This window comes from Pygocentrus nattereri, chromosome 11, assembly GCF_015220715.1.
Source record: "Pygocentrus nattereri isolate fPygNat1 chromosome 11, fPygNat1.pri, whole genome shotgun sequence".
Lineage (NCBI taxonomy): Eukaryota > Metazoa > Chordata > Actinopteri > Characiformes > Serrasalmidae > Pygocentrus > Pygocentrus nattereri.
The window spans coordinates 27,689,371-27,812,537 of NC_051221.1; the positions used below are offsets into that span (position 1 = coordinate 27,689,371).

At 39.9% G+C, this 123,167-nt stretch overlaps 3 protein-coding genes across 8 annotated transcripts; 2 read left to right on the plus strand and 1 right to left on the minus strand.

The window, feature by feature from the left end:
• Positions 1-12,413: 12,413 nt before the first annotated feature.
• On the plus strand, positions 12,414-17,429 carry fezf1 (FEZ family zinc finger 1). The gene is made up of 4 exons (XM_017713618.2): positions 12,414-13,413; positions 14,131-14,265; positions 15,695-15,827; positions 16,256-17,429. Exons 1-4 carry the CDS (start codon positions 12,730-12,732, stop codon positions 16,507-16,509), a joined length of 1,206 nt encoding a protein of 401 aa, XP_017569107.1. The 5' UTR covers positions 12,414-12,729; the 3' UTR covers positions 16,510-17,429.
• Positions 17,430-20,977: 3,548 nt separating this feature from the next.
• aass (aminoadipate-semialdehyde synthase) lies at positions 20,978-37,943 on the plus strand. Of its 2 annotated transcripts, XM_017713669.2 has the most exons (24): positions 20,979-21,318; positions 21,855-22,084; positions 22,372-22,548; positions 22,755-22,839; positions 23,011-23,078; positions 23,365-23,511; positions 23,666-23,744; positions 23,912-24,039; positions 24,739-24,887; positions 25,202-25,324; positions 25,669-25,780; positions 26,019-26,078; positions 26,353-26,420; positions 28,953-29,074; positions 29,343-29,472; positions 29,887-29,997; positions 30,155-30,263; positions 30,523-30,663; positions 32,211-32,378; positions 32,726-32,821; positions 34,138-34,253; positions 34,347-34,435; positions 34,544-34,720; positions 36,322-37,943. In XM_017713669.2, the coding sequence occupies exons 2-24, from the start codon at positions 21,866-21,868 to the stop codon at positions 36,438-36,440; spliced, it is 2,793 nt and encodes a 930-aa protein (XP_017569158.1). In that variant the 5' UTR covers positions 20,979-21,318; positions 21,855-21,865; the 3' UTR covers positions 36,441-37,943. The 2 variants fall into 2 exon arrangements, with proteins under 2 accessions (XP_017569161.1, XP_017569158.1); XM_017713672.2 differs by lacking the exon at positions 36,322-37,943 and having other exon boundaries at positions 20,978-21,318; positions 34,347-34,445; positions 34,544-34,683.
• A 1,498-nt stretch (positions 37,944-39,441) lies between these two features.
• On the minus strand, positions 39,442-111,682 carry ptprz1a (protein tyrosine phosphatase receptor type Z1a). Of its 5 annotated transcripts, XM_017713675.2 has the most exons (32): positions 111,557-111,682; positions 111,387-111,465; positions 83,860-83,931; positions 76,653-76,832; positions 76,254-76,405; positions 75,273-75,365; positions 72,939-73,005; positions 72,480-72,637; positions 68,306-68,456; positions 65,654-65,838; positions 64,002-64,128; positions 62,202-62,242; positions 61,452-62,061; positions 60,168-60,632; positions 57,141-57,285; positions 54,867-54,958; positions 53,031-53,116; positions 51,728-51,748; positions 51,450-51,546; positions 50,706-50,791; positions 50,055-50,189; positions 49,709-49,843; positions 49,060-49,223; positions 48,654-48,789; positions 48,194-48,340; positions 47,996-48,089; positions 46,130-46,203; positions 45,884-46,000; positions 43,287-43,439; positions 41,351-41,493; positions 40,405-40,540; positions 39,442-40,296 (listed from the first exon to the last, which is right to left on the minus strand). In XM_017713675.2, the coding sequence occupies exons 2-32, from the start codon at positions 111,445-111,447 to the stop codon at positions 40,153-40,155; spliced, it is 4,467 nt and encodes a 1,488-aa protein (XP_017569164.1). In that variant the 5' UTR covers positions 111,448-111,465; positions 111,557-111,682; the 3' UTR covers positions 39,442-40,152. The 5 variants fall into 5 exon arrangements, with proteins under 5 accessions (XP_017569164.1, XP_017569165.1, XP_017569162.1 ...); XM_017713676.2 differs by lacking the exon at positions 60,168-60,632; XM_017713673.2 differs by having other exon boundaries at positions 60,168-62,061.
• Between the last annotated feature and the right edge of the window lie 11,485 nt (positions 111,683-123,167).

A 123,167-nucleotide genomic window follows, 5' to 3' on the forward strand; every position in this document is an offset into this window, starting at 1 on the left:
TGTGCTCTGTGTTCAGTGTGTGCTCTGAGTTCAGATTGTGCTATGAGTTCAGTGTGTACTCTGTGTTCAGAGTGTGCTCTGTGTTCAGAGTGTACTGTGTTCAGTGTGTGCTCTGAGATCAGTGTGTACTCTGTGTTCAGTGTGTGCTCTGAGTTCAGCATGTGCTCTGTGTTCAGATTGTGCTGTGTTCAGAGTGTCCTGTGTTCAGTGTGTGCTCTGAGATCAGTGTGTACTCTGTGTTCAGTGTGTGATCTGTGTTCAGTGTGTGCTCTGAGTTCAGTGTGTGCTCTGAGCTCAGCATGTCCGCTCTGTGTTCAGTGTGTACTCTGTGTTCAATGTGTGCTCTGTGTTCAGTGTGTGCTCTGAGTTCAGTGTGTGCTCTGTGTTCAGAGTGTGCTCTGTGTTCAGTGTGTGCTCTGAGCTCAGCATGTCCGCTCTGTGTTCAGTGTGTACTCTGTGTTCAATGTGTGCTCTGAGTTCAGCATGTGCTCCGAATTCAACTTGTACTCTGTGTTCAGTGTGTGCTTTGAGTTCACTGTGTGCTCTGTGTTCAGAGTGTGCTCTGAGTTCAGTGTGCTCTGTGTTTAGTGTGTGCTCTGAGTTCAGTGTGTGCTCTGATATCAGTGTGTACTCTGTGTTCAGTGTGTGCTCTGTGTTCAGTGTGTGCTCTGAGTTCAGCATGTGATCTGTGCTCAGATTGTGCTCAGAGTTCAGTGTGTACTCTGTACACAGAGTGTGCTCAGAGTTCAACGTGTGCTCTGTGTTCAGTGTGTGCTCTGAGCTCAGCATGTCCACTCTGTGTTCAGTATGTACTCTGTGTTCAATGTGTGCTCTGAGTTAAGCGTGTACTCTGAGTTCAGCGTGTACTCTGTGTTCAGAGTGTGCTCTGTGTTCAGTGTGTGCTCTGTGTTCAGTGTGTGCTCTGAGATCAGTGTGTACTCTGTGTTCAGTGTGTGCTCTGTGTTCAGTGTGTGCTCTGAGTTCAGATTGTGCTATGAGTTCAGTGTGTACTCTGTGTTCAGATTGTGCTCTGTGTTCAGAGTGTACTGTGTTCAGTGTGTGCTCTGAGATCAGTGTGTACTCTGTGTTCAGTGTGTGCTCTGTGTTCAGTGTGTGCTCTGAGTTCAGATTGTGCTCTGAGTTCAGTGTGTACTCTGTGTTCAGTGTGTGCTGTATTCAGTGTGTGCTCTGAGTTCAGTGTGTGCTCTGTGTTCAGAGTGTGCTCTGAGTTCAGTGTGTGCTCTGAGCTCAGCATGTCCGCTCTGTGTTCAGTGTGTACTCTGCACTCAGAGTCTGTTCAGAGTTCAGTGTGTGCTCTGTGTTCAGAGTGTGCTCTGTGTTCAGTGTGTGCTCTGAGCTCAGCATGTCCGCTCTGTGTTCAGTGTGTACTCTGTGTTCAGTGTGTGCTCTGTGTTCAGCGTGTGCTCTGAGTTCAGCATGTGCTCTGAGTTCATTGTGTACTCTGTGTTCAGCGTGTGCTCTGTGTTCAGTGCGTGCTCTGTGTTCAGCGTGTGCTCTGAGTTCAGCGTGTGCTCTGAGTTCATTGTGTACTCTGTGTTCAGTGTGTGCTCTGTGTTCAGAGTGTGCTCTGAGTTCAGTGTGTACTCTGTACACAGAGTGTGCTCAGAGTTCAACGTGTGCTCTGTGTTCAGTGTGTGCTCTGAGCTCAGCATGTCCACTCTGTGTTCAGTATGTACTCTGTGTTCAATGTGTGCTCTGAGTTAAGCGTGTACTCTGAGTTCAGCGTGTACTCTGTGTTCAGATTGTGCTATGAGTTCAGTGTGTACTCTTTGTTCAGAGTGTGCTCTGGGTTCAGTGTGTACTCTGTGTTGAGTGTGTGCTCTGTGTTCAGTGTGTGCTCTGAGTTCAGTGTGTGCTCTGTGTTCAGAGTGTGCTCTGAGTTCAGTGTGTGCTCTGAGCTCAGCATGTCCGCTCTGTGTTCAGTGTGTACTCTGTGTTCAATGTGTGCTCTGTGTTCAGTGTGTGCTCTGAGTTCAGTGTGTGCTCTGTGTTCAGAGTGTGCTCTGTGTTCAGTGTGTGCTCTGAGATCAGCATGTCCGCTCTGTGTTCAGTGTGTACTCTGTGTTCAATGTGTGCTCTGAGTTCAGCATGTGCTCCGAATTCAACTTGTACTCTGTGTTCAGTGTGTGCTTTGAGTTCACTGTGTGCTCTGTGTTCAGAGTGTGCTCTGAGTTCAGTGTGCTCTGTGTTTAGTGTGTGCTCTGAGTTCAGTGTGTGCTCTGATATCAGTGTGTACTCTGTGTTCAGTGTGTGCTCTGTGTTCAGTGTGTGCTCTGAGTTCAGCATGTGATCTGTGCTCAGATTGTGCTCAGAGTTCAGTGTGTACTCTGTGTTCAGTGTGTGCTCTGAGTTCAGCATGTGCTCTGTGTTCAGATTGTGCTCTGAGTTCAGTGTGTGCTCTGAGTTCAGTGTGTACTCTGTGTTTAGTGTGTACTCTGTGTTCAGAGTGTACTGTGTTCAGATTGTGCTCTGAGTTCAGTGTGTACTCTAAGTTTAGCATGTGCTCTGTGTTCAGTGTGTGCTCTGAGCTCAGCATGTCCGCTCTGTGTTCAGTGTGTGCTCTGTGTTCAATGTGTGCTCTGAGTTCAGCGTGTGCTCTGAGTTCAGCGTGTACTCTGTGTTCAGTGTGTGCTTTGAGTTCACTGTGTGCTCTGTGTTCAGAGTGTGCACTGAGTTCAGTGTGCTCTGTGTTTAGTGTGTGCTCTGATTTCAGTGTGTACTCTGTGTTCAGAGTGTGCTCTGTGTTCAGTGTGCTCTGTGTTCAGAGTGTGCTCTGAGTTCAGTGTGTACTCTGTGTTCAGAGTGTGCTTTGCGTTCAGTGTGTGCTCTGAGCTCAGCATGTCCGCTCTGTGTTCAGTGTATACTCTGTGTTCAATGTGTGCTTTGAGTTCACTGTGTGCTCTGTGTTCAGAGTGTGCACTGAGTTCAGTGTGCTCTGTGTTTAGTGTGTGCTCTGAGTTCAGTGTGTACTCTGTGTTCAGAGTGTGCTCTGTGTTCAGTGTGCTCTGTGTTCAGAGTGTGCTCTGAGTTCAGTGTGTACTCTGTGTTCAGAGTGTGCTTTGCGTTCAGTGTGTGCTCTGAGCTCAGCATGTCCGCTCTGTGTTCAGTGTGTACTCTGTGTTCAATGTGTGCTCTGAGTTCAGCGTGTGCTGAGTTCAGCGTGTACTCTGGGTTCAGTGTGTGCTTTGAGTTCAGTGTGTGCTCTGAGTTCAGGGTGTACTCTGTTTTCAGTGTGTGCTCTGTGTTGAGAGTGTGCTCTGAGTTCAGTGTGCTCTGTGTTTAGTGTGTGCTCTGATTTCAGAGTGTGCTCTGAGTTCAGTGTGCTCTGTGTTTAGTGTGTGCTCTGAGTTCAGTGTGTGCTCTGATATCAGTGTGTACTCTGTGTTCAGTGTGTGCTCTGTGTTCAGTGTGTGCTCTGAGTTCAGCATGTGCTCTGTGTTCAGATTGTACTCTGAGTTCAGTGTGTACTCTGTGTTTAGTGTGTACTCTGTGTTCAGAGTGTACTGTGTTCAGATTGTGCTCTGAGTTCAGTGTGTACTCTAAGTTTAGCATGTGCTCTGTGTTCAGTGTGTGCTCTGAGCTCAGCATGTCCGCTCTGTGTTCAGTGTGTGCTCTGTGTTCAATGTGTGCTCTGAGTTCAGCGTGTGCTCTGAGTTCAGCGTGTACTCTGTGTTCAGTGTGTGCTTTGAGTTCACTGTGTGCTCTGTGTTCAGAGTGTGCACTGAGTTCAGTGTGCTCTGTGTTTAGTGTGTGCTCTGATTTCAGTGTGTACTCTGTGTTCAGAGTGTGCTCTGTGTTCAGTGTGCTCTGTGTTCAGAGTGTGCTCTGAGTTCAGTGTGTACTCTGTGTTCAGAGTGTGCTTTGCGTTCAGTGTGTGCTCTGAGCTCAGCATGTCCGCTCTGTGTTCAGTGTATACTCTGTGTTCAATGTGTGCTTTGAGTTCACTGTGTGCTCTGTGTTCAGAGTGTGCACTGAGTTCAGTGTGCTCTGTGTTTAGTGTGTGCTCTGATTTCAGTGTGTACTCTGTGTTCAGAGTGTGCTCTGTGTTCAGTGTGCTCTGTGTTCAGAGTGTGCTCTGAGTTCAGTGTGTACTCTGTGTTCAGAGTGTGCTTTGCGTTCAGTGTGTGCTCTGAGCTCAGCATGTCCGCTCTGTGTTCAGTGTGTACTCTGTGTTCAATGTGTGCTCTGAGTTCAGCGTGTGCTGAGTTCAGCGTGTACTCTGGGTTCAGTGTGTGCTTTGAGTTCAGTGTGTGCTCTGAGTTCAGGGTGTACTCTGTTTTCAGTGTGTGCTCTGTGTTGAGAGTGTGCTCTGAGTTCAGTGTGCTCTGTGTTTAGTGTGTGCTCTGATTTCAGAGTGTGCTCTGAGTTCAGTGTGCTCTGTGTTTAGTGTGTGCTCTGAGTTCAGTGTGTGCTCTGATATCAGTGTGTACTCTGTGTTCAGTGTGTGCTCTGTGTTCAGTGTGTGCTCTGAGTTCAGCATGTGCTCTGTGTTCAGATTGTACTCTGAGTTCAGTGTGTGCTCTGTGTTCAGTGTGTGCTCTGAGTTCAGCATGTGCTCTGTGTTCAGATTGTGCTCTCTGTTCAGAGTGTACTGTTTTCAGAGTGTGCTCTGAGATCAGTGTGTACGCTGTGTTCAGTGTGTGCTCTGAGTTCAGTGTGTACTCTGTTTTCAGTGTTTGCTCTGAGTTCTTTGTGTGCTCTGTGTTCAGAGTGTGCTCTAAGTTCAGAGTGTACTCTGAATTCAGTGTGTACTCTGTGCTCAGAGTGTGTTCTGAGTTCAGCGTGTGCTCTGTGTTCAGTGTGTGCTCTGAGCTCAGCGTGTGCGCTCTGTGTTCAGGGTATACTCTGTGTTCAGTGTGTGCTCTGAGTTCAGGTTGTACTCTGTGTTCAGAGTGTGCTCTGTGTTCAGAGTGTGCTCTGAGTTCATTGTCTACTCTGTGTTCATTGTGTACTCTGAGTTCAGTGTGCTCTGTGTTCAGTGTGTGCTCTGTGTTCAGTGTGTGCTCTGAGTTCAGCATGTGCTCTGTGTTCAGATTGTGCTCTGTGTTCAGAGTGTACTCTGTTCAGTGTGTGCTCTGAGATCACTGTGTACCCTGTGTTCAGTGTGTGCTCTGAGTTCAGTGTGTACTCTGTGTTCAGTGTATACTCTGTGTTCAGTGTGTGCTCTGAGTTCAGCATGTACTCTGTGTTCAGATTGTGCTCTGTGTTCAGAGTGTACTGTGTTCAGTGTGTGCTCTGAGATCAGTGTGTACTCTGTGTTCAGTGTGTGCTGTGTTCAGTGTGTGCTCTGAGTTCAGATTCTGCTCTGAGTTCAGTGTGTACTCTGTGTTCAGTGTGTGCTCTGTGTTCAGTGTGCTCTGAGTTCAGTGTGTACTCTGTGTTCAGTGTGTGCTCTGTGTTCAGAGTCTGCTCAGAGTTCAACGTGTGCTCTGTGTTCAGAGTGTGCTCTGAGTTCAGTGTGTACTCTGTACACAGAGTGTGCTCAGAGTTCAACGTGTGCTCTGTGTTCAGTGTGTGCTCTGAGCTCAGCATGTCCACTCTGTGTTCAGTATGTACTCTGTGTTCAATGTGTGCTCTGAGTTAAGCGTGTACTCTGAGTTCAGCGTGTACTCTGTGTTCAGATTGTGCTATGAGTTCAGTGTGTACTCTTTGTTCAGAGTGTGCTCTGGGTTCAGTGTGTACTCTGTGTTGAGTGTGTGCTCTGTGTTCAGTGTGTGCTCTGAGTTCAGTGTGTGCTCTGTGTTCAGAGTGTGCTCTGAGTTCAGTGTGTGCTCTGAGCTCAGCATGTCCGCTCTGTGTTCAGTGTGTACTCTGTGTTCAATGTGTGCTCTGTGTTCAGTGTGTGCTCTGAGTTCAGTGTGTGCTCTGTGTTCAGAGTGTGCTCTGTGTTCAGTGTGTGCTCTGAGATCAGCATGTCCGCTCTGTGTTCAGTGTGTACTCTGTGTTCAATGTGTGCTCTGAGTTCAGCATGTGCTCCGAATTCAACTTGTACTCTGTGTTCAGTGTGTGCTTTGAGTTCACTGTGTGCTCTGTGTTCAGAGTGTGCTCTGAGTTCAGTGTGCTCTGTGTTTAGTGTGTGCTCTGAGTTCAGTGTGTGCTCTGATATCCGTGTGTACTCTGTGTTCAGTGTGTGCTCTGTGTTCAGTGTGTGCTCTGAGTTCAGCATGTGATCTGTGCTCAGATTGTGCTCAGAGTTCAGTGTGTACTCTGTGTTCAGTGTGTGCTCTGAGTTCAGCATGTGCTCTGTGTTCAGATTGTGCTCTGAGTTCAGTGTGTGCTCTGAGTTCAGTGTGTACTCTGTGTTTAGTGTGTACTCTGTGTTCAGAGTGTACTGTGTTCAGATTGTGCTCTGAGTTCAGTGTGTACTCTAAGTTTAGCATGTGCTCTGTGTTCAGTGTGTGCTCTGAGCTCAGCATGTCCGCTCTGTGTTCAGTGTGTGCTCTGTGTTCAATGTGTGCTCTGAGTTCAGCGTGTGCTCTGAGTTCAGCGTGTACTCTGTGTTCAGTGTGTGCTTTGAGTTCACTGTGTGCTCTGTGTTCAGAGTGTGCACTGAGTTCAGTGTGCTCTGTGTTTAGTGTGTGCTCTGATTTCAGTGTGTACTCTGTGTTCAGAGTGTGCTCTGTGTTCAGTGTGCTCTGTGTTCAGAGTGTGCTCTGAGTTCAGTGTGTACTCTGTGTTCAGAGTGTGCTTTGCGTTCAGTGTGTGCTCTGAGCTCAGCATGTCCGCTCTGTGTTCAGTGTATACTCTGTGTTCAATGTGTGCTTTGAGTTCACTGTGTGCTCTGTGTTCAGAGTGTGCACTGAGTTCAGTGTGCTCTGTGTTTAGTGTGTGCTCTGATTTCAGTGTGTACTCTGTGTTCAGAGTGTGCTCTGTGTTCAGTGTGCTCTGTGTTCAGAGTGTGCTCTGAGTTCAGTGTGTACTCTGTGTTCAGAGTGTGCTTTGCGTTCAGTGTGTGCTCTGAGCTCAGCATGTCCGCTCTGTGTTCAGTGTGTACTCTGTGTTCAATGTGTGCTCTGAGTTCAGCGTGTGCTGAGTTCAGCGTGTACTCTGGGTTCAGTGTGTGCTTTGAGTTCAGTGTGTGCTCTGAGTTCAGGGTGTACTCTGTTTTCAGTGTGTGCTCTGTGTTGAGAGTGTGCTCTGAGTTCAGTGTGCTCTGTGTTTAGTGTGTGCTCTGATTTCAGAGTGTGCTCTGAGTTCAGTGTGCTCTGTGTTTAGTGTGTGCTCTGAGTTCAGTGTGTGCTCTGATATCAGTGTGTACTCTGTGTTCAGTGTGTGCTCTGTGTTCAGTGTGTGCTCTGAGTTCAGCATGTGCTCTGTGTTCAGATTGTACTCTGAGTTCAGTGTGTACTCTGTGTTTAGTGTGTACTCTGTGTTCAGAGTGTACTGTGTTCAGATTGTGCTCTGAGTTCAGTGTGTACTCTAAGTTTAGCATGTGCTCTGTGTTCAGTGTGTGCTCTGAGCTCAGCATGTCCGCTCTGTGTTCAGTGTGTGCTCTGTGTTCAATGTGTGCTCTGAGTTCAGCGTGTGCTCTGAGTTCAGCGTGTACTCTGTGTTCAGTGTGTGCTTTGAGTTCACTGTGTGCTCTGTGTTCAGAGTGTGCACTGAGTTCAGTGTGCTCTGTGTTTAGTGTGTGCTCTGATTTCAGTGTGTACTCTGTGTTCAGAGTGTGCTCTGTGTTCAGTGTGCTCTGTGTTCAGAGTGTGCTCTGAGTTCAGTGTGTACTCTGTGTTCAGAGTGTGCTTTGCGTTCAGTGTGTGCTCTGAGCTCAGCATGTCCGCTCTGTGTTCAGTGTATACTCTGTGTTCAATGTGTGCTTTGAGTTCACTGTGTGCTCTGTGTTCAGAGTGTGCACTGAGTTCAGTGTGCTCTGTGTTTAGTGTGTGCTCTGATTTCAGTGTGTACTCTGTGTTCAGAGTGTGCTCTGTGTTCAGTGTGCTCTGTGTTCAGAGTGTGCTCTGAGTTCAGTGTGTACTCTGTGTTCAGAGTGTGCTTTGCGTTCAGTGTGTGCTCTGAGCTCAGCATGTCCGCTCTGTGTTCAGTGTGTACTCTGTGTTCAATGTGTGCTCTGAGTTCAGCGTGTGCTGAGTTCAGCGTGTACTCTGGGTTCAGTGTGTGCTTTGAGTTCAGTGTGTGCTCTGAGTTCAGGGTGTACTCTGTTTTCAGTGTGTGCTCTGTGTTGAGAGTGTGCTCTGAGTTCAGTGTGCTCTGTGTTTAGTGTGTGCTCTGATTTCAGAGTGTGCTCTGAGTTCAGTGTGCTCTGTGTTTAGTGTGTGCTCTGAGTTCAGTGTGTGCTCTGATATCAGTGTGTACTCTGTGTTCAGTGTGTGCTCTGTGTTCAGTGTGTGCTCTGAGTTCAGCATGTGCTCTGTGTTCAGATTGTACTCTGAGTTCAGTGTGTGCTCTGTGTTCAGTGTGTGCTCTGAGTTCAGCATGTGCTCTGTGTTCAGATTGTGCTCTCTGTTCAGAGTGTACTGTTTTCAGAGTGTGCTCTGAGATCAGTGTGTACGCTGTGTTCAGTGTGTGCTCTGAGTTCAGTGTGTACTCTGTTTTCAGTGTTTGCTCTGAGTTCTTTGTGTGCTCTGTGTTCAGAGTGTGCTCTAAGTTCAGAGTGTACTCTGAATTCAGTGTGTACTCTGTGCTCAGAGTGTGTTCTGAGTTCAGCGTGTGCTCTGTGTTCAGTGTGTGCTCTGAGCTCAGCGTGTGCGCTCTGTGTTCAGGGTATACTCTGTGTTCAGTGTGTGCTCTGAGTTCAGGTTGTACTCTGTGTTCAGAGTGTGCTCTGTGTTCAGAGTGTGCTCTGAGTTCATTGTCTACTCTGTGTTCAGTGTGTACTCTGAGTTCAGTGTGCTCTGTGTTCAGTGTGTGCTCTGTGTTCAGTGTGTGCTCTGAGTTCAGCATGTGCTCTGTGTTCAGATTGTGCTCTGTGTTCAGAGTGTACTCTGTTCAGTGTGTGCTCTGAGATCACTGTGTACCCTGTGTTCAGTGTGTGCTCTGAGTTCAGTGTGTACTCTGTGTTCAGTGTATACTCTGTGTTCAGTGTGTGCTCTGAGTTCAGCATGTACTCTGTGTTCAGATTGTGCTCTGTGTTCAGAGTGTACTGTGTTCAGTGTGTGCTCTGAGATCAGTGTGTACTCTGTGTTCAGTGTGTGCTGTGTTCAGTGTGTGCTCTGAGTTCAGATTCTGCTCTGAGTTCAGTGTGTACTCTGTGTTCAGTGTGTGCTCTGTGTTCAGTGTGCTCTGAGTTCAGTGTGTACTCTGTGTTCAGTGTGTGCTCTGTGTTCAGAGTCTGCTCAGAGTTCAACGTGTGCTCTGTATTCAGTGTGTGCTCTGAGCTCAGCAAGTCCGCTCTGTGTTCAGTGTGTACTCTGTGTTCAATGTGTGCTGAGTTCAGCGTGTACTCTGAGTTCAGCGTGTACTCTGTGTTCAGAGTGTGCTCTGTGTTCAGTGTGTGCTCTGTGTTCAGTGTGTGCTCTGAGATCAGTGTGTGCTCTGTGTTTAGTGTGTGCTCTGTGTTCAGTGTGTTATGTGTGTGATCAGCATGTGATCAGCATGTGTCCAGCGTATGTTCATTGTGTGTCCAGTGTGTGTTCACGGTGTGCTCAGTGTGTTCATTGTGTGTTCACTGTGTTCCGTGTGTGCTCAGTGTGTTGAGTGTGTGCTCTGTGTGTACACAGTGTGTTCTGTGTGACACAGTGTGTTCCGTGTGTGTTCTGTGTGTGTTCTGTGTGTGTTCAGTGTGTTCAGCATGTGTTCAGCCTGTATTCAGGATATGTTCATTGTGTGTTTAGTGTGTCCAGTGTGTTTAGTGTGTGTTCATCGTCTGCTCAGTGTGTTCAGCACGTGCAGTTTGTGTTCAGCATGTGTTTAGAGTGTGTTCAGTGTGTGTTCAGCATAGGTTCCTTGTGTGTTCAGTGTGTCTTCAGCATATGTTCATTGTGTGCTTAGAGTGCATTCAGAGTGTTTTCAATGTGTATTCTGTGTGTTCAGCATGTGTTCCGTGTTTGTTCAGGGTATGTACAGTATGCGTTCAGTGTGTGCTCAATATGTGCTCAGTGTGTTGAGTGTGTGGTCAGCACGTGTTCAGCGTATGTTCTTTGTGTGTCCAGTGTGTGTTCACTGTGTCCACTGTGTTCAGTGTGTGCTCAATGTGTGTTCAGTGTGTGTTTAGCATATGTTCATTGTGTGCTCAGTGTGTGCTCAGAGTGCATTCAGAGTGTTTTCAATGTGTATTCTGTGTGTTCAGCATGTGTTCCGTGTGTGTTCAGGGTATGTACAGTATGCGTTCAGTGTGTGCTCAATATGTGCTCAATGTGTTGAGTGTGTGTTCAGCGTATGTTCTTTGTGTGTCCAGTGTGTGTTCACTGTGTCCACTGTGTTCAGTGTGTGTGTTCACTGTATGCACAGTGTGTTCAACGTGTGTTCAGCATATGTTCAGCATGTACTCAGTGTGTGCTCAGTGTGTGTTCAGTGTGTGCTCAGTTTGTTCAGTGTGTGCTCAGTGTGTTCAGCATGTGTTCAGCAAGTATTCTGCATATGTTCATTGTGTGTTTAGTGTGTGTTCAGCATGTGCTCAGTGTGTGTTCAATGTGTTCATTGTGTGCTCAGTCTGTGATTGGTGTGTTCAGTGTGTGTTCAGTGTATACACAGTGTGTATACACAGTGTGTGTTCAGGCTGTCTTCAGCATGCGTTCAGCATATGTTCAGTGTGTGCTCAGTGTGTTCAGCGTGTGTTCAGCATGTGCTCAGCATGTGTTCAGCATATGTTCATTGTGTGTTCAGAGTGTATCCAGTGTGTTCAGCGTGTACTCAGTGTGTGCTCAGTGTGTTCAGTGCATGCCCAGTGTGTTCAGTGTGTGCTCACTGTGTGTTCACTGTGTGTCCAGTATGTGCTCAGTGTTGATTCAGTGTTTGTTCAGTGTGTGCTTAGTGTCTATTCAGAGTGTGTTTGTATGTACAGTATGCATTCAGTATGTTATGTATGTGCTCAATATGTGCTCAATGTGTTAAGTGTGTGTTCAGCATGTGTTCAGCGTATGTTCTTTGTGTGTCCAGTGTGTTTACTGTCTTCAGTGTGTGTTCACTGTGTTCAGTGTGTGCTCAGTGTGTTCAGTGTGTGTTCACTGTGATCAATGTGTGTTCATTGTTTGCTCAGTGTGTTCCGTGTGCATTCTGTGTGTGTTCAGTGTGTTCCGTGTTTGTTCAGTGTTTGTTCAGTTTGTGTTCAGTGTGGTCAACACGTGTGCAGTTTGTGTTCAGCATGTGCTCAGCGTGTGTTCAGAGTGTGTTCAGTGTGTGTTCAGCATGTGTTCACTGTGTGCGCAGTGTGTGCTCAGATTGCATTCAGAGTGTGTTCAGTGTGTGTTAAGTGTGTGCTCAGTGTGTGCTCAGTGTGTGTTCAGTGTGTGTTCAGTGTGTGCTCAGTGTGTTCAGTGTGTGCGCTCTGACTTATTAATTATTATATTTTTTCGTTACACAAAATACTATAAAAACAATCGCTGCTAAACATTTTATTTTTATTAGTTCAGATCCGCCTGTTTTTGTTGTGTTAATATTCATTTATAAATATACACGTGCCAAGCAAAACAGCAGACACAACACCAACAATAAGAAGAATAACAAGAAATTATTATTATTATTATTGTTGTTGTTGTTGTTGTTGTTGTTGTTATTGTTATTATTATTATCAAGTGTTCTAGTATTTGATATGAACATGTCCAAGAACCAAGACGTAACTAACACCACTACACAGAAATTTCCGCCGACATTTTGCATCAAACACTCCTTTTGGATTTCTTCGAAACCAACTGTGAGTCTGACACTGAATCTGTCTTCTCTTGTGTGGTAAAGACAATTGGAAACTGGAAACAAGGAGTTACAGCACAAACTCAAACTGTTTTTACCATTGCAATATATATATATATATATATATATATATATATATATATATATATATGTGTGTGTGTGTGTGTGTGTGTGTGTGTGTGTGTGTGTGTGTGTGTGTGTGTGTGTGTGTTGATATTAACAATGTTTTTTTCTAGTGAAAAGACTTTTATTATCGTAAATTTACTGACAACTATTATAGTAACAGTGAAAAACAATAATGATGAAATTATCATATCACTGATGTTATTCTAACCAGTATATCAATCCCCTGATCTTTAATGTGTTGTTGACATGGGGAAGAAGGGCCACCGGCGTTGTAGGTTTTTTTGTGTCCTCGTGAGTGGTTGAGAGTTTTTGAGCGCAGGGCCCCAGCTGAGCAGGCCGCCCACCGCAGCTCGCACACTCACTCATACACACTCACTGCGCTTCAGCAGAGGAGAGAGACACACTCCGCGCTGCTGACTGATCTGACGGAGTGACAGAGTGAGTAAGTGATTGTGTGTGTGCGTGTATGTGTGACTTTGTGAGTGAGTGACTTTGTGAGCGAGTGAGTGTGTGAGCGCGCGGCTCTGCTCGGCGCTGCGCCGCTCTCTCTGCCATTGGTGAGCTGGAGGCGCGTTATTGGCCAACACGCCCCGCTGAGGCGCGCATAAGTGCCGATCGCCAGCGGTGAGGCTGTGCCACGCTCTCCGCGCGCTCACGGGAGCCAAACTTCGGCGCACCGGCACGCGCGCACACTCTCACACATACATACTCACACAGGGGGAGAGAGAGTGTGTAAGAGAGAGAGAGAGAGAGAGAGAGAGAGCGCTGCGCTCGGAGGCGATGGACGGCGCGCGCTTCTCCTCAGCGGGAGCGCCCGGCTCCCCTCTGCCGCCGCGCGGCCCCGCGAGCTCCATCGCCGCCGCCGCCGTGAAGCCGCTGGCTTTCTCCATCGAACGGATCATGGCGCGTAGCCCGGAGCCGCGCTCGACGCCGCTGTTCCCGACGCGCGAGTCTCCCCCCGCTCTGCGCTGCGTACTACCGCTCGTGCCGCTCGCCTACGAGGCGGCGCACGGGCTCGAGCTCGGCGGCAGCACGCTGCACGCGACTCATTCGCAGACTTTCTCCCACCACCAGCACCAGCAGCACGTGCACGCGCACGGCGGCGGCGGTGAGCTGCTGGGCTACAAGCACGAGCACGGCCACTACAAGCTGTTCCGGCCGCGCGTACTCAGCCCGGCCACGGCGCACGCCCTGCACGGCGCTGCGCGCTACGTGAGCTGTGCGGCGGAGAGCGCGTGCGCGCCCGCGGCGGCGGCGGCGGCTGCGGGGCTGCTCGGGCTGCACCCCGTGGCCTCGTACTTCCTGAACGGGCCGCTGCAGAAGGCCGCGTGGGCGGAGAAGGCGCGCGCGGGAGCCGAGAGCGCGCACATCCTCACAGAGAAGCTCCTGAAGAACTCGGCCAAGATCAGCGGCGCCGCGCCGCACAGCAAGCCCAAAGTGTTCACCTGCGAAGTGTGCGGCAAGGTAAGACCACACAAACAAACAAACAAACAAACAGACCAGGAGCGCCGGATAATTAACGCGGAGACTTAAGGGGGGTTCGGAAAGCAGGGAGCGAAACAGGAAAGTTTTCTGTTCATTCTGATTTTCAGAAAATGCTTGAAAAGAAGAAGTCTATTGTACTACATATATATACTACAGCAGCAGCCGCTCCGACAGAGCAGGACGATTATCACAGTACAGAGAGACAGCTGGAAAGTCGGGAACAGTCAGCTCTGTTTTTATTTTTATCCTCCGCTTTGTGTTTCTCCTCTTGTGTTTCTGTATGTCCTTCGATTTTATTTCACCAGCAGTTTAAACCGGATTATAAAACTCTTTAACAGTTTAAAACACCGCCAGCAACAGTTTTCATCTGGTCGTAATGTTTATGTCCTTAAAACATTTTAGCCTGATCACAATATTAGCATTTACTTCCTAAGAGTTAAACAGGATCATGGCGCTCATCATCGTTTTAACAGTTTAAACCGTGTTATCCCGGTTAAGGCTGTGAGGGTAGAGAGGCGCGGGGTCTCGGGTTTTCTCTCCTGCTTTGGTTATAACTGTATTAATAAAGTCATTAATAGACGCAGAGCGTTCAGAGACCTGTGTGTGCTGAATAAGAGGAGCTGCTCTCTGTGAATTAACGCTGTTATTAACTAAATATGAGAGTTGATCTGTGTGTGTGTGTGTGTGTGTGTCCAGGTGTTTAACGCGCACTATAACCTGACCCGCCACATGCCAGTTCACACCGGAGCCAGACCCTTCGTGTGTAAAGTGTGCGGTAAAGGATTCCGGCAGGCGAGCACACTGTGTCGACATAAAATCATACACACTCAGGTACAGCACACACACACCGCCGCTACACTCAATGAACACTCACTGCATTTATCACTATTAGTACAAAGACTGTAACACTTTAAGCATTATTGTAATAATAATAATTATAGAGGTTATACATTATTATTATGATTATTGTTATTATTATTATTATTATTATTATATATTTAAATTATTATTAGTAGTATTAGTAGTAGCAGTAGTAGTATTAACGTTATCGCGATCAAATGTAGTATTCTTGAAATGTTTAATATCATTAGTACTGTAACGCCATTATAATTCATTATTATTATTAGTAGTAATAATAATATTAGAATTTGTACTGTAACGTTATCATGACCAAATGTAGTATTCCTATTATTCTTAATATTATTAGTACTTTAACGCCTTTTAAATTAATTATTGTTATTATTAGTATTAGTATAATAATAATAACAATAACAATAACAATAATAATAATAATTAATATTATTACTACTATTGTTATTATTAATAATAATAATAATATCAGCATCATCATTAGTATTATTATTATGGTTTGGTTGTGCTCCTCTCCGCTGTGTAGTGTGATTGTGTGTTTCTGTGATCAGCGCTGAAGCTCTCAGCTCAGCTCTCTCAGTTATAAACTCATTCACGCTGTAAAAGCGGTTCATCAGTTCAGTCTAAAGATACCTCATGTGGTGTCAGGACGCATTTAACTCTATTCAACTCACAAAAACACTTTAAACGTGAAAAGCGACATTTTACTTCAGATAAAATAAAGGTCCCACCTTCTCTACAGCACTCAAATTAATTTTCTGCCCGCTTCTCTCAGAGAGATTTTATAGTAGAGATAGGAAAAACTGAAGAGTCTCATATGAGTTACATCACTTTATTATAACTGCAGAGAAAGAGTTATTCCCCAACTAATCAGCAGCTCCGCTGACAGAGACAGAGACAGTTACAGTCGGTGAGTCAGTCAGTGAGTCGATAAGGCAGTCAGTCAGTCAGTGAGTCAGTCAGTAAGTCAGTCAGTCGGTCAGTAAGCCAGTCAGTGAGTCTGTCAGTGAGTTAGTCAGTCAGTGAGTCTGTAAGTCAGTGAGTCAGTCAGTCAACCAGTCAGTTGGTCTGTCAATCAGTCAGCCAGTTAACCAGTCAGTTAATCAGTCAGTCGGTCGGTCGGTTGGTCAGTCGGCCATCTGGTCAGTCAGTCACTCAGTGAGCCAGTCAGTCAATGAGTCAATCTGTCAACGTGTCAGTGAGTTGGTCAGTCCGTGAGTCAGTGAGCAGAGACTGAGTTTTAAGCCGCTCTGCTGTGTGAGCTGTTCAGTCTGAGCGCAGCTGAGTGTTGGGGGCTTTCAGAGTGAGAGAGAGAGAGAAAGAGAGAGAGAGGGAGAGTGTGTGTGTGTGTCTGTGTGTAAAAGTGTTCTGTGATGTTTGTGCTGTACAGGAAAAGCCTCACAAATGCACTCAGTGTGGGAAAGCGTTCAACCGGAGCTCCACTCTCAACACACACGCGCGCATACACGCTGGGTACAAGCCGTTCGTGTGTGAATTCTGCGGGAAAGGCTTTCACCAAAAAGGTACATACACCTCTCCCTCTCTACCTCTCTCTTTCTCTCTCTCTCTCTCTCTCTACACCCACATACACACACACCGGCTAATCATCATCATCATCATCATCATCATCATTATTATTATTATTGTTGTTGTTGTTGTTGTTGTTGTTGTATAATAAAATAATTATTACAGCAATAATATTTAAATGCTTGAAGCTATTGTCGTGTTTTAGAAAACTGCATTATAATTGTCGTTAATTAAATTCTCAAATTACAGTGTAAAAATATCAACTGAAATATAATCTGTGGATTTCTTTTTGTGTGCTACTGGAGTTCACAGCGGGTGAATCAATAACCTGGGACGTGTTTACTCTTTATTTCAATTGTCCTATTCCTTGTTTATTATTAAGGTTATTCACACGCCCCCCCCCCCTCTCTCTCTCGTCCTTTAGGAAACTACAAAAACCACAAACTAACCCACAGCGGAGAGAAGCAGTTTAAGTGCAATATCTGCAACAAGGCCTTCCACCAGGTGTACAACCTCACCTTCCACATGCACACTCACAACGACAAGAAGCCCTTCACCTGCCCCACCTGCGGCAAGGGCTTCTGCAGAAACTTTGACCTTAAGAAACACATCCGGAAACTGCACGACGTTTCTCCAGGACCCCCCTCACCGCCCACCCCCATTACCCACCAGCAGTGAGCCTCAGCTCGGCCCTCGCGCCCGCGGAACGAACCCCCCTCCATACTCTTATAAGTAAAGGTGCCACAAACAAGGGTTCTATCGAGCGACGCCGCAGAAGAACCCCGTTCCGCTTCCTAGAGAACATTTCAATGGATGGCTCTTTAAAACGCGCTGTAAATGAGACGCCAGTGTGAAGAACCATTTTAACGTTTAAAGAAGCTCCACGCAACGGTTCTGTGCCAATTAAAGGCTTTTCCGAGAACCGTGTCCGTCCAAGCCAAGAACCACCTTTATTTTTAAGAATGTGCTTCATCATCATCGTCATCTTCCTCAGCATCTTCATCATTCAGCATGCAGGACTGATTTGCCGCCTCCAGACATCGAACAAACACGGCCTTTTCTCTTTTTTTTTCTTTTCGTTTTTTTGAGACTCGTTTGTGAAAATGAGCTTTTCACTCTCAGGGTAATCGCTGTCACTGTCTCTGTTGTACAATAGGCTTTTTTATTTATTTGAAAATGCAATGTTGTGGTTAACTAGAAGAGGGTGCGGTCAGTTGCGCGGATCAAGAGCCGCGATGTACATTTCTGCATTTTGTATAAAGTGTCTGTTATTTATAGTCCGTCTTTCTTCATCGCTCATGCTGTTTTCAGGTTTGGTTGTTTGTTTTTTTCCGTTGTTAAGTCAGCGCGAATTATGCAAGGGATTGTTTGTAAATAATTACAACTGACATCAGATTTCTCATTAAATCGATAGATTATAAATCATTATAACGAGGGGAAAGAAAATAAAAAGCATATGTTTTATGTCATAGCGTTTCCAGCTATGTGTGTTTGAAGCGTGTAATCTGCCTTTCGTGTTGCTGTCTGACGGCGTTTCGGACCCAGTAATGGAGGAGTAATGGGACTCGTGCCTAATGAGAAAATGAACCATAATTAGGGAATAGAGATAAACAGTGCGGATGGAGGGGCTGGTGGTGGAAGGAGGAGGGGAGGAGGCGGGGTGAGGACCACCGCGTCTCAGTCCAGTAAGTGCGACGGTGAGTGTATTTGTCCCTGTGTGCACTGAGGAGCTGTGAACTGCGTCGTGTCTGAGACGAAAGGCCTGAGCAGGAGAGACAGAAAAGCCCCTAGAGGAGAGCATTAAGGTCTATGCAATGCCAACGATTTATTACTGTGACTGTATTACTGTTTCAGAGCAGCTAATTTAAAATAAATTGATTACTGTCAGTAACATAATCACTTTGATTACGGTTGTGATAATGACCTTCATCCTCGCGTCGCAAATTATGATTATTACTTTATTGGAGCGCAACACTGCGGGCTTGTGACGAGAGGACTGAAAAACAACACAGCTCAGCTTTAACGCTTTAACCCATGCAGGGCCGGGTCTGAGATTGGGTCTGAGCTCAGCAAAGCATATTTTTTAAAAAATAAGAAAAAAACTGCACGACAAAGAAGTGCATTTATTATATTAATTATCATATTTGTAGTCATTTTATCAACAGAAAAGCCATGTCGGATTGCGATTAAAAGCATCAAACAAATCACATACAATAATAAAACAAAAAAAAAGGTCAAGGAGACACTGTCAGCTATTCATCCAAAATACAGCTAAACGCCCTTCCATCAGAACACGCTCTGCAGCTTTCGCCTGGAGTCAGTGAGGTGGTGAGGTATATTTAGTCTATAGCAAAGGACCAGGACTAAAGCGCAGACCACAGAACCCATAAAACCTGCTTCAGCTTCTGTTCATCGAGGTACAAACAGCGTAGTCCTTAGAGGCACAGCAGTGGTTTTAAGGTGCGATTATAACCATGTGACGCAGAAGTATCCGCATTAAATAAGTCGCTGCTGTCAGAAGAAAACCTCGTATGTTTTTCTCATGTTTCTGTTTTTGACATAATTTTAAAAATAACTGTTGTTCTTTACGTTGTGAGTAAATTTCATGCGTATAAATTCCATTATGAATGGGCCAAAAGAAAAAGTCTATTTACATTGACTTTCACTCGAAGTATGTTATTCGTTCTCCTGTGAAGTTACCCTTTTGGAGATACGAGGTTTTCTTCAGACAACAGCGACATATTTAATACCTTTAACAACCAAATGTTTTAAACACGAGAGGAAAGTAAACAGGCTGGAGGCCAGGCGGCGCGTGTGGAGTCACTACAACTTAACACACGTAGTTTCAGTAGAATATGGTGCAGTTCTGCTCCGAACTAAAGGGTCTCCAGGGGCACCCTTAAAGGTACCCCCACTGACAGTTCGGCTTAATCTCCAGACGATGATCATAAAGAAACCGCCAGGCCCCCACACTCGCTCCTACCCGCGAGGATGTGAGTTTTCCGGAAGAAGAACCCAAAAGAAAACTTCTCTCCCACGTTCAGCACCGCCACCCTGAACAGCTCCCGCTCGCGCCGAGCTAAAAGGGCAGCTCCACCGAATTTTTTCAAAATGTCTACCGAACTCAGAGCAAGGTCATTCAGAGTGGTTTGATGTGAAGTGGTTTGATGGCTCATTACTGGAGAAACCCACTGATGTATCTGTTGTTGTACACTGGTGGTACCAGGGGTCGCCATGTCTACAACACAACAAGAGCCATTCAGATCACTGTCCGGAACCACCAGTGAACACGTGTCTCCGAGTTTGTCTGAGCAGCGTTGAAGATGGAGAAATTGTGCTAAATCCGAGGAAAAATCCCTGCATGTACCATCAATGAGTGGATGAAGAAAAACACATTTTAGCCTAAAATCCCACCTCAAAAGAAATGCCTGCTGTAATATATTTGTTAGCATTTTGTGTAACAGCGTGTAAAGACATTTCACACCAAACCACCCTGATGACTGTGTTTACATCTTAGCCATAAATTCGACAGAAATGTTAATAAAATCGGGGGAGTACTCCTTTAAAGCTGCAGCTCCGTTCTAATATAATCTACACGCTCCTAACTACACCAAGCCCGACTGTTGGATCACGACCACGTCTCTGTGCTCTGTTCTGTTCATAGAGCGAGCTGAAACGCTTCGGCTAATTAGTATTAATATTAGTGGCCATATAAAACGACAGTATTAAAGACTGTGAAAAACAAGCTTAATTATTATGCAGTGCTGAACCGTCTGTGTCAGGGTCATAGAGCTGGTCAGTACGGTGTGGATGGCCAGGTGAGACCCAGCGATTTCATGTGGCAAACTGCTCGGAAACAAGATGTGAGGTAACATAATAAGAAAACAACATTTTGCTGGATGAGAAGCGAACCTGGAGCAATATTAAAGCACAAAAAACAAACAATATTATTACCAGGAATTACACATGTGGACACTATGGACACTTTGTAGCGGACAGATAATAATCGCCTAATATTCATCCAAATAGCTCATAGTGAAGTTAGCTGTTAGGCTACCTGCTCCACTAAGCAGTGCTGCACACTTTGGCTTAGCTCAATGTACGTTTTTTAACAACAATCCAGTTATTGAACAACGATTCTTTTCTCATGTAATTTCAGAAAGTGGAAAGGAACGCCTGTCCCCCTCTATCCCCCACAACGAAACTGCACCAATGATAATGTCCCGTCTTCTTGTAAGGTAATACAATTATTCATTCATTCGTTCGTTCATTCATTTATTTTTTTTATTTACAGGAGAACTGTATACACACAGGAACTAGTTACATCACGAAGCAGTTACAATAGGCTGGCGAGAGTACATTAAATAAGCACTGTCAAAATAAATGAACAAATAAATGCTCCATACACATTAAAGAGCATCAGGACATATTCATGTATAGATTTGAATTAACAACAGGTCCCACATCACATATATTCCTAGCATTTTATTTATCTACATATACACGCAAAGAATCCTTTAAGCAAGTAAGAACTCTTTCTTTAAGAAAGAGTTCTATAGCAGAACTATTCCCTATACTAAAGAACCCTTGAAGAACCTTCAATGGTTCAATGTCATGTGTGTAAATGGTCAGGATGAATGGACCAAAAGAAAAAGTCCGAACTAAAGGGTCTCCAGGCGCACCCTTAATATATGTAAATGAGCTAAGCTCTGATTGGCTGTTTTATATTGCGCCTTATTTAAAAAGCAGTCCATGCACGCTATGCATACTACACTAATGAGCGCTCGTCCGCTGTACTATTTTTGACATGCTGTCGAGCATGGCAGTGTGCGGGTTTTTGTTTGTTGTTGTTTCGGACGCAGCCGCTCAGTATAACGTCCACATGAACGTGACGAGTCGGTGAACGCACAATAGCCTGCACGGATTTCTGAGAAATTGGCTACGCTTTGACACTTTGACCGTGTTTTACACACAACACCAAAGGCTTTATTTCAGACGAGGGAGGCCTGTGAAAGCTCAGCTCCCCGTGTGGAGTACAGAGCGCCGTCTTTCCCAGAGGACACAGCGCAGCAGAGGGCAGCCTGCTCGCTCCTGCCTGCTGAAGTCATAAGAGTGCGACGCCGGCGGCAGAAGGCAGATCCTAGAGCTGCGCTCTGATTGGTCGTCAGATGGGCTCGGCTCACGTTACGCACCCGCATTTTTACAGATTTCACCACAGCTGAGCACCACGAAGTTTGGTATTAGTACACGCCTGCTAACTACGTGTTCAACGAGTGGACGTTCTGTTCTTCCTGAGGTGTTTCCGTCCTCTGTGTCGGTGTATCTCCTCTGTTTCAGCCGCAGACCCGCCGCTCTCTCTGAGTCCCACCACTCTGAGCTTTGCTCACTGTGCACCTTTGCTTCGCTGTCACCCCACACAGCTGATGAGATTACAGGAGGGTCCCGTTTCAGCCGAGACCACAGCCTGAACGCTAAAACACTAAACGGGTAGGTGAGGATAAGCTAACTGGCTAGCTGTGCTATTGCCAGCGACGACGGCTACAAAACACTTGTTGCTGGCCAGCTGGTAAAGAATTAATGCTAACCGTAACTAAATACTTTCTGCTTCTTTTCTAATGAGCTCACCTGGCATCGCTAGATAGCATGCTGGCTAATTAACCTACAGAAGACTCACTGCTTACAGACGGGTGGGAGATTAGTGGCATTAATATGCTTGACATTTTTTAGCTCTAATTACGTTTCAAGATAGTGGTCATATTCCTCTCCACGTTATGTCCTTTTAGGATTAGTGCATTAAAATGTCCTTGCTCTCCTGTTCATCGTCACTGGGACTGGAAGGTGCACTTGAGATAATGTTGGTAATATTGCTTTTAGTCAGCTGCAGTCTTCTCCCTTGCAAACTGAACCCACAGCCATTGTGTAAAATGTTTGAGAAGCTTCACTGTGTACATTTTCTCTGTACTTTTCTTAATTCTCATTTTGTTTAAAATTAAATTTGTAGTTTAACTCTTTTTCCCTGAAAGGCTCCTTAGCCATGCTCCGACTGGTCAGAAACCAATTCAGGGGGCTGACAGGCTGCATGTGCAGCCTGCAGAGGTCACACCATCACAAGTCTGTGATGGCTATCCGGCGTGAGGATGTCAACGTATGGGAGAGGCGAGCACCACTTGCTCCCCGGCACGTGAAGGAAATCACTGCAGCAGGTTACAAAATCCTGGTACAGCCCTCAAACAGGAGAGCCATTCACGACAGAGTGAGTAAGCAGGGTCCTCACTGACACACAGTCACAATGACCAAGACAATGCACTAGTCAACACTGTAAGTGCTGTTTCCAGTTTAATGATCAACATCTTCTCATATCATTTAGGCCTGTAGGTTTTGAATAGCCAGCATAGTTTTCTAGTTAAGAAAACTGTAAGTTAATGTCAGGTATTCAAAAATCTTTCTAAACTTTTCAATCAAAACACCTGAAAGAGAAGTTGCACATTTAAACATGCACTGTTAGGAAAAATCTGACTCACACTTCTGTGTTTCTTTTAGTACTATGAGAAAGCAGGAGCCATCTTACAGGACGACATCTCAGAGGCTTCTCTTATTGTCGGTGTAAAGAGGCCCCCAGAAGAAAAGGTCCTCCCAAATAAAACCTACGCTTTCTTTTCCCATACCATCAAAGCCCAGGAGGCTAACATGGGACTTTTAGATGATATCCTCCAAAAGGTAATCTGTGTAGTAATTTTCCAATATTTAAGTTTGTATGTGGTCCCAATGCACTTCATCTAAAAGCAGACTTAAATTCACCAAAAACATTTTGGAGGTGTTTTTTCCCCTTCAGAGTTCTTGAAATGCAATTTATTTTTTTTGCTAAAGGAATTGTAAGTAAGAAGGCATGTGCAGGTATTTCACCTTTGATTCTCTCTTTACAGAATGTGCGGCTCATTGACTATGAAAAAATGGTGGATGAGAATGGTTTCAGAATTGTTGCATTCGGAAAGTGGGCTGGTGTTGCAGGTAAAAAAAAATGCACATTGTGTAAGAATATGAGAATTTTCCACTTATTCTGATTTGTGCTACACAGTTTGTTCATATGATAAAAAAAGAATAGCCACTGGTACTGAATATGGCTCTTGGAAAGGCTGCTGTATGTGTAACCTCTTCAACTAATTTTTATCATTCATGCAGGGATGATTAATATTTTACATGGTCTGGGTCTGCGTTTCCTCGCCCTTGGGCACCACACTCCCTTTATGGTATGCATTTCTTTCACCCATGTTTTTTTTTTTTTTTTCTCATTTTGTTTTGTTTATTTGTTTTCATATAGCAAGCAAGACAGTGTCACTATAAAATGGCAGAAAATATTGCTTTCATTGCTACAAAAGCTGATTTTTATTTTTGAAGCTTTTGTGGAAAACGTTTCTTCTCAAAGCAGTACATACAGCAGTCAGGCCACCAAGAATAAATTTTATAAAAATTATGTGGATTTCGGGGTGCTTAACATGTCTCTTTTTTTTCTTTTTTTTGATGACAATGTAACAGCACATTGGAATGGCGCACAATTACAGGAATGTCAGTCAAGCTATCCAAGCTGTGAGGGACTGTGGCTATGAGATAGCGCTTGGCCTCATGCCCAAGTCCATTGGTCCACTTACATTTGTGTTCACGGGCACTGGCAATGTATCTAAGGTAAAACTGACTGAAAATGCTGTACAGCACTGTGGTGATTTAATTAGAGTTCTTTTTTTTTTATTGTGGTAAACCGTAATGCAAAGAAAATACATTGTCCTAAAATGGACAGCAATAAGTTATTAATCTTCTGTATATTAATCAATTTCTATAGGGTGCACAAGATATTTTCAATGAGCTTCCATGTGAATATGTAGAGCCACATGAAATGAAAGAGGTCTCTGAGTCAGGAGGTACAACCACCCTTCCTATTTTACACCCTGTAATTTGAATGTGTAGTGTTTCTGTTTGTGTGAGTGACGAGGGGGCTTTAAGTTGTGTTCTATATGCATATGCATGCATTTTATGTGTTTTTACTATGCTTTTTCCTGTGCTTGTTGATGTTTTGATGTAACCGCAGACCCCACTAAAGTGTATGGCACAGTGATCAGCAGACACCACCATCTCGTTCGAAAGAGTGATGGCGTATATGATCCTTTTGAGTATGAACACCATCCTGAACTCTACACCTCACATTTCAGATCTAGCGTGAGTACTACCACCACATATGTGAAAGACTTTTTTTTTTGTTTTTGCTGATTCTGAGATAATGGTCTACAAAGCTAGGGATGAATGACAGTGCTGAAAAATAAAGTAAATACATGTTGTGTAGTTTTGACATTGTAAAGTAAATGTTCCTCTTGTAACTTGTAGTCACTAGTGGAAAAAAAAGCATTTTATGCAGTGACATAACACAGTCCCTGTTTGGCTATTTGGTTTTGTCTCTGAAGCCTGTTTTGTTTAGCAAATGCCAAGCTCCAAATGATTAATCTGTGGGAAAGACGCATCTAAAAACTTAAAGGGCTCCTCTTTTCTTTATTCTTTGTGTTTTTATTAGTCAATAGTACTGTTGTTTAATATACTTTTATAGGGAACATTAAACTGCTGGTTATTAGATGCCTCAGATTTGTTTCTATAATTCTCCTGAAAGAAATGTCAGATAAAGTAATACTGGTCTGGTTTCAGAGACTTGCCTGTTTTATCATGCTTTGATTTAGAGTTTAAAGAGCAGCTTACAGACTATCTTGTAGATCAGAGCTCAAAATCATAAACATTTTCTCACCCAGTGCAGATGCACTCATTCATTTTGAGTTTGTTTTTTGAGATCACAGCGTAAAATGTGAGCTGCATCACTTTGCATTGAGAGGGTCCATGGGTAGAAACTGATGTTGCCCCTTATGTTTAAAGGTTGCACCCTACACAACCTGTCTGATAAATGGCATTTACTGGGACCCACACACTCCTAGGTTACTAAGGCGACTGGATGCACAGAAACTCATGAAACCTTCAAAATCTTCAGCCTCTGTCACTGAGGGCCGGCCTGAACTGCCACACAAGTGAGCTTTTTACTGTGATCACTGTTCTTTTGAATTACTGTATCATAATGTGGTATTATCTGCTGCTTTAAAAAAATGAATATTAGCAGTCATCAATGTAGCTCTTTCACCTCAAGGCTGTGACCATGTTGAGAAGTCCTTGGATGTGCATATCTTCTACAATGTTTGGTCTTCAATTTGTGTACAGAATAAGCCTTACGTAATCCTCCATGACCTAAAATGCACACTTTAAACTCTATGCAAATCTGAGCTTATTGAAAGCATACTCCATGTGATATGTTTTTTTCTTTTTTCTTCTTCTCAATTGTCTCCAGGTTCTTGGCTATATGCGACATTTCTGCAGACACAGGGGGCTCCATTGAGTTTATGACAGAGTGTACCACCATTGAGAAGCCCTTCTGTATGTATGATGCCAACCAGCACATAGATCATGGCAGGTATGGCATTGAGTGTCTTTTTATCTGGTATCAGAAAGCCCTTAAGCTATAGAGAGTGTGGATATAATATACTTCTGCACTCTTAAAAATAAAGGTGGCAAAAGGTGAAGCCATAGAAGAATGACTTGATTTCTTAAACAAACACATACCTTTTTTGTAAATGAAACATGAGTAGGAAGAATCTCTATTGAAAGTCTAAAGAACATTCACATGATGTAAAAGTTTTATAGCAATGAAAGAACTGTACATCCAAGCCAAGAACTATTTAGAAACCTTTATTTTTGTATATGTATACAGCGTTTGTGTATTTTCTATTCACTCAACAACCATATCCTTCTTTCTAGTGTGGAGGGAAATGGCATTCTCATGTGTTCCATTGATAACCTGCCTGCCCAACTTCCCATTGAGGCTACAGAGTATTTTGGTGACCGCTTGTTCCCCTATATCTGGGAAATGGTAAGATCTAGTACTTAAGTGTAAGTGATAAACTCATCTGTATCAGTTTTGGTTTGGTTTGTTTTGGAGAAGGCTACACTGGATATGGGCAAGTTTAGGTGGTTTGTTAATTAACAGTGCTAGGCTTCAGCTCTTTAAGACCACATTCCCTTCTATTAACAGTGCTGAATTGCAGCTGCTTAGTATCATATGCTTTGCTGTTGGTTTTCAGTTATTTTGACTTTGTGTTTATCCCAAGCTGCCCTCCAATGCAACCAGACCACTGGATGATGAGGACTTCTCTCCACAAGTGAAAGACGTAAGTGTTGCAAATATATCTTAATAAATGTTCTTCTAGCCATTGACCAGCAGGTCTTATATATGTCTGACCTAGAGCTATGTGATACAGTAACAGTATTGTGGTTTGGTTTATATAAATATGCTTTAGCAATTCCCAGCTGAAGATTGTTCAGAAGACATCTTTTGAATAAACCCTTACTAGATCTTTCTCATTTGTCACAAATTTTGATTTGGTTGAATTTTCTGTCTTATAAACCTGTTTTTGTTAATGTTTTATGCGCATCTCCCACAAGGCTGTAATAACATCCAATGGAAAGTTGACTCCCAAGTTTGAGTACATTGGGAAGCTAAGAGAGAGGAGGTAAAGAACATAGTTTATGTTTTTTCTTTAATATGTGATCAAAAAGTTTATTTTTCGTATAGAAATGGAGGATGTCTTTTAACTAATTGAAATGCAAGATATAAGTCGTATCGGATTAGATAGATCAGAAAACTCACATAAAAGCAGATTTGTTGTTTATTATCATTAAGACATTAAAATGCTTGTGAAACTGCTTTGAAAACAATATTCTACACTTCAACATCATGGATGTTGGATGCATGAATATATCTCCAATCATGTTAAACAGCATTGAATAATACTGATAATTTGTGTACACTAGTGATTTGAATTTATTTAGTAGTGATGAGCAGATATAGCAGTGCCCTGTGACTTCATTTCTAGAAAAAATTTATTTTGCCATATGTCACAGTCCACACTAACATGGCTCTCTGTTCTGATCAGGCACAGTGTGGTCAGCGTGTGGTTTCTTTGCCTTACTCATTGCCTTAACACCTTGCATGGCTAGAGCATTCCTGCTCAAGCGTCCTCTTATGGGTAGACCATCTCATTCTCTCGCCACAGCCGACACGTCTGCCTCCTACTCCATTAATCTCTGAGCTTGATTATTGGCTTGCAGTCTGACAGATATTTGTGAATTTATGTATTAACAATGCCATCCAAGATCAAAGATCATCTGAATGAATTCTCACACCTATCTGCATGTCAGTCAATTAAGATTTCATCCAGTAACTAATAAAATATTTCTTTCAGGGATTGATAAGTCATCATAATGAGTAAGCCTTTTCACTATAAAGATGCTCTTTTGTTTTTATGTAGCTTGTGTGCACAAAGCCCTCTAGTCTTTTTCTCTTCCTAGATGCCTAATTCATCCTCCAACAACTTGCATGCAAAAAAGCTTTTGACGAACTCTCCTGTGCTTCTGGTAGTTGACTGTGTGCATCTTCAGCTTCACTGTCTATTCTTCCATTTCGTATTTATATAGTAGATGTGCATTGTCATTCAAGGTACCAGAAATCAGTGGAATCATGTGATTATTTATTTTCTTTGTCAGTCTGGTATGTGTTCAGTGTGTTATGCTCACTGTAGTTGGGCTTTACATTGATATTTTTCTCCATTTAATCAAAGAAAGACTTTAAAATGAAGCTTGATAGATTTGTTGAGTAGCATTTATGAAAATGTGTCTGTTCAAATAATTAAAACTATGTAATTAAGAAATGTTACCCTCAAATCTTGAAGTGGTTAAGGGCTTCTAGGTTGCATTTGTGCACATGTGCAGTGTCGAATCCAATTAGGCTAAACACGACTGGTTGGCTGACAGTGACTCCCGAGGGTCTGTCGGGCTAAAACGCTGATTTAGCAGCCTGTAATAGCACTGTGGTATTAGAGCATCCATGTTTGCAAAGTACTGATGTCTAAATGAGGGGCAAATTTTTTCTGTATCAACATATCTCAGTGCCAACTCTAACTTCAGTGCTCAATTTTTGCTGTTGATTCTGTTCTTGAACTTGCTCTACAGTGCTGCACTGCAAATATAAGTGCTCTAAGTGCTTTTCTGTAACGCTCTTTAAATAAAACACAGTTAAACTGTCACTCTTAGTTCAGCACAAACAGGCGAAAGCTTGGTGCTGCATCAAAGAAACATCAGTCTAAATCTAAAAATAATTATATTGCATTTCAACTGGAGATGGCATGATACCACTTTATTTTCTGATACTGATACTGAACATGAGTATCATCTGATGTGGTTCTGATGCATTTTCTTAAATCTTTAAAAGCTTTAGAATGAGCCATTTTAATTGAAGCGCTTCATTGAAGTCTATCACGTTCAAACTATTTAACAAAGTACTGCCCCAAAGGAGGAACTACACTACTAACAACATCACATCACAGTGTGAGTGAGTGCTCACACTTATTTGTTACAGGATTTAATTACATTCATTTTTTTCCCTCTGAAATCTCATGCACCATTTTCTGCTTATATTAACCTGATACTGATACATGAGAATACCATCTCTGGTTGCAGTCAGTCCTTCCCCTGTTCATTCTCAAATAAGGTAACAGCTAGATTGAACACTGTGATGCATTTTGTGCTACAGAAAAGGTGTTTTGAATCTAAACATTTGGATTTAAGTGCAGTGTACTCTAAGATCAGTTCAGCTCTCAACCAAAATCTTTAGTGTTCTTAATACAATAGTACTAATGATCCATTGAAACTCAGCTTTATGCCAACAACCTCATTCTTGATATTGCAAATCGTTTATTGTGAATTAGGAGTTCTAATTGAAGCACAATGCTTGATCTGCTCAGCAATGTATGCGTGTTTGAGTATACAATTCCAGTTTAGCCTAATGTGATTGGAAGACCATCAAAAGTGTTTGCTTCCCCTGCTTTCAGCGGTGTATGCATTTCTTTGTCTTTTAATCAGTATTTGTCACTTAATGCTGTAGAGAGAGTGTGTGTGTGTGTGTGTGTGTGTGTGTGAGAGTGTGTGAGTGAGTGTGTGAGTGTGTGTGTCTGTCAGTAGTAATGGCTGTACCATCTGGCTCGCAGGGAGACTGAGCAGATCTTGAAGAAAAGCGGGATGAAGCGTGTGTTGCTGTTGGGCTCTGGCTATGTGTCTGGGCCAGTCATTGAGTATCTCACCAGGGATGCTGGCACTCAGGTCACAGTGGGTAAGTGCTTTCAGCCACAGAAATCCTACTAGGCTTGTTTATCCCCTTCAAAATATAGGCTTATTGTTCAGCTATTTGTCTCATCATTAATTATTCATTGACTACAATTAATTATTCAATAACTACTTTGTAACTAAATTGTTAATACTTCAGTAATTAGTGTGGACCCATAGGGACTCTTATTGCTTTGATACCAGTCTCACATTTTTAGTCACCAATTCTTAGAAAACTGATATCTCTTGTAGTTGTTTTCACTGTCTTGTTTTAGCTAGCATGCTTCTGAGCCAAGCTGAAGAACTGGCTGACAAATACCCCAACACCATACCTGTGATGTTTGATGTGACCAGCCAAGAAGGCCATCTTGAGTCTCTGGTGAAAGACCATGACCTTGTCATCAGGCATGAAGTCTGCCCATATCATAAACATAAAGCTCTTCTAAATTAGGTTCCTTAACATTAGGGCTGCACAAGATGACCAAAATACCATATTGCTATTTCTGTGATATTGCTGCATATTGTGTTCTCAATATGCATCACAGTATATTAAATACACAATGGTGAACCATTAATCTGATATGAATAAAGATTGATCAAATTATTAAGTATAATTTGGTCAGAAGTTAACAGCACACAATAAAACAGTCATAATTTGTTAAAGGGCTCATTTGCACACATAGTGCAATGGTCATCATTAACATGCAATAGCAATTAACAAAAAATATATATTGTTTAACCCTACCTCATATTATTTTGTTTTAAACAATTTGTGAAGCAAAATCGCGATCAGACTCTCATGCTTCTTTGTGTGTTTAGCATGCTACCTTATATTTATCATCCTCTGGTGGCTAAGCATTGTATCACGAAGAAGGTGAACATGGTCACAGCCAGTTACCTGAGTCCAGCCATGAAGGAACTTGAGAGCAGGTTAGTATATTTCTAGGTGCAAACATAATTTAAAGTCATCTTCTGATGTTGTTTGACAAATAAATAACTAGACTGGTTTCATTGTGTGTTACTATTGGCTGCTTTCTAACTGACTGATCTGTTGACATTGCTGTGTCGTGATTGGATGTTTTGCCAGTGCTGAAGAGGCTGGCATCACCATAGTCAATGAGATGGGCCTGGACCCTGGCATTGATCACATGTTGGCCATGGAGTGCATCGACCAGGCCAAGGCAGACGGTTGCACTGTAGGTATTGTGTGTTTGTGTTCACTCGTCATGTGTGTTTATGGATATGTGTGATGGTGTGAGATATCGCCATTGGTAGAATCATTAGCATTCGTGGGAGACATATGACTTGGCTCAATATATTGACACTTTATCTTGCATGTTCATTTTCACTCATTCTTGATAGCCTGGAGGAAGATGAGCCTTTTAGCCTTTTTCTGTTCTGTTTGCACTGCTACTGATTTCAAGGATGTATTTTTGTGTGTGCTCTCTCACACAGGTGGAGTCATACAGCTCCTTCTGTGGTGGTATTCCTGCACCAGAGTGTTCTGAAAATCCACTGCGTTACAAATTCAGCTGGAGTCCATATGGAGTGCTGCTTAATACCATCAGCCCTGCTGTCTACCTCAAAGACAACCAAGTAATTAATGCATGGAATGAAAAACAAATAGGACTATAATTTTGCTGCCTTTATATTTTCTTTTATTGAGATTTTTTTTCTCTTCTTCAGGGTCATCGTATGTATGTATGTATGTATGTATGTATGTATGTATGTATGTATGTATGTATGTATGTATGTATGTATACGTGTGTGTGTGTATGTATGAGAGAGGTCTGTAATTTTCGTTATAGGTACACTTCAACTATGAGAGACAAATCCAGAAAATCACATTGTAGGATTTTTAAAGAATTTATTTGCAAATTATGGTGGAAAATAAGTATTTGGTCAATAACAAAAAGTTCAACTCAATACTTTATAACATAACCTTTGTTGGCAATGACAGAGGTCAGATGTTTCTTGTAAGTCTTCACCAGGTTTGCACACACTGTAGCTGGTATTTTGGCCCATTCCTCCGTGCAGATCTCCTCTAGAGCAGTGATGTTTTGGGGCTGTCGCTGGACAACATGAACTTTCAACTCCCTCCACAAATTTTCTATGGGGTTGAGGTCTGGACACTGGCTAGGCCACTCCAGGACCTTGAAATGCCCTTTGCGGAGCCACTCCTTTGTTGCCGGAGCGGTGTGCTTGGGATCATTGTCATGCTGGAAGACCCAGCCACGTTCCATCTTCAATGCTCTCGCTGATGGAAAGAGGTTTTGGCTTAAAATCTCATGATGCATGGCCCCGTTCATTCTTCCCTTAACACGGATCAGTCGTCCTGTCCCCTTGCAGAAAAACGGCCTCAAAGCATGATGTTTCCACCCCCATGCTTCACAGCATGTATGGTGTTCTTGGGATGCAACTCAGCATTCTTCTTCCTCCAAACACGATGAGTTGAGTTTTTACCCAAAAGTTCCATTTTGATTTCATCTGACCACATGATATTCTCCCAATCCTCTTCTGGATCATCCACGGGATGAGATCTTGCGTGGGCCCCAGATCGAGGGAGATTATCGATGGTCTTGTATGTCTTCCATTTTTTTACAATTGCTCCCACAGTTGATTTATTCACACCAACCTGCTTGCCTATTGTAGAGTCACTCTTCCCAGCCTGGTGCAGGTCTACAATTTTCTTCCTGGTATCCTTTGACAGCTCTTTGGTCTTGGACATGGTTGAGTTTGGAGTCTGACTGTTTGAGGCTGAGGACAGATGTCTTTTATACAGATAACAAGGTGCCATTAATACAGGTAACGAGTGGAGGACAGAAGAACTTCTTAAAGAAGTTACAGGTCTGTGAGAGCCAGAAATCTTGCTTGTTTGTGGGTGAGCAAATACTTATTTTCCACCATAATTTACAAATAAATTCTTTAAAAATCCTACAATGTGATTTCCTGGATTTTTTTTCTCATTTTGTCTCTCACGGTCGAAGTGTAAAATTACAGACCTCTCTTATCTTTCTAAGTAGGAGAACTTGCACAATCAGTGGCTGACTAAATACTTTTTTGCCCCACTGTATTTTCAATAGGTATCCATGGTGGACTGCTGGGAATTGCTCTAAATGTTTGCTTTTTGTCTCCTTTCTCAGGTGATCACTGTTCCCCCTGGTGGTTCTCTAATGGAAGCCACGACAGCCATGGAATTCCTGCCAGGTTTTAATCTGGAGGGCTTTCCCAATCGTGATAGCACTAAATATGCAGATGCTTACTGCATAGAGTCTGCACACACTGTAATCAGAGGGACTCTGCGCTTCAAGGTACCCAAAACAGCACTTTTCTGCAGGATTTCCTAGACCAGAGCAACTTTCAGGACCTATATTACAGAATGGCACATACTAGCAACAAGTAAAATTATATTAACTTGATTGTAACTACAATACAATGTAACCAGTGTTCCTGCCTACTACTACATAAATGTGTTTTCTGTAACGGGTTTGACAGGTTACAGGTCAGGTACGTATATGCCAATTATATTAGACTTTATTAACTTACAGGAAGTTTTTTTTAGTCTGCTTTCATGCCTATATAACAGATGTGGAAAAGTATGATGGCCCGGATAAAACTTGCAGTACACTTCTGTATGTGTCTGTGCTTATTCCTGCAGGGCTTCTCCAGTGCAATGAGCAGCTTTATAAAGCTTGGACTTATCAACACAGACCCTTGTCCAATGCTGGAACAGACAGCTAGTCCTGTCTCTTGGGTACACACTTAATATGCATAACAATTATAAGTCATTATAATGTATACAGTTGTATGGCTCAGACTCAGTGTTTTGTTTCCTGTCCAGATTCACTCAAAGAAATTGTTCTTAGTTTATTACTTATTACCATATTCTGTTTTTTTTTTTTTTTTGTTTTTGTGTTTAAAAGTTTTAGAAGTAGTTCTTGTAGGATTTATCACAGCTTTAGCAGACTTAGTTTACAGACAATTATGTGAAACTTCTAACAGCTGTATATTTGACTGATTATCAGGGATGGGCAGATCTGCATTGGACACTCTGGGCACTGCAGCGATGAGTCTTGTGGCCAAAATGAATAGTTTGTCATCAGAATTATAGGGACATGTTTATGTTTATAGTTTATAGAACATTAGTTCCTTCGCAAAATAATTCTCCAGCCACACAAATTCTTTCTTCTACTTTTAATAATTTTTTTTGTAGTCCTCATTATGTAAATAGTTTATATTGTAATTAATTGTTATTGCTGTTAATATTATTGTTATTATTTTGATAACTCAGCCCTTAGCAGACTACAACATAATGCTTCCATGTAGTTCCATAAAGAAGTTGATACTTGCTGTCCTGTTAGTTGGAGGACATCTGATTTGATTTCTAGGTGCAACCGTAGAGGTTCTGGATGTTTTGCAGGAGGGTGCAAAGTTATTATTCAATTAATGGTAAATGTTTGTAAATGGTTAACTGGTCTGGTAGTTTGATAAAGGGCAAAACACACACACAAAAAATAAATAAATAAATAAATATATATATATATATATATATATATATATATATATATATATATATATATATATATATATATATATATATATATATATATATAATTTTTTTAAATTTTTTTTTAATAAATAAAAATATAAAAAATATATATGTAGTAGCGTAAATGTGAAATATTGTGGCCTGTGGCATTGGACAGTAGGCAGTGTCAACCCCTGGTCATTAGAAATCTGTCATTTTTATATTATGTGGTGTGTTATATGTGTTATTTACACTTTGATGTATTTTAGTGATGAGCATACAAATTCTTTTTGTGGATTCTTGTTCTTGTATAATTTAGATATGATTTTTTTACAAGCTTTAGTTTCATGGGTGGAGGGGACAGCCTTCTGCCCAATGACAGCTGGGATGGACTCTCCACCACCCAGAAGGATAAGCTGTTTAGAAAATGTGTGTGTGTGTGTGTGTGTGTGTGTGTGTGTGTGTGTGTGTGTGTGTGTGTGTGTGTGTGTGTGTATTATTAGTTTTGTGATTTTAATCATGTTCCCCCTTCTTGCATACAGAAAGAGCTCCTGTGCAAGCAGCTTGGCTTATCCTCTTCAGTTAACAATGACTCCTTTGAGGAAGCCGTGTTCAACCAGATAGGGAGAGATGAGTTCAGAATGCAGACACTCAGATGGTGCGTAGCGAACAATGCTAACATTCTTCTTGGAATTTGGTGCAGATATTTTAATCCAGCCTGAGATGAGTTATATTTGTACCATTTTAACAGGCTTGGAATGCTTAATGATGAGCCTATGCCACACGCTGGTGCCATCCTGGCATCCCTCGCTAAGCATCTGGAAGCCAAGCTCTCTTTTGGTAAACACTGGTAAAAAGTTCCATTAGTCTCGTATAGAAGCATTGTCTCTCTGTGGGGGAAAAAAGGCTAAACAGTTTGGATTCTGTTTCCTTTTTCTATTCCAACAGATGAAGGTGAGAGAGATATGATTATCTTGAGGAATGATGTTGGCATTAGGCACCCAAGTGGCGAACTTGAGATGAAGCACATGAGCCTGGTGGTCTATGGGGACCAGAATGGCTTCTCAGCCATGGCCAAAACAGTGGGATACCCAGCAGCTATTGCAGCTCGTATGCTGCTCAATGGTTAGTGACCACAAAGTGTACACCATAGCTACAGATACTAAAAATAGCTTAGAAATTGCTGTGCAAAACAACCTCATATCTCTGAAATAGTAACTTTATTAGATTAACAAATAAACTTCGTTCATGTAAAGAGGTTTAAAGAAGTACTTGTGGATCAAAAAGCTAAGACCATCTTTAGTTGGTGTCTCAGATGGTCTATGCTGGTTTTTGATGGTCAAGGTGGTTGACAAGCTAGACATCCAGATGGATTGGAAAATGTACACTATATTTCCAAAAGTATTCACTCACCCATCCAAATCATTGAATTCAGGTGTTCCAATCAATTCCATGGCCACAGGTGTATAAAACCAAGCACCTAGGCCTGCAGACTGCTTTTAAACATTAGTGAAAGAATGGGTCACTCTCAGGAGCTCAGTGAATTCTAGCATGGTATTGTGATAAGATGCCACCTGTTCAGTCGTGAAATTTTCTCGCTACTAAATATTCCACAGTCAACTGTCAGTGGTATTATAACAAAGTGGAAGTGATTGGGAACGACAGCAACCTGGCCACAAAGTGGTGGGCCATGTAAAATGACAGAGCTGGGTCAGCGGTTGCTGAGGTGCATAGTGCGCAGAGGTCGCCAACTTCCTGCAGAGTCAAGCACCTTTATCAGCATTTGCAGTATGTTCTGCCACTTGCTTCACAGCTTTCTTCAGTGGATAGACCTGAAAAAATTCAAAATAAACAAAATTAAGCAACACTGAGTTTGAAAAAATGTTCCGAATATAACTTGTTGTTGTAATAATAATAATAATAATAATAATAATTATTATTATTATTATTATTATTATTATTAGCATAGAAAGCTTCATGGAATGGGTTTTAGTTCCTGTGAAGGGAACTTTTAATGCTTCAGCAGACCAAGAGATTTTGGACAAGTTCATGCTCCCAACTTTGTGGGAACAGTTTGGGGACATGGATGAGCGAGTTTGGTGTGGAAGAATTTGACTGGACTGCACAGTCCTGACCTCAACCCGATAGAACACCTTTGGGATGAATTAGAGCAGAGACTGCGAGCCAGGCCTTCTCGTCCAACATCAGTGCCTGATGTCACAAATGAGCTTCTGGAAGAATGGTCAAAAACTCCCATAAACACATTCCTAAACCTTGTGGAAAGCCGTCCCAGAAGAGTTGAAGCTCTTATACCTGCAAAGGGTGGGGCAACACCATATTAAACCCTATGGATTAAGAATGAGATGTCACTCACTTTCATATGTGTGTGAAGGCAGATGAGTGAATACTTTTGGCAATATAATGTCTCAGTCAAGTTAGTCACGCTGGTCGACCAGCTGAGCCATCAAATTCAAACAAAACATGTCCATGTTGTTAACCAGCTTTATGCTTTAGCTGTCAGTGCTGTATTTTTTTCAAGAGGGGGAAATTTCATGATGAATGTAAAAACAGCTTGTTATTACTAGCATTATTCAGCGTTATTGTTGTCAGATGAAAATGTTTTTATATTTATTTCTAAGTTTTTATCTGACCTTTAATGTTTCACATTAAATTGACCATTCCTTAGTTGTAATGAAATGTAAGGTGGTCATGTCTTGCTTTCACAGGTGAGCTGAACACTAAAGGACTTGTGGTGCCATTGACAAAGAATATCTATGGCCCAGTTCTGAAGAGACTTCAGGAGGAAGGCCTTCAGGTCATCTCCAAAAGCACTATATCAGAGTAGTCAGTTTCTGATTATGCTCTGTTCAGACCTGCATTAATTCAGAGACAGTGAGAGAGCAAGAGAGAAATTGATTGTCTGACAGGCCTTAAAGTACATAGATTTTATGTTTGAAGTACAAATATGTAAAATATGTGAGAAAAAACACTTACTGACACTGTAACTCAAGAACACTACGAGTATTCTCCAAACATCTGTTTTCTTATTTTGTTTTATGCTTTTATGTAAGAAGCTACTGCAGTGCATGGGCTGGTAGGTACACAGGAGAAAGTCTCATCAGTGCAGCCCACTGATGTCATGGTGTAACGGTTTTACTGACTGTCATTATGTTGCTTTGTATTTGTTCTTCATTGCATATCTGAAATTTGAAATTGTCTAATGTATGTGACATTTTTTGAACTCTTTACAATTTTTCATGCCATTTAAGCACTACAGTACATGATTTAGGGCTGTCTGCCATACTGAAGCACTTTATGCAATATTTGGATTACCTCACCATTGCATTTAATGCACCATGTCAGTTAGACCAGTCCTGTGAGCTCATCATTTACAGAAATCCTTTTTATCTATTGTATAAAATACAGCTTGGGGTAATTTCTCCAAGCTTTCTTGTGGAGTTGACAGTTGAGTCAAACTGATAAACTAATCATGGCAGAACAGTAGCATGTATTCTGTTTGAGGTTGGTTAATAAAGCAGTTCCATTAATGGGATCCTTTATTTAAAATAAAGGAAAAACACTAACTTAGGCTTCATTCACACCTATCATTAACTAGAGAGGCCCAATTTAATGAAAAGAAAACACATCAACGAAAATGATTGCTTGCTAGACGTAATAGGCCATATAATTTAAATCTGTGGCCAGATTTTTGCAATACTGAATATGCTTCAGCTACAGAGCTCCTTTGCTCAGTGCTTTTTCTTCAGTAGAGCCTACACTCTTCAGAAATAGTAAAGGCAGGTGACCTGCATATGATCAGCACACCCACAGACTCACCAAAATTGGCTTTATGAGATTGGATCTCCAACTTGTGCAGGACAGTCCTAAATTATACTTACTGTCAGCTTTTTATCTCTCTCTAGGCTTAGAGCAGGGTTTCTCGCTTGGTCGTTGAGCTCTGTACAGTTGTGTTTTCTCTGATCTTGCACTTCTATTTTAAATCCACACAAGGCTTGTTAAGGACTTTTGAGTCAAGTGTTGAAAGAAAGGAAAAGTGTGACAGTTGTGCAGTGCAACACTACTAGAGGATAATAATTAGAAAAAATGTAGTCCTCAGTACTCGGATCTCTTGAAAATGCCCTCGATTGTTCTGATGGTCATTAATTTACAAAGCCTTTTCTCTACTTTTCTGTCACCTCAAAAAGACAGACTTCATGTATTTGTTTCAAATGTGTATGTCTGTTTCAACTTTTTGATATGCCTAAAAAAGATGTACAAAGTTGCAAAGTTGCCTGTCAAGTACTAATACAGCAGATGAACCATGCCACTAAAAATGTTATATATTTTGTACATTTTAAATGTCATTAATATATTAAATATTAAAAATTACACACACAGACACACACATGTATAACAACCAAGCTTATATTGACGACACAGTAACAGTCACGAAAGCAGTCTTGTTTGTCCTCAGTGTGGATCACTTGGGGAGTCATCATTAAGTAGGCCACCAAGCTCAGGATAATTGGGTTTGTAATTATTAAAAGTCAAAAATGCAAATTAAGGTAACGATACACTCTGGTCAAGACGATGTCTGGCTGTTTGACCTATATTTCCCCGCAAATGCGCATAACCTTTTGCGTCTTAGACTGGATTAGAACATAGAAATAATTATGGAACGATTCTTGAAACGGATTATGCCATAACTCCATATAGTTGTCATCTTTTTCATCAAAGCAAAAGCCTCAGTCTTAATGCTGTAATTGTTTTCTTAAAGCTGGTCCTTCCTTATTTCTTTTAGTCTGAGCAATGGCTTAGAAGGACTACAGGGCCCCTTAAGTCAGATGACACTTATTGAACCAGGATTGCTAACTTGACCTCATTGATAGTATTAATGGAAGGGAAGTGAAGTGTGGCACATGTAGTCAAAACCAACTCACACAAAGAGACTTAGTGTGTCTTTAGGATGAGTCTGTCCTGAGGACAAATGGGCAAGAAAGTTTAAAGATGTATGAAACAGAAGCATGACTCATTTTGTGACATACTTTAAAAGAACACTAAGAGATGGCTTGTTAAAACAGTTATGCTGCTTCACTGCACAACTCATCTAATCAGAAATGGGTTAAAATAAGTTAGAATGTGACCCATCCATCCATTTTCTAAGCCGCTTCTCCATCAGGGTCGCGGGGGGGTGCTGGAGCCTATCCCAGCAGTCATCGGGCAGAAGGCAGGATACACCCTGGACAGGTCGCCAGTCCATCGCAGGGCAGACAGACAGACAGACACAGACAGTCACTCACACACTCACACCCAGGGATAATTTAGGATGTCCAATTGGCCTGACTGCATGTCTTTGGACTGTGGGAGGAAACCGGAGAACCCGGAGGAAACCCACACAGACACGGGGAGAACCCTGATCACCCGGCTGGGGGATCGAACCCAGGCCCTCCTCGCTGTGAGGCGACAGCGCTACCCACCACGCCACCGTGCCGCCCTTAGAATGTGACCTAATGTAGAATATGAAAATTATTTTTTGGAGGTTTTGTCCTAATGATGATGCTATGCTCATGACTTTAGCATCAAATGACAGCATTCAGTCTAACCTTTATACTTTTCATATCATTAAGATCAAACACATTTTTTTCACTGAATTAAATTTTTTAAACTGTCAAAATTAAGTCTTAAGAGGTTCAATTTTCAGTTCAGGAGACATACAAAGACCACACGTTACCCTCACAAAGATGCCAGGTGATTGCTCAACTGTACAAAATAAAAAGTAAAATAGCAAAAAATAATTAAAAATGCTAACAACAAAAATAAAATCAAAGACAGTTGTAGCGCAAAAGTAACTCCTGCTTATTTGGTTTTATTGTGTTGTGTTTATTCCTACATGTAACAGAAACATTTTTATATACAGCTAAAGAGTCAGTATAATCACAATTTATGTTAAGTCAATGAAAGTACAAAACATTGGGAAACTTCAGAAATATCAGAACAATGTTTTGACTACATTATTAGAGTGCATACAGCGTGAAGCACTACAGTAGTAAAATATAAAAATCTAATCTTATAAATAGAAATTTGGTCCATTGACATGGTTGCTATAATATTATTTACAAATTAGAATATTATTCCATGACCTTGTCTGAAAACTGTGACAGAAAAAAATGCCACATTCTTTGTATTTACATCCATGTGGAAAACAATGTGGCTTACTACAAAATATAGACTAATAAAATATGTCTTTTTAAAAAGTGATTTTCTTCCCTTTCATTGAGACATAATGCCAATAAATATGAAATTCTATTAAAAGAAATTAGTACGAGGTTAGTACAAAGTGGCAGAGACATAGACTACATTAGTCTACATTAAAACTGTATCAAAGTGGTTAAACGAGATGAATGAATGTACAAAGGCACACATTCCAAGTTCCAGGATCACACCATGTCCAGCAATGCGGACTGTCAAATGAAGGTGGTGAACAAACGGATAAAAACAGAGCAGAGCAGCAGGGAAAAGGGAGCGTCCATGTGAGCTGTGTTTGCTCGTTGCTATGGTTACACAAGGGATTCCAGACTCTCTGCGGCACTTGCAAGGCCTCCTGGGACTGTGCCGTTGTTGTCGGAGGACTGGAGCGCTTTCTCATCTTCTTGGGTCCCAACCAGACTCAAGATGGCTTTGTAGAGGAATTGGTACTGTTCCTATCAGAGACACCAAGAGCCTTGTTTTAATGTGATTCTCCTTTACAAATATCACAGGGTATTAGAATGTATTTGTTCATTTGGCATATCGTGTGAAAAGAGTCGTACAATATCTGTGAAGATTCCTGGCCTCATGAGGTTGGTCATCTTGGCCACCAGGTAAACATCCACGGAACTGTCAGCCTCCAGCTGCTGGAGCAGAGTGTAAAGGGCACAGAACGTCCCTGCTGTCACACCCCCGTAGCTGCACACACACACAGAGTAACAGAGATTTTGATCTCTAGAGCTGAGCTAGAACAGCCGTTTAAATGTATTTCTGTGATGCGAGAGCTGACATGAGGAATGTAAAGCTGTCCTTGTTGACGTAACAGACCTGATCAAGTGTTCTTGTGCATTTATACATCATGCAAGCAAATCATTTAAAGATTTCTCTTCATTTTTGATGAAAAAAATAATACATTTGTGAATTTTTGGGTAGATAACATCTAACAACTCCATATCTGAAAATATATTGTGACAACGTCCCAAATTTGCTTTCATTTTCATGATAATATTTATAGTAAATTGCTTGATTAAGCCTAGTCTTTGACCAAACTGCTGGGCCAAAGGTGAATCACCATTGGAAATTCTATTTAATCTAGGCTTAGGCTTAATCTGGGTCTGGGAAACTGGCCCAGAGAGCTCTCGCATTTGAATCAGCCTGGGGACCCTCTTTAGAGAATTATGTTAAAAAGAAAGAAAAAACTGTAAACAACACCTCCTGCTGGAAAATATGATTTAGATAACCTTGTTGGTTGTTAGCAGCTCTTAGGTTCTTTATCTAAACTGAAGGCATTTATTTCACTTATGCTTTGTAGGAAGGCGGTGCACACAATTATTGTGATGATTAAATACAAGCTGGTATGCAGAGAAGTAGGAGTAGGTCAATTCAATATAGATACTTTGTAAATAGGCAAAATGTGTACAGCAAATCTTAATGTAGAGAATATGTTTCCTATTTCTATAGGCCAGTCATCACATATCATAACATCAGAATGGATTATTCTGAGCTTACTCATCATGTACAACAATGGGCCCCTCTTTAGACCCTCGCTCCCCTCGGATAATGCTGATCAGTTCAAATGTGTTACTGATGGGGCTGTCTGGGTTTGGCCAGCGAGGGGCACGGTAATGCCTGACTTCCAGAACATAGTCATCCTGAAAACACACATAGAAGGAGAGAGAGAGAGAGAGAGAGAGAGGGAGAGAGAGAGAGAGAGAGAGAGAGAGAATGAGATCATTACACTATGTAGTAAAAATGATTAAATACAAAAGAGCATTTGACAACCTGTTTGTGTATGTGTGAATTTGCATGTGTGCGCATTGGACGGTACTGATAAGCGCACATGTGGTATATATGCTACACTAATTGCAGATACAGATGGAGACGTGTTAGGTTTGTGAAAGAGAACAGATGTGTCCGGCTCAAGCATGCTCAGTGTTTACCAGACTCAACTCGCGGTCTTTTCAGCAGCCATGCATTTCTCTAAATCAGTTCCACAGTTATTTGGAACAAGTCAATGCATGCATATTAAAAAAAAAACACTGATTTAATGTAGTCCTCAAACAGTCCACAACAAACATATAGCTTCATGATGTACAGTATATTATATAGATATAGATGTTTATTGTGCATCTTTTAAAGTAACTGCCACAGCCAGATTACCAAGAGTGAAACTGAAGGTCCTACTTGATGTGCCGAGTTCAGCTCAGTTTTCTTATGTAAGGATGGCAGACATCCTGTATGTCCAATCCATATGAAAATGAAATATATTGGAATAAGTTGCCAACATATAATTGGAAGGTGTTGTCTTTTCAGCAACCCCGTGTTTCTGCAAATGAACTCCACAGGTATTTGGCACCAGTCTATGACAGGGATTTGCATACATATTCAAATGCACTGTGACAGGTTCTCCGACAGCCCAATGTAAATCTGAGTGACTCTTCAGCTTCTTGCAGTTGAATACAATCAAATTCTCAAAGTGATGTTCCAACATCTTGTGTAAGGCCTTCCCAACAGTGTCAAGGCTGCAGCAATGGGGAACCTCTACTAATAGACTCTACTAAAACTCTTAATCTTGAATGAGCAGGTGTCCACAATCGTTTTAATGTTGGTGAGGATTGCTAACACTGCTGTGAGGATTTGACTGCATTCAGCCTGATCTACTGATCCTACTCAGGCTGCTGATGTTGGATGATTAGTTCTAGATCACAACTGACACCTGAACCCATCCCAAAGTTGTTTGATGGTGCTCCATCACTCCAGGGAACGCAATCTCATGTGATTTCCATTACTTTGAGTATTAATTTTAGTGCTAACTGAAAGGGGCATCTGGATACTTTTTGATATACAGACTACAGTGCATATTGGAATATGTTGTCAGTGTATAGTACTGTGGAAAACTGAGATCGACATTTAACTTCACATTAAAATGGCTATTTATTACTAATCATTTTTCAGCAACAGAAAAAGCAGAAAGCATGCATTTAATGGAAAGTTATACAGAAGCCTCAACAACAAAAAAAAAAGTTTTTTTCTTTTATTTAGTATGTCCACATATTATTACAGCTTCAATTCTTTTAGGAGATTTGTTCTCGCTTTGAAAAAAAATCTGGGATATTTTCCACACCTCCAAAGTTTAGTCATAGACGTTTTATTTCCTGCTTCTTAAAATCCAAGTAAAATCCCACAATAATGTTGAGATCTCGACTCTGAGGTGGTCAGTCCATTGTTCTAAAAACACCAACAGCTTCTTTGTTTGATATGCATTTTTTGGGGGGTTTGGCAGGTTTTGCCTTGTTGTTAGGAGGCCCCATTTCCTCTATATCTTTTTATCATTTTAATTATCTGCACAGTACTTTATTACAAAATGTAAATGAAACTTATTGTGAAGTAATTGTGAACAATATTACATCATTGTAAGGGAAAGCTAACCTATGGAAATTCTTACCTGAGTAGCTTCTAGAATGTAATCCTGTACAACCAGCATCTCCTCATTAGACAGACAAATATGCTCCTCCCCTCTTAAAGACACTGTGAACATCTTACAGCTGATTGGCTGATCTCTTTTGGGCCAGAACATCATTGGCTCAGTATCCTCTGTCTGAAAGACCAGGAGAGAGAGAAATAAGTGAGACTTCTCATCCAACACAAGGAGTGCTGCTAGCAACCGAACTGGAAAAATAACGCTGGCTTATTTACTTCTTCTTCTTTCGGCTGCTCCCTTTAGGGGTCACAGTGGATCATCTGCCTCCATCTTGCCCAATCCACTGCCTCCTCTACTTTTACACCAACCATCTCCATGTCCACCTTCACTACATCCATAAACCATCTCTGAGGTCTACCTCTTCTCCTTCTACCGGGCAGCTCCATCTCCAAAATTCTTTGACCAATGTATCCACTATTCCTCCTCAACACATGTCCAAACCATCTCAACCTGGCCTCTCTGGCTTTATCTCCGAACTGCTCCACCTTTACTGTCCCTCTGATTTGCTCATTTCTAATCTTGTCCATCCTTGTCACTCCCAACGAAAATCTCAGCATCTTCATCTCCGCCACCTCCAAACCATACATCATAGCAGGACGCACTACTGTCTTGTAAACCTTCCCTTTCACTCTTGCTGCTATCCTTCTGTCACACGTCAGCCCTGACACCCATCTCCACCCACTCCATCCTGCCTGCACCCTCTTCTTCACCTCTTTTCTACACTGTCCATTGCTCTGGATGGTTGACCCAAGATATTTGAAGTCATCCACCTTTACGACCTCTACTCCTTGCATCTTCACTTTTCCACCTCGTTTTCCTCATTCATTAGTTTTTCAAAGTACTCCTTCCATCTACTCAACACTCTCTGTTCACTCGCTAGTACATTTCCCTCTCTATCCTTTATCAGCCTAACCTGCTGTACATCCTTTCTAGCTCTATCTCTCTGTTTAGCCACACGATACAAGTCCTTTACTCCTTCTTTACTGTCCAGCCTCTCATACAGCTCATCATAGGCCTGAGCCTTTGCCTTTGCCACCATTCATTTCGCTCTGTGACTAGCCTCACAGTACTCCTGCCTACTTCCTTCATCTCTCTGGTTATCCCACTTTTTCTTAGCTGCCTTCTACTTCTGAATACTCTCCTGGACTTCCATATTCCACCACCAACTTTCCTTGTCTTCTTTCCTCTGACCAGACGAAACACCCAACACATTCTTGCCAGTTTCTCTCACCACCTTAGCTGTAGTTTCCCATTCCTCAGGTAGCTCCTCACTGCCCCCAAGGGCTTGTTGCAATTTTTCTCTGAACTGCCTGCAACCATCCTCCTCCTTCAGCTTCCACAATCTAATCTTTGGCTCTGTCTTCACTCTCTTCCTCTTCTTTGTTTCTAATCTCATTCTACAGACAACCACCCTATGCTGCCTTGCTACACTTTCCCCTGGCACCACTTTACAATCTCCAATCTCCTTTAGGTGGCATCTCCTGCTAAGGATATAATCCACCTGTGTGCACCTCCCTCCACTCTTGTATGTCACCCTGTGTTCTTCCCTCTTCTGAAAATACGTGTTCACCACAGCCATTTCCATTCTCTTTGCAAAATCTACAAAAATCTGACCTTCCGCATTTCTGTCTTTCACACCATACATACCCAGCACCACTTCATCCCCTCTGTTCCCTTCACCAACATGTCCATCGAAGTCTGCACCAATCACTAATCTCTCCTCTCTAGGGACACCATCTACCACTTCATCCATCTTACTCCAAAATTCCTCTTTCTCCTCTAACTGACAACCAACCTGTGGTGCATATGAACTGACCACATTCAAAATTATACCATCAACCTCCAACTTCAGGCTCATGATCCTGTCTGACACTCTCTTTACATCCAGAACACTTTTCACAAGCTGTTCCTTTAGGATTATCCCTACTCCATTTCTCTTCCTCTCTACACCATGATAGAACAGTTTGAATCCACCTCCAATGTTCCTGGCCTTGCTTCCTTTCCATCTGGTCTCCTGGACACACAGAATATCTATCTTCATTCTCTCCATCATGTCTGCAAGCTCTCTGCCTTTACCAGTCATTGTCCCTATGTTCAGAGTCCCTACTCTAACCTCCACACTCCTGCCTTTCCTGCTCTCTCGCTGCCTTCTAACCTGCCTTCCTCCTCTCCTCTTTGATGGTCTTCGACCTACAGTAGTCCAATTTTTCCACTGGCACCCTGCTGGTCAACAGTACTGGAGGCGGTCGTGGTTAACCCGGGCCTCAACTGATCCGGTATGGCAATCATATTTGTGATCATCCGCATGATAGTTTTGGCACAAGTTTTACGCCGGATGCCCTTCTTGACGCAACCCTCACCATTTAACCGGGCTTGGGACCGGCAGCAGAAGTACACAAAGTACACCCCTAGCAACACTAAAACTACTACTGTAAGGATTAGCAATATGAAGCATGCAGATATACATACAACACAATTCAATTTTAAACAAAGAATATTTGAAAAATAAGTTTGTTTGACATGAAGATCAAAAATTCATATATCAGAAACAGGCTACCCACCAGTAACAGTGACACAACAACCTGGGCATTGTGGTCCCAAATCATCCTCCAGAAGTCCTTCACTGTGCTGGGCAGAGGATTCTGGGTAATGATATACTCATTGCTCTGCCAATAACCCTGCAACAACCCCACACCCGCCACCCCCCAAACAAATTGAGTAAATACGTAGATGGTAAAAAAAAAATCTGCGCCTATCAATATTTAAGGAAAAATTTTAAAAATCACAAAGTTCCATAAATGTTTCACCATAATATAAGAAGCGTTGATGTAGTCTGAGGTTTCCTCTGCTGATGTTGACAAACACACTCGGGATCTCTCCACTAAAACAGATCAAGCACCACCATACTTGGTTATGATATGACTGCTTTCACAACATGCAGAAAAGCTCAATTAACACATTTTTGAGAGGTCGCTTTTATCTAGCTATACAGCTATAGCCAAAAATACTGCTTACTGCTCATACATTTCCTATTCTGGTCACTAAAAATGCAGAGCTTGTGGCCCCAATGGTCACTTGTCTTGGAGATTTTTAGTTTTAATTTTATGGTTCGGACACTGAACTAAATGCATCAAATCAGATTTTGACCAAAATCATTAGCTGTAAGCACTGCTAATACAGTATATTTCCAAACGTATTCACTCACGCATCCAAATCACTGAATTCCGGTATTCCAATCACTTCTGTGGCCACAGGTGTATAAAACCAAGCACCTCTGCCTGCAGACTGCTTCTACAAACGTTTGTGAAAGAATGGGTCGCTCTCAGGAGCTCAGTGAATTCCAGCATGGTACCTTGATAGGACACCACCTGTGTAACTATGGTGAGGCGCATAGTGCGCAGAGGTCACCAACTTTCTGCGGAGTCAATCGCTACAGACCTCCAAACTTCATGTGGCCTTCAGATTAGCTCAAGAACAGTGTGATGAGAGCTTCATGGAATGAGTTTCCAAGGCTGAGCAGCTGCATCCAAGCCTTACATCACCAAGTGCAATGCAACGCATCAAATGCAGTGGTGAACTAAACTCTAGAGCAGTGGAGCCGTCTTCTCTGGAGCGACAAATCATGCTTCTCCGTCTGGCAATCTGATAGATGAGTGTGGGTTTGGCAGTTGCCAGAAGAACAGTACTTGTCTGACTGCATTGTGCCAAGTGTAAAGTTTGGTGGAGGGGGGATTATGATGTGGGTTTGTTTTTCAGGAGTTGGGCTCAGCCCCTTAGTTCCAGTGAAAGGAAAATTTAATGCTTCAGCAGACCAAGAGATTTTGGACAATTCCATGCTCCCAACCTTGTGGAAAGCCTTTCCAGAAGAGTTGAAGCTGTTATAGCTGCAAAGGGTGGCTTGGCATAATATTAAACCTTATGGATTAAGAATGGGATCTCACTCAGTTTCATATGCGTGTGAAGGCAGACGAGCGAATACTTTTGGAAATATAGTGCACAATGGTGTGATGACTGCGGTGGTCCTTCACAGGTGCTCTTCCTTCAACTGAAGTTTGTAAATATCATTCTATGAAATAAGGTCTTAAGTAAAATGTGTTAAATAAGCTGCTGTTACAGCGGCAGGCAATCACTGCAGTAGCTGAACAGTACGTAATAAAATAACATAAAGCAGTTGACGTCAAGATGGACCAGATGGGGAGCAATGTTGTGATTAACGTAAACTTTTTAGTTTAATTTTTAAATTTTTTTTAACATGTGACTGTTGGAAGTGAGCTAAACACAAACAAGAAATATCAGTGCTACATCATGATTAATACTGCCTTTAATAGAGAAATAAAAATGTGTTTTCTATTATATGTAACCTGTTATTCTTTTCAAAAAGCTATTAATTCCAAAATTTTTACAAATAGATATACAGAATTCTGGAACAGAATTCTTCATATAATAAACATGTTTTTATTATTGTGGCTAAAATTCTTACATTTTGGCTACAAGATTCATTGGCTTAATGGCCAGTGCATTTTTTCATATCTGTTCACCCCTGGTCCTAGTTATGGCCAGCTGGAAGGTTGGGTACAAACCTCCACACAGTACTTTTGCTAAACGTCAAACCCTACAGTTACAACACTTTCAAATTTGATGTTATGAACATGTCTGAAATTCTGGGAGCTCACCAGGTATCAAAGAGGAGCTCCTGTTCTTCTCTCTGTTGCACTCTTTCAAAGCAGTAGAGTAATCACACTGCTTGGCACTGGACTGGCTCACCAGCTGCAGAAGCATGAAGCATAACCATCACTGCACTCAAAATATCAAGAATAAAGAACAATGGCAAAGGAGACAAACGTAATCTGTTGCACAATATTTCTTCATACCTTGAACTGCTTTTCTAGGCGAGTCCTGCATGAGGGTCCGGTGGTTAGTAGGTCATTAACGTAACTATGGATGTGGCTTGTTGGCACGTCTGTGTCCTTACTCAGAATGGCCTCCACCAGTGTATCATGGATAAAGATGTACTGTTCCTGCAGAAGAGCAGGAAGATATCAAAAAACAGTGACTGATTGTAGGAGGACACATGAAAAATGAAAAAAGATTTTGTATGTTGTAGATAAACATACAGTAATTATTACTGTACCACATTATTACTGACTGTAACTGATTTTGCAATTTTAAACAAGAAAATGGCAGTATAACTACAATAAGTAAAAAATGTCACAACTGACCAAACTGCCTTTGTTTGATCAAATCATGAAGTAAAGTCAGGCATCAAAGCTGCAACAAAAAATATCAGTATGCTGGTATTAGCACACTGGACTCTGAACAGTTCTACTTCACCTCAGTCTGCACAAGGTAGTTCCTCTGTGTGCGGATGTGTTTGAGGAAGCCCATGATGTTCACCAAAGCCTGCTCTTTAATCTGCTTCAACATACTGTCCAGCACGATGTAGGTACCTGTTCGCCCCACACCAGCACTGCACACACACACACACACAATTACAATAAAAACATCACCTAAAATATGATGATTAAATCGTTTTTGCTATCTCATAATTTCATAATCCAAATAAATGTTGATTGTTCTCTTTCTCTGCAGTTAAAACGTCAATCTGGTATTTAAGAGTTTAAACATTCAAACTATAAAAGGTCTGTATGTAGGCACACACTATAACTCCTCACTCTCATAACTACAAAGCCACAGTGACTGCTTCTGAGCCTCTGTGAGACCCTCACAGAAGGCTTACCTGCAGTGCACCACCACAGGCCCCACATCTTCTGTCCTAGCTCTGGATGACCTGCGGATGAACGAGAGCACTGGCAGTGCATATTCAGGCACACCCATGTCTGGCCACTGTGTGTAGTGGAACTGCATTACCGTTCGCTCATTAGCACGACCCTTCTGAGAACCCTGAGAGGACGTGAGACAAAAAACTAATTTAAATCATGAAAAAGAGAAAACATCATTACATCATTGCTGAAGAAAACTCGAAATGCTAACTTTACAAAAGAAGCCAAAAAAGGTTCTTAGTTTTAATAAAATTAAACTGGCATAACGTTTTTTACTTTATGTCTTGGCTCAGGTACACTCTGAGGTCCATTTTTGTAAAAATTTGAGTTGGAACATGTGAGCTTTATACAGACGTCATGATAATTTTTGTGTTCCTAAAACGGTAACTTCACAGGACAAAGAGAAAGCAATGAAAGTGAATCTATGTAACAGCAAGATTTTATTACAAGTGATTACAGATGAGTGATTTCTATTAGTCCCTTCACCAGGAAAAAATTTAAAATATTAAAACAATGAATGGCAATGACAACATTTTATGTATGGTTAAACCATAGAAAAGGATATGAGAATTCATGACACAAGGAAATGATTGTACATTATCATACCTTCTTTATATGTGTGTTTCTTATGGTGAAAGTTCTCTGGGTGTAATAGGCCATAACCTCGGTACTCTTAACAGTCACAAGGAAACAGCCATACTCTTCTTGGTTCTCCAAGGGCCAATACTGGTCACATTTTTTCTGCAACATTTAAATAAGTATTACCAAAATGGAAAATATTAATTTACTAACAGGAACCAATCTCTTATTAATGTTTTTAAATGGTCTAGCACAGGAACTGCTTGAACCAATACTCCTGCTGGAGTGTCTCTTTAACAGATTGTGTATGGTGAACATATTGACATGTTGAGTGTGTGTGGGAATGCTTAGAGACAAGTGCAAGATGGCTCACTCTTCCTTTCTCCACCAGGTTTGTGATCATGACGATCACTCCCACATTCTGCTCCCACACCATCCTCCAGAAGTCCACTATGCTTGACTTTAGAGGGCCCTGAGCTGCTATGTAGGCTTGCGGTTTATTAAAGCCCTGTGTGGGCAAAAGAGAAAAGGAGAGAGGGGTAAACAGAGGGGGAGACAGAGAAACGGAGAGATGAAATCATTGTAGCAACTCAGTGCACTCATTCTTTGGCCAAAATAAAATTCTCAAACATATAAATAAAAAATGGAGTATTATTTTTGTTATCTATATTCCAACAAAACTGAGGGGAAATGTGGGATTCCATGATGAACTGAACTGCTTCTTAAAAATTAGTAATCTTATTGAATAGAAGGTCAGAGATGTACACTAGTAAGATAAGAACATCTTTTCTGCAGATTAAGATGTTAACATATCTGAGTTGAAATCTGCCCACAGCCCAGGTTCACACTAACTCAAACATTACAGTTTCATTAGTTAGTTTAGCTTCTACTTTGCAGAAATGTCCTGGCATTAAAACAGTCTTCCTATCTTCCACTAAGTAAATGAATAACAGCATTTTTGCTTCTGTCATGATGTGCCTGGAAAACAAATATTTTGAAGCTCTGAAGAGGAAGAAATACTCACATCTACATAGTTGGCATTGATGTAGTCCCCTTCATTTTTTCCATCTTTGTCAGACTGGGATGAGAGGCGCACTCGGCTGTGGTCATCTGAAACAAAGCATGTAGGCATGTAAGAATATTTACTCTATATTATCATTATTACTGTTATATCATGTTTGCCATAAATTTTATCCCAACGTAAAGTCTATATGGTGTTTTCAAATTTTGCAAAAAAAATAGAGATAGTGGGGTTTTGCAGGACAGCGAAAAGCTATATACATATAAGATCAGATCCCCTCCATTTATTTTGTTACACTTTTTGTTACAAATAATTGCACAGAAACTTGTAACAGCTAAATATGATATCATTTTTTCAGGATCATGTGCGTTCACACTTTATCAGAGCTGCCATTTTCTTCAGGAGAAGGAGTTTCAGATTTTTAAAGAAATTCATAAGGGTCATTTTCCACAATTTAGTCTGAGAATTGGTTGAATTTTGTGCTTCACATGACCTAAACCATCCAAAACAAATTTGGTGATCCTGAGGAATCTGATGTGGGCAGTCTATTGTTCTGAAAACTCTTTTCAAATGTTCTTTTGTTTATTTTCTCTGGTGGATTTTTTCCACCAGGCCTTGCACATTTATTAGAAGTCCTTTTTATTAGAAATCCTACTAGCAATATAAACATATCAAATTCATTAAATAAGGAGATATGATGTTCACAAGCATTGTTATTGCGCTGTTTTGTGTCTTAATGTTACATACAGGCTAAAATGTTGACATATCGGTTCTTGCTCTTGTTGTCTGGGTGTTTGGAGCTATCGGTTGTAGTTCCCAGATCCACAGTGCATGTCTGAACCTCCTGCAAATAAACACATAAAGGCTGTATCCACTGCAGAATTTCTGTGTGAGGAGAGTTTAAAACCATAGTCACCGTCTCTCCCAAAATAGGTACACACTGGTGGATGAGTGGTACAAACAATGCATGCTACAGATATTAAATGCAATCAGATCAAAGATATCAAATGGGAAATATGGCTTACCTCAAAATACTCTTTCAATATCTAATCAGGGGGGTGAAAATGCAGAAAGCACAGCGATGAAGTTATGTGACACGCACAAACACGTGAAAAACAAAACAAATGACAGAACACAGCAAAAAGCCACTGGCAGGACACTTTCATGCCTCATGCACTGTGTGGGACTGAGCTGGCATAAGTAAAAGGATCTTAAAGTAGTCTAGAATAGTCTGGGATTCTGTCCAATGTCCTTAATATCCACTTGACAATGTACAGTGGAATGCTAGCTACTGATTACTTCTTGAGGCTTGTTTAGTAATGAGGTCACATTAATGTAAACCATTGGCACAAACGTCAGAAATCTGAGAGGATATTTCTAATCAGATATAAAAGGTTGTTAAACAGCTGAGTCATGAAAACTGCTGGCAATATGTCAGTGAAATTAAGGACATTCAAAATGGTATGTGGGTTGAAGACAGGCTGCTAGGGTGTGGAGAGGCCAAGCACACTTTTTGTCTTTGCGCTGCTCACAAAACATGCATTTTACGCAAAATGCAGCAACCATACACTGTCACCAAGGTAAGATTGGAAAAGAGCAGAGGACAAACACCAAAAAAGGTTGCAGTCATAATAGAATCCTTCATAATGACAATGCTCATATAGATGCTTCAGAATATTCTCATGCAACCGCACATAAGATGACTAAGGTTATGAAGAGTGCCAGAGACAACTCACAGCTTATCACTATTAAAACTCATTTGCAAGGAAACCTGCGGAATCCGGTTTATTTCAAGTGGAAGCATACCTAATTCATTGTTAATTATCTAATCAAAAGCAAATAAATGAAACTCGGGAATGAGGGTGGTTGCAATTTGACACGGATTGATGCTAATTAAGCTCTAATTGTGTACAAGTGTGTTATTGTGTGCATCTGAGTGGAATATTGGCATGAGAGTCAAAAGCAAGCGAGAACACGCGAGTGATTTAATTACTCTTTTGAAAATGTTATCTACAACTTACATCACACATGACTGAATATGGACAGGGCAAGTGGGCCTGAACTAACTAAAGGGGCAAAGTGTATTTAGCAGTCTGTACTGCATGAGTGAAGTTAAAGGAAAAAACTGTTCCAGTATTCAAAACACTCATCTGCTGTGGTTAAAATGCAGATGCCTAAAAGAAGTCAAATTAAGCAGAGATATCTGCAAATTAGCCTCAATCTTTTCCAAGATGGAGCAGATCATTAAACTAATTTATTCATGCATTCAGTTGTTTGCAATGCTCTGCATGTGATGTTACAGGCAAAAGTGGGTTACAGAGAACGCACCTCAAACTCTCTGGAGAAGGAGTTGTTGTTATGAAGTTCTGTGACGTGTTTTACAAACTGCTTCACTGAAAGAGGCTCATGCTCATCTGCAAGGGTGGAGAGAAATCAGCTCATAAATGTCATTATTATTTAATAATTCTGATAAACAGCCACAATAAAGAGCATCCCCAAACCTCATGGATCAGAGGCAGAAAACATACAATATTCATTTACTAAAAAAAACATGGAGCACCATGTCAGAGCATCACCATGTTAGTAAATTTCTAAATGCATTCTTATACATCCAGTCTTTTCTAATGGCATATCTTGGTGGTCACCAAGCTTGCTCCTGGAGATCTACCTTCCTGAAGAGTTCACTTTCAACCCTGACACCCTGATGGAAAACAACTGATCCACATCATCAATCCATTTAATTAGACAGAACAGATAAGTTCGATTTGGACTGGAGTTAAATTCTGCAGGAAGGTGGATCTCATGATTAGGATCGGTGAGCACTAGCATCTCCAAATAAGACAGTCTACCTAGGGGACTGACTCATGAAGCAGAATTTCTTGCTTAGCCAGGTAACTTTTAGCTTAGTCTAACCCAACAGTGGATCAACAGTCTTACAACAGTGGATCAATTTCTACTTTGCTACAACACCATGGCAAATTCTGCTGCATGCCTATCCTGCTAAAGGAGAGGTTATGTTCAGTTCACAGTTCACAGTACTTTATTAGTCCCCAGAGGGCAATTCATTTGCAGCCTTCTCGTCCACACACACACAACTATACATATATACACATATACACATATACACACAAACACTATATAACTATCATTTAAAAACACTATTATCCACATTTAACAGCTTGATAGCAGAAGGAATAAAAGATTTGGAATAGCGATTTGTTCTACTGAAGGGCATGATATAACGCCGACCTGACGGCATTACCGTAAATTCACTGGACAAAACATGATCACCCTGAGTGATGATTCCTTTTGCTTTCTGAGCTACTCGTTTCTCCCACAGGGAGACCAGGTCTCTCTGTTGAACTCCAATTATCTTTGAACAAATTTTTACAATGTCTTTCAGGCTATTCTTGTCCCTCACCGACAGCCCATTAAACCAACAAATAAACGAAAAGGTTAAGACACTTTCAATAATGTGCAGGATTACAGATCACAGCTCTTGGACCAATCAGGGACAAGCCTTCTGAAGGAGGTCCTTTCCTTTTGGGGTCTTTTGTTCCTGTTACATTTGTGGCCTTAATAACATGGACAATACTGCTTTTCAGGAGAGGAAACAAATTCTATGACATATATAACAATAGCACATAGCAATTATTACTCCAATAAGCAGTAACACAGGGTCAGTGCCAAACCAATGCTTTATGTCATTATAAGTTCCTTAATTTCAACGTATGTATGTTGTAGGTTTTCCTTGCTTTTTCCATGTGGCTCACCTCCCCTTCACGTTTCACACTATTGGCTGTTTATCATGAACATCGTGCTCTCATGTACACATGCAAGAGAATTAATCACAGCTTGAGTGTCTGTTCTGGTTTGACAGAGAACACTGTTACCATCATAATACGAGTTAACCGCGGTTGTATTCGTTAGGTTTTGTGAAGCTGAAACTTCAGGAACTCTGTTGATTGTGCTTTGTGAGACAGGCCCAGGCCCACTATCTTTGTAGCTTAAAATGCTTTGATCATGGCACAGACTTAGAAAAATCCTCATGTTTGGAGTAGAGGTCAATAACTACACTGCTGACAGCAAGTAAAAACAATTTGGGGAAAAAAAAAAGCACGTCAAGCTTGTTTTGCATTTTCCATTGCAACAGGTGTGATTTACCTGTGCGACTCAAGAGATGAGCAGGAGAGGTAGATATGACTCTGGGGGAAGTGCAGTCCTCTATGTAGAAATGAGCAGTCTGAAAGCACTTCCTGTAGAGGGAAAAAGTCACTCCCATGTAAAAGCTTACACCCTACATTACTTCAAATTTAAGCTAACAGTAGACAGGCATATGGACACAGAAACAGATGTTTTGCAAAATGTTACTAAACTTAGAAAACTGGAGAGATAGTATAAATAAAAAAAAAACACTCAAAAGGTGTGCTCTTCAAAGGATTCACTGACAAATGGAAGCAACAGCAGAAAGAAATGGTTTACTACAAATACAAATATTCTCTATCAAGCTAAAAACAGCAAAATTGGAGAGCTGTGATTCTACAAGATTTTTAAAACTGTGTGCTACACATTCTTGCGCATTCATCCAAAGAAGTTATTCCACGAAGAGGCTGTTTTTTGTTTTTTGTTATTTTCAAATTTGAAAATAACAAAATGCAAAAAAACACATCTCCTTATGTTTGAGAATGAATTCTAAGCATTAAAACACAGAGAAAAAGATGTTCAATCTAATCTGCAACCAGTCTTTAACAGGATCGCCCCAAAGATATTCTGATTAACCTGGACTTGGGTTAGTCCATAACAGCAACTTCTTGGAAGGGATTAGAGGCAACAACACATCACAATAATGTCTCCACAGATTAATCACTAACAGTTGAAGATGTCCTGAAGGCCTCAAGTGCGCAGCTGTGCGCTACCCAAATGAGCACCATGTAAGTGCGGAGGAACACGCAGTGGAACATGCCCTGTATTACTGCAATTCCACCACCCACTGCTGTGCAGACAAGACGCCAACACAACTCTGGTCTTGTCAGACATAATCAAGCGCGGGCCCTTTCTTCAGCACTGGCTCTACTGCTCCTGCGCTCCGGCGTGGGGCCGCAAACAACAGATCAGAATCTCAGAGACTTAATCACCCGCTTCAAGATTAGTGACTTAATCTGGCCCAATCCCTACAGTGTAATAACATAAGTCAAGCATGAGGAACACACAGATGAGCCGAGAGCCCTGGCAGGATGAGAAATGTACAGCCTTATGCGCTTGAACTGTTTACACAGCACAGTCATGTACTTGATGGGATTGCAAAAGTTGCTTATTTCACAGTTGAAAAAATTATTAGAGGAAAAAAAGTCTGTTTAACGTGTTCCTCTCAGTTTGTTAGGGTTAAAACCTTAACACCACCTTGCTAAAGGTTCACAGTTTTAGTCATATGCATATATGGTCTTCTTATGCCCTGTAAAACAAATACTTCTGGGTGTTGGTCAAAAGCACATATAAATTTGTTTGTGTACAATGTCAGGGCCTGGGGCCACACACTCATATATCCCACATGATTTATAGGTAACTATAAATAATACAGAATGTAATTTTTGAAACTTCAGCAACCATAAAAAATGACTGCTTTTATAACAAAACTCTGAAAGGCTACCCTTATTAAAAATAAGTGAAAAGGGTATTTAATTTTACTGTATTGTATGTTATATATGTAATAATAATTTGTGATACATTCATACAATGTAAAAGGCAGCCTGCAAGTCATTGTGTAACAAAATGAGGAAAAAGGAAGAAATAAGTGACAAAATGGTTTTGCCACCCCCCCATAAAATGGGGACATATGCTGGTCCTTATAAGGAAGATTAGCTGTTTTTCTCTAATTATTTTACAAAGACAGGGCATGTTTGTCCTAAAAGTGTCTGAAAACAAACATTTATACACAATCAATCATCCAATATAATATTGATATATATATTGATATATATAATATTGATTATATTGAATACAATCATTCAAACAGAGTGACTTGTCTTTTGCATCTCTGACTGGTGAATAGGGTGGAGCAGGACTGAGGATGGGTCAAAGAGATTAAACCATCATCCTCTGTAAACAAGAATCTCCATTCCACCCCTTTCAAACCCTCCCTAACACACAACTCTTATGATTAGGGATTAATAACAATATGAGGTGCATCATCAACAGCAGTCTCTGGGGAAATTGTTTTTGTTGTCATAGAATGTCAGACCAACCATACTGTGTGCCGAATCTACTTCTTACATCTGGGGAGCAATTTTTAAAAATTCAAAAAGGTTTTTTCTAAAATTTAATTAATGTTACTTCTGAAAATGCTGTATTTTTTATTTAGTTTGAGTTTAACGATGCAGTCCACAGAATGCAGTATGTGAAAAATAAAAATAAGCTTACAGCACAGTGTATGGAACTCACCTCCAATAGATGAGAATGCCAATCAGTATTATAAGACACAGGAAAGTGAGGGTAGAAACAACAGCCAGAGGAACCACAGCTTTCCTCTGACGCTCCACGCTGCCTACCAGACCCACGCGTGACTCATGACTACTGTTACTGGCATCTACAAGCAAGAGAAATGCTGATATGAGAGCACTGATTTATGTTACAGCATAACATACTCCAATTGCAGTCATATGGCTGTGTTGGGGAGGCACATGAAACAACACTCATCACTCATTTAAAAAAGATTAAATTAAAAAGAATTTACATGCACTATGCAAAAGTCAGAGATCACCCTTTATTTATTGAATTCTTTCCAGAAAAAATGCATGCTATTCATTTTTCAGGGGAAAAATAATAATAATAATAAACAGCAGTTCAAAAATGTATTATAGGACACAAAGAAAATGTGACCTCTAACAACTGTGCAAGACCTTGTAGACCTTCAAAACGGTCACCATCAGCGTATAAATCTTTCATCTTTGAGAGAAAATCAAGCTTCAGAATCTGTTTCAGATCTGAAAAAATCCACAGCTGTTTTGGTCCATGCTTCCACTGCGAGAAGGGAACTCAACACGGTCTGAAAGGATGTGCAGCTGCTGGTGTTCTTAGAACAATGGACTGACCACACCAATGTCCAGATCTCAACATCACTAAGTGGCTGAGATTACTTGGATTTTGAGAAGCAGAAAATGCAACCAACTTCTAAGACTGAACTTTGGAAGTGTGGAAAAATATCCCTGCAGATTTCTTTACAAAAAGAAGCAAGTCTCCTGAAAAGAATGGAAGCTGCAATAAAGGCTAAGAGTTGACAAAACAAATACTGACAAAAAGATATTATATTTATTTGTTGAGGCTTTTGTGTAATTTTCTGTTAAATATATGTTTTCTGCCTTTTCCTGATGCTGAAAAACATATAATGTGCACTAAATGGTAATTTTGATTGGAAAGGAAATAAATGAAGGCTAGTCTCTGACTTTTGCACAGCACTGAATATCTATTTTTTTATAGTTAATGCACACAGTTTACTATCAGACCAAAAAAGCTCAATGGCAAAATACTTTCAAACCACTTACAGGCAAAATAGAGCTTACTTGTTCATACTATGGCATTGTCGTTTGCAAACCAGTGGAAGACAGGATTAGGTTTAAATTAAAAGAATAAGCCAAGAAATCCGACTTACCTCTTAGCTTAAGCAAAATAACCTCTTGATTTAAAAATCTCTCCCTCACTGCAATGTATACTAGTATAATATAAAACCATAGATAAAAGGGAAGTTAGCGATTCTTCAGTGTTTAATGATGATGACGATGACACAAAAATAAGCATGCATCTGTATGGAGCAAGCATGATCTTCCCATTGAGATGCGATTAAAACTAAAGCAAAAAAACATGCCTGGTGTTGTAGAATGCTCTAAGGCTTTGTTCACACTTGTTGTTAGCATCCGTTGGCGATCTGATCATAAGTGGACAATGAGACGTGTAGCCATTTACACCTGGCATTTCCCTGTATCTTGAACACGTCTCCAGTGGTCAGATTTTGTGACTGGAGAAAGTGAGTAGATTCTTGGTGCATTTATTGTCAGACAAAAAAGTACTGTGAGTCCATTGTCATGTAAATGAAAGTGTCGTTACAAATATCTAGACCACATGAACTGCTAATGCTAATGCAAACAAACAACAGAGGAGATGAAAAATGAATCTACTCAGCTGCTTTTGTCTCTGCTGTTATGATGCTGCTGATTAAGGTAGCATTCACAGTGTAAATCTTATGATCATATGCATCCACTTTTGAAGGTGGTTTCAGTGATTGGTTTCAGTGATTGGACCACAATGTGTCTCCAAGACACATTGTACCCCGTCCCCACTGCACTTAGCGTTGTCCACTTAAGACCAGATCATCCAGGTTGCATATTAATGCCAAGTGTGAACAGGGTCTGAGAGTTTATTAGTTTCATTGCTTAAAGCTCCCTCAAAACAACTTGTTTTCTTTTGTGAGTTCTTTTGTTCCTTCAAGTGTAATTTACATTTCAAATGTAGTGTCCAACTCTTAGTGTCTCAGAATATTATATTCATATTAATCTCTTGCAATATGCCTGCTGTCCATAAAATTCCCATAATTATATGCTTAATCTCTCACATTAGGATACAGTTTACAGAAAATCCTGCATTATGAGGCTGGCTAGTTCACAGGTCATGATTTATAGCAGACAGACTTTTGAGAGATTAGGAACTAACCTAAGAATGATATGGCCCTGTCAGTACAACCCAAATACAATGGCACCAGCTGTCACATATTGAGGTGCCAGAGCAGGATCTCTGCTACCCTCTATTGGACAAAGCTTGGTAGGCCAGGTACATATAACAAGCCACTAGAGTGAGAGAAAACCTAGAGGTGAACACGGTTATGACTGTTATGAGTGATTAACAAGATGTGGAAGTAACATAAAGGGTCAATTTAACACTGAGAAATTTGAGCTCATATCTGTTGCAAAACCTCAGAAGATTAACACTAGTTTTACCATCCAGCTTTTTAAAACACATATCAGTCAAGCCTTTCTGGTTTTATGACATCAGCATCTAGAAGTGCATGCTTGTGGATATTGTAGAAGGAAAGCACACAGACCAACACAGAGGGTTAGGGATTAACGCAAGCAGTGTGATGATGGCTGTGGGACTCTTAGGTTTAGATGGCTAGAGCGTTAGACTGAAGATAGAGCGAAACAATTACAGAGATCATGTCATTAGTTGTAATATTGTTAGATGATGCCAACACTATCAAACCCTCCAAAACTTCCCTGGCATGTGCTATTATGTTACATAGAATGCTTTTGATGGGAAATTTTGGTTTGGAGGCACAGACACTTATGGGTTATTAGTCATCCTTTTGGCTAGAAGAGATTTCATTTCTTCAGAAATTAGGAAGAAAGTTGATTCTAATCCAACTGGCTCCAATGGAGCCTCTTGAGGAGCAGAGATGACGGCAGCAGTGTGAAGTTTTACCTGCCACCAGCTCTTCCTCTGAGTCTTTGTCCCCTCGCTCTGGGATACTAAAATCTGAAGACGTCTCATTATCCGTAAGGTTCTCGCCTGAGCCACTCTCTTCCTCCACACCTCCGAGAGCCCAGGGTGGGCTGGGGTGGACAGCAATGATGCTTGTTTTTGACTCGCTTTCCATCACGCTCTCGTTCTCAAAGTAGAAGGATGAGGAGTGCACCTCCTCTAGCTCCTCAGGTAGGGCTTCAGTGGGGACCGCAGATAATGTGGAAGGAGCAGAACTCCAGTCTCCAGATCCTGAAGTCTGGCCCCAGTCCTGGTCCACCACCCAGCCTGAGGCACTGCTGTCCACAGGACCTTCAGCAGAGTGGGTGGGCATGGAGGAAACAGTCTCTGGACTGGAGTTAGGCCACAAAGTGGTAGGTTCCAAAGAAGTAGAGACACTTTCACTGATTATGGTGCCACCAGTTGCTGTAATAGAGAAGTGTAGGTCACTAGAAGGCTCGGCAGAAGACAGAGGAGCCCCAGCATAGATGTCCCAGTCTACTGCACTGCATAATGTGGAAGTCCCCATAGTGGAAGAAGACAGAAATAAATGGAGATCTACCAGGCTAGACAGGTCACCTGAAAGGTGTTCCCAAGTAGATGAAGGCTTCAAGAAGAGAGGAGAGGCATGCAGAGAGGTGGAACTGAGACAGTGAATGCAAGGGCCATCGTGATCTTGGCTGATAGCTAGAGCTACTGAAGAAGACTTTGCCAGCTCCACTAGTATGCCAGAGTTTCCAGTGGTACCTGAGAGTAAAGTGCTAAAGTCAGAAACATCTGTCACCAAAGAGTAGTCACTAGAAAAGGCAAGTGAAGGCTGCAGAGATGAGACAGTGCTGCGAGGCTTAGAGAGGTGAGTCTGTTCAGACGACTCTGAGAGCACAGAGTCAACCAAGTCAGGCAAAGTTTGTAGAGGGACAGTACCTGAACTGCTACAGAGGGGGGCACTAGAAGTCGACCCAGACAATACGTCACCATCATCACCATCATCATCACCACAACCACCACTAGAGACAGATTCCGCAGCCCAACGAGACACATAACTGGAGGAGGACTGGGTGGGGTAGGAAGGGAAGGATGTGACAGATGGCTGCCCATCGGACACCACTGGGATAGCGATAGAGTATGGGGCATCCCAGTCAGAGATGGACGCAGACTCATACAACATAGCACTAGAGGAGGGGAGTGACACAGGACTGGCATGCAATGGGTCAGATACAGAAGGTGCAGAGGGGGAGCTCTCACCCTTGAACATTGGCTGAGTGGTCTGCAAGAGGACAGCACTGAAGGCAGCAGTGGTTAGGAAAGACACGCTGGGAGTTGTAGTCTGCAATGAGACCTCCGGGGGGAGGAGGGAGGGGATTACTGTTGCAGGGCTTTCAGAGAGGGGCACAACTGTAGTAACTGCAACTATGTTCTGCCCATAGCCATCTGAGACAGTGACCTCCCCTTCAGTTGTAGCTGAGGATGATGTAGATTCTGCATCAGGGGTGACTGTTTCCACTGTAGGACCTACAACACTATAACTGCCATCCTCACTCTCTGAGGTCATACTTGGTGCTGTACTGCCACTGTAAAGTGAGTCAGAAGTGAGTACATTTGTCAGTGCCGTGCTGCCACTGTATTCTGATTCAGAAGTGACTAAATCTGTCATGAAAGTTGTGATAGTGGTCATGTGGGAAGATGGGGGAGTGTTTTGCACTGTGGTTCCAGTGGACGGTATGGTTGTTGTTACACCAAAGACAGGAGGCACAGGAGGGTCTACTGAAGTAAATGTGGGCCAGGTCGTAGTGATTTGAATTGGTGCCTGATTCAAGTCCTGTCTGACCAAAAAAGGGTTAGGTTGATACTCCTCCTGTGAGAAAAACAGAGGAAAAAACAGATAAGGTAGCAGTTCGTCAGTGTTAGATTAAGCTACTATTCTTAATTTAGATAAGGAAATGATCAGATTGCTTATAATGTAAAGCAATGTTAAGTAAGAACTTTCATAGTTACCTCTTCTTCAATTTCAGAAGGATCAGGATCAGGGTCTGTTTCTGAAAGAAAGGCAAAAATACAATACAAAAATTAAAAGAGAGTGTGGACAGAGCTCTCACACATCAGCCAAAAGATGTAAAGTAACAGACAACTAAGCCTCTTATTGTTGCATTATGAAATTGAGTGTATGTACCTACAACCTAGACACAGATTATAATGCCTAAGACACACAGTAAAAGTTTATATGTCAGTTTCATTGTGCAGAACTCTGAATAGCTGATGTTGGTTCAAACAGTAGGTAAGAAGGTCTGCTGAAGAAAAGGAGGGGGAAGTACTCCACACCAGCACGTCAGGCATTTCAGGTCACACAGCAAAACAAACAGTAGGTCCAGGTCAGATGTCAGGTTTATAATGACCACAGAAAACAACAGCACAGGGGATATCGGGCACTCTCATGCACCAGAGTGGCTCCCCACACACAAGCAGAGATATTGTAGACTCTAACTGAATCTTACCTGCCAGGTGGGAGCAACTCAATGACACAAAATGCAGAAATGACTCCAGCATTGTCATGATGCAGGCACCAGAATAATTTGTAAAGCAAGTTTTTTTAAGGGTCAGTATAATATGCGTAAAGGGCGTGCTGAATGTGGATCTAATACAAAAAGACAGTGAACCATAAACGATTGCTCTGATTTGCAGGTGTAACAGCGATGGTATATTTCACTGACAAAAATATTCTTTTTAGTCACTTATTTCACAGAATACCAAGTGTGCACAGTTTTAGAAATAGGAACACACACATTCATAGACATTGACATATGATGCAAATGATTTTATGCAATACAGGTTAGTTTATTATAAATACCAAAAATACAGAATCCCAACATTTCAGTTAACAAATATACACCAAGTATACTACTATGAGAAAAATGTCAAGTTGTCTCTCAAGAGTAAAAATGTATAGAAAGCATTGAAAAGCATTTACAAATTGATTAAAAACATAAAAATTTGAAAGAGGCCAAGAAATATACAGTATACTGGCATGTGCACTTGAAATATTAAGGTTATTGTTCAAAAAGAAGAGCAGTTGGAAAGCACATAGAGGAGGAACAAAAGCAGATGAACGAGATATCAAGGGAAAGGGACAAAGATGTCAAAGACATTTTTATCAAGAAGAAAGCTTTGTTTGACACTTGACCAAAAAAATTCAGGACTAATAAAAATCAGCAGAGGGCGTCCTCCTTCAAAATGAAGAGAAAATAAACAAGTCTAGTAGTTTTCTGAAATCATGGCACATAATTAGCTTGACAGTGGTGATTTACTATGCATTTGAGTAGCTACTGAACAATTAGTGCAATTTAATCTCAGTGGTAATTTCCACAAATTTTAAAAGGACTTGGTCCTATTTTATTAAACTGAAACTTGTCTACAAGTGAAAAGTAAATTCTTAAATTCTCAGATTCTTATTCTATAGATACACACTGACACACAGGAATTTGTTGTAATAATGGATGTTGTTAATAAAAACCTATATAAGCCTGCCTGCAACAAAATACAGTGCACCTCTGTGGCTATGTCATCCAAGTGAGACACATTTAAAATATGAGTGACTGTACTTTATTCACCATGCTAACTAGCACTGGTCTTTCCAAACACCATGCCATTATCTACACAAGGAACTGGTTTGCAAAGGATCAACCTACAGTATGAAGCATCTGAATATTGTGGCTATACCTAGTTTTCAGTGTTACAAAACTAAAAGTATGACAACTCAGTTTCCACGAAGACGAGGACGGCGGGCGCGAGTGGTCTTACCAGGGTCATTCACGGGCATGTCCACTATCAGCTGCTCACTTGTGCGGCCATAAAGACCATTATTGCACACGGCCACCACCTGCACCATGTAGCTAGTGTTAGCTGCCAGGTCCTGGATGATGGCTCCCTGTAAAAAGGTGGGGGACATAAAAGTATAGCAGGTCTATGTATTATCTGCTTTATCACTGAGCAATAGTGCTGTTATTATTGCATGAGTGAAGAAAGTATATTGTCCTCCAAACACTGAAATAAGCTTAATATAAAAGATGCACCATGCAAGATTTTTTATTAAAGTTGAAAGAAGTAGCATTACTGAGTCAGGAGAAACAAAACAGGCTAAAATATGGTGTCTGTGTGCTGTCGCAAAATACCCTGTAAACCCTGAAATAATAAGTCAGAGGTGTCAGGTCAGATTTTGCTGCAGTTTTTTTGAATATGTCATATGTCTTTACATATTAACATCACATATCCGACTCAATAATTAGGTCTACCACATCTCTAAGATGTTCTATTGGATTCAGATCCATTGACTGAGAAAGCCACTGAAGAACACTGAACTCACTGTCATGTTCATGAAACCAGTTTGAAATGACTTTTGCTTTGTGACATGCTGCATTATCATGCTGGAGGTAGCCATTAGAAGATGGTGAATTGTGGCATGAAAGGATGTACATGGTCAACAACAATACTGAAATAGGTTGTGGCATTCAAGTAATGATTAACTGATATTAACAACCCTAAAGGAATAATTTCCCACACCATTACATCACCTAGACCAGCATCTGATGACACAAGGCAGGTTGGATCCATGGATTCATGCTGTTGGCACCAATTCTGACCCTACCATCTGTGTGTCTCAACAGATATCAAGATTCATCAGACCAGTCTTTAACTGTCCAGTTTCGGTGAGCCTGTGCCCACTGCAGCCTCAGCTTTCTGTTCTTGGTCAACAGTGGAACCTAAAATAGTCTTCAGCTGTTGTAGCTCATCCACCTCAAGATTCAACATGTTAAGCATTCTTAGTTGCCTTTCTGGTCAGCCCAATTGTACAGAGTGGTTATCTGAGTTACTGCAGCATTTTGGTCAGCTCAGTCCAGTCTGGCCATGTTGATCTCTCTCATCAATAAGGTGTTTCTGTCTGCAAAACTGATGCTCACTGGAAGTTTTTTCCTTACTGCACCATTCTGAGTAAACTCTAGAGACTGTTGTGCGCGAAAATCCAAGAAGATCAGCATTTATAAACTTACCCATCCAGCACCAACAATCATGCCATGGCCAAATTCACTGGGATCACATTTGTTACCCCATTCTGATGGTTGATGTGAACATTACATGAAGATGCGGGTCCATATCTGCAAGAGTTTATGCACTGCACTGCTGCCACATGATTGGGCAACTAGATAATTCTACGAATGCGTAAGTGTACAGGTATACAGTGAGTTTAAATGTGGGAAAGTAGCTATCTTACCCTGTCCTAAATAATTTAAAGTTGATTTTCTTTTCTTGTGTAATAGCTACAGGAACAACATATATTTCTTGCTGCAATTACTTAAATTGTACAGTGTCTAAAGACAATTAGTTAAAATTCAGCTAAAAAGCAGCCGAGCTTAGTCAGTTGAGTCTCAAACAATGTTCATGTGTAGTTCATTTACCACATCTTGGTCTCCATCAGTGAGGTACTCAAGTGTAGGCTGGTCATCTCCCCGTGCCTGCTGGTAGGTGACAGAGTATTTCTCTATGCTCGCATCATATACAGCCCGTGGCCTTTCCCAGATTACTAGAAGACTTGTGTAGTTGTGCGGATATGCTTGCACGTTCTCTGGCTCAGAGCTACAAACTGCAAAAGACAGACACACTTTTAGCAACATCATTTAAAAATCAATAACAGATTAATTATATTGCAAAAACAAATTTGCCCATTGTTTTGGTTTTGCTGCAGTGTTTTCTATGGATTTTTAAAATAAAAAATAACATGGATCTTGGGTTAAAAGCTGTCTTGAACTGAAATCCATCAAATTTAATGTGATTAATACATTATTTTTTTACATGCATATAAATTCTGCAGAATGTCATTTTAACAGATTCATACAAACAGGATGTGTTTTTCATTCATTTCCCTCATTCACTCTTTGTTGGTCCTAGCACATGATGACCTTACCATGGGTGGGGGCATTCTTCACCATCTGTGCTCAGTGTCTGAGACTAAGAACCTCCAAAAAAACAGCACTCAGACACACTGATAGGACCAGATTAAAGCAGATTAGACTGATCCACCAATTACGCTAACAAAAATGCTGATTTGTTCTGTTACTTTTAAAGCTGTTAACATATTTACTAAACTGTGGAGGTTACTAAACTCTGATAACTGATGCAAAAACACCTAAAAACACCTAAAACACCTAAAAACACAGACGGGATGATTAGTAGATGTAACATCCACTTTCAACACCAGAGGGCAGAATGTGGCTGCACAATAAATCGCTTTGAAAGTTTCGTGTAATGGTCTTCATCCTAAAATTAATTGAAAACTAAAAGCGCAAAACTATTGAAAGAAGTCCTAGCTGTTTAGCAAATTGTAAAAAAAAAACAAAAAAAAAAAAACATACAAATAACCTAAACACACAAATAAAGACACCCTTCATGTAAAAAAAAAAAAAACTGGCATTTTAAGACTGTATTAAAATAAAATCTTGGCTACTTCATAGAATTAAAATTCTTAATCTAATTAATAATCAAATCTAACCTATACAGGCCTCAGGGCAACTAGCTGTGACAACTAAACAAGTCTGGAATCACTGTTCAAAACTTTAGATAAAAAACATTTAGTTCAATAATATAAAATCATTGATGCAGATATATGCATGTAGTACACTGTAAAAATATGAATTCTTTGAAGATGAACTGAGCTGTAGCTGATTCTATAATTAAGAAATTATCAGAAAAGCTTAAATGGAGCATTAACCTATAATTACATTAATTTGCAGAATGCATTACATTTGAAAATAGAATCTCACTGATGAAATAGCAATTTATAGTTATTTGACAAGACAATTTCTAAAAATACTAAATCATGTTTATTACTACTATACCTTGAAGTTGGGAGCTTCTCATTGCTCCCAAAACATTTTAAAATTGAATAATCCATAGTTGACTTTTTGATGTCTAGTTTTTAACAGACAGAGATAGCACACTGAGGCCAACTGCTGATTGTAGTGTTTTTATCTTTCTTCATGCTACTATAAGACCCAGCCTCAATAGAGCACACTGAAAAGACTACAAACTGGTTCAGCACAGTCAGACACATTCACTCACTGATACACAAAAGTAAATCCAACAATGAGAAAAAATGTCCCTAAATAAAGCAAAGAAACTGCATAAACACTGCAGTACAGAAATTAGGTCATATGTATTTATGCCGACATATCCTGTTAGCATGACTATTCAAAGATCTAACAGTCTAATCACATTCTAGAAGAGCATTTCAACTTCATCATGTTAAAAGCAAGCAGTGTTTTTGTTATTAAGGAACTTCATAAGTAACTTTTCCAGACAGTCATCACATGTTTGACAGAAGAGATGAAGAACACATTGAGTTCACCATGTTCACCATTTAAATACAGGTTCTTTTCTTTTGACATTTGTGAAGAGTCACCCACGCTTCACTGAGTCCTGCAGCAGACATGTGTAAAATAGGACACTGCTATGCTAACAGCTGTTTTTTTTCCTCTCTCTGGTGTGAAAACACTGAAGGGAGACCAGTCTACAACATGGATACTAATACAACCCAAACTACACACTGATTCTTACAATGAGGCTAATAGGACGCTCTTCCCATAAACTGTACTGGAGCACTAGTGACTGAACAATCTATTCCACTGAAAAAGTTAATCTCTGAATGTGTTTACTGGTAATAGTATAATGTTTTCAGTTTGTGGAAATTGTTGAAAATGTAATTTAATGAAAATAAAAACATGACAAATACAGCACTCTAAAGAACCTTATTTAATCAATCAATGTGTAAGAGAAATGTAAGAAGGTCAAGACATTGTCAAGATACAATGTTGCCAACTGCTTAAAAATAGGTCAAACAGTTCATTCTGTTCATAGAGAAAAGCTGAAAGCCTTAAGGACAGACTAACTATGAAAATAGAAACTTTATTAATTGGGAAGTGTTAAATGTGTCACGTTTTCATTCTCAGTTCTTAGGAGATAACTTACTTTCAACTGTCAAGTTTGTATAAAATAAAGAGCCCAATGTAAAATGTACTGAAAACATGTACGTGCATGAGTGGAACAGTACATACTTGGTGTGAGGAGCTCTTCAGTGCCGGTGTATGAAGAGAAGACCTGACCCATAAACTGAGACTGCTGTTCTCTGTAGTTGTTCTGGAGGTAGTCCATCAGCATCACATAGCCAACCTGCTGCATGGTCATCACCTCACAGAACATCTCCAACTGTACCAGCAAGACATACACAGTCAGAACAATTAGAACTATTCAGAAGACATATGAGACACCGGACGAATTCTGTGAAAGTATCATTAGTTATAGGCATTTAAGTCTAATATATAAAAGTAACTCAAGGTACGACCAACAGATTGTCTCTATAAAGGATTTCTTTTAGCAGAGTCTTTCTGTAGAGGTCTAGTAACTAACCACCAAGAAACAGCTCACCTGGAACCAAAAGATTTTGAAACATAATGCAAGCCTGAAACTTTAATAATCATCTTTGAATCACAAGTTGGACATAAAGATTTTTCAGCTGTGCAGTGCCAAATACAGTTGATCTGCCATTTAACCAGTTTTAAAAGGAGTGTCTTAGGTGTCAAATGTAGCCAACAAGTCAAGACATGTTTGGTGTCAGACGTTTGCTTCTTGTACTGGAGCTAAAAAGTTATCAAAGCTTATACCAGACCAATTAGCATTGTGCAAACTACATGGTTCAATAAAGTACTGTGCAGAAGTAGAGATTACTCTGCACTATATTTAACTTGCAGTCAAAACTGAAAGTAACTCAAATACCTCAATAACTAAACATAAAATCTACATTGTTAGAATTTAGTGTATCAACTCTGCTTTTATTAAAGCTTACTTTTTTTTTGACCTGCTTTCAGGTTTTCAAAGAACATTCTAAAACACCTATAAAGTTCAGTTTTTGAACTGTAATCGCAAACACATTTGGTCATGTTGAGGTCTTGAATCGGGTGCTCAATTAACTGTTCTGAGAACTCCAGCAGCATCTTAATTGACAAATTTTCTTCTCATTTATTTCCAGATACATATTTTAGATGCATAGCACTGAGTTGTCTTCTCACAGTGGAAGGATGGACAGAAATACCAGTAGATTTTTTCAGATCTGAAGCAAGAGCTGTGCTTAATATTCTCAAAAATCCTAGGTTTAACCACAATTTACCTGATAGTCACAGTTTTGGTGGTCTGCCAGGTCTTGTTAGATGTTCCATTTTCTCTGTATCTTTTAATAATTTTTTTTTTTTTTTTTTTAGCTTATTTTCCTTTGACTTTTAATTTTTATGTGTGTTCCTTATCTTATATCTCTTCAGAAATATCTCCTGGTGGTCTCTGACATTTCCATAGTACTGCATGTTGCACATCTAAAAATGTAATACAATGACAAAATTCAAAATTCAGATTTCAAGATGGCTTAGTGCTGTTTTTGGTGCTGCAACTTATGTTTTCTGGTTTTATAGCTAACAGTATGTCATACAATGGCAGAAACCACATAAGTCTGTTTGAGATTACTTAACAACTTGACATTGCTTGAGGTAAGTGTGTTACGATTTAGGCTCACAGTTTGCACAGTGCATGTAAGCTATAAACATGCATTACTTGGAAGCCACTTTAGCCTTGCAGCTCCAGTATAAAACTAAAGATACCAAACATATGTTGGTTGACTGACTATATTTGAGGTTGGGGGTTAGCATTTTTTCCTGAACTAGTAAAATGGTTAAATGGTTTGGGGCCATTTTCCACAGTGTATACTACAATTCATAAACAATGCTGTTGGTGTATTACTCCACCTGACCTTTTAGGAGGCAAAGGTATTTTTTAATATTAACATGTTTGGATCTAGGATTTCACAACCATTTGAGTACTTTTGTGTTTAAAAAGTACATGACAAATTGTCAACAAAAGTACCAAAAAGGATAAACAGAAAATAAGGTGAAAGCTGTGTGTTTAAAATAGGCCCTGCTTGACTTGACCTGTTTAAGCATTGACTTTTCCTAATTCATAACATGCATCAAGAACATTGTCCATTGTACTCAGACTTCCAGTCTGCTCTGGAGCTAATGTGCTGGAGACAAAGTCTGTGACATTGTGTGCTACTGTGTTAGTTTTGAATGAGCCAGACCACCTGTATTTGCCTTTCTTCTTCCTAAAGCTTTCAGGCATTCAGCAATCATCTCATTCAACAACACCCTGTGTCTACGTGTAACTTACTTAAGGGGAATAGCCTAAGGTCTAAATGACAAACAGAAGAAAAAGTCTTTAAGTATTCACACCCTTTTGATGTGGGTAACCTTACCCTCGCTTACTCCCATTCCGGCTTAATGACAGTGTGCTTTTGAATGTTAGACACGCTGATGTCACGTTAACTGTTTCAAACAAAAAGGTTCAAACACAGTAGCTTTTATGTTGTCTGAAAGCCAGTGAATCAGTTGCCATACAGAGAGTTACAGTGTGAAGGTTTTTTCAAACATTTGAAAAAAAGAATCAGGAAAAAATGGATAAATTAATTCATTACAACAACATGTCTATGAAAAGTAAACGTTATGCATTATCTGATCATCTGACTTGCAATAAATATTTAGCTTATAATCAAGGCACACAACTGAAGTATAACCTGCAGCTTTTATGGTTTTTACTATGTATTTTAGTAATAGTAATAAATTGCTTTGAAAGGGGACATGAACTGTTGGCCAAAAAAACAGGTTCACAAGGCAGTTTCCACATAAACAAGAGCCTGTCAAACTGTCAGCAGGTGAATCAAAATTACTGGCTTCATAACGCGGACGTTTTAAAGGCTGACTAACACATAACAAACACTCGCTCATTAACACACAAACATACACCCACAGACACACATACTTATGCAAAAAATCTACAAAACATACAATCAATGTATATCTTCACAGTATAATGTATATATATAAGGTAAGGTAAATCTACAATGTTATCTGTTGATCTGGCATGTTGAAACTGTTACCCAATGGTAAAGGTCATTTTTTAATGCATTCTTAAAAGAACTGCATAGTACTGTGCAAAATTCTAAAGACTAACCATCATTTATTTAATTTCTAGTCAAAACAGTCATTAAAGCAGCATTATGCAAGAACTCGTATTTTTTGGTCTTGGAGTCCCCCTACAGTTGCAGAGTGTTTTTTCACTTTTACACCACTGTCATAAATACAAATCATGCTTTAAGAAAAGCTGAAGACATCCAACTCACCTTTCTGTGCACATGCGTCACAGAGACATATGGATTCTAGATATTACACTCGCAATTTGATTATGTGTAAATAACTGAAATCGCGAGCGTAATCTGTAGCGTCCCTATGCCTGCATGATGCATGTGCACCTGAAGGGGAATCAGATTCTGCCAGCGAGATGGAGTTTGGCACAACACCAGAAAAGAACATCAGAAGAAAAACCATGTCATTTTATCTCTTTTAGTTCTTGCCAATGAGTAAGCCTCTGCCATTACGTTCATACCTGGAATACCAAGCTAGCTTCTTATATCTAGCTAGAGTGAGATGGTGCCTTAAAGCATTACACAGTTCTCACAATAGGTTTTGTGCTCACCCAAGCAGCCTGAGCTGATGTGTTTTTAAAGCTAACGTTAGCTACCAGAAAATATGTAGAGTGACAGACTCAAAAAGCACTTCTGCAACTGAGAGGTTTCACGAGTTTGACGATTTTTCTCCACTACCACATTATCTGTTTAGCAAGATCCATATTCGATAAAACCCAAGGCCTGTTTCTTAGATGCACTGAATTCCTGAATGAATAAAGCGGATTTTTTAGTCTCATTCAGTTTAATTCACACTATGAAAAGCATACTTCTATTAGGCCACTAGGGTATCATTTCCTTCTATACAGGTGCACTTGTGGCCACTGTAAAAATCTGTAACTTGTTGAGCACATTTACATTAGGTATGTGGACAAGGTATGTTAAAGGTTAATGCAGAAAAAAAGCTAATCCAACCTTTGTAGCCATTATCTAGCATTGTCTAGCATTAGAATCACAACCTAGCTTTAAGCAAGTTGCCAGCACAGAAGTATAATAGGGAGACTATATTGTACCAAACAGGTTGTTCATAGATGTGACCAGATTGGGGTCCTACACTGCCTCATCGGTCATCCTGGGTTTGCTGCAGTGGCCCTAAATCCTTACATTCTACTATTGTGGGAAATATGTGACATTGAGAAAACCCTATTAGTGAAGTGTGTTGTGCTCACCTGTGCCTCAGAGATGGCCACAGTATTCTTAAACACAATCCACTCTACGGTCTCAGAGCAGGGAGGGGAGGTGAGAGATCCGTTATAGATGAAGTACTTCTCAGTGGAGTTGGGCAGGAGGCCTTGCAGGGTAAATGGAGATATACTGCCAGTCTTCCCTGAATAAAAGAAGGCACATAATCGCTTGGTGTCATTTTTCCTAAGTACATAATTCATGGTGGAGTATTGTTTGATGAGTAGCAGATCACATGAGATGAAGGTCATGGTATATATGATGTGGCTTCTGAATGATCTCCCTAGCCAACATAATGAGGCTTCTGAGGATTTGGCTGATCTAAGCATGAGGGAAGTTACGCTTCAATACATTTGACAATGTTAGCTCATCTTTTATTTCCCAGGACTGCACATTTGAGGCTCCATTAAGTACCACAACATCATTTTAAGTTAAAATGTACATACCATGTCTGCTGACACTGTTGACTGCATCAATGATGGCTGCATAGTTTTCATTATCCTCAACACTTGTCTGTGAGAGAGGGAGATAAGACACTTCAAAATGTTTTATATAATACAGTAACATCATATTGTCTCTGTCATATCAAGACCTCGGAACATAATTTTTTTTTCTCATCTTACACCAGCTGGCTTACAAGTGTCTTAAACTAGAGGCCAAAAAAGAAGACTCAAAATTGAGCTTTTTTATAAAAACATGGGCAAACAATACAAACTGTGCAAAAAATGTTCTAAATTCAGTTATAATAATACCAAACTGCTGCTGCCATATCAAAACTTTATAGCTGATTTCAAAAGGTTTTCTTATACCAGTGATATACAGCGGCCCTAAAAACTATTTGGCCACTTAAACCACTTAGTCACTGGTGAACTTTAAGGGGTTGGTTACCCTTTTGGCTTTTTTGATTCTTTTGAGATATTTAAGAAAATAATAGTAGTTTTAGAATCCTTTAGCACAACATCAAATTAATGGTAGACTCTATGTTGAAAAAGCCTGAAGAAGAATTTTAACCAGACTGCTGTAAAGCACAGAAGTGAAAATGTTAAAGTCTTTGGCTGTTTGTTTTACAGTGGTGTTGGTGGGTTTGTAATTATTGATGGAATTATGAAGAGTTCCTTTGAACTCAAAAGAGTTCAAAGTAATTTTCGATGCAAACCTGTAGAAGTCTGCAAAAAAAATTGCATAACTATAATGACCTGAAACATACCAGCTACCATTTGAAAGATTAGTTTGTGAAAAGGTTAATTACAGTCTTGGAATGTTCTGTTTAAAATAAATGGCACCTGGTTTGTTTCCTTACACAACAAACTTGAACCATTATTAAGTGTCAAATGTCCAAATATTTTTGGGGGCCACAGTATACTATCAATACTTAAGGACAGCAGTCTCAATTTTGCTGTACAGTATTTCTCTATAGGATGCACGTTACTGTGTGCTGCCTCTGAAACCCACTGTTAACTTTAGCTCAGACTGCTGGGTCTCATTACCCTCAGCATCAACAGTAATCAGCAAGACAAAAAAATGCAACCGTCCATTAATCACTTTTCTAAACCTTTTCTTATAGGAAAACAAACAACCTTCTCTAATCATCTCACATCTATCAAACACATCATGATGACCATCATTATGATCTTTACACAAGCTCAACACTCATCAACATGTATACTCTCCAGGCAAACTACACATGTTCACACAGGCATACTCCATACCCCAAGAGATGCCATGTGTGTTCTAAACCATCTAGTTCCTCCACAGAGGTAGCATGTTCATACAGGCCATGCTCTCATGCTTATAAGAAAATACATAGAACAGAGGCTACTGAGAAACCAGAGACCACAGATGCCTGGATGCTATTTTCCCACATGAGTAACAGAGTTGTGCAAGTCTAATGACTATTCTAATGACAAGTCTATTCCTCTCCATCTCCACCCAATCTGCAGTCCACTCCTCAGGCTAAACTGTGGGGAGAAGAAGGTGTTGTCAGCAAGTCTTTAATATCAACTGGCTTACAGTACTGAGGCCAAAATGAGAGCTTCTAAATTTGAACTTTTTTATTTAACACAAAGGCAAATAAAACCAAAAATAGATAAAATAAAAATGGATAAAATGGATACTGACTGTATATAGCTTTAATGTATTAGACCTATTGTACCACTGTATTGACCCACAACTTCGAAGCCATGAAAATGAGCTCAAAATAAGAATAAACCACTGAAAGCTGAAGTGTGTACATCTTTACTCTATTTCTAACTTAACCAACAAAACTATGACCATTCTTTTTTACTTTTTAATTTAGTGTTTTCAGTCATGTTGTGTATGACTGCATTATGTCTTGTATGCATGTCTTAAAGGAAGAAAAACTGACTCTGAGAAGTTCATGGTTAATGAAATTATAAATTTGGCTAAAACACTGACAGATTAATGTATTGCTATATTAAGTGTTTTTAAAATCACAAACAACATGAATGCAGTTTTTGTACTTTTCTACACACAATGTGACATTGAAACTAATGTGGCAGCGGACTATGTTTTTGAAAAACTCAGATTTTAGAAACTTAGTGGTGTTACAGTATAACAGACTGTTTATATGCTTTACAGTTAAATTACATAATATTCAAACCCCATTTACCACAGGAATGGTAGCAAAATCACTGCCAGTTACTTAAGAGCACAATGATATTGTAGTCTTCAAATATTCTCTCTCTCTCTCTCTCTCTCACACACACACACACACACACACACACACACAAACAGACAGATAAACAATCATTAGCACTCACCTCGATCAATATAGCAAGAGCCGTAATTTTTCCTCCATTCATCAGGGCTGCATCAATAGAGCTATGATGGGCTTCATAACAATATATCTGCATCTGTGTGCATAATTGATACTCATTATACACAATTTATACACATTATACATGCCCCTATATACAACTGTTTATAGGAACTGTATATTAAAAAATAAGTCTCTGGGAAAATGTCATCTCAGGTCCTCATTTAAATTACATAAACAATGCAAAACCTTATCAAATGCTCAATGTTTTGTGTGCCTCTATTAAAGGACTGCACATTCCAAAACGTCAAGAGTCAAGAAGAACAGAATGAAAGAATGTTGCTCAAGGGCTTCAGACCAAAGCATAGAACAACATAAGGGCAGCGTACATGACTTTAGTACAAACGAAGAAGACATTGCAAAGCAAAGGCCCAGCATATTGCTCCTGTCAGAACAAAACCTTCTTACAAAATGTGCCCATGGCCCTTAGGAACATACCAAAATTTTGTAATGAACAAACCAATACTTGAAAATTATTAACCTTTATTCAAAGTTGAGAATGTTTTTTAGTTCTCCTGTAAAGTTACCAATTTTGAGATACAAGGTTTTGTTCTGACAGTACCGATATATATCAGCTGGCTGATAAAATCAACCAATATTAAGGTTTCACAGATTTATTAGCATCTTCAAAAATATAAATTTTACCTTGATGTTGAAAATAAACACACATCTCTAATATGATGAACATTTGTCATTTTTGATAATGTTAATGGTTTCATGTTGTTATACAACTCGTTACAGAGACTACAAAGACCACTAGCTAGTCACATTTTATTACACAGGCTGAGCTGGTAAACTTAAACATGTGAAATGAAGCTCAGTTAGATAAGACAGGTGTAGTACAAGACAAGAAATATGTCATACATATAGTACAAGTAACAGTGTATATGTGGATAAATATAGAGCAAAGAAGTCTTTCTCTTACCTCCAGGGGGAATTTTATTCCATTGAGGCCATGCTCAGAGCCATCAGAAGAGGCATTGCAGCGACCCCAGTGAAAGATGATGCGGCCCACCTTAAACCTGGACCTCAATCCCCCTCCACTCACGTAGAATTCACCACCCACATCTATGGCCACTGGAGAGAGAGAGAGAGACAGAGAGCTCATTACACATGTAATATGTAATATGTATACAGTGTTTTACTGTTAAATACACCCAGAGAGGTCAACATACTAGTAGTGAAAAGTATCAGTTCATCCTGTATAAAGTCATTAGTCTTGTGACTTGCATCTTATGCGATATTTCCTGCAATAGCATTCTAATCTTTACATTTTACTTCATATCATTATCAAATTCCATTTTCAGATGGAGTAGCAGCACACCTGTCTTTCCATCGTTCTTCACTGTGGTTGACTCATCAGTCTGCTTCTCCCAGCCCTCTAACCTTAGCTTCTGGAATTGAACTTTGACCTGTGCTAGACTCTCCTCGATGTTTATTGGTGATTGTTTGGCGTTGTTACATGATGGGTATTTCCTGGCCCAGTTGTTTTGGTTTAGAGTTCCTAAATAAAGAAAAACATTGCTGATATTAATTTCTCAGAATGAAAAAGGGTGAAATTTCCTGGTTCAAAAACAGGTTCCAGTAAAACAGCAACATTCCCCCCCCCCCCCCCCCCCCCCCCACCCACCCACACACACACACACACACACACACACTCTCACTCAGGTATATTATTAGACAGAGAATATTATGAGCTAAAATAGATGCTTAATCTGGGTTCTCTCAAGGGACATGTCTTTAACATGAAGATAAAGCTGATGAATGAGGCCATCCTTAGTTCTGGGTCATTGCTATTAGCATGTCAATAGCTGATAAACAGTAAAGTAGAGCAGAGCACAGCAGAGTAGAGGACAGCAGAGTGGTGCAGAGCATAGTATAGTATTACAGGGTATAAGAGCACAACATCAGAGTACAGTCAATTGTTAGAAAATAATAAGTGTAAATATGTTAGATAATAATAAGAGTTACATAAGCAATCATTAATAAATATTTAAAAATAAAGGAATAAATATATTAAAAATGAATTGGAGAGGACACTGTTAGTATGTATTATGTCTTATGTGGGCCAGTGATAAATATGGGATTTCAAAATAACAATTTAACAAATTCTAAATTTTAAAAAAGTATTTAAAACAATATATTTAAATTGCATTCTTGCCATATATTGATTAAAGTATTTCAAATGAAAGTAATGAACTTACAACTTTTTTATACAAAAAAAAATGTATGTCCTGAGTGTGTGTAGCACTCAACAACAATACAACACATGTGCTACTAATGATGTTATATAGTGTAATGTGGAGTGTGTGGACACAGCACGTTTCAAACATCATTACATGAGTCTGCACTGAAGACTCAGTAAGCACTGCTGAGGATCACTGCTGCTCGGCTAATGACAGGCCTGACAAGATCAACTATTACCAGCTGTAAATTTGCTGGAGACAAAAGCAAGTTAAACACTCTGTTTCTTATTAGCCATGTTGTCCGTATTTTCCAGTTAAGTACAAGTAGGAGGAATGACAGAAAATACAGTGTCTTATTGGGATACACACAGTGATTGTTTTTGATTATATCAGTAAGTTTCTTCCTTCTAGCCTCTAAGGATCATAAAAGTAAAAAAGCAAACAAAAGTGCTGTGTACTGGAGGGAAAAAAAGGAAACAGAGTTAGAACAAAAGTCCTTTTAAGACATTGTTTTCACAGTCTCAGTGATAAACAAACTTTCATATAGTAAATTGAGTTACCTACTTTTCTGAAGGCATTTAGCCAGTTTTTGAAGCTGGACTCCAATGAAAGTACTCTCTGAAAGGGGCGTTTTAAATGAGAGAGAATTTGAGACGTGTGTTGCAGAGCCAATACTGATAAAAGAGAGCATTCTCCACACACCCACACACACACACACACACACACACACACACACAGTCCACCTCTTCCCACATGTCTTCTCACACACATTTACCCACTGACAGAGACACAAGCTCAACACTGACACCTCCTTCAACCTTTCAGGAATTTATCAGCTTTGCCTTAGAGTTAAATGGAGATATCACTAAAAGCACAGCATGTTTCTCACATCTAACATATTAAAAATTTTAACCCACTGAGACTGTAAGTGATTACTCCTGCCAGAGATACTTCAGAATTTTATAACACTTTTCAACCCAGTAAAAGCAAAAGGAAGCATCATGTCGATGGAACATTAACTTTCTTTATTTTACTGTATAGTTTGTGCACACATCTCAGTGATGCTATAGAAAAAAACACTTTGGGTTCCCTAACGAACCATGTTCACACAATATAAAGGTTCTTCCTATAACCTTTAGATTATATAGAGATTCTTTCACCCTTAAAATGGCTCTTTACACTCATTCATCTAATTTATAAAAATTATCCTCTTTTATTTATAATTATGTTTTTTTGGTTTGCTTTGATTTGTACTGGAGATGGTCAATGAGGGCTCTTGTTGGTACTTATGATTCACCTCAATGACATCATAAATGAGTGGTTAATGTAACTAGTAGCACTATTTAGTTGGTTGGTAACTAGTGTGACGTTAGCATGCTGAGGAAGGTCGTTTGCCAAAACATATCTGTGCTTTTAATTTTGAGAACTATAAAAGTGCATTTTTTTATCTTGTTCTTTTGGTTCTCTAAAGAACCCTCTAGAGGATAATTATATTGCACAAATGCTGTTTTGCTTGTATTTAATGCTTTTATTGATCAGGAGGATTAATGGTGATTCTCCTTCTTTCAGAGAAAGAGCGTTAGACACAAAGGAGGCCTGAGATATAGAACAGACAGGGAAGAGATGAGAGTTAAGTTTCAGATAAACTCAGATGAACTTAAACTCAGATAAACATGTTATTGCTGCAAATCTAACCATGATGTGAAATTTCTATTAAAACTCAAGAGGACACAGGTGAGGTTACGGGGCTCTTTGGTTCAGGAGAAATATCTGAGCAACAGGAGACTTAAGCAAAGGTCTCCTTTGTCTTTCCATTTGTTCTCATTATTGTCCATGACATACTATAGAGGTATTAAGGAGATCTCTTTTTTCTTTTTCTCTCCTACAGGTATCCACTTAAGGAAACCAAAAGCGGTTCTTCTATGGCATTATGTGAAGAATCCTTTCTGACACTTTTATTTTCAAAAGAGTAGTTTCTTATCATACACAGATTATTATTATTCTCATTTACGATAGGTTACAACAGAACAGCAATCTCCATTTTGCAAATAAAGAAATTATAGATGTCAAGTCTTTCTAAAGTAATGCGCATGATCTTGAAATACACAAGCTCACTTGGAAACATATAAAGTCCTTTTGTACTGAGGAAATGTAATTGAGTAGTTTTATTCACAGCCAGAAAAAGTCCATGGGTAGGGGCAGCCTCTTTGCCTCAAAGGGCATACAGGCCATTTCCTGGCTCTGGAAAAAAGAAAAGGCATTAACGCAATAAAATGAACACTACAATTTGACCTAAACTACACTGTTCAGAAAAACACAGCACTCTGGCAATGCTTTTTGTTTATGTCTTAGACTAAGTATCTGAGGAGTCATTCAGTCAAGGATAGGAACTAACAGAGACTGACCAGTCCTTAAAAGCTCTCTCTCACTACCCTGCTCCCCATTTCTCTGAATGGGAGCACATAACCATATGAGGAATAATGGTCTGTCAGGCAGTAAGTTGGTTGAAGTACAACACACCATTTGCCCCAACAGCTTATGACTTCTAATATTCTGCTGAATGAAGGTACTAGCCTTTGTCCTGCCACATTCACTCCATTACAGAAAGGCCAAAGTCTGCCAACTCGGTATGTTAAAATTAGCATACAGGAATTGATTGAATCAGGAGAGTTTAGGGGTGATCCTCAAGTTATGCAATTAGGCAGAGAAGCGGGTCAGTTAGGGGGAGGAGAAGCTGGCATTTAGGCCAGTGCCGATGAACAATGCCCCATCTGCCTGGATGCTTGTCTGCATACTGGGCACAATAATGTCCTCTTTGTCGTGCCAACCTCATGTGCCACCCAGACCTTGTTTGTTATGACGCGGAAGAGATGAAAGGCCAGAGAAAAAGAAAGGGAGGGAGGGAGGGAGAGAGAGAGAGAGAGAGAGAGAGAGAGAGAGAGAGAGAGAGGAGAGATGAATGAGGGCAAGAGAAATGTAGCACTACAGAAGTTGAGCTAACAAAATGAGTCAGTCTTTCAAAGAAATACATTACGTGACAGCAGTGGAAAATTTTTTCACAGAGGAGACAAAAGTATCAATTTGACTAAGACAATCTTTCTATGGTGACCTGCAGTGAACCAAGCCAACCAACACTAGTTATATCCACTGTCTCACAAGCAAACATACAATATTAAAAGGAAATGTTTTAAAACACCTGTATAATCCAACAGGGGAGATGCAAAAACCAAAACATTATTCTGAATGTTTTGATGTGAAATGGTGTGCTATAGAATAAAATAGCAGCTGAGGTTTTCTTTACAATGGTGATGATAGTAAGTACGATTCAACATGTCACAATGCTAATATAGCCACTTTATTTCTTATCCAAAAACACCAGTGAACCTACTTGTGTACTCTGAGCTTTTAAGTGCAATATTGTTAATGGTAAAATCTGACATATTTTATATGTTTTGAAATCCAAAATATGTTTTCTTTGGTACAATTTTGCCTTACAATGACCCGCACATATCTTTCTGCTACGAATGAATTCAAAAATACATTTAGACCAAAACCTTCTCATAAAATTACCATAAAACACTGTTTCAGCCGTCAAGCAATGTATTCATAACAATCTCTGTGAGATTTTAAGGCATTAAGTGTTTTGGACAGCTGGTTCCTATCACTACCACTTTGAAGAATTCTGACTCTTTCGATGTATTTGATTTAACGTCAAACTACTCTGAATTACTAGTTTGCATCCCAATGATTAAATTATGCAGAAATGCCATACAGAACAGAGCAAGTCATAGTGAGAAGGAAGCATTACATGCACTTTGAGACAATATTATCACAATATTGATATTATTATCACAAAATGACGGCAAGCACACTATGCTATAACAATAAGAGTCCTTGGGCAAGACTCCTTACAACTATCTGCGTAGAACGATCAAATTCACACTCACTCTGGCTAGGATCTGCTATCAATGTAAATGTGATATGCTTTGGTACTTTGCAATTTATTACTTTTGCCTGCAAGTTATGCCTTCAAAAGAAAGGCTTCTCTGTTTTCCTCAGGGCCTTTTGAACTAGTAGGACGTTTGTAACATTTTGCCCAAGGACTTCAATGGCTGTAATAGATCTTACTGGCTTCTTGCCTGGACGGGGAATTGAACCCCAGTCTCTTGTCTGTGGGTTGAGGCGGATCAACTTTATCCAACCATTCTCAACCATAAAAGACTTACTGTATCTAAATGCATATTTAAATATAATAAAATGTTAATACTTGGGCCTCATGGTAACAACATTACTTTGTACTTCTACAATATTATGTTGTAGTGATCCACATGTTAAGCCACACAAACAATTAGTTAATGATGTAGCTCAGCATTCAAAAGATCTGAAAGAAAAAAAACAGCGCAATTTCAAATCTGGCCTACTTTTCATAGCAGAGCTGGGTGAGAAATGGGGGAATTCTCCATGGTGCTATAATGAGAAAAAAAAATGTGTCACAGATGTTATTTATTGCTAAAAACCTGGACTTTTGGCTCTGTTCAATGGAAACGATGTGCTTAGATTCTGGAGTCACTAGTAGTTCAGCATGCATAAGAGATCAACAGCACTTCAGAGACATTAAGTATATTCTTATGGGATGGCATTTAGAGTGCAGCTGAAGATGATTCAGTGCAACTGTAGATGTATTATGAAAAAGGGTCTAAACCCATGTATGTAAAAACTGAACACAATCATGGCTTGTCCTGTACAAGCTGCCATGAAAAAACAAATGTATAAATACAGATATGAGTGGTACATGACAAAATGATGTTTTATCACACATAGAGAACAACTGGAATACTTTTTTGTGGCCTCCACATTTCCACAGATTATCAAAATGAATTTAAAGCTAATACTTGGAGTGTTAAACCTCCTAATTGGCTCATTTTCGCGAGAATATTAAAAAGTCTTGCATGGGCCATGGTTGGAATCAGTTAACGGCCACTCAAAGATAACCTGCAAAAGCATGTACATGTAGTGTACCTTTGTAAGCAACATTCCTCAAAATGTAGTACTACACTGTTAGAAATAAAGGTACCATGCAGGTACATGATTCTTTCATCAAGGTACAAACAGTGCAAATGTTCCCTCAAAGGTACAACAGTGGTTTTAAGGTCCAATTTTGTACATTAAATAAGTTTTGCCTAGTGGAAAAGTAGATATTTGATATTCTTTTTGTTTTAAAACAGAACCGTTTAATAAAAAGCCTGGAGAAAAGACTGGGTGTGTGGAGTCAGCACAACTTATGTTCCCTGACTTGGTACAATTATGTTCCCTGACTAAAGGTACAGAGATGTACTCCTGAGGGTACCACCCCAGTGACAAGAAGGGTACTGCCCCAGTGGCAGTGTCGCACCTTATTTTCTGAGAGTGAACATATATACTTTCAGCATATTCAGCACCTTCTTTGCAGAACTCTGACAGTCTACATTGCTTTCCAACTCTAGCTGGGGCATTACAAAGCCCTGTTATTTACAATACTACTATTTGTGCCTTGAGGCCACATAATTTGTTTTGGATTACAACAAATATTGCAATCTATTTTGAAACAAAGGGAGTTTTTAAGCTATTGCAGTTTTTGAGATGTTTGCTTGTCATAGCTCTGTAGGTTTTGATGTTGTTAAAACTGACGATGATCTGTCACCTAATCTCCTGCTTAATCTTAGCCCTCTCTGCTTCACTTGACTATTAAATATCTTCCTGTTGTTCTATTTCTACCTAATTTATTTCCTATCATTTGCCAAGGCAAGTGCTTGCATTTTTCAAAACTCTGCATCTGCATCTTCTTCCATGTGTGTTTCAGCTAAAATATCATTCAGTGACCAATTCATTAAGAGATGTCTTCATGTAGTGAAAACAATAAATTGAGTGAAGTACCAATTTAGCACTTTGACTTCTCACATAATAAAAAGCTTAATCAGAAACACGTTATCTTGCAGTACAAAACATTCACAGCATATTAAAAAATTAAGGTTACTGAGCCCCCCTTCCATTAGCATAAGAGGCAGTGAAAAGATGCAACAAGAGACAAAAGGCAAGGCATGGTCCACAAGAACAGGAACTCAAAATGCACTCAGACAAAAGCAGACTTGGCATGACAAGTCAGTGCTGATGAAATGCTCTACTTAACGGATAAGGACGAGTCTAAACTGTTATGTTATGTGGTGCATGAACCAACAAGATGGTTCCTGAGCTTTTGCTGCTGTTGCATGACAGCTGTCAGTGTAGGTACATCTTTCCTCAGTGGCTGCCTGTCTTCTCAAGAAGAAACACTAAAAATTATGTAATCATCACATCTCAGTCACTTACCCGAATATGACCAGTCTATGTTTTCCGCAAGCTTCTTCTGTGATCTGAATCCATAGGCTTGTGACACTTCAACTGGAAAAATAGAGAAGAGATGTCATTAAATTTCACATCAGCAGTTTCCATAGTGAATTATGCAATTTGTCCCATTTCTGTGCATTTATATACAGTAAAAAATGACTCATAGTAGAAACTGGCTGGAAGCAATGTTCACTCATACAGAAACATTTATTTCAATAAATGTTTAATGATACAGTGGGTTGCAAAAGTATTCAGCCCCCTTGAACTTTTCAACCTTTTGCCACATTTCAGGCTTCAAACATAAAGATATGAAATTGACATTTTTTGTGAAGAGTCAACAACAAGTGGGACACAATCGTGAAGTGGAACGAAATTTGTTGGATATTTTAAACTTTTTTTAGAAATAAAAAACTGAAAAGTGGGGCGTGCAATATTATTCAGCCCCCTTGCTTTAATACTTTGTAGCGCCACCTTTTGCTGTGATTACAGCTGCAAGTGGCTTGGGGTACGTCTCTGTCAGTCTTGCACATCGAGAGACTGAAATTTTTGCCCATTCTTCCTTGCAAAACAGCTCGAGCTCAGTGAAGTTGGATGGAGAGCGTTTGTGAACAGCAGTTTTCAGCTCTTTCCACAGATTCTCGATTGGATTCAGGTCTGGACTTTGACTTGGCCATTCTAACACCTGGATACGTTTATTTGTGAACCATTCCATTGTAGATGTTGCTTTATGTTTTGGATCATTGTCTTGTTGGAAGATAAATCTCCGTCCCAGTCTCAGGTCTTTTGCAGACTCCAACAGGTTTTCTTCCAGAATGGTCCTGTATTTGGCTCCATCCATCTTCCCATCAATATTAACCATCTTCCCTGTCCCTGCTGAAGAAAAGCAGGCCCAAACCATGATGCTGCCACCACCATGTTTGACAGTGGGGATGGTGTGTTCAGGGTGATGAGCTGTATTGCTTTTACGCCAAACATAAGTTCGATTTTGGTTTCATCTGACCAGAGCACCTTCTTCCACATGTTTGGTGTGTCTCCCAGGTGGCTTGTGGCAAACATTAAATGAGACTTTTTATGGATATCTTTGAGAAATGGCTTTTTCTTGCCACTCTTCCATAAAGCCCAGATTTGTGCAGTGTACCACTGATCGTTGTCCTATGGACAAAGTCTCCCACCTCAGCTGTAGATCTCTGCAGTTCATCCAGAGTGATCATGGGCCTCTTGGCTGCATCTATGATCAGTCTTCTCCTTGTTTGAGCTGAAAGTTTAGAGGGACGGCCGGGTCTTGGTAGATTTGCAGTGGTCTGATGCTCCTTCCATTTCAATATGATCGCTTGCACAGTGCTCCTTGAGATGTTTAAAGCTTGGGAAATCTTTTTCTATCCAAATCCGGCTTTAAACCTCTCCACAACAGTATCTCGGACCTGCCTGGTGTGTTCCTTGGTCTTCATGATGCTCTCTGCGCTTTAAACAGAACTCTGAGACTATCACAGAGCAGGTGCATTTATACGGAGACTTGATTACACACAGGTGGATTCTATTTATCATCATCAGTCATTTAGGTCAACATTGGATCATTCAGAGATCCTCACTGAACTTCTGGAGTGAGTTTGCTGCACTGAAAGTAAAGGGGCCGAATAATATTGCACGCCCCACTTTTCAGTTTTTTATTTCTAAAAAAAGTTTAAAATATCCAATAAATTTCGTTCCACTTCACAATTGTGTCCCACTTGTTGTTGATTCTTCACAAAAAATTACAATTTCATATCTTTATGTTTGAAGCCTGAAATGTGGCAAAAGGTTGAAAAGTTCAAGGGGGCTGAATACTTTTGCAACCCACTGTATATTGTACTTTATTTTTAATTGCTGCACAAAACTTTTACAAGACTACATAGGCCTATTAGCCTACTAATAGTATTTTATGGTAATCAACAATATCCCCTTTTCTCAATAATATATGTGCACACACATCCCTGCTTAAAAAAAACAGTTTAGACCAACATGAATTCCATACCATCATGCAAAAAAACCACCATTTGCTGGTTCTGCTGTTGACCAGCATACAAGCACTCAAAACACAACATGGTTTTGCCGGTGGCCAGCTAGGTTTGCTGAGTTTTCTAGCAGGGATATTAGGAAACGAAAGAGTTAAAACAGCAGTTCATGCCATTAAATTGTATCTGAAATGCTTTTAAAAGAGCCAAAAATCCTAAAAGAAAATTTGGATGTATTACAAACTGCCAAAAGTCAGAATTTAAGCTAGAGCTGAATAATATTAAACTCAGAGTGGGAAAATAAATGTAAACCACTATGTCACTATTGGGCCCTCCCAGTCCTCCATGTGCTTGTGTTTTGGTCTTTCATGTGCTTTTGGTTACGTGTCAATGTGCTTTCATTTATCTTCCCACTCTGGCCCCTTGTTTTCAGTCTCCATCCCTGATTGTTGCCGCCTGTGTTTTCCACCCGTGTCCTGTTATCCCTTGTTATCCTTGTTGTGTTTAAGCCCTGTGTTTTCCCCTGTGTAGTCGCTGGTCTTTGTATGTATTGTTTGATATGTATGAGGTGTTTGCATTGTTTGAATTATTTGGTAGTGTTTGATATTGTTTGGTGTTTGTTCCTCCGGCCTCCGTTATTTGTCCTAGTCTCTGTTTTTTGTTGAGTCTCTATTTCTGTGTTATCATGACTGTACCCCAATCTCTCCGTGTTGGTTACCTGAATCTGGACTGTCTTGACCCTGAGTATGGATTTGCCCTTAATTAATCTCGCTTATTTCTGCATATGCATCCGTCTCATCGCTCACAAACGTTTCCCATACAGACTGGATGACTAGCAGAAATTAGCATTGTTGTTGCAGCGGTAATAAGACACTTACAAAGGTTGAAATACTCTTGCTTTATTTTATGTCAACACAGATTGAGCTAGGTAGTCTAGCATGCTATTATATTGTTAGGTAGCGTTAGGTAGCTGGGTTAATGCTAAACAAATTTGCCACTTGATAAGTATAGGTTTGTTCAACCTATCCTGGTTCACAGATGTTAATGAAGCTCAGCTAAAGCTTTAAAAATTAAAATATAATATAGAAAAGCAAAATTTAATTAAAATAAAGACAGCCTATAGCTGCTTCAAAAAAGCACTTTGGTGCCTAGTTTTACATTGCCTTTACAAGTTGACAATACTATATAGCTTGATGTACTGATATAATATTGTTACAATTGTATTACAGTAGCCATACAATAAAACACCTGATACTGTATCATTTTACTGTACTGTACATTTTTTTCCCAGAATTCAACACAGGATGCTGTATACAACTGAAAATACAAAAAGTAGCATACTGAATTGTGACAGTACACAATTATAGAAATGACATATTTTACAGTGTAGGAGACGAGTAATATGGACACTGAATGCAATGTACACTTTTAGAATGTTGTAATCCTTATGTGGACACAGACACAAGAAAGACAGAGGGTAAAAGCAATATCATCTCATTTAAAAATGGATCTCTTCGAGGAAAGTTTTCTTACATAATTAAAGTCATGAACTGGTCCATAATGATCTTTATCTCAAAACATAACCTCTGTGGCAGGCAGAGACACAGGGTTTTTTTTTGTCTACTCCAAGATTAATGGCCTCTAACGTGGCAGGAATGGTGTCATTCTCTGTAGCAACAACATTTGTACTGGCAAATGGCAAAGCAATTGTATTCTGATCACTTCAAATTAATACAAGCATTGCAGAGTGATTTTTCAGTAATAGCATGTGCCAAACACAAGAGCATTTAAACTGTAATATTCAGCTCTATGTTTATGCCTTTATGCAGACCATAACAAGACCATAGGAAAACAATTCTATACCACGAGAAGCAAGCACTTACTAAGGATATAACCTGTTAAAGAGCATCCCTACAGTTCGTCCATGTGCACTCTAGAGAATACATATTGAATGCAGACAAATGAGCGAACTCCATTTCAAAGATATTTCTCTCTGCACTCTTTACCCTCTCTCTCAGCGCTCTGCCTGGTGGTTTAAGTCATTCCCGTTGTATAGTAAACCACCACCCACCGTTACAGTGTCAGAGGTTAAAAGATCCTTCACATAGCTCTTTCCTATCCGTCATTCTGTAGACTAACACAAATCAACCTCTGGTGGTGAATGACCTCAAAAAAAGCCCTGATAGCTTCTTCGCCTCTCTAACCCATCAACTACTAGATGCTGGAATAATTAAAACCTGTAGCTAAGAGAACTGGAGTAACATTTTTTGAACTTGCAGTATCATAACAACTGTTAAGTCACCAGTCGTGTCCAATCGTGTCTTTTTAGGTCTTCAGGAAATCAAGCTTTGATTTGGAATAATGTTATTTGAAATTCTCAACAAATTGAAACAAATGTCTAACTCACATCTTTGAGTGGATGCTTAAACCGAGAAGAGGCAGAGACAGATGTCGAGGGTGGAGAAAATAAATGCCAACAGCCTCCCCTGTTATGCTCTAATTTCCAAATGATTAGCTTGCGCAGCCGCTATGTGGGCCAGGTCTCTGACCCATAGCTGTCAGTTTCTTAAGTGTGTCATTTTAGTTTTAACAGTTCATCCATCACCTATTCAGTCCAAATCAGAAGGAATATATGCACACTGTGAAAAATCCAAAACAGAATTCTGCCTTTAATGAAAAACTATACTTTACCTGACCAACATCAAAAACGTCAAACATTCCATTAACTGGCGATAATTTATTTTTATTTATTTGTTTGTTTATTTGTTTGTTTGTTTGTTTGTGCATACTTTGTTGGCAGACAAATCAGGTACAAAAGCACAAAAAACTAAATCTAAATCTAATTAAAGTCCACCTTCATATTATCACTATAACCCCCCCCCCAACAGTTAACAAATAAAAAAACAACATAGAACAAATAATGAGATATAATCAATAAAAATGTAAGACCCTTAGTGGTCATGTGAATGTATAGGTAAACCAAAATGGTGGTCAAAAAATGTATTAATTAATTAATTAATTTTTTTTTAAAAACAATGGCGCTAATATTACTGAAAATTAGAAAAAAAATCACATTTGAGTAACTGTTGATAAAATTTTAAATGGTCCAAAATTTAACAGATTCCGATACCTCTACTTTATTTTTATTGACTCTAATGAACAGGAAAATGCACAATTCATCATACAAGTATAAAAAAGCCATGTGTAAATAACCTTAGAACTTAACCTTAAAGCAGGTAAACAACATGAACCATCACAGTATTAAACTATCAGACAAGAGCTCCCTTGATGCCTGACAGTAGAGTTGTACACAAACATTTTTGTGCCCCTGGTCAACACATTTACATGTCAATATTTAAATGTCATATAAGACACATAATTCCGCTCTGTGCACCTACCAAACATGCAGTCACGTGCAAAGGTTTGAACACCCCTGGTCCAATTACATGTTTTGTTCATTTTCTAAGTAAAAAGCTTGTATGCAAACTTTTGCAGGCAACAATGTTTGGGAGGTGCTCAAAATAGCATTTTGTTTCTTATATAACATTTAAATAGCCATTGCTACGCCTTATCAGCAGGACTTCCCATACCAATAAATCTGTGAAAATACTCACTAGCCACTCACAATCTTCTAAGCAAACCTGTTCAAATCAAGGTATGCTCCAGTGGGTTGTTAATGTCCACTTTTTTGTCACCAAACCTTAACTGTCTTATCATTTTCCACTGTAACATCATTGTGTGAGGCAAAGTGAACAGTTCAAATGACACTTCACATCACCTTTAAAACCCTTGTCTCTTCTTTGTGCATCCAGTATCTCCCACACTAGACTATGCTAATGTCCTCTTTTTCCACATAAAAGAGCAGTCCCCAGAGAGGACCCCTCTCCTCTGGGTGAAAGAAAACAATATAAGCAACAATGGCCAAGACATGAAAGACCTCTTTTGTACTAGCCCTGCCTCGACAAGGGAAGATACATTACAGCGAAAAGGTGAGCCAAAAGTACCTGCCTACCTATCCAGTATCAACAGAGGATTATGCTTTTGGCTTATCTTACTGTTAGCTTTGTCTTACAAACAACATGATTGAGCCCCTACTGGATTGTCTGCGCACCTGTGACTACACAGACACATCTAGACACATTCAATGGATGTCTTTTACATCTGCTCTATGCAATCAAGTTGTGTGCAGCTCCAAAAGTCTAACATTTACTTAGTTCCCTGCTTTTTTACTGGAGAATTTAAGTGTAACACATTTCTGCTTTATCCAGTATGTTTTGACACGGCAGGGTTTTGAATTTCCCTAGACTTTTTTTTTTCCCAGATCCTTGAAAGCTACCAGTGTTGCCGTACTCTACATAGTGAGGGAGCTCTTATTGATTTTACTTGCTGATAAAACTGCAAATCTGAAATGCCATACACCATTTTCTTAACAATATATTTCAATAAAACTACCCCAAAGCAATAAATCAGTTTGCAGAAAAACTGCTTCTGTGAGGACCAGGACATTCTGTAGTTATATTCTGTTGTGACTAACTCAGGTACTACAAAACTAGACGCTGCTTCAGCTTTTCATTATATACTGCTATACCACACTGCTATACAGAGGTGTATAAAGCATATTCTTACTTAAAAAACACTGACCAACTGCATGTTTCATTACAAAGACAAGATAATCAGTGATGTTTAACTGGATTTAATGCAATGCAATGTGTTTGTGATATTTATCACATATCAGGTTTAGATTTGAAAAAAATTTTTTTTTGGGCCAAAAAATTTGCACACCACACATAAAACCTAAAGGTTAGAAAGCAAACATGTCAGTTACATCCTGATGCCTAAATCTCGTCCAACCCTGTTGGCAAGTGAGTTTTTGTAGCAGCAGAAACGCTGCATGGAATCATAAAGTAGTTCAAACTAAACGAATATATAACAACTGCAGTATGATCAGAGGTAAAAGCCTGCTTTTGTATTTTAGCAGCACACACAGATAGTAAGTCATTGAACATAACTGGCTTTCTACTTAATGGGCCATTCATAATCAATAACTTAGAGTATTTAGACGCTATAAACCATTTATAACAGCTAATGTCAGTATGTTCTGAAACTGCAAGGACTTGAATTACTTGAAAAACGGAATCAGTGTAGATTATGAATGATTAAAAATAAAACCAATGCAACAAACTCACAAATACTTGTTGTTTTGCTGAGTCTCACAGACTCAGTGTCTTCTCTCTGTGAACGTAAACATCTTAATGAGCTAAGCATCAGAGCTGTGAAGAGCAAGTCTGCAGGTAAACTCACGTAGCCTCACATTGCCTGTCTGGTTATTTTAGTCTGAGAGGACCCATCTTCCCTTTCACTCAATCAACAGACATGCTACACGCCAACTGCACTGCTGACAGCTCAATTTCCTGTTAGTGGTAACAGAGTGTGAACGGAAGCATATAAAGACCTGCTGTGTCCCAACTGTAGGAGATTTTTTGTTTACCATCGATTGTGGAACGACATATAAGTTTTCAAACCACCCATCTAAACTGGTTCTGCCTTTCATTTATTATATTCTTTGCTAAATGGCTAATCACACATGTCAGTACAATTCTATCATAAAAGATTTGGCACCTTCACTATAATACAAAACATAACCTCTCTCTGTTATCCTGATCCTGCAGTGGACTATATGGACAAGAAGCTCAGGTCTGTAAAGTCCAAGTGAATGTAGCATTTGCAAAATCTACAGACTGCAGGATAATAAGAGTAATATGACCTTGAGACACTTAAACACACATACACCCCCACCCACCATGCGTACAGAGAGAGAGAGAGAGAGAGAGAGAGAGATACAGTATTCAGACATAATGTCTTTTGACTGTGTTCTTACCGATATGACACATACACACACATATTCAATGCTGCAAATTGCACCTGGTGCCATCTTTAAAGACACTACACTGGTTGGGAAGTTTTCAGACAAAAATTAGTAATCATGGTGAAAAAGAAGGAGCTTTCCAAAAGTCTCAGTCTTTAACAAAACCTAAATGGAAAAATGTCCTTGTAAACACAACAAGATCTATAATAAGCAAGTGGAAAGTTCATGGAAGCACAACTAATTGTCCCTGAATAGTCAGCAGAAAAGTCCAGGTTCATATATCCAACACGGATAGATCGATGGGCAGACATGACGAACAGAAACACAGAATACAGAAATCCAAAGCACTTCAAACAAAATCAAACATACAAACAATCAGCATATCAAAACCAGCATACAAACAAATCAAATATACATCCAAACATCTCAAACAAAGACCTGCAAAGACACAGGCGAAAACAGGGCTTAAATAGATGAGGGCAAATGAGGGACAGGTGGAAACACAGGTGGAGACAATCAGGGGTGGAGTCATGAAACAAGAGGGCAGGATTGAAAACCAAAACAAAAGCACATGGACAGGACTGGGAAGTAAACACAACAGGAGCACATGGACAGGACTGGGAGGGGCCAATCATGACACATTTCAAGACAATAACCCCAAACATACAGCCAAAATATCTCAAGACTGGTTTATGCATGGCCTAGTCAATAGCCTGGCCTTGAATTTCACTGAAAAAGTTATGAAGGATTTCAAAATTGCAGGTCCACCAGTGATCCTCATAACCTTTGGGAATTGAAGAGGAATGTGCCGAAGCTGAACCTCAAGTACTAATGTTATTCATTTACGGTGTTAGAAATCTTTTTTCAATCTTGTTTTTTAAACATATTACGCTTACGCATACATACTTTTTGTCAAAAGACATTAGCATAAAAAGTGGACATATGACCTGTGATTAATTTAAACAACAAAAAAGTGAATAATTGTTTCCCTCTCTTTATAGAGAGGTACAGAGAAAGACAAAGGGAAAATAATGAGAAAGAGAAAAAAGAAACAAACTAGAGAGAGAGAAAGAAGAAGAGAAACAGAAAGAGTGAATAAGAAAGAGGGTGTGAAAAAGACAGGAGAGATAGAGGGTAAGAGAGACAGACAAAGAAAGAAGCTGAAAATGACGCTTGGTTTTGGTAAGTGTGACAAATTGCACTTAATGGGGCAGGAATGCATTTCTAAGACTGAAGAAGCTATCAGGCTTTGAAAAGCCTCATCGCTTTGTGGAAATGTGTTACTGCAAATGTCTGACCAAACAAACAAGATGTCCAGAATTCGGTCAGGGGCTCACCCTTTACTTAGGTAACTGCTAACAAAGATAAATGGGGTTTTGTCATATGGTGGCTAGGAGATGTTTTCTTTTATTTCTTCCTTTCTCTTTTTACCTTTCTCATTCTTATTTAATGAGTTCACTCGGATTTATGCACTAAATTCAACATACATTGTAAGGATTCATGTATTCTATTTCAGAGGTACCATCACATCATGTATTAGTGGCGCATGTATAAGTGGACACACAAATACTAAAATGTAGAACTACTTGTTTTCCATTAAGGAGCCAACTAATGGGGATTCAAAGATGTAAAATTAAATGTGCAAAATAAAGAAGTTAGAAGAGTAACAAGAAAGCAACAGGGAGTAAAATGAAGATGGCAATGTAAAAGAGCAAGGCTTTGTTCACAGTACGAACTCTACACCCTTCTGAGGCACTGTAAGACTCGAGAGAATGCGCTGCCTGTGTCCACTGTCCTTCATCATCACACAGCAGCACTTCAAACCCCAGCCTATATTAGCCAAATTAAACTGACACAGCAGAAGTGGCAGATGAAGAACAGACACCTTGGAGAACAGAGCTGAAGAAGAACAGGGGATATATCGGGTGAACTCACAGTTCCGACTGTAAAAATACTCCTTTTATAATGAGATGAGGACACCAGGTCAGAGATCTCGAAGATAATTAGATGAGATACTCCATAGAAAGTGAATGGATTATATTTTGCAAGAATTCACCATAAAGCTGCACACAAACACAAGAAACAAACATTGGGCCCATAGTTATGTATCATCTCAAGGATAGCACAACTACTCATTATCTCTCTCACTGTAATTTTACATATAAATCGCCTTTGCACATCAAATCATTTGGATCTAGATGACCACGGCTAATGGGTATCTGAAAAAATCTATTCAATGTGTTGATATTTGTTTGATAGCCTTCATATGCTATATATGTCACACATTATAAATTCAGTTTTAAAAAGAATCAGAATCAATTTTACCCTTCAGAAAATGTCAGGGGCACAAAACAAAAAGTTATTTACCACTACTTTGAATGTGTAGAAATTACTCTTTGTACTTGGGACACCATATCAACCTTTGTCCTTGAAAAATATAAAGTTATAAAGGTTATACAAATAAACATAATTAAACAATAACATGTTTTCATTAATTACCTCAGGTCATAACATTTGAACTGTCTAATCATGACTGACACTTTTTTCAATGTTTGTGAAAGGGCTACAGACCTTGTTACTGTACCATGAAGGTCACTTTGGGTCTTCTTTATGAGGCAATACCTGCCAACTCTTTCTCAAAGGCACGTCAGAATAAATTCTTTGCTGTTGGTTGTGCAACATGACATTTTGAGGCAATCAGAATTTATGGATAAAGGTTTTTCATTGAGTTGAAACCTTTTACAGCTACCCTGTTTCGCAACATGTTACAATTACAGAGGTTACAAATCAAAAATCATGCCAAACTAGAATTTTAATATTTTAAATGATACTTTTTGATAGTTTACTTAATCTGCATTTATGGTTGGACAGAATGCATCTAATGTTTTTGTCTTGCCAGGCAAAAAAACCTGAAATTAAATTAATTTTGATATGATGACTGTGTCGTAATAAAGGAGGCACTGTAAAATAATGTTGTATGTCACATATTTATTAAATGATTTAATAGGAAAATAATGTACTTAAAATAAGACACAAAAATGCTCCACATGTCACTAAACCTGAAAATAATAATACTAAGTGCATTTATGAGCCAAATGCAGAAACAACATTAACATGTATAAGGTTATCATTTTTAGTTTATTCATGCCAAACCACAAGCATGAGCTGGATGCTGTCAACAGACACTCTAAAATCTGTCAAAACACCATGCTCTGGCTGTGTGTGTGGCATTAGCCCAAGGTAGTGAATACATCATGAAATGTTCATGTGTATGTGTGTGTACTCAATGTTTGCGACTTTATGTTCTTTATGGTGACAAAATGCAAGCACAATGATGGAAAAACATGAACATTCTGGACCACAAAACACCATTTCCTGATCCTCGATATTTTTAATTGCACATGGCAACTTTTATTATAAAACTTAAAAACATGAAATGGGACAGACGAGTGTAGATACAACCTTACAGAGTTACAGTAATACGTAAATCCTTGAAATGAAAACCCCAATGAAGATGGTAATACAGCAGAGTGTGTATGTGTTGCCTGAGCTTATCTGTGAGAATATGACACGATGGTGCTAAAGTGTGTGTGGGAGTTAGATGTGCTTATACTTACACTACAATCACTGTCAGTGACTCACTCTCTTATTCTGATAAGGCACCATGTGTGTATTTGGCAGGAGCAGGCCATCATACAGTAACAGTATGAAGAATTTCTCATCAATGCAAACAATCCAATAGTTACACTCATTCCACTAACATCTGTATCAGGCACATTTAAGAGTCAGACAAATGACTCTCACTAGTGCACTAATGGCAAAACTGACAGGACAGATTAAAAACTGAAAGAAAAAGATTTTGAGTAAACACCAGACTCTGTGCATATTCAAGCTGCAAAAATCATCTCTGAGATCAAGCCAGTCATGTAGGTCCCTGGTTTTTATACTCGCCAGATGTGCTTTGATTAGCCAAAATCAGTAAGTATGCGTTCTTCATGCAGCGGTTCAATACAGTTTCTTCATAGTGTGAGTTACAAGAAGTACAGAGATATAAGGAACAGACAAATTCATAAATAAAGCTAGGGCTGCCAAATTTTTTGTGTGCATGGAATGGACTACAGAACAGGCCACTGGGGCAATGCTCAGACACCTCTGATTGATGGGCGATTCAGGCCAGAGCAGGCTCAAATACTTGGGACAATCCACTGCAGATGCAAACATAAGATGAACAAATAGCTCTTGAATATGTCCTAATAGCTACACAAATTCAATAAGTGAGGAAATGGTACCTGTTTTCATGACAGTTTTCTGTTTTCAGTTATTATTAATCTGTTTTGTTTTTGCCATTGAAATGAGATGTGTGATAGTAGTCTTAGTGTTTCCCCTTCCATGTGTAAGACTTAGGGATGCACCGATACCACTTTTCCCTTCCGATACTGAAACCCAACCCTCTAGTATTGAGGGCCGATACCAATACTAACTGCTCAATAGGTGCCTACAAAATCTAATATTTATACAATTCTACTTTTTAAACATTTAATTTTATCTAATCAACATATATAGATAAACCTGGGATGCATGCACATAAGCACTCAGTAGCATACCTAGCTCAGCAATAATGGAGCTAAAGGTTGCTTCACCTCCAAATATCTCAAGTTATTCAGACATATGTGCATCCCATACACTCATGCTTATATCAGATATTACTGGAGCTTAGTAATAGTAATCCCTACTATTTGTTCCCTCAATAACAACCTGGACTAACATTAACTCAGACTGTATATGACTATACAGTAGGTGATCAAGGACTCAGCTGTTCAGGTGAAGGGCTACCTTTAGTGTGATTTGCATTGTTTGTACATTGTATTATCATTGTTTATTTGTGACACCATAGGAAGAATTTCACCTCAAAAAACTCTTCTGCCCAGGGGCCTCACAAGACCAAGATCTGTCCTTGATGTCATCTAACAAATGCACATAATTTTTCATCAAAATAATGCAGACTGAACTTTAACGACATCGAGTTGTGCAGTGTGGTTATAACATAACCACAAGGAATACTGTAATATGTAGCAATGTATGTAGCACTGTCATGATATGAAACTGTCCATTATCATCCAGTCCAAATAATGGGCTTAAGGAACTTTCTAGAACCCCCTTCCAAATATTCTAATCTGAGCCAGTCTGACAAGAAACAGATCCAACTAGAACATGGTAATTTTCACCTTCTATCACTATTAGCCCAGGTTATTTAGGGCGGAAAGCTGCTTCAGCCAATCAGCATGCAGGCAGTGTAGCAGCACTAGTCCCAGAAAACAAGTAGATCTCCACATGGCCTCTGGCCACTGTGACTTCCCTCCATCCCTCACTCATCGCCATGGACACAGCACCAGTCCAGCTCCATTCAGTAAGACACTGCACAAGTTTATATCACTTTACCCTTCTTCCTTTCTCTTCACTCAAATGGACAACACTTACAGGTCAACCTTTCTACAAAAACAATGCTACCTTTTGTGATGCTCACACAATTCTTGTTGTTTTCAGTCATTAGTCAGACTTTAGAACCACCTGAAGACAAAAAGCTGCTTCTCTTTTCAACCAATCATTCCGTGAAATGTCTGTAAACATTTACAGTGGCCCCAGGAGTGTTTTAAACACAAGGTCCATTTAAACATTCTGTTTATAGTTGGACAAAGAGCTTTGAGGGGACCAGAGAGACGTTTTCACTGAGGAGGTTTATTTAGTTAAAACCTCTCTCAGTCATACAGGCCTGCAGTAATGTTTCTGTACTATAGCCTGTACATTGCCAAATGGAGGGAACCGTGAAAAGTGGAACTGGAAGAAAAACAAATAAAGGACCTGGCTCTTCTAATCCACTGTAACTCTACCACTGGGAGAGCAGTACAGCCTTTTACTCAGTGACCTGATGCATTAACAGAGACCTATTTTCTTCACAAGACTGCAAAGAGTAACCTAAGTACAGGCCCACATTTCTAGCCACCTTTCTGTTAGTGTCGCTTGAACTGAACTTTATTTCTAGAGAGGCATTCTTTTGTTCAGCAGACATAAAAACACAGTATTAAAGCACAGTTCAGTACATATTCAGTACACAAGACTAAGAGCAATAAACTCATACAATAGACTCAAAGAGGTATTTACTAAAGCAAAATCACTCAGAAACACAAAAAGAACTAAGTGATGCTACAGAAGAATCCATGTTGGTGGTGTGAAAAACCTTTCAAAGAATGGTCCTTTAAAAAGCCATTTTTTGATAAATGAGATGTGTGAGTAGGAAGAAGCTTTTTAAACTTTAAAGAACCACTATATAATGTAAAAGTTATGTTTTTTTTCATAGAACCATAAGTCCAAACCAAATTAGGAACTTTAGGAACTAATTTGTAACCTTAACTTTGTATCTACTACAGATAGATCAATGTGGAAATTCAATCAATAACACTATTTAACTGACAACCAATATTTCTCTGTCTGTTTACCCATTTCTCTATCCCAGTGATGCTGATATTTATGATTTATCACACTGAATCACAAATTACAATAACCCACAAACACTGAACTGAACAAATCAGATAATGCATATTGCCCTCCCTGCCATTTGCCAACCGTGTAGCAGTAAGCAGCTAAAAAGGATAGTCACTTGTGCCACGAGTATGACCTGTTGTTTATCTGTGATAGCATCTAATTAATGTATCATAGTGCCAGAAAGTGAAGGTCAGATCTTAATATTATCCTAATAGATTTGGCTTTGGGCCATTTAGATCTTTGGGTAAAGAGGACTCTCTACTATAGCTGTACCTTTATTAGCCCACACGTTTCAAAGATGTCGTCTACCAGGGTCAATTTAACAATTTAATCAAAATTATTTTACCTGCTGTATATTGTGCATCTTGTTTACTAATTAACCAACAGATTCAATGAGAGTAGAAAAGCATTCATCTACAGTACCTCAAGAAGGTTCTCAAAAAACTGCCACAGTTACAAAGACTGCATCAGTTATAAGTCTAGCCCCATGGTCCCTCCTATCTGAGCAGGTATATTACCTGGCATTCAACAAGTTTCAACAAACCTAAACCAAGTTTCAGCAAAATGTAATTCACCTCAAAGCCTCTAACTACTGGACAAGGACCTGGGTCCCCATGCTGGAGGTTTAAAATCACATTTCACAACTCATTACCCCATAAAATTAAGGAGACATTTCTTAGCAAACAAGCATTTGAAGCTGTTGTTATATATAGCTATAACAGCATATTCTACAAATATTCTACAAACAAATAATACAATACAATAGTTGAAACGGCCTGATTCTAAAGGCCTGCAATGTTGGCTCTACTTTATACAAATGGCATAAAGTTATTTCAGAGGAGATATTCACCCAAACATTCAAAACTAAAAACATGGCAAAATCCGCTCAACTGTCACTCATGTTTCACTGACTCAGCTCCATTTCACTGAGTTTGTGTTTTCAGTATGTGTCTGCCACAACAGCTCCTTGTAGCAGTGATACAGGATATCCATGTCTAAGTGAAAGAAGACCTGCAAGAACCGGGATGAATGTCAGTATAAGAGTCAGCCAATGAGAAATCTAAGGTCCTCAATTCTGAAGATGCTATCAGGCAGCTTTAAGACTAAAGCACTGGATTAGTTTTACTGAGCTGGCATTAGTATTGGAGCTGGATTAGTTTTACCAGAGGAGCTTCCGTGATGTTATTTGTAAGGGATTTGACTGGCCAATTCGTACAGGATCTGTATAATTTCCCCAAATTACCGCAAATAGCCCAGATTGAAAGATCTTAGCCCAGACATACAAATTAACATTTTGTGCTACACCGACGCTATACTCACTAACAATAACAACACAGTAGGGATGTAATGATACACTCATGATTCGTTTAAAAGCACAATACTGTGTTAAATGGAAAGAAAGAAAGAAAAATTATTATAATCATGTTGCACAATGTAGCAATGACACTAGAGACACAACAGAAGAGTGCTGGAGTCAGTTGGGAATGGCAAACTTTGTGTTTAAACAATGCAGCTGTATTAGATGGCACAAGTAATGGAATATCCATTCTCTACAATGTACACTATCACATCTTTGCATTTCACTCTGTCACAATGCGTTGTTACATCTGAACAACACAGGACACAGCCATATATTACCGGATTTCGTTATTGCATTGCACTTGAAAAAGACTGATTTCACTGAGGGAGCTCCAGCTTGTCATTAACTCTTAAATTTAACTTACTACAGTCAGACTTGTAAAAATTATAGACATTGTAAATTTGTACTGGATTAAAATCATAGAACTTACCATGGACCCATGTAGCCACATCTACAGAGGACAAGAATTGTAGAGAAATATTCATTAAGACATAGAAATCTGGGAAACAGCAGAACAGCACAGAAGCATTACCACATTGTGGCTCATTTACAGAGCCTCAGCCCACATACTGGAACCAAGAACCAAACTTACCCACATTTTTTTTATTCATCAGTGGCCCAAAAATTAATCAGAGCATTAATCTATTCATAACCAAGTCTTCTCTTGGCAGTAACTGAAAAAATGTGACAGGAGGCTTCAATTGGCATTACAGGAGTTATGTATTAATTTTTCAATAATACTTTTTTGTGCCACTGCCAATAAGGGAGAGGCAGTCTACTTTAAAAAACTGTTCAGAAAAAATCTTTAAAATAATCATGTATCTTATATTAAAACAATAATCTTATATTAAAACAACCACAGTCATGCATTATAAAAATGAACCAAACTGTTCACATGGCACTGCTTTGGAGAGTTCTCCAAAATGTAATGAAGAGAAGGAAGAAAAAAATATGTATGCTATGCATTATTCTCAAAAGCATATAGAAAAACATGCTGTTTACATTTGAATTTGCAAGCTTGTGTCTCTGATTTGTCATGAGCTGGTTTAGATGGAGGCTGATCTAATCTGCTGCCCACCAGCAGTCTGCAAGCAGCACAGAAGAAATACAGGAATGATTAAACCATATTAGGAAGAGCTTATAGACTTGCAGTTTGCTAGAAGTATGTGTCTAAATACAGCAACTAGCTTTGGAGACTATGAGACTAATCATATCAGTATTGGCAGTAATTTATTTTTAAAAAGCATTGGACAGATGTTTCATTTACCTGATATGTCAAAACAGTATTTGATGGCATATTTATTGTACTCAAGAGCAGAATGTTTTAGGTGAAGCTGGACTACTGCAAGTGAACATTTATGTATCACACTGATATCAGCATAAGATATATACAAGAAATATAGGATATCAATGTTGGCCCACAATTTCCATTTGGGTGATTTCCCTCTGGAGACAAATTATTCACTTTTTTGGATGGATTTATTTCTATTAATCAAATTTAATGTTAACAGTAGAAAAGAGAGAAGCTTTCTGATCATCAGTTTTTTTCTTAAATTTGTTCTTGAGAAAAGTCCCAAAAAAAGTATAAGATTTATGATATTTTCTCAAACCACAGAACTATTGGCACCTTTGTGTTCTTGAGTGTGTGTAGATGCTGTTCTTATCTAAGAATAAATCTAAAATAAGAAGACATTGATGAATGCCAGAGTCTTCGTGGAAACGTGTAAATGGGTTTTAACTGTTGGCGAATGAGGCCGAATATCTTATAAATGTAATCTATTCTGCACTAAACCACCAGAATAACACTGAATTCATGAAACAATACCTGCTGCTTTTCAAATACTGCCACACAGTATGTTGAGTTTTAGGAGAACATTTCTTGCCAAAGTCCAAGTTTCAAATATATCAGCAGTTTAGTGTAGACACAAAACAAGTTCAACCACATGTAACTTGAACTTTTTCAATTAAATATTCATGAGCTTCATCATGTCAGTGCCTTTTTGCCAACAGCTCATGTTCAGAAGGGCTGTTTACTCCTATGATGACAAACCTTTTGATTAAGACAAATGCCAACGATTTTACAACTATATTCCTCCAGCTCGGCTACTTTCTCTACACATTTTGTCTAAACATCAAAATGCAAATCTAAACATCATCTCCTCACCTCGTAATGCTTAAAATATCATTCATCGCTACATAATATTTAGGAATATTCTACTATAAACTTTGACAATAAACCACTGTTCGATTAAACATCAGTTATTTTGCCACTTAAGTATTGCAGTCAAACAGCCAGGCTATTTTTGATTGACATACTAAAAGTGCACTGCTCCAGATCTACAACCCCAATTCCAATGAAGTTGGGACGTTGTGTAAAACATAAATAAAAACAGAATACGATGATTTGCAAATCTTTTTCAACGTATATTCAATTGAATCCACTACAAAGACAAGATATTTAATGTTCAAACAGATAAACTTTATTATTTTTTGCAAATATTCAGTCATTTTGAATTTGATGCCTGCAACATCTTCCAAAGAAGTTGGGACAGGGGCAACAAAAGACTGGGAAAGTTGAGGAATGCTCAAAAAAACACCTGTTTGTAACATTCCACAGGTTAACAGGTTAATTGGAAACAGGTGAGTGTCATGACTGGGTATAAACGGAGCATCCCTGAAAGGCTCAGTCGTTCACAAGCACTTTGTGAACAACTGCGTGAGCAAATAGTCCAACAGTTTAAGAACAATGTGTCTCAATGCACAATTGCAAGGAATTTAGGGATTTCATCATCTACAGTCCATAACATCATCAAAAGATTCATAGAATCTGGAGAAATCTCTGCAAGTAAGCAGCAAGGCAGAAAACCAATATTGAATGCCCGTGACCTTCAATCCCTCAGGCGGCGCTGCATTAAAAACCAACATCATTCTGTAACGGATTTTACCACATGGGCTCAGGAACACTTCAGAAAACCATTGTCAGTGAACACAGTTCGTCACTCCGTCTACAATTGCAAATTAAAACTCTGCCATGCAAAGTGAAAGCCATATATCAACAACACCCAGAAACACCGCCGGCTTCTCTGGGCCCAAGCTCATTTGAGATGGACTGACGCAAAGTGGAAAAGTGTCCTGTGGTCTGACGAGTCCACATTTCTAATTGTTTTTGGAAATCATGGACGTCGTGTCCTCCGGGCCAAAGAGGAAAAGGACTGTCCGGATTGTTATCAGAGCAAAGTTCAAAAGCCAGCATCTCTGATGGGATGGGGTGTGTTAGTGCCCATGACATGGGTAACTTGCACATCTGTGAAGGCACCATTAATGCTAAAAGGTACATACAGGTTTTGGAGCAACATATGCTGCCATCCAAGCAACGTCTTTTTCAGGGACGTCCCTGCTTATTTCAGCAAGACAATGCCAAGCCACATTCTGCACGTGTTACAACAGCGTGGTTTCGTAGACTGGCCTGCCTGCATTCCAGACCGGTCTCCCATTGAAAATGTGTGGCGCATTATGAAGCACAAAATATGACAACGGAGACCCTGGACTGTCGAGCAACTGAAGTTGTACATCAAGCAAGAATGGGAAAGAATTCCACCTACAAAGCTTCAACAATTAGTGTTAATTGTTAATTGGATAGGTGATGTAACACAGTGGTAAACATGCCCCTGTCCCAACTTCTTTGGAACGTGTTGCAGACATCAAATTCAAAATGAGTCAATATTTGCAAAAAAACAATAAAGTTTATCTGGTTGAACATTAAATATCGTGTCTTTGTAGTGTATTCAATTGAATACAGGTTGAAAAGGATTTGCAAATCATCATATTCTGTTTTCATTTATGTTTTACACAACGTCCCAACTTCATTGGAATTGAGGTTGTATCAAAAACCTATAAGCTTACTCAAAAGTATGCCTTATGTACATATCTAAACTAGACTAGCAGTTATCCAGTAGTTAGACTCAAAAAGAAGTGTATGTTTTCCTTACTAGGACCACAAAACAGATAATATAACAGATTACATTAAAATATCTTATTAATCAAGTAATTTATCTATACATACAAACCTACAATGGCCATAAAATATAGCAGTTAAGCTGTAGATGTAAAAAACAAGGATATTAGAGCACAACAGAAATCTGGTTAAAAGTACAACCTTGTGGTCAGAGCAAATATAATATATATATTTAATATATATATTATTTCATTTTAGCATACTGGTAATTATCATTTTCCCAAGAATATCTGCTGCCAAAATGGGGCTGAAAAGTTTGAAAATCCCCACAACCCTAACTAAGAGCCATGATAATCAACACTAATTAGCCTGAAAGAACATGGTTTGAACGTCTGATAAAGCAATTACTTGATCTGCTAAATCCCAATGCCAATAAAAAGCATACAGAGTTCTGAGGAATGTGAGAGGCACTCAACAAAGCAGCCCACCTCTCTACTATTTTTTTCTAGTGCCTTTTATTCACAGCAATGGTTCTGCAGGCTCAACATGGTAAATATTCAAAACCAAAAAAGGAGAAAAAGAAAAGACAACGGCAGGGGCTCAGTAAGTAGGCTTAATTGCTAATTGCTTTTCACCTGCTCTAAGCAACAGTGGTTTTCCCTGGACCATACGGCGCAGACAGGGTGAACTGGATTAACGAGAATCAGCCTCATTAAAAGACTCTGAAGATCTCCCATTATTTCTTTGATGGCCTCAAGTACCCAGGCGAGTAGCTATTTGAAGTAGTATCCTAATTGAAAAGGGCACAGATTCTCAGATGGGGAAGAGTGGGTAACTGGAGGATTGTTAACCACTCTGTGCAGGCTTTGTCCTTGACTGACCCTGAAAAGTTTGCAGCCGGGCTGCCGTGCCAAACTCAGAGAGCCACACTATCACACCATCTCCTCACAGGGGGAGTCTGCTGGCCCTAGTTGGCTGCTCATCCAAAACCTTTTACTCACAATGCTCTCTTGCTCTCAAAATCTATGCCCAGTAACATGATATATTGGAAACAGGGCCCAAACAATTCATTGGATATCAGAAAAAGCAGGCTAATATTAAAGTTCCACAGATTTATTTATATCTGCAAAAACCCTGACAATAAAACACACACATTACATTGAATCTGCGCATTTTCTATTGTAAGGAATGAGGACTTTCACATTCTTAACCGCACTCTTAACACAGGCCACTAAATTAGAAGTCACCAGCTCCTTATCTTTATTTTTAGCAATAGAGGCTGATTTGGAAAACCTGAACACAAACAAACACTATCAAATGAAATGCATTCAAATCTAACTGTTGGCATTAGCACACCATGGTCTGTAATAAAATATTTACTTTAATGTAATGAGGGCTAATTCACAGAAACCAACAAAACTACAACTACAAAACTACAAATGTCACAAAGTTCCACACCTAAAACTGTAGTACGTAAGACTTTTAGAACTTCTATTTACTTTTTTAAAGAAGTAACATGTCAAAACATTCATAATGTGATAAAGTTTTTGCAGCACTAATTCACTTTAGCACCACTGACTTTCCAACTTAGCCAAAGGCCAGCTGCCTGTGTACTGTATACAACTTAGTCGGCACTTTAGGCAGACAATGCTGTACAGTGCTTGCAAGAGACCTATAGATAAACAAATAAGCAGCAAACTAACAAAAGCAATAGCAAAGTGGAAAGCAACAGTCCCTCTCAAAAGTCTTCACTGTAACAAAAACCTGCTAGCTGTACGAACAACAGTGAGGGGCTACAATCACAGAGTAGCTGGAACTACTGACTGTATATATGATTGATATATATATATATATATATATATATATATATATATATATATATATATGACATTTACATTCCATTCAAATGTACAGCGACAGTTTAATTTTTGATACATAAAATTATATCAGTCAATATTTTAAACGATCAGAATTATAGCTGGTATATCGCGATAAATGTCAAATCATTATTTCTTTAGTCTGAAGGCTGATTTTTGCTCCTGGGTGGTTAATCGCTGTTTTAAACTATCCTTTATGGTCAGAACACAACAAACACTCACCAAACAGTGGAACATTTCACAAATCTGTCATGGGAGACTGGGAAAAAGTGTCTGATTAGCTGTTTTTACCAGCTGGAAAAGCACAGCCGCAGTTTTTGTAATAGTATTTTCTGCTCAGCTATCCCGTTACAAATGCTAAACAAGTGGCCAACAGTGCTAAACTGTTTAGTTTCTCAGTAACACAGTACGACCAGCAAATATTAGCTGGCTCAGTACGTCAGTGATGGATCACACCGCCTTACTGGTATCAGTCCTGCCGCATCCATGTCAGAGCATATCACAGTATTCAAACACCAGCTAGCAGACATTTGGATTTCTCTTTAGTAGTTTGAGGGCTGAATCGAAATATATGTAACACCAGTAAACGCGGTGCTTTTTTGTTGTGTTTGATCTTCAGCATCATCAATTTGCCATGTTGTGCGAGTGCTCCTAGCGTTCTCCCACTTTCCATTGTCTCACAGCATCCTCAGTTTATTTTTGTTTAAATCAGGGCTGTAACTGTCATGAACTCACTTCTTTCGTTCACTTTCATTGCTTGGGAATGCAATAATACTTAAATGTGACTTTTTTGACTGCACAGTAGTTGTGAGGCTTGTGAATGTGATTTAACGCTGCCAAAGCTTGTTAGGATGTATGGAAGTTCACTGTAGGTCAGCACAGCTACGCAATTTATCTCATCATTCAGACTTGGTCACAGGAGAACCGATCGCCGGTCGGTCCACTCAAACAGGGAATGTATAACTCCACATTTCAAACGTTGCTAAAGTATAAGTATGGTGACCCTTTTTCACTCGTTGCCCCCTCCTGGAAACAGCAGAGTAGTGTCGCTTTCATTGCAGTAGAAAACGCCACTAGAGCTTTCACTGAACGTGGAAGTGTGAGAATGGTGAATTATATCAAACATTTATAGAACTTTTCTTATCGCTCTATTGAGGAAACAATATATCATGGTAATTATCGTTATCGTTTTATCGCCCAGCCCCAATCAGAATTTGAACTCCTTGAAAGCCGTATGGGTATTAATGGTATTACATGACCCAGCTGAAAACAGTCCATGAAAACATAATGCGTTAACACATTATTCAAAAATTACTATCTTTTCCCAAACATTTTATACAGTATAACACCCTCTGTATATTTTCGTCACAACACAACCTAAAATCTCAACTACAGCGATTTGGCTGAATGGCAACGGGCTAAGCAGTCTAATCACCTCTAATCACAACTTATCATTATCCAGTGAAAAAAAGCTCTTTTCTTCAACCAAGCTCTGCCCTGAACAGACTGAGACATGTTTTAAAGACTTTGCAGACGCAGATGACTGTGTACCACCTGCAGCTCAGCCTCAGGCTCAGTCAGCTGCTTTCATTAGGCACAGATGTATAGCAGTGCTAGCCTGTCAACAAGAGAAAAACTTTGTAAAGCCTCCTAACTATACTCTATAAGTTGACACATGCAGAGGGGTGTCAAAAGCACCAAGGGCCAGCAAAACAGGATGGTCAAGAGAATGAGCGATTGTGCTGCACTTTTAAGTAGGCACAAGACCAGACAGACAGCAGAGATAATCATAAACATTTCAACCAGAAATATGCACCTGTTTTGGAGGTGGTTAGCAAACATACACAGCAAACCAGGCTGACCCAGCTTCATTAAGCTGTCGGCTATTAACAAAGGAAAACATATCCCACATGAGCATGTGACACAATCTTTACAGCACACTTATTATATACCACATAACTAAAGACACTATGGACCATAAGGATGTTTTTAACTTTCGAGTGAAATTGCCAAATGTCCTTTACATTGTGAGAACATTTCTTGACAAATGGACCAATATGACCCCAAATTATTCAGAATTAAATCTCTTTGAAGTTAAGAATATATTTTTGCTTTTTCTATAAACTTAAAAGATCTATAAAAAAGATTTTTCTACATGCAAGTGTTTGTTATGTCAGTGTGATTCAATATCAATTCACAATTATCTGAAATAATCCTAAATTACTAATTTAACCATTAACGCAATATAAGCCACAACTCAAAACAGATTTCTCTTGCTTATCAAAGGCCACCACCATACAAGCTTTCCACAAACTTTCATTTGTATTCCGGTCTTGTCCAGAGACCATCAATATCTGAGACACTTCCAGACCACACACCTCAGAGACCTCTAAAGAACAGGAGGAGAACTCAATACTACTTTACCAGCTCCTCAACAGGCCTCCTGTTGTTCCCTCAAATTGCTGATGGGAGCAGGCCTTTGAGACAGGCCTGCTCCACCGTCATTAATTAAGTGGCTAGTCAGGGCCACTGACCCTGCTGGCAGAGCAGCACCAGGGCACCAGCAGAGCCTGTCACCCCACACACATGATGATGAAGATGCCAAGCCCATGAGTGAAAGAGAGCAAGAAAAAAAGGAATAGCTGATGGTATACAGCCACAGGCAGAAAGAAGATAGATGAGAACAGTGTGCAGAGAGAGGAGACACTACAAATGTGACATGAGAAATCACAAGATAAGGTAAAAGATCAAAGAAAAAAAAGTGCAAGATAATGAAGTATAATGTTAAATTATCTCAAGCCATAACAATCCTCCTGAATAAGCCCCTTCCACATCCTTTTCTGTACTTCCATGCACTTTTACTTTTAAATGTACCTAATATAGAACAGTGGACAATAACAGAATACAAGAACTTTGCTACTGTACTTTTTGTTTCTGTTCTTTAATAAAGTAATTCCATGTTTTTCAGTCTAACTTTTCGTTTTCACTTCATTGCATTTTAAAGTAAAATTTTCTACTTTTCACTCTATTACACTGCATGAGCATGTTGTTACTTGTTACCTTAAAAAGAGAGAAAAATGTGAAAAATATGATGCACTTTAAAACTAAAACAAACATCCTTTCACTGAACCCCTCCCTTAAATATATATACATTTATGCATTTAGTAGATGCCCTTATCTAGAGTGACTTACAAACTAATCATGTTACAGAGGTTGCGAGTCTTTCCCAAAACAACTAGTTGGTGTATTGTGATGTGTTTGCAAAGCCAGAGAATTAAGGAGGCTCACAATATGAATAACAATTGTCCAATAACAGCTTAGTAACAAGTTGTCAGAATTTAACAACATGTAATAACACTGCCTTGGGGGATTTTTAAAATCAGATACCTTTTACACATTTTCTAAGAATTTAAAGGGGGAGTGAATTTTTGTCCATTTGCTAAATCAGAGACACAAGACGTTAATCAAAACAACTGTACACAACCTCAATACTTGAAAATGTAACTGTATATCACACCAACTGTGTATTTTTATGTTTTTTTTTAGATTACATAAATAAAAAGTTTCAAATTCTAGAGAGACCATAACTGTTTTAATGATATGACGAAAAACTGGAAAGGGGGAATATGTTTTAAAAAATTAAATAAAATAAATAGAAAATGCAATTTAAGCTGGTAGAAGAGAAGAGAAGAGAAGAGAAGAGAAGAGAAGAGAAGAGAAGAGGAGTAAAAGAACACAACTGGTGAGGAAGTAGCAGGTTGGAGAGAGGGAAGAGAATGAAGAAGAGGGCTGAGTTTTTGAAAGACTTTTTCCAGAATGCTAAAAGAAAGATGCTCAAAGTCTTGATGGTCTGGGTTTGCAGAAAGAGAAGGTGGTAGCCAGGGCAACCAGCAAGGTTTTACAGCTGTTGACACTTTCACGATGGGTTCAGATCATACAGACACACACAACACAAACACAGACACACACACACAAAAGTACTTGACCCCCCCTTCAGAAACTGCGTCCTGCTCCATCACTACTGGGACAAATCAGGGGCCCGTCTGAGTGTCACACTCACATGCCATATACAATGAGGTCCCCCCTCCTAGCCCAGCTCCCTGTGTCACAGTGCACCCGCGAGCACCAGCCGCCTCTTGCCAGCCAAGGCACAAAACAAATCGAGCAGCTGACAGCATAATTCACTGGGGGGACTAGGCCCAGGGCCCTGGGCTGTCCAGCAACAGGGATTTTACTCTCCCCTGGAGCCCCCCTGGGTCCTTTCAGCTACGGCCCCGCTCACTGTCCCGTGGAGGAGAGAGACAAGACTCAGAGGCTCAGTGCGTCCTGTCTGTATGGCTGAGTGAATACGCTTGAGACTAATACCAACTAATCTGGTCATCAAATGCCCCTGCTGCCGCTGAGGGGAAATCTGCTCCCCTATTTCACCAGCAGCAGCAGAATGGGCAGGGTGGGCGTGTGAGCCTAACTGCCCCAAGAAAGAGAAAGAGAAAGAAGAGGAGAAGACAAACAGTGAGAGGAAGTCTCCACCATCCAACTTCAGCATAAAAATAAGTCCGTTGTGAAAATACAAAGCTCCACTTTTAAAGACTAAGCAGGGCTGAAATTGTTCATGAAGAACCTGAGTGGCCATGTAAATTGGAGCACGCGCTTCATAGGTGACATACACACAGGGCATGTGAGAGGGGAGGGGTCTATGGAACCCAAATGTGCTTCTGATTGACAGCACTGCAGTGTACAGCCACCATCTGTCACAAGCTAGGCCCTCAAAAAACAACACTGAGACTTTCACAGTGGAAAAAACAGAGCAGTGTCCAAAAAGCGCAAGGGAAAAAAAGTATCTATAGTGCAGCACTTGGGAAAACAGATGGTGCAAGGACCCACGTTTCATTCACAAGACAGTTCGTTCTTCTTCCGCAAAGGCTTATGAGTTCCAAAAGATTGAGCCCCATCCTTTGTGCCATGGATTTCATGAAAGCACCAATGAGGGCATCATACTGAATGGAACGGAATAAAGGAGCTGAGGGTAGAGTCCTACAACTGAGCCTTTTTTGGAGCATGGGTTGACTTGCTGTCCCAGGGTGAGTGCCCAGAAAACCTCATAGAAATCCACTTATTTGTTAGAGTGCTGAAAGAGATACTTGCTCTACCTACTTCAAACAGTATGTGTGCTACAAACACTTTTGATGAAACTGACAAGTCTGCACATTAAAAAGCCTTCTCCGTAAGCTAATGAGCCTGGGATTTCTGTTTTTCATACTGGATTGAATCAATCATGTCTATTCAATATTTACATAAGAACACAACTCAACACTGTTTCATTTGTGAGTCTCAAATCTTTGGGAATACTTCTGACCTTCATGCCCTGAAGCACAGCAGTAATTGAACCTTTCTTCCTCCATACAGCATTATCACTTTAATGTTGCAGGTGCTGAAGAATGAGTGGTCCTGCTTTAGCACTTTCCTTTCAATTCTCACATGAGATGACATTCAGACTCCCAGAGAAAAATCCACCCATTCATGACCCGATACACTATTAAAGTAAAATGATTGCTTTTAAAGGCAAAATATTTTCAAATTCTGCTCACAGTTCAAACAAAGTGCTCCTTTTAACAGACATACTCACTCTTTTACATTTCAAATGGCCAAAATAAAGCACAAACGCTCGTATGTTACCAACATTAAAGCTGCTAGTCTATTCAGGTGCATACATACTCTCAGAAGTTGGACACCTGAACTTCTCTGTGAGAAGAGCGGTCTCATGTTCAAACGGAAACCCGGTAAAGCTTTACAAAGTTCTATTACGCTATGTTATAAAGTTTTTAGACCATTAAAAGCCACAGGCTAAGCCGCACAGTACCACAGGCTAGTCAGCACCTCATACCTCGCAAGCAGACAACATTAAACCGCAGATACACACCTATTTGACAGAAGACTAACACCGCCAGCGAGAGGGCACATTTACTGTCGAGAGCTTCCATATTCTTCTCGGGAAAGATCTGTGAAGAGATGACACACACAGAACTGTGAGGATGAAGACGACGACAGGAAAAGTCCACAAACGACAAGGCGGTAAAAAAAAGAAATCACATCAGTGAGACGCGCGAGCTGCTGCCGCTGTCACGCTTCCACAGGCGCCATCGCGCTGAATGGAGCTCCAGCCCGGGGCCATGCGCGAGAAGAGCCGCGAGAGGGCGCCGCCCACAACGCGCGCGCACACGCGCACGCGCACACACACACGCACACGCGCACGAAAACACCGCGTACACAAGTGTGTATTCCTGCCTTTCTGGGGGCTGAAGTGCACTTCCTATTAGCCAGCGGCTTCATTTTTTAATTGCCAATAACAGTTTTTAGAAAGAAAGAGAGAGAGTTTTTATATATACATTAATTAATTAAGATTAAGTGACCCTTATTAGTCCCACAATGGGGAAATTTCACCTCCGCATTTAACCCATCCGTGAAGTGAAACACCACATACACACTAGTGAGTGGAGGACACACACACTAGGGGGCAGTGAGCACACTTGCCCGGAGCGGTGGGCAGCCCAATCCACAGCGCCCGGAGCAGTTAGGCGTCTTGCTCAAGGACACCTCAGTCATGTGCTGTCGGCTCTGGGGATCGAACCGCCGACCTTCCGGTCACGAAGCTGGATCCCTAACCTTCAGCCCACAACTGTCCCCAGTTATATAACAACTTTTTTCTGGGGAAATTCCATCTTATAATCTTATTATATGCATGAAATTGAGCTATTATTCATCAAAAAGTAATAAAACAGTGGCTTTTAGGGTGCATTTCTCTAACAATCTTACCAAATAGAGATTTATAGTAAGAAAATGCATAATAAAAAATAAGTGTACAATAAAATGCACAATAAAAAAAAACGCCTTGACCACAGCTTAATAAGGCATGATCTTGTTCCAATGCCTTACTAAGTCATGGCCACACCTTAATTATCTCGTTCCCACGTCTTACTAATTCATGGCCACGCATTATTTTTATTTATTCGGGATGTCACCAGCAGGCCTCCATAAATCTTCACTATTTATTGTCAGGTTTCTTTATGTAATTCTTCTGTTAATGTGTTTCATGAAAAAATGTATCAAAATCCTCAGCTTTTTTGCCTTATTCAATTAGATGTTGCTCCCACACCTGATTTATCAGTCTACTCATGCTTCAGTGCTTGCAAAAATAAACATTTGTTGAATTGCTCTTTATTGTGTGTCTAATAAGCGCATTTGCCACACGCCCTGTGCTGACTTTAGTTAATAAATAGTTAATAAACAAGCAAAAATGTAGAAAAGTAATTGTTCTGAATACTGCCTTTTTCAAAACGTCACTGACTGAATACAGATACTTTATTTGTGTATTAGGAACTGTATTCCATATACATGTCTGCTGTTAAATCCTAACTCTGAGCATTTGTTCTTATTCATTCACAACATTGTAACAGCTGAACACCCAAATGGGTGAAAGAAAACACAATTAACCCAGTAACTTCCATCAAAGACAAAAACAGCAGCATCCACAATTTCCTAGCCAGCCATCAACAAGTTAATACAAGCCAGTTAAGTTAGCTAAGCTAAAACGTTAAGCTGGAGAGCAGGACAGAAAGAAATCTTTAACAAAAGACCATTTTTGGCAGCAAGTGTTTTTTGGTGATCAGTGTTTTGTTGCTAAGATCTGTGACCTCTTGACTTTAAGGAAGGGGTTAAACAAAACAGGCAACCAAAGTGCCAACCAGCAGATCTTCAGTGACCCTGAAAATGAAGTGTATAGCCATGCAATGTGATAGCATCAGAGAGAGAGGGAGAGGGGGTGTCCTGAGTAGAGCCAGATAAGCTGAAGAGATTCTGCCAGACTGCATATTTGCAAGACCTTCAGCTTACAGATGGTCATACGTAGGGGGTCTATGATAAATGTCACGATTGCTTAGTAAGAAAACAGATCAAGGCAACTGAAAGCTGTATAGTTCAATATGCTTTCTGTATTCTCCTTGGTCTTGTATTATAATTGAACATAATCAGTGAGTATAATAGTGAGCACACTGACATTCACACACAGAGGACTTTATTTAAATGCTGGTACACCACAGAAATCCTACTACATTGTGATGAGTATATTACTGACTGTGAGTTCATTGCACCTTGGCCTTCTCTTTTTTCTGTTAATCCCAAAAAGTGACAAAGGTGACTTTAGCACCTGTTCACCTCGGCTGGACTAAGCTGGTTCACTTGCAGGTTTTACATGTTACTGAGAGGCACTGAAAACATTACTTAGTCTCTTTCAGCCATCGCCCTGCTCTATTTCTCTTTTGTTCTCCCTATATTTGTTTGAGCAGGATAAGATTAACACATTACATTTACTGTAGTGTTAAACAGTGAGTCATTCTCAAACACTCCCTCGTTTGATGTTTGTTGGGAACTTTTATACAAATATTATACAAAGTAAAGCTCAATAAGACCCCAGAGGTCAGACTATCAGACTATCAGCTGTAGGGATGATATCTAAAAAAATGCTGACAGGAACTGAACATTTGTAGAATGTCTACTTCATAACTGACTAGCAAAACACAAAAGACATTACATTACGTGTATGTTGTGGCGCGTAGACTGGTCAGAGGCTTTGGTAACAGAAAATGTCCAATTATCTCTACAAAGAAAAACCTAAAACTTCAGTAATATTCTTCTGTGTTCCTCATCTGGAGGCCAGGCGAATACATTTGCATAATTTACCCAGGATTATCTTTAATTTATGCAGCGTCTACACTTCACTTGTTAGATTGTGAATTTCCAGGGGGCCCACTAACACTGCTCCTAGACTCAGAGAGCAGCCATTGTTTTGTGTGTATGATGTATTTGAGTCTGTAAATCTGGAAGGTAGAGAGAGAGAGAGAGCGAGACAGAGAGAGAGAGAGACAGGAAGAGAGAGCGAGGAAGAGAGAGAGAGAGGAAGAGAGAGAGAAAGAGAGAGTGAGAGAGAGAGGGAGAAAGAGAGAGAGAGAGAGAGAGAGAGAGAAAGAGAGAGAGAGAGACAGAGAAAGAGAAAGAGAGAAAGAGAGAGGGAGGAAGGGAGGGAGAACGAGAGAGAGAGAGAAAGAGGGAGGGAGGGAGAGAGAGAGAGAGAGAGAGAGAGAAAGGCAGGGTAAGAGAGAGAGAGAGAAAGAGAGAGGGAAGAAGAGAGAAAGAGCGAGAGAGAGAAAGAGGGGGAGAGAGAGAGAGAGAGAGAGAGAGGTGTGTGTGGGGGGGGGGGGGGTTCAAGGAAACTTCTGATCAATACCAGAGAGTGTTTTTCATACAGTCTCATACAGAGGGCAGCAGGCTAAGACCTTTATTTCAAAGCTGTTACTCTTTATGTCTACAGATTTATTTAATTGTGAGGAGTGAATGGACAACATGTCCTTAAAGGCCCATTAAAAACTCATAGCTACTCGCTGCTTATAATTTCTGCAGTGTCTTGCATCACAAATTAAAAAACATTATTACTGAGACACAAATACAATAATTCAGAGTGGTTTCATGTGAAATGGAGAAACCTACTGACATACTTTCTTTTCAGTGGTGGTGAGTGGAAACAGGGGTCATGATGTGTACAACACAAATAAAGACTCTTTTTCAAAACTGGTAAAACGATGTCTCACACAACAGTCTGCATATCTGTAACCATTTCATGTAATAACTCTCAGTAAAGTAGCTTTAAAAACATTCAACATTTCGGCCATTTGTGAACAATTCTGAGTCAGTTTGTTTCTCCATAATAGAGCACTTCACATCAAATAACTCCAAATGACTTTGTTTACATCTCAACCATTTCATTATTCATTAAATAGAAAAGTTAAAAAAATATTTAAAAAAAGAATTCTCTTTTAAGTCAAAAGTTTACTCGGACACAATGATGCTTGTGTTTCTATATTGCTGAGTCATACTTTAATATCAGAAGTTGTTTTTCTACCATCTTTGGCCAAAATCACAGACAGCTATCTTTAATCCAATCACATGTAAATGTAAATTTAGTCATCTTAAAAATAGTACATTACAGTACAATAATAATCTAACATTGCCAGCTAATTCAATTATTTATTCTTTTATTACTAACAATGTTGGAATATTTGCTACGACTCACCAAACAGGACAGATATTCACACTGGGGTCAACATCCCCTTAAAGGAAACAAAATTGACTGTCATTATGCCAAAAGGCAAATTCAATGTTTCAATGTGCAGCACCACTTCAAATGTATTTGAAAGACAAGATAATTAACCACAATACTGAACATACACTGAGCTGAGCATTGATCCTGGGCCTGATTAACTCACAATTACTTTGAAACTTCAGCTCAGGCTTATGAAGCAGCAGGAATCAACATGCAAACAGGTTGGAATGTCAGAAACAACATTTTTTCCACTAAAACTCTACACGCTTGTAACAGGATTACATATTTTCATTTTTTTAAAGGCTTAAGACTGGGTTTTCAGCAACACACTTCCCTTGAACGCAGAAAAATGTAAACAAGATGAATATTGAAGTAGAATGGCAAAATATAATAATAAACTTATAAAAATTACACCAAGGTTATTGTGGCCACTTACTGAAACATAAGGTGTCCCTCAGACTACCAACACTTCATTTTCTGCTTCAATAGCTTTGCAACAGTTAGTAATCCAAAGGTTCCTCATGTAATTTTGTGAATTTACCTTATGTTACAGGGATTGTTTAGTTCTTCAGATGCAATTTTGAGAAACTAACCAATAATCTGTACCAGAATACTGTCCTGGGCATTAACTTGCCAGCTCTTTAGCTTGTTAAGCATGAGATTTTTAGGAAATTTTCTGACCCATTGTTATGAGATCCTCGTTCAAACCATTTCCAAACACCAAAAATGTTAGGTTAGAAACATTCAGCCTCAGTATGAAGGTGCTAACTAGAGAAATAAACTCTAAAATTGGGGTCAAGTTCTCAGCCTCATCACATGATGCGATTTGCAGTCATCACATTGTTTCATTGACACCAGAGGTTGCAGGGCCCTGGCAGCATTATTGACCAGCAGCTGGATGGTGTGGCCATCAATAACACAACCTACCAAATGATTGCCTCAGGCACAATGATGAAAGCAGCGCAGATGACATGAGAGTATTTCACATCCCCATTAACCTTCATAAATAAGCAGCACCTAACAGCATGGGTTATTACAACTAGTGACAGAAAGATTATTTGTACAGTCATTTTTTCATTAAACCCAGTGACCTGAACACAGGGACACTATAGACAACCCGGGGCAGTTCTATCATTTGTTTCTGGATTCGCTTGAGCTCGTTTTGTTTTTCTTCTACTTCTTCATCTTTTCTTAGTCCACCTTTTGCTGTGCAGAAATTTAAAAAGACAATTCCACATCAGAGCTCCCTCAGACTTTCTGATGCTGAATCAACATTCAAAACCCTGGAGTGCCATTGTTAGAGCCAACAGTTTGTGAGCCCTGGTTACCATTCACACTTTATGAAGATTAACTGTCATTGTGGAACCATAATGCAGCAAGGCTTGTGTGGACGACTGTGGAGCCCCTGTTTCCCAAATTCATTTTCTCTGGGCTGAGAGTGGTGTCCACTGCAGCGTGGAGCTCTCTACATACCAGCTTCGGAACAAAACGCCCCTTCAGCAGCTCAAACAGAAGCTTTAAATCAAAGTGCTTCCAAATGACATCAGGTTTCCCAAGTCCTGGGAGAGAAAAGAGGAGAGCAGGGACTGAGAGGCCTTTCATCTGAGCCCCAGTGATGAAGCCAAGCCCGGACTCGCGTCTCCGCCACTCGACGGGGGAGAGGAGAAACCACACACACACATACAATTAAATGACACACACAAAATTACAAAACCTCAGATTTCAGCAGCAAGACAGAAGGGAGAGATGCTACTTTGACATTAAACCATAGATTCTCTAAAGCACAAAGCAAACTCACTCTACAGAAACCTATAGTGCTAAACAGGTCTGCAGTGTTGATTGATTCTTGGTACTTCAAACAAATGTGTACAGAATTAAAGCCTGAATAAAAAAGAACAACAAAAATGAACAACTGACTTATTTGTGCTTCCCTCACAAAATGTGTTCTTTCAGTGCAACTACTGCTTTATAGAACCAAAATCCAAATTCCGACAAAACATTCTGACATCCTGACTTATGTGCTAATTTTCTCATCAAGTGTAATGGGATCTTTGGCTGTGTTCTGTAAAGCTCCAAAATAGAAAAGACTGCTACAAAAGAACACATTCACAGGCCCAATTAAATTCATTATTAAAAAACAATCTGAAGAGATCTTCATCCTTGCTCTTCTGGGTGACAATCTGTGTTGTATTTGTTGAGTGCTGGATTTTTGGTCATTGAAAACCAATCCAAGCAGTCAAAAGTTGTCCACCACTTCTACATCTTCACCATCAGTGGTAAGGTTAGTGGTCTTTGCAGTCTCTATAAACTTAACTAATAACCTTCTTCCATCTTTTCATTCTGTTCTTTAACTTTCCTTATAAGTGCCTTTATTGATTTTCCACTATGAGAAGTAATACCAAAGACCCTCACACAGTAAAAGCACACTACAGAAACAACTATGGTACAGGCCTCCAGTGTATTGGGTGGTTATATCAAAGATCCACACTGCTGGTATTAATTTAACACTCGTGATTTTGCTGAATATGCCTTCTAAACTCACCTCACCAGTGCATGCACAAAAAAACAAAGCATTATTTTCACGCATTGTCTCACAGAACATGTGAGCATATGCTTAAATGTGGAGTGGGTAAATACTGTCTAAATAGGCCAGAAAGAAATGCCAGAGCACATATCGCTTACTTCCCAAGCATTCGCCAAAGGCACGGTTTGTTAACTCAGCTTAATTAACACATATCGATTGGCCACTTTCCTGTAGCTGTGACACGGAGCTCCAGCTAACTGAACAGTGCCTTTTCATAGCAGTAATGTGCCTGGACCTTAACATGTGTCTGCTCTTCATCAGTGTTGAAAGGTTACAGCCATCCACAGCATTAGCGAGTCAATTGGTAGTGCTGGTGAATGAAAAGGTAACATTTAAAACTCTCGTCTGATCTGATGTGTGCATTTAAACAGGGCTACTTTCAAAATGCTCTCAGTGGTTCAAATGAGATGTTGACTTAGGTCTTACAGCGAGCGAAAGGACTGGTGAGCCAGTAAGCAGCACAGCCCTGACAAACTGCAAACAGAGTATTCAAAGCCCTAATTGTTTTCATCTCATATGTAAGCTGTCTTCAATTAGACAAAAATGTGGTGAAAAAGGGACCCAGAAGGGGAAAAGGAACTGAACCAATGCAGAGAGGTTTCCTAGCAACAGGAGAGCACTGAGGTAAATGCCAGTTAGTGCCATTCTTCGACTTGAATATGAGTAAAGAAAGAGTTTTCAAGCATTTTTAGCAAACATTGTGAGTGCTACCATCAAAGTTTTGCACCCATTTAAAAGCACAACACTTCCCCTCAGCAGACCTATATGTCAAGGGCTTTTGCAAGGCTTACACAGTAATGGAAGCATATACTGTACTCATAGAGGCATATTTCAGCACTAAGCCACCCACACAATGTACGAAAAAAAAAAAAGGTTAAAATAGTTCTTCCGAGTGGCAGGAGAGATAAAAAATATATTTCTCTCACCTTCATACAAGTGAGAGACAAGAAAAGCTCACCACACCATTCCAATCCACACCCACTGGAAAGAGCAAAAAGAGGATGAAGAAGAAAAAAAAACACATATGCATAAGCAAAACAATGACACAGTATTTCTAACTATGCCCCCACCTCCCCATCCCTAATTTCTTAATCTTCAAAGCCGCCCAGCGGTATTGTCTTGCCTTGGTATGGCCTTTTCCGACGCTATTCACCCCATTGAGGAGGCTGAGGCAGAGCAGAAGCATCTGCAGACAACGGCTCCAGGCGCGCTCTTTCTCAGGGTGTCCAGCTGCACAATAGATTTCTTCAGCTCCGGCACAAAAGAGGCTCACGCACAAAAAAGGTCCAAATTCAATGGCATTCCTCCTCACAATCAGCCCAGCACATGCTCTGGCTAACCTTCTCAGACGAAAACGTGCAGATATTTTATGAGGAGTCATGGCTGAACCTGAATCGTGAGCAAATTTTATTAAATTTCTTTGTAACAATTTGTAAAGTAGTATCCACTCAGGAACCATACAGACCATAGAATAAAGAGTAATAAACATAGGAAAACAACCTTGCTAACAGATACTGAACTCATGGCTTATTATTTATCATTAGTCTATAGTTGTGGTACTCAGAGATACTATATATCGTGCAATTACTATGAAGGTAACATTTTAAGTTATGTAGTTATTACAGAAAGGAACGTAAGTGTGGGCCCATCCATATGCAAAGGAAGTATATTTCCATATGTTTTCAAAGTCTGTGTTAATGTAAGAATATTTTCTTGCATGTTTGATTTGAAAAAATGACACTGACTACATATGCCTATACATTTCAATATACTGATATATAAGCGTATATATTGGCTTATATTTAAATCAAAAATATCACAGTTAAGTAGAGCAGATATGTATTTAAAACATCATATTTATAGCAGATACATTGCACATATATTTTTAAAATGAGCAAATATAGCATATGTTTTTCTGCCATATGGGCACATATGGGCCCTTAAAGCTTAAGGAGTTAAATGAGTGTGACTAATGTAGGTAAATGAATCAGTTGTTATATTGTCCATTTATTAGTTAGGACGTATGCCTTAGTACTGAGTGCACTTCATGTAGTGTATTGTTGCACCTAAAGGCCTAGCTGAGAGGCTACATTAGCTCCCCTATCACATCCTCTGTCTGGGCGGAGGGAGCACCATTGTCACGCCACACAACAGTCTCTTTGGCACCCCAGAAGCTTAACATCCCGAGGCTGCTTTACCTCAATGCCCGAGTTTCTAGCAGCAAAGAAAGGGACTGGGCGTACATCACACTGCGAGCGGCCTAATCCCTTTGCCCTATACATCTGCACTGGCCGTTTTTGCACCGCAAATCAAAAGCCACCTCGCTAATTAGCACCCTGAAGCCTTTCACTGCTATCCCACCTCAGGGAACAGATCTGTGTTCCTCTATGTATAGCCAAGCAACAAGATGCAAGTGGCCCAATGGACAGCACTGGAGGGCTCTCTTTTTTGCTTGTCCTGTCTGACAGGGGTGTTTTAAGCAAGTCTCCATCACCGAGCCTATTTACAAGCAGGGAAACCACTCAAAAGCAAAGATCAAAGTGAATGCTCTACTATTCGCATGTCTTTTAAAGCTGTATTGTGTGCCTCATGGAGCATTGAGGGCCTGTGTTTTTTTTTAGATTCCAGCGTGATGTGATTAAAGTTGTCTAGACCTGAATTTTAAAAAAGGACACGAGACAACTAATGCTATGCACTTATTTGCTCCAGTGTTTCGCGGAGCAGTAATGGCTGTAGCGTGAAAAGCACACCTGTTGACCGTCAGGATCATTAGCATTGACATGATGTTCCAAACAGTACTGATGGCAAACTAAACTCTTTTTGTACCCAGGCCTGATGTGCATTTAACACGCATGCTAAAGGTTTCAATTAAAGACCCTTAAAGACGTAGACCTGTAGGGCACAAGGCAGGCACATGAAAGAGAGTCTTATATAAACAAAATGATTACAGCCTTAAATTCAGAGGCAAAGGAAATCTTGATTGGCAAATCTACAGTTACATACATTTACTACTACTTACACTCAGAACAACAGTACTGATCACCTACAATAAGAATTTTTTTCCAAATTCCAACAGCTTATAATTGTTGATAAATTTATATCCAAAGTGGGAGTTTTTCAGGAAACAGAAAAGTGTTCTTAACCGTTTATGTAATTTAATAACAAGTTTGGATTCTAAATAGTCTTGGACCATTTCTTCTGATCCATTCTTCATGAATTTTTTAGACAATATAAAGAGCAGGTGACATTTTCAAATCATACCATTTATAAGAACCTGTGGCTAAAGGTCTGAGCACAAATAACATAACGGGTGAGAATCAGCAGACACCTCACAATTTGATTTGATTTTGATTCAGGGTGCCAAGATTATACAATTCATTCACAATACATCTTGAGATTTTGATTTCTGTGGCCTACGTTATGATTTTCGTGCACATTTGTGAGCTCCTGCTGGTGAAGGCTCATTAGTACAAAAGCGGATTGTGTGCTGATAGCTCCACCTTGTGGAGAAATTCCAGACTGTCATACATGCACAAGTAAATGAGCGAGTTCCACAGTCCTAGTGCTTTTATATAATAAAACAAGTATGTTTCTTTGGTATAGTGCTGGTGCTGTGGAATTCAACTACAGATTCAGTTGTGTTAAGGTGTCCTACTTCTCTAAGTTTCTAGCTGCACATGAGTTTCTTTAACAGGAGTGGAAACGCAGGGCCTATATGAAAATAAGACCTTTTGTGAATCGATTCAGAATCCTTCAAGAGAAAACTGTGATAATTCAATAAATCTATTACATTTCCCAACCCATAACATAATAGGGCTTTTATAGGCCAGAAAGCAGAAAGAGCAGCAAAAGCACATCTGCGCAAAATCTGTGTATGGTTATTGTGTTACCTCCAGTTTACTCCAGTTCACTTTCAAGGAGATAAATTACATCTTACATATGTCTTCATTTACTTCTGTGCATAAAAATATAGGTAAAATGGTTTGGTTTCCAATGGCAGTCCTGAGGAGCCCATATTCCAGTTCAACGACGTTCAAGATGAATTATTTTACTGTACACACACACTGCACACTTTGTGAATTGATGCGTTATTTCAGGAAGCCCCCAATCCTGACACTGAGAATCACTACAATAACAGGATTAACCTTAGTGTTAGGCACACATTTCAAACTGCTGACTTGTAGTGGTTACTCCAACACATATGTGACTCAGAAATATGACAAACAATAAATGAATGAACTGAGTTAAAGCAAAACAATGCATTGCATATTTATAATCTTTAAAACTACGTACATTTCATTCACACCAGCTTTGAAACTTTCCCCACTTTAGAAGTACATTTATTGTAGTAATGTCTATGCCAACTCAAACAGTGTCTCCTAGTGGGAAACTAGAGGAATTGCACATGAAGACAGTGATGGGCACAAAACAAGTCTAAGCAATTGTTATAGCATTAAACATCATCATGCATTCTCATGATACAGTGTATATTTACTTTGGTCTTAAACATGTTAAAGTAACCCATTTACATTACATGCAAAACTAAAAGCGAAGCAAAAGAAAGACAATATCCTGGAAATGTACTGAAAATGGTTTCATCCAAGTGTTTCAGGTCCAGGATGAACGCAGGATGGGATCCATGGTGACCAAATTGTGGGCTCATTCACAGATGCACCACACAGAGCTGGTATTCTTTCAGTCTTACTGGTTTCCTTTCTCTTTTCAACGCAGCTCCGCTAGCTTAGAGCTCCATTCACGCCCAGTCAGCACCACCAGTGTGGCCCTTTCTCTGCTCATAATTGGTGAGCTCAGGCAGAAATATTCAAGTCCAGCACACCGCAACCATCCAGAACAGTGAGAGTGTGACGCCAAGTGGCCAGAGGCCAGCAAGCACAAACAAAGAAACTCAACTTCAAAAGGTCACTTTCCTATCATGAAATGACAAATTATTTCCATCACTGTAA

Bases quoted from the DNA above. Each gene is read 5' to 3' on its own strand.
- ptprz1a (XM_017713673.2), bottom strand. From the start codon at position 111,447: ATGGAAGCTCTCGACAGTAAATGTGCCCTCTCGCTGGCGGTGTTAGTC. The intron at 73,006-75,272 runs GTGAGTGCTAAT...CCTCTCTCACAG, and splicing joins CTCTTGCTATATTGATCGAG to ACAAGTGTTGAGGATAATGA. The intron at 40,541-41,350 runs GTAAGCTCAGAA...GTGTGTGTGCAG, and splicing joins CCCATTGTTGTACATGATGA to CTACGGGGGTGTGACAGCAG.
- aass (XM_017713669.2), top strand. From the start codon at position 21,866: ATGCTCCGACTGGTCAGAAACCAATTCAGGGGGCTGACAGGCTGCATG. The intron at 23,079-23,364 runs GTATGCATTTCT...ACAATGTAACAG, and splicing joins GGCACCACACTCCCTTTATG to CACATTGGAATGGCGCACAA. The intron at 30,264-30,522 runs GTAGGTATTGTG...TCTCTCACACAG, and splicing joins CCAAGGCAGACGGTTGCACT to GTGGAGTCATACAGCTCCTT.
- fezf1 (XM_017713618.2), top strand. From the start codon at position 12,730: ATGGACGGCGCGCGCTTCTCCTCAGCGGGAGCGCCCGGCTCCCCTCTG. The intron at 13,414-14,130 runs GTAAGACCACAC...GTGTGTGTCCAG, and splicing joins CCTGCGAAGTGTGCGGCAAG to GTGTTTAACGCGCACTATAA. The intron at 15,828-16,255 runs GTACATACACCT...CTCGTCCTTTAG, and splicing joins GAAAGGCTTTCACCAAAAAG to GAAACTACAAAAACCACAAA.